Genomic DNA, 114,689 nt, shown 5'->3' with positions numbered 1-114,689 from the left:
GTCCAACCCACGGACCCCCATGAATCCACCATTGTTTATATTATATAAACGTGGCCTCTGGCCTTTGTTAGTCTTGTACTATTTTAATTTTAGTTTCTTGTGTACAATTTGGAAATTAGTATGGCGTTCATTATCACTGGACTAGTATATATTTGTTTAGGGGCCAGCTGAAGGACGCCTCCGTGTGCGGGAATTTCTCGCTACATTGAAGACCTGTTGGTGACCTTCTGCTGTTGTTTTTTATTTGGTCGGGTTGTTGTCTCTTTGACACATTCCCCATTTCCATTCTCAATTTTATGACACAGATTTGAGTTCACTTGGCAGGACAAAAATATTCCTTGGGTGTAAAGCTCGAAGGGAAACCAAGAGTATTTACACAAAGCATTTAAGAGCATCACACCTAAAAGGCCTTGCAAATGTATAGCCAAACTCAGCATAGGTGAATGAACTTTGCCTGAGGGTATTTCATACAACAACAAATATAATTTATAAATAAATTTATCACGGATACATTTGTTGTCTTTGTTTAGGACGCAGAATCATTTCGGTACTAAGTTTGATTAAAACCTCGATTAGTTATTGCGTCTCAGATAAACAGTATCATATAAATGTTTGTGGAACATTGAATGATTCTACATGTATATAAATAATGTCGAGGGGTAAAAGTTTGCTTATTGCTTATTAGAATAATGAAAAACATGCACATTGGATTGATAATATTTTTGAAGGAAACAAATAAACTAAATGTATATATTCAAGTATCTCGCGGCATCATATTTACTCACTGCACTTCCAAACCTTTATGAAATCAATATCATCAATTTATATTTCAAACCGTTCTACGTCATCAGCTGTTGAATTAGCTGCAACACTTTAATTCAATTACGCTTAAATATGGAAAACTATTTGTTTGCGATTTCTTTTATTTAATGAAAGTTCTATACTAGATAAAAATATGAAAATAAGAAGGTTTAGTATAATTGCCAATGAGACAACTCTCCACAAGAGACCAAAATGACACAGATATTAACAACTGCAGATCATATTACGGCCTTCAACAATGAGTAAAAAGCATACTGCTTAGTCAGCTATGAAAGGTCCCGAAATTTCAAATGCAATAAAATTCCGTTGAAATGAGAAAACTAACGGTCTGATTTGTGTACAAAATAATGAACGAAAAATAAATAGTATACATGCACAGACCACTAAATAACAGATTCCTGACTTGTGACGGGCACATACAGAATACGGCGGGGTCAACTAAATCACTTATAATTATGCAATGCATGATGTATATGGGCGTTTTTCAATAAAAGCGTAACTTTCAGACCTAAAAAAAATGGAAAATCAACTTGTCTAAAATTTAATTTCAAGAGTTATTTTGAATACCTCTATAATAGACCTGTTTGTAAACAAAAAGTGCAATCTTAAATATTCTTTAAAATGACATTATTTTCATAATTTGTGTACTGTTTCGTAGGGGACTTTTGTCCCCTACGAAATTTCTTCTAAACACACATATTTTTTGCAATTTTAAATGTTTCCTATAGACATTCCAGTTTGTTTACTTTACAGTCAGGATCCTACTTCGTCAAAATTATCTCCCCATTACGCCAGTTCATTTTCACAATCGTAGAAATGGAAGCCATTGTAGCGATGACGCGCTACCAATTTTGCTCTTGGAAACCGATAAATTTATCCACATTGCACCAATACGATCCTTATATGCCAGTTATATTTTAAAAGACAAATGTATCAACTAGCTAATGAGCATCAGTTAATGATCTTGTCTGCATTGATTCAACTTAAAACTATTGTCTGATCGGTTGTCAGGTGGAATTTTCGAAAAATCATAAACATTTAAAAAAATTCTAATTAAATATTTCGTGGAAGGGCAGACTAGATTTTTTTAGTGGTTGAAGACTATAAACCCTAGTTATCACACACAAAAAAATAGAATTTTTCGAAGATATGCATTTTCATCATCCAACTTGTAAGACTGTCGTCAAGTACTTTCAGTAGAAAAATAGCTATTCGAACACACCTTCTCTGTTTTTGTGACTCATTAGATAGGTATTTCACTTGACCCATATATTTCATCTTTTAGTACTGTTATTTTTTTGTGTTATAAAGTCAAACTGTAGCTTTAATATATAAAAATGATAGAATCTGAAGCGAGACGATGTATGAAATATTCTTACTTTGTACGATACCAAGACAAAATACTCAACTCAAACACGCCCTAACATAAATAGGTGCACTCGATTTTCTCTTTCGATACAATTGGTACCTATTTTTTGGAATTTTTTCTTCAGACACATAATGGAAGGGCAGACACGAAAATAACTGAACTAATAGATTGACATGTTTTCCGTCCGTTGTAATTTTTTCAAAAAAATCGGAGGTTATGCATTTTCGTCATCCAACTTGAAAGATACCATGTCGTCGACTTGATATCTAATTGTTCTGCTTAACTATGTACTAGATAAATTGAAAACTTATGCAAATGGTGTTTTTGAAATAAAACACCTCGTTATTGAGAAGAAAATTGCAGTTTTGTTTGTTTCTATTAACTTTTAAAAAATTTGTCACTATAGTAAACAATACAGTAAACATTTATCGCCTTCTCTAATAAAGAGCTTCGATTCTTTTGTTCTATTTCAACCTGGTTTCCAACTGTTTAAATACTAGAAAAATATCATTTTTTTTCTGAATTGGAAAACCATTTTTATCGATGATTAGACAGTACTTCACATATGAAGGTTCAACTCATGTTACGTAGTGGACATTTTGATGCGTTTCGTAGTGGACAAAACCGTTTCGTAGTGGACAAAAAGTTTCGTAGTTGACATCAGCCCTATTATATGTTAATAAAAACATAATAAAAATTACACGAAACTAACCCTTGTTATTTGTTTTGCACGAATATAATTGAAAAAAGATTAAAAAAAGACTCCATGGTAGTGGTAGTGTCCACTACGAAACGTTTTTCTCCCATACTTGTTTCGTAGGGGACCGTTTCGTAAGGGACGTATTCGCATGTTTTATTTTTCCCCACAATCCCTCTATTGCAATAGTAACAAGACTGATTGTATTCATCAAAGCATTTATCAAGCTGTACACTGATATTTTTTTCATAATTTTAAAACCAGATACTGAAGGAGATTTGACCCGTTTCGTAGGGGACATTATCAAAAATACGGTATCACTCTGGTCCATTGGATGTGCTAAATTTTTCTTACCAACAATTTAATTGCCGTTATAAAAGCATCACTTCTTTTGTAAGACCCTAATGTATATATCTCTTGCAAACAAAGATTACATTGATTTTATAAAACTGTTTATTGGCAAATTTTAATGACTTCGTTTCGTAGTGGACATTTTGTGAGGGACACACCTTCTGAAATTAAAAAACCTATATTGAAATGTGTTTATTAGAATATGTTGGCTCTGAACATACTTTTGAATTATTAAAGAACTTATGTAAAGTAAAAAACCCATTTATTTCTTCATTTTTTTACGATATTTTAGAGTATGAATGTTGAACAGGCGGTCTAGGGACATGCCATTTTGGTTGTTTTGGACCATTCAGGAGTCAATATCTTATCAATCCCTCTAAAAATAAACTGTTTCTTTGCTTAAAAATGTTAAATCTAAATCAATGTACTGACTGCACAAAAAAATACTTGCAAAGATCAAACACATTTTTTTTAAAGTGAATAGGACAAGAAAATACGTTTTTATTGAAAAACGCCCATATACTGTGTTCCAGGAGCTATTACTATAAGCTGCCGGAGGCGGATACAGCCATTTTAATAGGGGGTTCCCAACCCAGGATAAAAAGGAGAGGGTCCAATTATATGTCCCTATAGTGAAATGCATTGGTCGTCAAAAAGGGGGGTCCAATCCACGGACCCCCCGGATCCGCCACTGAGATGAGCAGATTAAGAAAGATCATGTTGATTATATAGAATATACATATTTATTTGATACAAGGACTTTTTACAAATTTCTCCCCTTTGCTGCGCTCGTCCAACAGTGGTCGGTGCCCGCTCGATTGTCCAACAGTGGTCGGTGCCCGCTTATTGTCCAACAGGGGTCGGTGCCCGCTTATTGTCCGACAGCGGTCGGTGCCCGCTTATTGTCCAACAGTGGTCGATGCCCGCTTATTGTCCAACAGTGGTCGGTGCCCGCTTATTGTCCAACAGTGGTCGGTGCCCGCTCGATTGTCCAACAGTGGTCGGTGCCCGCTTATTGTTCAATAGTGGTCGGTGCCCGCTTATTGTCCAACAGTGGTCGGTGCCCGCTTATTGTCCAACAGTGGTCGGTGCCCACTCGATTGTCCAACAGTGGTCGGTGCCCGCTTACTCTGATCTAAATATACAAATGAAAATATTGATCAAGATGTGAACGAAATGGATGTCACACATTTTCGGTCTGCTAAAAATCTAATTCATTCTATACATGCCCTGTAATACAAAACTGGTACTTTTTTTTGGTTATATTTCCTGCTTTCTCAAATATATTTTTAGTGTGTTGCAACCGACAATTATTAATTTATCAGTTTTATTTGTAGTACGTAAGAACATCTAGCTAGCATTTTTTTTTATAGCTTTGATACACTTATATTCCTCGTATGCTTTCTTAAAGATATTTTTAGCGTTATGCAACCGACTATTATTAATTAATCTGTTTATTTTTTATTTGTAGTACAGAAGAAGAACTATACTTGCTAGCGATGTTTCCATAATTTTGCATCTTCGCTTGCCAAGGGTTACGATCCACTCCCGTTCTCGTCACGGGAGAACGGGAGTGGATCGTAACCCTTGGCTAGCGAAGATGATAATTTTGTTGCACTGCTTTATTTCCTGCTTCCTCAAGATATTTAAAGTGTGTTGCAACCGACGATAATTAGTTAATTAATTTATCTGTTTATTATTTTATTTGTAGTACCAAAGAAGAACAACTTGCTACCGGTGCTTCATATACAGCCTTTGTTGCACTGAACATTATTTCCTGCTTTCTCCAAGATATTTTTAAGTGTTTTGCAACCGACGATTATTTAAGAATTGAATGCTTCTTTTTGTAACTTTATTGGGGTGTAAAAGCGTTGACCGAAGTACATTTTGTATGAAGCGCGGAAGCGATTCATTCTAAAAATGTGCGCACGGTCAACGCTTTTACAACCCTATGAAGTTACAAAAAGAAGCATTCAATACTTATAATTACATTTGTTAGCTAGGATCACGAAAACACCATTTACATCATGTTTTTATTTAATTCACCTGTGCACTTTATTATGGGACCTCGTGTCATCATGAATGATAAGTTTTATTGTGTGATACAACTGCTTAAGGAATAACACGTGATGTGCAGTTAGCTAATCAGAATAACGTATTATAATGAAACATACATCTATGTAATTATTAATTTATCAGTTCCTTTTTTATTTGCAGTACGTAAGAAGAACTTTATAGTGGTGTTTTCATAGCTTTGATGCACTGATATATACTTCATGCTTTCTCAAAGATATGTTTAGTGTGTTGCAATCGCCGATTAATAATTTATCAGTTTATTTTGGATTTGTAGTACAGAAGAAGCACAACTTGCTAGCGGTGTTTACATAGCTTTGATGCACTCGGCTATATTTCCGGCTTTCTCAAAGTTATTTTTTAGGGGTTTGCAACCGACGATCATTAATTTATCAGTTTATTTTGGTTTGATGGTACAGAAGTAGAATAAATTCTAGCGGTGTTTTCATAGCTTTGCTGCACTGTTATATTTCCTGATCTCTCTAAAGATATTTTTAGTGTTTTGCAACCGACGAATATTAATTTATCTGTTTATTTTGTATTTGTAGAAGAACTTTCTAACACTGTTTTTATAGCTTTGACGCACTGTTTTATGTCCTGCTTTCTCAAAGAATATCTTAACGGTATAGTATTGATCTGTTTTAAGAATTGTATATAACCGTCAGAAAATCCAATTTTGTGACGCAGGTCAGGAGTGGTTTTCCCATCACGGAATTTCTATCTTTTTTTAAGAACTCCGATTACCAAGGTTGTTGCCTATGGCTCAGGGAACGGTTCTCCTTTCATGTCTTGTATTGAAAATGATATAAAATGACACGTAGGAAAGGAACGGTTTGCTTTTTGTTGTTCATGGTTTTTGTTGAATAATTCCTTAAGGTTGTTATGATTTTAACTCAATGTATCACATATATGTATGGTTCTAAGTAAATTAGCTTTTAGTACACTCACACTCCAGTAAAGCGGGAAGGGCTGTCTCATTACTACAAAAGAGATGAAAAATAAAAAAGTTAATTGTTTATTATCTTTTTGGGTGCAAAAAATTATAATTTTACCACTGAAAGACATCACAAATGCGAACATACTACAGTACTTTACATTTTTCAAAAGGTTGTTGATTTCAAAGATTTCAAAGCTGAAATCACAACGCACATATTGAGTTTGAGAGTTGCTAATTAAGCAATACGCTGATGTCATGCACAGGTATTTTATTGATCGTGTCAGGAAAACAAACCTCTCCATGCAATCTATTGAGCGTTATTACCTACGAACCTGTATGATGTAAAACAATATATTATGACGTAGTTACATCCAAAAAGATGATGATATTTAGATTATTTTGCAATATATGACCTTTTTTTCTCCAGAAATAAAGGTTGGATGTGGGAAATAATTATGATTGGAAAAAAGATGCTTAATGCTCCTATATTGGAATTTTCAAAGTTCTGCTTTGGATAAGTGGTCGTAATGTGCACATTTGACATTTTAGTTAATATATTATTGTTAGAATGGCAAATTGAAATTCAGGCTTAAAGCTAAAGGCTATCGAAGACATGCATAACATAATGCTTTAGGAACATATAGGATAGAAATGTTGCGGGAACACATGAAAATGTTACTCACTGAGTGACCAAACAAAATACTCCAAATTGCGAATAATAAAACCATTTGGGGAGCCTCTTTTACTCTGCATGTTTCAACATAATGGCAATCTCTGGTATAGCAGCAAAATTGTTAAAAAGGTAAAATTGAAAGAAAAAATAGGAAGGAACCCGCAGCAAGTCTAGTGGCCTGTATAGACGTTTTACAATTTATCTTAACATATATACAGTGTAACCTGTGTAATTCGACACTCTGTTTTAAGAAAGGAAGTACACATTTAATAATGAAATAATATCGTGTCTGTTGAAATCCAAAGATATATCCATTATTATTTTATGTATGAGGGTCACTCTGTATAGGAGATCTTCATTTCTATATATTCTTTAAATTTAAGGACATTTTTGTTTTAAAAAATATGCTTAATGTTCGCTGTTGTTTATTTTTTCTTTTCCCGTGCAAAATTCTCTGAAAACCCAACCCAGAGACTCAAATAATTGAATGTAGTTGATACTAACTGTAAAATTCAACAAATCAGCATAAACAACGGTCAGTTTTGAAATAACATTGTTTATTTACACTTTTGTTTTGAAATAGATATCGAATCACGATGGTATTAGATCAGTTTGTTATGCGCAGGTCAATACACAACAATAAACAATTTCTGAACGTAACTAGTCACGATTTAAAGTGTTTATACGGAGAGAAAAGAATACATAGAACTTTTAAAGGGGTCAATATTCAGGTTCTAACAACATGTTATTGTTAAATCTCTTAAGTTTAATTTGTCTTAGTATATATACTTGAAATAATGGTCACTGGACGTTTAGATGTCAACATGTTTTGTTAAATCTTTTAATCTTTTTTTGTCATATATGTAAGCTTAAAATAATTGTCACTGGACGTTTAGCCAACACCAATAAATCAAATATAATCTTGAATATATATAATAAAAAAAAAGAAGATTTGGTATGACAACTCTCCACAAAAGACTATATGACTTTAAAAGCCTATTACAGTAAAAAACAAATACTCAAAATACACCAATCTCCTATAAGCTTTTTTAATACTTTTTCGTCTTTAAAGAACTATCACGTTTACAAATGAAATGTGTTTGTACGAAGAAGAAAAGAGAAAAGAAAAGAACACGTTATGAAGTTCATCCGTCCGTAGTGCTTTCAGGATTTACCTAAATCAGGAGTGCCCAAAGCCATATATTTTTTACATGTCCTATGTAACTATCCATGAAAAAAAAGGATATCCATTGACCTAGTATAAAAACGATATCCATTGACCAATTACATAACCAAACCCACGCATTTCAAAATATTTACATGACAATTTACCCCCATGCATAATCTATATGTGATATGTTTTTGCTTCACCTTATATTGCTACAGTTTGAAACTGAGAAATTAGCCAATACAATTAATACGTCACCTGAAACAGAGACATATATGTGTATATATGTCTCTGCCTGAAATTAAAACCGTTCGTGCTCTTTATCTTTTTTACGTATTTGTTTGGGTTTGTTTTTTTTTTGTTACACGTGTTGTTTGGGTTTTTTTTGTGGAGGTGGCGGGGTTTCGGGTTTTGGGTGTCGGAATTCTGTTGTTTCTATTGTTTTAGTTTTTCTTTTTCTGTTTGCCATAAATATTTTATCCCTTTCTCCAAAGTTATTTCGCCAAAGTGATTGCATTACAGAACTTATTAAAAGAATTAAACAGAAAAAAAAACCAAATGAATTTCATGAATAAAAACAAACAATTCTTATTGTTTCCTTTCTTTCAATTTATTTTGTAATGACATTACCATTCGCCAGCGTTGTTAAAAAAAATGGACACTACAAACTCAATTGTAACTACTCGGCCATTCTCGCAATGCAGTGTACAATTTCTTCGTGCATCCAGAAAGGCCGAGTAGTTTCGATTGGGTACAAACTGTTAGGTGCATTCGTCTCAACTCGGTCATTTCCGTTCGTTCATCTATAGAAAGGAATTTACTTAGAGGATTGCCGATTGCAATACGATGCCGGAGCATTGCGAAATGGACTAAGTATTCCGTGCATGAATAACCTAAAATTTTAACAAATGTCCTGAAATGCTTAAAACATCGATCAATGATAGTTTATAATGTTCCGTTTTGCAAACAAAAAAATACTGACGAGTTTGTGCCGGGTTGAGGTTATAAAGACCTTTTAAAATCATAAAGTCATTTTTTTTGAAAATTTTATGGCTTAAAATCAAAAATCTTACTTTTAGCTGTTGTTCCATTACAGATATATGAGTCTTACATTTCTCTTTACAGAGACATTGTGCTGAACGAAGATCTTAATTCATTTTTGTACTCATTTCCCCCTGTTTTAACATTATTTGCCAATTTACATCCCCCCCCCCTCCAATATTCCAATTTTCTATGTTTTTGTCCAGTATTCTCTTTCTGCAAACCCAATCCAGACCCTTAAACATCATCATTTTAACAAGGGCAACTGGTGTCAAATTATATTTGAGAGTCTTCCCGCTAAATTTCTGATTTTTTTTTAGGTAATTTTTCTCTGTTCTTTATTGGTTTGCCTATAATTATCTATTCATTATATTCTTGAACCTCATTATTCTTTTTTTTTTTGTTTTGTTGTCCATTTTACTCTTTTCTTTATTTTGTTTTACGAGGGTGGTCACGGTTATTTTCGTGCAACATGTTTTGCCATTTTTATTTCACGTGCAGCCTTGAAAAGGGTTCTTTATTCACCGTGTTTCGTTTAATCGACAAAAAGATCAGCGTTTTTAATTGTTCGTTCGTTCGTCGTGAAATGGAAATTTTATATCTCGTTTCGCGTTCTTCAGTCCGTGCGGATACCACCCCCTTCTTTTTACGCCGCTCTTTAGCTTTATTCTCTATTGAGTCATCTTCGCTATTTATCACCCACTAAATCCCTTTCTACATGTATTAAATAGTATATATATCCCTAAGTACATCTCTTTAGGCTGTAGATAAAAAGAACTAAAATTATAAATTACGAAACATGAAAATAAAATTATACATTACGAAACATATATAAGTAAAATTTTATATTACGACACGACATAAACATAATAGCGATTCATTCATTGGTTAAATCGGTTGTTGACATTAAATTCATGTGTCAATATATAGGACGTTCCAGATTACATCACAAAAGGTCACGAACTTCGTGAGACCTTACTAATCGTTGTGAAATGACCCTATAAATTATTGTCATGATGATATATCGATTACTTTAAATCGTATTTCGAGAAACATCGATCATTGAAATAATTATATCTTGCCAAGCTGGGGAGGAATAGAACCCTCTATTTATTTATTAAGTCGAAAACTTGGTAAAGATTGAACGACCGATCGAAAAAGGAGTTTTGTTATTTTTATTATTTTATTATATTTGAAACTATTTTGCTCCCTTAAAAGGAATTCATATTCATTAATTACCTCCATGGTAAATATACTTATATCTTTTAGATTATAAAATACAGTAAACAGATAGCAGAAACAGCGTTACAATAAGGACAGTAAGCTTGAAAATAAAATGGAAAAACATGGAAAAAAATAACAATTGGTTGAAGAAAAAAAACCATATGGTGGTACACTTATTTGTTTCGCTACTGCCCTTCGAAAATACCCATTTTTCAGGCGCGGATCCATCCATTTTAAAAAGGGGGTTCCTAACCCAGGGCAAAGGGTGTGTGTGTGTGTGGGGGGTTTCCAACTACGTGCCCCCATTCAAATGCATTGATCGTCAAAAAGGGGGTTCCAACCCCCGGAACCCCCCCCCCCCCCCCTGGATCCACCACTGTTTTTGATGATTTTCCAATATTTCATCTGATTTTACATATTCGGCTATTATCATGGGGGAAAAAAATCACAATTCCACAATTCATCTTTTTTTCATACAAGAAATGCCAATCCTTTATTTTGTTGAAATTGTGCATTTTTTAAATTTTTGAAAACAATTGTTCTTAATCAGATTGTGGGTTACTCCTACCCCCTAAATTTACCCTAAACAAACTGACAACACAACTATTGAAAAAAAAAAAGCACAAATCAATTCAAAATAGCATAAGTGCCCGAGTGCAAAAAGGGGTCGTGATTTCAGAATGAATCAAAGTGGTTTCGGCTTTTTTTCCGCTACGTACCACTTAGCAGTAAAAGAATGTTAAAACTAGTCAGCTTGAAATAGAGTAATGTTTCCATGTTGGGTTATACGTTATCCCGATCAGGGATTGTTAGCTGTGTGATAGAATCTACAATCCAGTTAAACGTGTCAGTATTTAGCAAATCAGGATACATAACCCTACCATATTAAATTCAAACGGTTAACTAATAGTTTCCGCGGGACGTTAATCATCTTCATCAATGAAGGAAGAGGAATTTAGTTGTTCAGAATAAGATTTAATCCATATCTCTGATCGGACGTGGCTGTGTATTTGTTCATCCCCAAAAGCCTAACGGAAGCCATATTTAAGCAAGGGTTTAACTGCAGGTAGAAATACACTAGACTGACCATATTTCTACACTTCCCATCAAACTTCAGGCATATATATAGAATGAAAAAAATAACCAAATACTGAACAGAAAAGGATATATTCTTCTGACGTTTCAGTCTCGTTGAAATCTCGGAGGGAATCCATTTCGTATACACAAGAGAAAAAAAATATATTGATTTCCAGAAATACAAATATTTGATTTAGTATAACTGAGATCTTTAGTTTGTGTGATTATTATTTGACTTAATTATTTCTATTCATCTTTCGTTTTTTTTTTCTTTAAAGTGTGACAGTTTTTATGTCTCACTTCAACTGTAACCGAGTTTTCGTTCTACTTTTTTATCTGTACTTTATATCACCTTGGTTCCAAGGTCGGTGAAATACCTATGATATGATGCATATCGTATCCATGCATGCTTTACCTATATATACGGATACGTGTAACTTTTTACTACTAGTATATAGGACATTAAAAAATTAAACATCACGAACTAGATAAACGTAGACTATTCTGGAGAAACTCAAAATATAATCATTCTACATTTAGACCTATTCATAACAACAAGGTTTGAAATTTATTTTACCCCAGTTTCAAGACTAGAGCTCTAAAGACAAATTAACAAAATTATGTTTTTTTTTTTCTTCAAATATCTGACATAAAACTGAGACAATGGTACCATTCCTCTCTTTTTAAAACGATTCAAAACTGCTAAACGTAGGGAAGATGTTAAGTAAAACTAGAGGCTATAAAGAGCCATTTTTGGTAATAATCATCGTGAAAGGGCAATAACTCTATAAATAGTTAACAGTCAATTTTAGTCTAGTTGACATATTATTTGTAGATCATTCCTGGTGATCTTTATTGCTTTTGAAAGTTTTAATCTACATTTGTATCTATTACATCAGGTTTTTTCAATATAACAGGCAACGAGTCGACTTGAGATTTCAGCCATGAAATTTTTAGTAGTTTTTTTTCTAGTTGGTCCCTTTTTTGCGGAAGTCTCTAACTTTATAATATAGTTTTCAAATCAATAGAGATTAAAATGCACAGAAAAATGGTGAAAATCGTCATAGAAGGGAAATAACTTCAATAAAGAGTCAACGGACGATGCTGGCTATATAGATTTATTTGTAGATCTAAACTTTATACATCAACAATATGATTATGGCCAAGATTTGTTAAATTAGGACGTTTTTTGGGGGAGACCGCAATGTTTGTAAAAATTTACGGACGACGGACGCCTAGTGAGGAGGAAAACTAGATATCATTATATTTTTTTTAAATTGTGCACCAACCAAATTGTTTGAGAAAAAAATATAATTTAAAATCATTTCATTTATTCTTGTTTATTTTGAGGTTGGTGACACGGGGAGGCTAATTTCCAAAATACTGCCTTTTTTCATTCCTTTTTATTTTGTCCCAAATCGCACGCTTTCCCACTGATTCCCTATCCTGTTCCCCACCGACAGTGGCGGATCATGGGGATGGGGGGGGGGGGGGGTCCGGGGGTTGGAACCCCCTTTTTTGGACGATCAACGCATTTGAATGGGAGCATATAGTTGGACCCCTCTTTTTACTCTGGGTTGGGACCCCCCCCTTTTTAAAATGGCTGGTTCCGCCACTGCACCGATCTTGTGAGTTCGAATCCTGCATGCGACAGGTTAGCTCGCATCCAGTCTTAATTGACTAGGATTCTGAGGTTTTCTACCAAAGGTTGCATGATGGTTCTCCCCGGCTTCCTCCTTCAATAAAATCTGACCGCCACGAAATAGCACGAAAGTGCTGAAAGTAGCGTTAAACAACAAAAAATCAATCAACCAATCATTACTTTCAAAAGGAGACCGTATCATCTTTTCTAAATGCGTACCCCAGTGACGGATACAGTGGGTGGGGAATATATGGTTGGACCCCCTTTTTAACCTGGTTTGGGACCCCCCTTTTTGATTAACAACGTATCAAACAATCTAATTAAAACATTGATCTCTGATAACGTTATAATCATAGATCAATATTTCAATTAGATTGACGTATCAAATGAATAGAAAGACTTTTCCTTCAGCAGACAAATGCTCGTCTCTGTATGTACGTAGTTCAGCTGTTATATATAGTCCATAGACATTCAACGCGGAAATGACTGAGACTATCATTAAAGTAACCATGCAAGTAGATACTTATGTATCATTGTTAAAATAATTGAGATATAATTCATCCTGTTTTGATGGTCCTCATATCAATTATGATTATATCTAGTCAACGTATAGAATACAATTAAGATAACCCAGCTGGTTGAATAACTGACATGTACGTCCGTTCAACTGACAAAATGATTTCAGATCTCGGCAAGAAATTTCATATCAAACAGTCTTTATTTCCTATTTTTTTACAGTATCAGCAGATTATGAAAACTTTGAATTTCTTTCAACATGATAACATATTTCCTAACACGTCACCAAATAGTGACAAAATCAAAGAGCCAATGAAATTTGGGGAATTTTAAAGTATTATTTAAAAATCGGCTATACAGGGAACATTCTTCACAAAATGTCAAATTCGTTCGAAATCATTCTATTTCAAAACACATTGAAATAATTTCGTCAGTATTGTTCTTACATTTATCGATCTGAGAATGTATGACATATTTGCAACTGGACAACAGTCAGTCAATCCTACGCTTTTCCATCTTCGCTAGCCAAGGGTTACGATCCACTCCCGTTCTCTTCACAAGGGTTACGATCCACTCCCGTTCTCTTCACAAGGGTTACGATCCACAAGAGAACGGGAGTGGATCGTAACCCTTGGCTAGCGAAGATGACGCTTTTTAGTAACAATAAATAAATTAATCGATGAAAAGATACACGGATTTCTTTCACTTCTACTAAGATTGTTTTAATTTGGGGACACTTTACGAAAAAAAAACCTTTTATTTTCATTTGCGTGTTCTGTTATTTATTTGTGTTTATTTGATTGATTTTGCATTGGTCTTTTCAATGCTGTTTTGACAACATGACTGTGCAAAATGAATATTAAATATGTAAATTGATATTTCAATCGCATAGGTTGTTGACTTTTAAATTTAGTCATGTGTGAACATTACTTAAGACGTTAAACTCGCAATAGTTTAAAAGGTTATGTAGTTCATGAGTAAAGGTTGTACTGAAATGACCAACATAATGTTATGAAATAATAGCCCTTCCCACGGTGATGTTTTTATTAAGTACATAGTCACTAATGATTGACCCTCTGAAGCTTATTTTCACTTTTTTCAATCATATAAAAAAGATGTGGTATGGTTGCCAATGAGACAACTATCCACAAAAGACCAAAATGACACAGACATTAACAACTATAGGTCACCGTACGGCCTTCAACAATGAGCAAAGCCCATACCGCATAGTCAGCTATAAAAGGCCCCGATAAGACAATGTAAAACAATTCAAACAAGAAAAACTAACGGCCTCATTTATATAAAAAAAAAATGTTTGTCAGATGAAAGCGAAGTCACGGCAAAAAAGCAAATGTCACATAACGTCCTTTTGTTATCTTTTTTTTTTTCTATTCATGCAACAAGATGTTTGTTTCTGTTGTTTGATTGATTGATTTTTGTCTGCTTAACATTCAGTGGCAAATCTTTCGCTCAAGAGATCTTTCGTGTATGTTTGTAGGACTACAAATTGGAAAGGCACTCTTAAAGGGGGTTCCCAATCCAGGATAATAGGAGGATCAAACTGTATGTCCCTATCATTATGCATTGATCTTAAAATAAGGACGGTTCCAACCCTCGGACCCCTTGGACCCGCCATTGAAAGTTGTCCGTCATCAAAGTTGCTATGCTAGTTGAAGATGTGTATCAATGTAAACACTATCCCGATAATATTCTAGCTATACTGACAATCCTAATTCTATTTTTATATATTATTTACAATATAGTTCATGTGTAGAATAGTGGTCCTGTGATAGCATTCGCGCCTCAATTGTCTGAAGTGACTGCAATCCCCGTCATGATCAAACCAGACTTAAAATTGTCGTATTTCCAGCTTTTGCGACACGTGTCGTTTGTGGTAATTAAGAGTAAGAGCCAGGACTGATTTCCACAGAGTCGTGATAATGTTTTAGGAAAGGTGCCATGCTTTCATGTATACCTATATATATAGCTATAGTATATATCAAAAATCCGACTCAGTGTACGCGTCAGTATAGTACAGTACAGAGTATTTCCATATCTCATAAACAGGCATTGTCCTTAATATGAATGGAATATTTGCCGCTGGACGTAAAACATCAAAATCTATAAATATTTGTATTATCTGACTGGTCAAATATCTTAAATGTTCGACCATTTTGAACTGAATTATCTTGTTCCCTGCCGGGAAACGCGTTTCTTTAAAAATATTTTTAGTTTTAAAAAATATGTGTACAATGTATATTAAATTTTGTGTCTGAATGAACTTTCAGATTTTTTTCTTTGAATGCTGGTAGTGTATTCATTTCGACATGTTGTCGAGGTTAAGTCTGTCTTCCGTCTATAGAAAATGATAAGTACCCATGAAGCCTTTAAACTACTAAAAAGCACAAGCGATGTTCTTTTTATCTCTGTAAATCATTGAACCTGGATACTATCTCCAAGACTCGTATAGATATTCCTTTCTTTAATGGCATATCGAACGCCAGCTACACAAAAAGAAAAGTTCAGGGAAAAAAAAATATCATATTTTAGTTTAAACATTTTTATTTATAGTGGATTGGGAAACAAGATATTGCAACTTAAATTAATCTCTTTTCACTTTGCGGGTGCGAGTGCTGCCTCAAAAATGAAGCGACATATTAAGCCTGCTTTTTTTTAGAATTCTACAAGGCTGTCTTTTACGTGCAAGAGATATGACTCTTTAACACGGGTCAGTCATTTATCGTACCCTAATATATGAAACGTAAGTACATGTATGAGAATATCGATTTTCAAGTATCAGCCAACGGCCTTCAATTCAGGAGGAAATGAGTATATAAGTATATAGTAATGTGTCATGATAAACTAGTCACATGTTATTCATGTAGGTATAGAAAATACTTAAAATAGTATGTTAATGATATTTACACCCGTAGTCACTAACCTTAAAGGTCGAACAAATTATTCAATGCCGTAATTTTGTTTACCGACTAAATATGATAATGATTTTAGTTACATAATTCAGGTCTCCGGCGAAATATTATAAAAAAACCGATGTCCCTTATCTAGGACACTTTACATTTTCTATGTTATCTGCATGCATCTGCACATGCGTCACGTCTTTTTTTTTGTGTATAAATGTAGGATTATACTCCTTCATACAATAGTACAAAGGTTGAATCAAGGATACATGATTCTTACAGTCAAAGGGAAATTATGTTCGCATGAAGCTATTTCCACAAAATTACCGCTTCAGTAATTGTTCATTTTCCCAACAATAACCTCTCTAGACTCAAACCTACACAGAATTAATTAAAGCAATGGGATGTTGACCATCAATGATGCAAAAGTTTATTTGTGTTTTAATCTTATGATACTGTTTATTAAATATTTTTCTTAATATTATCCTTACATGAAGAATTTAACAAAAATGTGAAAAAAATTCAAAAAAGTAATTCAATATTTATATACTAATAGAATTGACGGAGAATGAAAGCCAGGAATGTGTCAAAGAGATAACAACCAGACAAAGCGAGGAAAACAGTCCAATGCCACCAATGGATCTTCAACGCAGAGAAAAAATCCTACACCCAATGGCGGGTTTTAGCTGGCCTCTAAACAAAAATTTATTCTTATTAAGCGAAATATGGACGCCAAACTTAACTCCGAAACATATAAATGAACCTATATATAAAATAAACCACACAAGATTAACAAAGACTTTAGGTTCTTGACTTGGGACAGATATTAAATAACAGAAATTAGGACTTTTTGAATCCGCTCTCTCGTGATCTTTTGACAAAGAATAAGACGGGAATAAATCACACGCCGGATAGATTGCTGCGTTTCTAAACACATTTCCGGAATGATCAGACGTAAGTAATGTGGATCGAACGCACGACATTCCCTGCTATTTAGCCGTCACCCAATTTTTTGAATGATCTGTAAGATAAGCCTCCCTGAAATAACCTTGACTATTGGCAGCCATTTATCTGTCTCTTAACTGCACTGTTTGGCAATGCATTTCGTATTAATATGCTAACGTGTGATGAATTGCCTATCAAAAATCAAGGTACATATAGAAAATGAAGACAGCAGCGGATTGAATAATGTCTGTCTCAAATAAAATAATCTTATGACCTCAGATTCAAATGTTTTATGATGTTAAAAAATAATTTATATAGGCATTATATAAGTACAAAAACCATTTAAAAGCGATAAAAAATATTTAAAAGGAATTTGGGTTTTACCAAAAGAAGAAAAAAAAAAAAAACCCTTCACTCGTCAAAACTTTTAGAAACTCGTTGTTGGATATGCCTATAAATATCCTGTAGATAAAATGTCTTTGCATTAAAAAAAAATCTACCTTAAGAAGTCACAATTTATGAAAATAATTTAGTGAAATTGAGAAAAATAGACTGATTTAATTTGTGTGTGATGTCATACTTTAATGGGGAAATGCCTTCACAATATCAACCCACACTGTGTATTTATTTAAAGTACTTCGTGAATACTATCTAATTTCCTATATCTGATTTATTTTTAAAACCTAGTCACTGTTTATTGGGTTATACAGGTACATGTATGTAGTTACCTATTATAGTGTTTGCTTAAAAGAACAAAGCAAAATTACAGTAAAGTAGAAGTGCGAAACCCAAATTTTATTAAACAGAACGGTCAGGAAGAATACGGATAATTGGGCAAACTTTCCCTGTAGTATTCTTTTCGTGACTCAGTTCGAAGAAAACATTTATCTTTAATTATCGCATGAAAACGTCCTCTTCCAAGAAAGAAAAAAATATAATACATATTAAATTGTCATTTGCCACCCTATACCATACTTATGAATCAGGCTTCTAAGAAATGAGACTAGAAGTTTACATAAGCCAGTTTTCAAAAATTTAATGGAAACAATTAAACTCTTCACCAGATAAGTACGGCGAACACTGATAACTGCAAAAAGTTGAAAATAGTTATAGTCCGTTTGACTTCTATAAATCTTCAAAAAATAATTCTTAAAAATTCATTTTTAAAGATAAATATTTTTTTTCTTCATGTATGTTAATGTATGATATATACGAACTCTGACTATGAATATCATAATTTTAAACCTATAATCAAGAAAGTTACTCATTAGGTCTCTATGTTACTTCAATTTATTTTAATATAAAATACTCAATGGAGTACGTATGAGTAGTGTAACAGCCTTCCATTCAAAACAAAAATATTAGACATGTGCTCTAAACCTGTTTCATTGTACCATGTGACTTTACTCATTTAAATAACTCTGGTCATGTGTGCATGCTTTTGTATTTCTCATTGAATACAGAAAGCTCAGTAACCACATGACCAGAGTTATTTAAATGAGTAAAGTCACATGGTACAATAAAACAGGTTTAGAGCACATGTCTAATGTTTTTGTTTTGAATGGAAGGCTGTTACACTACTCATACGTACTCCATTGAGTATTTCATATTAAAATAAATTGAAGTAACATAGAGACCTAATGAGTAACTTTCTTGATTATAGGTTTAAAATTATGATATTCATAGTCAGAGTTCGTATATATCATACATTAACATACATGAAGAAAAAAAATATTTATCTTTAAAAATGAATTTTTAAGAATTATTTTTTGAAGATTTATAGAAGTCAAACGGACTATACTAGCCCAGATGAGGTGCGAACCTGGTCTTAAAGTTGTATTTGCTGATTATCTACCTAGTCCGTAGCCAGGTTTTAACAAAGTGATTTTTAATACGTTTCCATGTTTTTAATATTGAGAATGAAAATGTGGAATATGTCAAAGTGATAATAACCTGACCAAAGAGCAGATAACAGCAGAAGACCGTCAGTATGTCTTCAGAGCAGCGAGAATATCCTGCACCTGGAGATAGGTCTCACCTTGCACCTAAATAAAAATACTAGTTCATTGAAAATGGACGTCATACTTAACTCCAAAACTTCTGTATCCTAGATATTTCCCTTTTAGACCTTTCAGTGACGGATCCAGAAATTTACATAAGTGGGGGACTACTGACTGCATAAGAGGGAGCCCGGCTCAGGTCATGCTTCAATGATTCCCTATCAACCCTTGGCGTCCCTCTTAATCCGCCTCTGTCTTCCTATTCAAAATGTTAGCAAATTTGTAAGATGATTATTTGATGAAAGGACGAAAAATATATTTGCAATTGATTTTAATGATAAAGACCTTTGAAATACGAAAAATACATAAGCATTTAGACTGATTCGATCTCATGAATGCTACTTGCATCTGGGAACAGTATATCTAAGTTTCTGCATGCACATACAAAACTTACTAATTATTATAACTGAAGGTCTTGTTGAATATTGCAGTTAAAGAATACGAACACTATAAAAGTCACCATGTATACTTTTAGATATAAATCGAAAGTCTGCATTATGAAAACACTGATACGTCCTTTTCATATTTAAACATTTGAATAATACCTGTGTATATACATATAATTGTAATTAACTGCGTCAGCAGAATATCTTAACTTCGAAGTATATACCCACTCCAAAATTCGTATTTAAAGCGTGATCGTATAAAAAAATCAGGCTATATAATTTTCAATGACCTATTATCAACTTCTTGCGTCATTAGATCTCGTATGTCAAATGTTTCATTATTTTTGTCAATATACTCAGCGATAATGGCCAGTTTTTGAATTCACTTGTCGGCAGGCTATATTGAGTCCAGTAAGATGCATTTTGGAGAATCCTTTACCTACGCAAAAAGATTTTTTTTTCTTTCTACTTGTTATATAAAAAACCAGAGATGACATCACATCTATTAATACGCAGTTATTGACCTGTTTACTGTCACAGGTAATTAGCCAGAATAAAATACATTTCGCAATAATACTATTGACTGTAATACTTTACAAATATGGAATCTATGTTGTTCTTATCTTTAAAGACAATGCGTAGACTTTATTTATCCTTTTATTCTTTGTTCCGAAATTTGAGCTGTCTTCAGGCCTCAACGAATTTTGACTGATACGCTTACATGTATTTTAGAATCATATCATCGGGACAAGTAATTATATAGCATTCCCTTTCTTATGACAGAGTTGGAGAGTAAAAGGAAGAAAAGAAAAAAGAAAAAAAATGGACTGCGTAATTTAGGTGTTCAGGGAGACAACCACATTATAAAAATAAGTCTTATACCGGGCTTGGTAGAGTGACCTCCCTTACTGTGTATGAACGGTGTCTGAATATTTTTTCCATCCTATTCAGTACGTAACTTAAAATAGATATAGGAAGATGTGGTGTGAGTGCCAATGAGACAACTCTCCATACAAATAACAATTTAAAAAGTAAACCATTATAGGTTAAAGTACGGCCTTCAACACGGAGCTTTGGCTCACACCGAACAACAAGCTATAAAGGGCCCCAAAATTACTAGTGTAAAACCATTCAAACGGGAAAACCAACGGTCTAATCTATATAAACAAAACGAGAAACGAGCATTGATAACATGATTTCCATTTTCTGCTCTTACCATATTTACAATATATGTAATATAAAAGATAGACAACTTGGACATTCAAGCTTATAAATCGAAAACAAACTGACAATGACATTTGAAAAAGATTGAAATTGCCACATGTGGGGTTCGAATTTACAACCTTAGTAGTTGAACTACAAAAACCATCAGGCAACTATAAGGCCTCAGTATCGATAGAAAATTTGAAGTTAATGATTTGAATCAAAGTAAACATAACTGTTCTTTGTGCAACTGGCTTCTGCGATTAGAATGAAGGCAATATCAGTATATTTCCGTTTTTGCCAGAGATTTTATTTCATTTGAAGAGTATACAAAAACACATCTTTTTTTTTTCATACTCTGCAAGTAAAACAAGATGTAGAACTTTCAGTAACGTATATACAGCTTTTAATTTATAGGATATCCTGCAGAATACTATTTTTTAAAGATTGGAAATAAAGTATTAGTATAGATCTCCGCCAGTGAAACAAAATAATGATATGTAACTGACATCCATTTCCTACAGATTTCACATTGTTAACCCTTTTGGGAATGACTTTTTGTTGTCCAAGTGGTTTTTTAACAAAGTTTAGTTTTCGATTTGAAGTAAGTTATTTGAATCACAGCAAACAAATGTTTTTCCTGTAAATAGCTTCAGCGATTAGAATGAAGGTAACATTCGTTTATTACCGATTGTTTTTGCCAGAAATTTTGTTTTCTTTGCAGAGTATATGAAAAATATATATCTTTTTTTCATACTCTGCAAGTAAAACAAGATGTAGAACTTTCAGTAACGTATAGACAGCTTCTAATTTATAGGATATCCTGCAGAAAACTATTTTTTATGCCCCACCTAAGATAGTAGAGGGGCATTATGTTGTCTGGTCTGTGCCTCCGTTCGTCTGTGCGTCCGTCCGTCCGTCCGTTCAGGTTAAAGTGTTTGGTCAAGGTAGTTTTTGATGAAGCTGAAGTCCAATCAACTTGAAACTTAGTACACTTGTTGCTTATGATATGATCTTTCTAATTTTAAAGCCAAATTAGACTTTTGACCCCAATTTTACGGTCCACTGAACATAGAAAATGAAAGTGGGAGTTTCAGGTTAAAGTTTTTGGTCAAGGTAGTTTTTGATGAAGCTGAAGTCCAATCAATTGAAACTTAGTACACTTGTTGCTTATGATATGATCTTTTTAATATTAAAGCCTGATTAGTCTTTTGACCCCAATTTCACGGTCCACTGAACATAATAAATGAAAGTGGGAGTTTCAGGTTAAAGTTTTCAGTCAAGGTAGTTTTTGATGAAGTTGAAGTCAGATCAACTTGAAACTTAGTACACATGTTCCATATGATATGATCTTTATAATTTTAATGCCAAATTAGATTTTTTACCCAATTTCACGGTCCATTGAACATGAAAAATGATAGTGCGAGTGGGGCATCCGTGTACTTTGGACACAATCTTGTTAAAGATTGGAAATAAAGTATAAGTATAGATCTCCGTCAGTGAAACAAAATAATATGTAACTGACATCCAACTTACAGATGTCAAATCGTGAACCCTTTTGGGAATGACTTTTTATTTTCATAGCGGTTTTTTATGGAGCCTGCAATCTTTGTTGCAGAAAGCTTGACATAGAGATAGTGATCTGGCGACGGCATAAGTTGACTTCTTAAAAGCTTTATATTCAAGAATTTGAAAGACCTGGATGCTTCATTCTTTGTATATGGATAATGGTAATGGAATTCAGTGCCAATTATGACCTTGTATATATATCTCCCAGTTGATACCATAGTCCAGGGCTTGTACAGTCTATCATGATTCCCTTAATAGAGGGCTGATGCTCATAAGGAAGCTATTTAATCAAAAGTTGAAATCATCCCTTCGTAAATTTTACAGATGCCATCACTAGTTGGTTGATCATTATGGAATATCAGTTTCACAGATAATCTTGAATATGTCACTTATGAACTACAATTCTGTTCCCTTTTCAGGAATAAGACCTATCAAATTATATTCCTTACTGGATTTATACTAACATACGCAACACAATGGGTGCCACATATTTTCTTATTGACCCTTGTCAGTTTATTTTTCGATTTATGATAAAATTGAGAATGGAAATGGGGAATGTGCCAAAGAGACAACAACCCGACCATAGAGCAGACAACAGCAGAAGGTCACCAACAGGTCTTTAATGCAACGATAAATTCCCCCACCCGGAGGCGTCCTTCAGCTGGCCCCTAAACAAATATATACTAGTTCAGTGATAATGAACGCCATACTAAACTCAAAATTGTACACAAGAAACTAAAAGTTAAAATAATACAAGACTAACAAAGGCCAAAGTTTGAATGTTACTCAGGAATCTTTGGCCTTTCTTCTACATTCTAATATCGGTAACTGAGGTTTATCATCTTAATAACATGTTACAGTATATTCTTTTATTTGTTTTTATGAATATGACTTTTATTGTTTAGATCTATTTTTTGTGATATTTATTTGACTTGTTCATCTTGTCATTGTGTTATTGTGCAATGGTAAAATTTGTGTGTTTTCTTTCCTTATTGCTATGTGCTTTGCTATATAGATATAGGAAGATGTGGTGTAAATGCCAATGAGACACCTCTCCATCCAAATAATAATTTATAAAAGTAAACCATTATAGGTCAATGTACGGCCTTCAACACAGAGCCTTTTTTTTGTGTTTCTTTGTTACATATCTGTGTCATTAAAGTGATTAAGTTTATAATTCAATCCTGACACTTGTACCCAAGTTTTTGACATGTTCAAATATTACTGTTCACACATTATTGTCAATATAATGTAATTGTGTGCAACTGTCAAAAGAGTGAGAGGTTTCACTAGATATAATTAAATGATTTGCGCAGCCTGATACGACTGAAGAGGTTGGATCCTTAACAGCTTGGCCAAATTTTGACACAATATACAAGCTTGATACTGTCTGAATTTGGATTGTTATCTAATTTTTGACATAATATAGGTTTCTGACACAAAACAAATATCAAGATCTATTGTGCAATAATGTGCAATTAAAGAATTCTTCTTGAAACTTAATAAAAGACATCATACCATTATACGATCACAAAAAATGTTTTGGTGTCATAAACAAACAGGTTTAATCCACCATTTTCTACAGAAGAAAACCCCTCTACCAAGTCACGAATATGACTGTTGTTTGACAATAAAAGAAGACAATACATTTATAATTTTTATTCAGATAGCACTTTTATATTGCACAGTCTACTGAATCATATAAAATTATCTTCAGGTGAAATATACATAAAAGTGTTATAATATGACTTGTTCCTTTGGCTATTTTTGTCAAATATGTAAGCTATTAATAGAGATCAAGCAATGAATTTCTTTGTTTGACGTAAGCATTTTTTTTTTAAATAAAAGATGTAAAAAAAACCGCACATTTCCACGCCTTGGTTGTGACTTTAAAAAAATCTGAATCAAGATGAGTGGCAAAAGAGAGATATTTGAATAATTGCATTTAATATAACTTTAAGTAAAGTGTATCTTTTATTGAAAAACATTTAGACAAATTTCAATATAAAGTAATAAATTTTCCTATGTATTTTATATGTAATTCATTTTTTCATGTTTTAAACTCTTGCTGTTTAACATAAAATGATATCCATTTTTATATGCATTGTATATGTAATTAAATTTTTTCATGTTCAAACTCTTGCTGTTTAAAATAAAATGCTTTCCCTCAGTAAAAAAAAAATGTAATATGAATTTTAATTTTACTATTCACACTATTTATATCTATAACAAGATACTAGCACCATCAAACGTTTCCCATAGTTTTACAAACAACTAATGTCACTCAACAAAAAATGTCACTTAAAAAACAATCATGAAGATAACAAAATTATACAAATGAGATAAGTTTATTATTAACAATTTATAATATCATAAATAAATATTTAGCCCAAAATGAATAAATATGAGTTATTTTTAATACACTAAATGAAATTATATGCAAGCAAATAAGTTTTTGCTAATCCAAAAATATGATCTACACCAAATTTTTAAGACACTGGCTTTTGACTTTTTCTAATGAAATGTGACAAACAGAAATTCTTTCAGAAAACATATCAGAATGCATTTTTTTTTCTTAATTGATTAAAATGTATAGTGCAAGTTTTGTGTACCCTCTATATAATTTTTGCAGTATATAACACCATAAATATCAATAATATTCAATATCAGTTTAATCATTTTAATATTTTATTTTAATTTCATAAAATCCTAAATCTTTTTGTTGCATAGACGAGACAAGAAACTAACATCACAAAAATATCAATTGTGTGTTATGAAACATTTTTGTCTTTTTTTTTTATAAATGTACAAAGTAAAAATAATAATACTTTCATTGAGCAGAAATTATATCGTAGCTCTGATGTCAGAAAATAAAGTGATTGGAATGGCCTGATATGAGTTATCTCCCCTTGTGGCACTTCCTGATCAAATGCTGTCTGTACAATTAGTGACAAACTTGTTGCCGTTATAGATAGTCTTGAACTGTTCTGGTAATGGAAATTCTGTCTGTAAAACAAAATAAAATCATTTGATTATTGATATAATAGAATTTTATGCTGATATCATATAAGTGGAAGGTTTAGCTAGCTATGAAATCAGGTTTAATCCACCATTTTCTACATAAGGAAATGTCTGTTGCAAGTCAGGAATATGACAGTTGTTTTCCATTTGTTTAAGGATGTACTTAGGTGAGGTTTTGGAATTTGTGTCAAATGTTCGGACTCCTTGGTGTTTTGCCATAAAAATACAATGTAAGATATTTTGCTCCATAACACCCATTTATTTTTTCATATAAGACTTAATAGCTCATGAAATGTAATTTACCAAAATTTTAGAAGATTCTTGATTTTCTTTCTTTTTGTTTTGAGACCCAAATAATACCAATGCAAATATAAGGTAAAAGTCTGTGTCAGCCTTTTCCCGCCATATTTTAAAACTCAAATATCTCGAAAAGGAGGTCCATGACCTATCAATATTTTTAACTTATCTTTATCCTTAATTGATGCTCTACCAGCTTATAGTATCAATTTTAATTTCTTAATTTCTTAATTTTTACCTAACCTCACCTAAGTACATCCTTAATGTGTGAGAACTTATGCATTGAAGTATCAATTAAGTATCTTGGGGCTCTTTTCTACAGATTTTTTCTTGGGATTTCCTTTATTTTTATGGTTGACAAAGTTGTATCAATTAATTGTTCAAAACTTTGATGGCATACACATTTAAAAGTTATCACAGAGCAGACAATGAGTTTACCTATTAGGGTAAAAAAAATTATGTGATAAATGTGTTTCATAATGTCTTAAGGTTGGATATGAGACATATATTATTGTTTTCAAATGAAATATTGTGATATACCAGTCAAATCAAAATCTATAATTTTTTATGTGAATTGAATACAATAATTTCACTCCATTTCCCTTAAAATGCAATGTGTGTTGTCAAGACATTGTTTTACATGTATATACACAAAAGTTCTTTTAAACAACATAAATTCTGATAATAAAAAGCAGAGCTAATAATGAAATAAATCTTCAACCAACGCAGGCCTTTTAGAGCACACTATACAGTAGTTTTTTTTTCATTGTTGAAGCCCGTACGGTTGCCTATAATTGCTAACATCCACTTCATTCAAACTTTGGTGGATAGTCATCTCATTGGCAACCATACCACATCTCCTTATTTTTATACAGGACTCCTGTAAAACAACTTATTTTTGTGAATACTTTATTTCAATTTAGCCGTGGTTTAATTTTGTGATTCTCAAATTTACTTTAAGTAGTTAAGTAAGGGAAAAATCTAAATTTTACATGTTCTGGTCAATTTATATTAGCCATAATTCTCTTCTTGTGAAAGTCAAGAAAAATAAATCGCCCGCAAAAATTAGTTGGTTCACTGATTTTAAAAGTGTCAACTTACAAAGTCTCCATCATCTTTAGGAACCAGTATATTCATTTCAGAGGATTTTGACGTTATAATTTCACAGTTGAGTGAATCTTTACTTAAGTATATCATGCATCCATCAGTTTTATCTATAGAGACTGTTGGCATAGTTCCTTGAACCTGAAAAAAACAAATATATGTAACCTAAATATTGACCACTCCCATTTTCATCATTTTTTGCAGAATTATATTACACTTCTGAGTTTGTTTTTACTTTTCATATTTGTACTGTTGTGATAAAAGAACATTCAAGGGGAGGGTTGGGTGCCTACAACTTGGAACATATTCTTTGTGTGCCTGCTCCAAGTCAGAGCAGGTAATTCAGTGGTTGTCGTTTGTTAGCCCTTTCCTCCATAATGACGCTTTTTGACGCCACCCCCTTTACTCCATAATGACGCCTTTTGACGCCTGTATAGTACCTAAGTTGAAACGCTTTGACTACAAAATGTCTGCATCAAACTTTAAAAAAATTGTATCTAATATGAAAAGAAAATTCATGAGAATATCTGACTTGAATTTCATTTGATGAAATATTCGTTTTTGTAATGCATTAATACTTTAAACCTGATAAAAAAAAGTTTATTGAAAAATCCCATGCGAATCAAATATTTAAAAAAAAAATCTCCATGGAGTAAAGGGTTAATGTCTATCATTATTTTTTTACTTTATTGGTTTCGTTCATAAATGAGGGTGTGTATTTTCTTTGATGAATTGTTACATTTGTCATTTTGGGGTTATATGAGTTTGCTTTGTGGTTTTAGTTAGCTCATTGTTAAATAAAATTGAGAATTGAAATGGGGAATGTGTCAAAGAGACAACAACCCGACCAAATAAAAAATAAAAGCAGAGGGTCACCAACAGGTCTTCAATGTAGCGAGAAATTCCCGCACTCAATGATCAAAGACTATATGGTGAGGTAAAGTTGCTAACTCTTATATCATTTGGTCTCTAGTGGAGTGTTGGCTCATTGACAATCATACTTTATCTTATTATTTTTATTGTAATGATATCGCCTTCTACCAAGAAATAAAATCTAAGGATGGCAGGCCTCATAGTTTTTGTCCCCAGTGATCACATTAAACATCCATGAAGTTATGTAATTATAAACATTTAAAATGCAATCTTCTGCTCTAATTTCAGGAATTCTGTTCTAGTTAAATGATATCCAAAATGATTGACACTGAATAAAACATGACTTGATATTCACAAACAATGCAGCAATTCCATATAGTCTTGTCTTTAAAATTAAAGAACCTTTGTGAGCACCCTCCCATAGCCCACGTTTCAACATACATACAAAGAGGCATAACTCAGAGAAAAAAAATTGATATAATTTCCTGTATAAATGCACATCTACATAGTATTTTTATCATCTATAATGTTTCATGAAATTCTGTTGTGTGAGGTTTCACAGGAGTTGTGATGACAAGACCATGACTGACTGACTGGTCAACATTATAAAACATTATACCTGACGCAAATATTGCATGGTTATAATAACCTTTACATTAATAAGGCCGTTAGTTTTCTCGTTTGAATTGTTTTACAGTGTCTTATCAGGGCCTTTTATAGCTGACTATGCGGTATGGGCTTTGCTCATTGTTGAAGGCCGTACGGTGACCTATAGTTGTTAATGTCTGTGTCATGTTGGTCTCTTGTGGAGAGTTGTCTCATTGGCAATCATACCACATCTTCTTTTTTATATTAGTATCATACCTACATGTAAAATCCAAGAATTGTAACTGGGGAAGAATAAAAAAATGTGGAGAGTATATACAGAAAAGCAATGTAAGGAAGATAATTCTTACCTGTCCTTTAACACTCTGACAGTTGACAAATTCTAGTGAGGCTAAAACATCATCAAAAGCTATTCCTACTTTTTTACAGCTATCTGTTAAAATAAATAATTAATTATGTAAGATATTTAATGTGATTGTCCTATGTGAAGTGCTGTGGGTTCATTATTACTTGTCTGATACCAAATTTTGTAAATTTCATGGGTACAGGTGAACCACAAAATTAACTGTTCAACGAATAATTTTTTTTCTATAGGCTTGTATACAGATTTTGTTAAAATAAAGGTGACTTATTTGAGATATATAATAATATGCTATTCCTATGTGAAGTATTATGGATTCATTAGTATTCATTGGTTTCCAATTTTTGTGGATTTCGCTGGTACAAGTAACTAACACTAACATGTATATTTTATCTTAATCCACGAAAATTGGTATGGACCAAAAAAATTGATAACAATTTAACTTCAGTAATAAAAGGAAAATGATCTTTTTTATGTTGCATTTTTAAAATATTACATAGATGGTGCCAATTTCTTTTATTTTTTGTTGTTGTTTAGTATATAAACCAGGCTGTTATTTTCTTGTTTGAATTGTTTAAGGTGGTACCTCACACTACAGGGAGATAACTCTGTAAAATCAGCTATACGTTTTAATTACGTTGTGTTGTTAAGGGAATATTAAGATTCTCAATGATTAAAATAAGTGTTTGTCAAACTGTTATATAACCAGTGTAATTTTTCTGATAAAACGGTTTTGTAGAATTTTTATATTTTTGTCAAAGGGTCAAAGTAAATACTTATATCAAAATTTCAAGAAAATTAAACGAGCCAACTAAATTTTTGTTAATGTGTTGGGTACCACCTTAACATATGTCATTCTCGGGCGTTTTAAAGCTGACTAAGTTGTATATTTTTTATTTCTTGTTGTTTAAAGCAGTACAGTGACCTGTAGTTTTTAACTTCTATGTCATTTGGTCTCTGGTCAAGAGTTGCCTCATTGGCAATGATACTACAGCTTCTTACTTTTATAATAAAAAGACACAAAATGTTAGAAAAAGTCCACAAAATATATAGATATAGGAAGCAGGGGCGGATCCAGCCATTTAAAAAAGGGAGGGTTCCTAACCCAGGACAAAAGGGGGGGTTCCAACTACATGTCCCCATTCAAATGCATTGATCGTCCAAAAAAAGGGGGGGTTCCAACCCCCAGAACCCCCCCCCCCTCTGGATCCGTGCCTGGGAAGATGTGGTGTGAGTGACAATGAGACTAAACTCTCCATCCAAATAACAATTTAAAAAAGTAAACCATTATAGGTCAATGTACGGCCTTCAACACGGAGCCTTGGCTCACACTAGATAACTAATGGTTTATAGAGTTGACCTCTGCTTTGACTTTGATTTAAAAAAATTGACCTTTTCTTACCTAAGATAATAGAGTTGACCTTTCCTTACCTAAGATGATAGAGTTGACCTTTCCTTACCTAAGATAATAGAGTTGACCTTTCCTTACCTAAGATAATAGAGTTGACCTTTTCTTACCTAAGATGATAGAGTTGACCTTTTCTTACCTAAGATAATAGAGTTGACCTTTCCTTACCTAAGATAATAGAGTTGACCTTTTCTTACCTAAGATAATAGAGTTGACCTTTTCTTACCTAAGATAATAGAGTTGACCTTTTCTTACCTAAGATAATAGAGTTGACCTTTCCTTACCTAAGATAATAGAGTTGACCTTTCCTTACCTAAGATAATAGAGTTGACCTTTTCTTACCTAAGATAATAGAGTTGTCTTTTCCTTACCTAAGATGATAGAGTTGACCTTTTCTTACCTAAGATGATAGAGTTGACCTTTTCTTGCCTAAAATGATAGAGTAGACCTTTTCTTACTTAGATAATAGAGTTGACCTTTTCTTACCTAAGATAATAGAGTTGACCTTTCCTTACCTAAGATGATAGAGTTGACCTTTCCTTACCTAAGATAATAGAGTTGACCTTTCCTTACCTAAGATAATAGAGTTGACCTTTTCTTACCTAAGATAATAGAGTTGACCTTTTCTTACCTAAGATAATAGAGTTGTCTTTTCCTTACCTAAGATAATAGAGTTGACCTTTCCTTACCTAAGATAATAGAGTTGACCTTTCCTTACCTAAGATAATAGAGTTGACCTTTCCTTTGACTATGATTGTACTGTCGGTACATTTAAAGGCATAAACTGTCTGTTTTAACTCTGTATTATCTATAACAATGTTTTTGTTGCCTTTTTGGTATTCCTGAAATAGAAATATGACATGATTAAAATAAATGTGTCCAGTGTGAATATAATCTTTAATGTAAAGGGACAAAACTCAAGAACGGTAAAAGTGATAGTACTCAAATTTGAACTTGATCTGAGTTTTGTTGTAATTGATTATTAGTTTCAATACATTTGTTAGTTAGTGAACAGAAATCAATTTTGAGACATAAAAAATTTGTAAAAATAAAAAAAAATATACTGTTTTACTGTTGTTTTAAATATGCAATCTGTCTGTGAAGTTAAAGGGATCCTTCCATAAAAACTGTGATTTCCCAAAACAAGTGCTGTAAATTCAGAATTGATTGCAAGGTTTGCGAAAAATGTGCGAAACTTGTGAACGCAATAATTTAAACTGGCATTTTGAAATATCTTATATGAATTAAACAGGACTTTTCTCAAAATCGTAAAAATTAAAATCGCAATTTCAGTCTAAAATGACAAAATCGCAATAATAATTGCACGCAACAATTTCTGAATCTACAGTATTTACTTTCCTTGCCAGTAAAACATAGCAATATTAAATCCTACTATATGATATCAGAATTGAGTTACTTACAACAGCCCATTTTTTATTCTGTAATTCAAACACCGGTGGTTTATCAGCTGCCACAGGCTTGGCGACTGGTTTGACTGCTGTAACTGGTCCTGTTGGTTTGGAGTAAGGCTTTGGACCTTGTTGTGTGGCCTTGTATGGGGCTGGTCCTTCACGAAGTTTGGGGTTCTTGTGGGTTTTCATGTCATCTGTAACTTTCTTCAATCCTGAAATAGATATATCTGCTCAGTGCTGGTCAACATTTTTGTTAGCTTGATTTGATTTTTTGTGTTTTAACACCACTTTTAAGCACCACTTTTGGACTATTTCACGGCGGCCAGTTTTTATTGGTGGAGGAAGCTGCTGTGCCCAAAGAAAACCACTGACCTTTGAAAGGACAACTGACAATCCTAGTCAATTAAGATTAGAGTCGAGTGCACCTGCACAAGCGGGGTTCAAATTCTCAACCTTAGTGTTGACTGGCTAGTGATAACAGTAGTAATTTCTTAGACCACCCGATCACTGAGGCCCCCATTTTTGTTAGAATGGTAAATATCAATCTAATGCATTTTGTTCCTATTTCAATATTGAATGTACAATGATCAATATTAATGTGAATTCAATCCCATGCTTTAATTATTACCATTTAAGGAGCAGATCTAGTAGTCCTTAGATGGTACAGTACACTTAGTATCATAAATTGGAGTGACATTTTTGTTTGTGTAAAATTTTCATAATTTTCATTACCACATCCCTTTAATGTCTTTTTATTAGTGAAGTATGGCTACTGTGTCATTGATTTACTCAAAACTATCTAATTAAAAGCTTAACTAAATTTTCCTATGTCTAGTTACCATGGTTACATGTAGCTCAAGTCTCAAGATGTGAGAGGACTCCTGCATTTATTTCTAAAGCACTACTGTTGAAATAGATTTTTAGTGTCTTTATTTCCTTTTTTTTCAGTTTGGCCATTGCTGTTCTGGTTTTGTAACTTGTGATTTGTTTTTTTTTTGTCATTAACTTTTCCTTATATATATTCTAACCTTTAGTAATATCAGTTCCCTTCTGAAGACTTTCAAACAGTTGTGCTCTGCTGTCATCTCCTCCGTTATTATCACCTGACTCAGGAGTAGGAGCTGGTGGGGGAGGTGGAGGGGGTGGGAGTGGGGCACCTGGTGGTGGTGGTGCTCCTCCAGAGGCTGGTCCTGATTCAGTAACAGATAAGGCATTACCGCCCTGAAAGTAGAAAAAAAAATAACTTAAAATTTATCATGTGATTGTACAAGAAATGGGCACTGTGATACATATGATGCACCCTGCTTGCATATATAATTCTAAAGGGACATAACTCCAGAACAGTATTTATAATAATCAGAATTTTGTCTGTATAACTTTAAGTTTAATATTTGGTTGAGTCAAACTAAAGCAATAGAATAGAAATCAATTTTGAGTTTACTGACATATAGAGGTACAGAAGGACTAGGATAAAACTGTGGTACAGTGTGTTCTCCTCCGTTATTATCACCTGACTCAGGAGTAGGAGCTGGTGCTACAGTGTGTTCTTTCCCCTCCCCATATACTGTAAACCACATTATTTTCAGGGATACTTTATTTCGCGTTTTGCCAATTCTAGTCCATTTCGCGTCTTTTAAAATTCGGGATTTTCTTATTTACTTGATGTAGATTAATAACGATTTACTTATTCGCGACGATTTATATTTGCGTTATTTTTCTCCTCGCAAAAGTCGCAAAAATAAATCGCTCGCGATAATAATAAGTTGGTTTACAGCATTATCACAATAAAGTTAGATCATACAGTGCTGATTTTATTCACTGTATTAATCTACGTTATCTTAAAGTGATTTTAAATAGCTTGTCCTACACCGAGTGAGTGCCTTTTCATCATTTATACTGTCCTATAACTTTAGATGTTCATCTTTGATGTACTTGTATTGTATAATGTATTGGCTTGTTGTCGTATAAAAATAAGGAGATATATATGGAATAATTGACATAATTCGAATAATTCAGCGCCCTCTATCCACTACTTTTCTCATGTTATAAATGGAGTGATTGATGTGATCATAATATAACGACTGGATTATTCCAGTTATGATTGACAATGAGAAAACTATCCATAGGAGTTCAAGTGACAAAGATAAGCAATATGGCTTTCAACAATGACATATTTTATTTTTATTATCCACATTAACTTGATTTTTAATTGCATCATATGAAATGTTTTTTGATGGATACTTAGCAACTTACAATTATACCACAAATAATTGTTACTGAAACTTTCAGTATAATTTGCAAGCATTAAGTTATGGTTTGCTCTTTGGCACTAAGAATTAATCACAATGCTTAAATGGGTGTACATTTTTTTTGTTTGTTAAAGATTCACTCCACTTCAAACACTTTTAGAAACTGCCAGGATGAAAGAGATATAATTAAGTTACAATCTATTTACCCACTCTTCAAATCTTTAAATTGAAAACATAAAGCGGTAGAGTTCCTGACTACAAAGAATTTCATTATAATAACTAGAGGTTTATAGAGAAGAGAAACTTTAAACAAATGGATTTCAATAGAAATTTGTTCAAAATCTCCTCTAACAATAATCATGTGTGAAGATTTTATATAAGAAAATTCTGAATTACCTCCCTTTGGCCATATTTATGTTTTAAAAATCTACAACTTTTTTTTAATGAAAGATTCAACAATTTTCATGCGGTTAACCCCATTATCAGGAAGGCCAGTTGTTAAGACAACAGATTTTATATGAAAATAATTAAAGTCCAGTATGTACATTAGTCTATAATAAAACAGGCCTTTTCTTACAATCCTTCATCTAGGTTGGATTTAAAGGATTCACCAAATAGCAAGAGTAAATTTCATATATATTCTTGGATAAATATGTGATAAATATGTGAATCAATACATCTATCAAGATACAATTTGCTATTTGGTATTAATGGATAAAAAGTCATCTTAAAAATTATATCAATCATTCCTTTAAATTCTGAAGACAAGTAACATGTTATCAATGTTACAAACAGACAGATGAACAGAAAGAAGGGATTGCAGTAAAACGCATGTTCTGTGTTGTAAAAACTGACCACTAATATAGATATGAGAAGATGTGTTTTAGAGCCATTATGAGACAACCTTCCATTCAAGTCATAAATTGTAAAAGTAAACCTTAAGTATATGTCAAAGTATGGTCTTTAGACTTTTAAAAAGGAGCCTTGGCTCAAAATAAACAGCAAGCTATAAACAAAGGGCCCCCAAAATGACTAGTGTAAAACCTTTTAAACAGGAATATATGCCTAAATTGAGCAAAGGAGCTATTATTTAACAAATTAATAAACAACCCATAACTGGATTCAACAAAGGAAGAGCATGCTGGCTCAATATATATAGGCTATAATGATAGCAACAGTTCACAGGTATAACAGCTGACACACAAAACTAAGTTTTAATTGACCAAGTCATATGTTTTCACTGTTTTCTACAGATGTTATGGAAAAACATATGTTGCTCAAACGTCAGAAAAAAGGCATGTGGGTGTCTTCAAAATATTTATAATACAATGATTTTTAATTACAAAAAGATTCTCAAATCTTCAGTCTGGATTTAACTCTTAAAACATCTTTTAAAACCACCAACCTGACTGTTTTAAAAAAATAAATAAATTACAAAGTATTCGCCTAATGTAACACTCTTTTAGTTATTAAAAAAAGGAAAGCAGAAATACTGAGTTAACTTTTTTGATAGATTAACTGTTGTTTCCTTTATGTCCAGTGGCAAATATTTCATAGATATAGATAGGAAGATGTGGTATGAGTGCCAACGAGACAACTCTCCAGCCAAATAACAATTTATAAAGTAAACCATTATAGGTCACGGCGGTCAAGGTACGGCCTTCAACACGGAGCTTTGGCACACACCAAAAACAAGCTATAATAAGGGCCCCAAAATTACTAGTGTAAAATCTTTCAAACGGGAAACCCAACGGTCTTATCTATATAAAAAACGAGAAACGAGAAACACGTATAAATTACATAAACAAATGACAACTACTGACTCTCTGTACATCAGATTCCTGACTTAGTACAGGTGCAAACATTTGCAGCGGGATTAAACGTTTTAATGGTATCAAACCGTTTCCCTTTTTCTGAAACAATAGTATAACATCACAACATAGAAAAACACACTAATGTATGTTAGGGCATGTACACATTAAAAAAAAGTTATACTTTTACCTTTGTAATTTTACAACTAATTTTTTTTCAAATTCGTTTTTGTAACATTTAAGGGTTCATTTTAAAATTTATTTCTTAAACCAAAAATAATTAAATGGGGAACACAGATAATGCTCCTTCTTGCATATAATGTTGTAAAGGGACATAACTCAAGAATTGTAACAGACTTTACCTAAATTTGAACTCGATCTGAGTTTTGTGGTAATAAGCATTGTGTTTAGGATAGCATTAATGGTTGAGGCAAACTAAAGTTAGAGAACATGCAGAAACCAATTTTGAGACATATTGAATCCGTATGTAGACAGACAAGGGTAAAACTTAATACCTCTTTGTTACAGAACAACCTAACAATTAGCTTATTTTATAAAATACATATTCTGGCAACTCATGAAAAAATATAAGCAAATTCACATGCCATCAAACAAATTCTTATTTACAAAACAATAAATAGCAAACATTTTTGAATTAATAGGTTACTGAATTTAATTAATTCAAACCTAATTTAAAAGTCGTTCAATTTTATTTTTGGCAAATCACTGAAGGAATCGCAATGAACAGTATAAAACAAATTAGTAAAATTGTAATCTGTCTAATTTACTCTCAATGAGGCTTGAAACGATAAGGTCTCCACTCAATTATTCAAACATTGAATTGACTCTGACTGAATCAAAATTTTCTATTTCTTTTTTGGTGCATTCTGACAAATCAAAAGGAGAAACATATAAAATGAGATAAAATGATTAAATTATATCTTTTCTAGAGGATTAAATATAATTTAATTGTCTGCCAATCTTCTGATTTACAAGGCCAAAGTTCAATGTTGGTCAGATTTTATAAAGTTCACAATTTTTAACTGACTTATTTATGTAAATGCCATATTTTTTCAAAGAACTGCTTAGCAGTACAAAACAACAAAAGATCAAATCTACTTCATCTTGTAGACATTGGGATTATTTTAATTTCTTTGAAGATTAATAAACAATTCTTAATTATATAAGGCATTAAAGTGCATTCATAACAAGTTCTTCATCTTATAGTTTTTATAACATTTGCAAAAATTTCTACACATTTTATTTTGAAATAAGGTTTGCTATTTGTCAACTGTTTATTTTGAGATGAATAGTGGCAGCAAAAACACAGTTCCTTTAATTCAAACACCTTTGGATATGGTCAGGTATTGAAAGCTAAATTATAAACCTTATTTTTTATAGATGTAGCATTTGTATAAGATGGCTTTAATAGTCCTAGAAGAACTTTCTTATTAATTCCTGCAATACTGTTTTCTACTCATTTATACCTTATTGAATGAAAACTCAGTGATTGCAGCAACCTATACAATGGACAGGAATGCATTCAGGTAATCCTTGATAATAAAGGCTGAATAATTGTACCTAAATTGAGGAGTCTTATACCAATTAGTAGACACACGTACACACACACATTCAAGGCCAATACTTATAAAGTCTGCCTTATTTCTAAGTACCAAAAGTCCCTTACTTTTCAACAAAATGAATTTACAAATATACCGTTTAAAACTGTCCTTACCATTGCTGATGTGTCACAGGACTTTAAACAACCATTAATCAATCAGTTACTGTATTAAAACCAACTATTTTTTTTATAAAAATACTCAAGTAACTCAAGTACATCAAGTAATTTTGAGAATCGTGAAATTAAATCGGCCGTAATGGGCTAGAAAGGGCTAAACCCAAAATAAAGTATCAGTGAAAGTAAGTTGGTTATCAGTAATACCCCTTCCTGAACCTCATTTCACCCTCCTCATCCATCACCCTCCTAACCTCCCTCTTTAACTTCTAATTTATCATCTTTCACAAGACAAACCAATGACCTTGAACCACCCCCTGCCAATGTGAGGTGACATTCATTAAGACAGAGCAGATTCTAACAACCTCACAAAATGAAGAGCATTTGTACAATGTGTAAGACAAGCCGTAATTATTTGTAGAATTATAATGAAACAATGTGTTAGATACAACAATCAACACCCTAAAATCTTAATCTCTTTTAAAGATGGCTCTAGATTCTGTTGGTCTAAGAAAGGTGCTGTTGAGATCTCAGTAATCCTTTACTTTAAGTGATGAAATAGATCCACACATTATGTGATAATTTTTGTCAAGGACAAAACCCATCAAATATACCAGGGCTGATATGGATAAAACTACTTAGGTTAAGATTTTCCCCCATAGGTCAGATTTTTCTTCATGTCCTATGATAAAATAGTTCTACGATTAAATAGATATCTTAACATAAGTGGCTTTATGCAGATCAGCCTTGTTAAAGGTTAAGGGAAAGATCAATTATGGACAATATAGATTCTTTATTATTAGATATTAGCTATTTAAGGTGGTACCTAACACTACAGGGAGATAACTCTGTAAAATCAGCTAAATATTTTAATTACGTTGTGTTGTAAAAGGAATATTAAGTTTCTAAATGATCAAAATTGGTGTTTGTCAAATTGCTATATAACCAGTGTAATTTTTCTGACAAAATGATTGGTTCAAAATTTTTATATTTTTGTTAAAGTGTCAAAGTAAATACTTTGACAAAGTTTTATGAATATTAAACGAGCCAAATTAGTTTTAGTGAAAGTGTTGGGTACCACCTTAAGTAACCTACAAATTTAAGTTCTCAACAAGGTTACACAGAATACCATTTATATAAACTTATATCCAGACTTTTACAATACTACAAACTATTTTCCTCAGTCCATGTAAATTGAAGTACCCACAAACATACATCAGATAATGAACTTTCCATAGAATTATTAATTGCAAAAAACTTGAACGTCCTAATAACCCAGTGAAATAATTGACTTTTAATTGCATTTTAAAGTCTCTGATTCATCTTAGAAATTGCAATGATCAGTTAGCATGGATCAGTTACATTCCTAATGGGGCAATACATTTCTACAACTGAACTTTCCTTTTTGTCTAACATTGTCATTATACAGCTAAAATTAACTGTTTCAATACTATGAACTCTCACCCATGGAACAACAAACACTAAGAATTTTAAAATTGATTTCACAGGATAGAATTCTGCCCCATTTTAACAAGATCAAAGCAAATATAGCTAGTAGAATTGCTCTCAAAACAGCACATTGACCGAAATGTATTTATTTCATTTCACACCTATCCAGTGGCAAATACAGGCCTCAAGGAGGATGGGGTCAATTTATTGCTTACAATATTCCAAAAAAATATTTTGCCTAGTTCTGCTCCTTGGTATTATCAATAATAATGAATTACACTACCCCCTTAGAAAAATCCTGGATCCAGTTATCTACTCAGACCCCAGACTAGCCAGGATGTTTCTGAGGGGGGGGGGGGGGGGAGGGTATTTTGGGTCATTTGGCTTTGAGTATCAAACTTCCATCTGAATCTAAATTTAAATAGTCTTTCTTTTTCTGAACCTCATCAAACATCATTGACCCTACAATAATTCATGGGCATAACTCAAAATCCGAAAATGTGGCACAATTTTATGGTAGATAAAAATGCTGCAAAATTTCTATTGAAGGTGGCATAAAATTAGGATCCCCAGAATTGTTTCCAAATTGCTCCCCAAAATAATTTCTTAAACCCTCACTGTTTCCATCTTGGTTTTCTAGAATAATTTTGAACCCCTGTTCGATTCCTGGTTTAGATATACTGTTCTTATTCACCTCAGCAATGTCTATCAACACTGTTTTATAACAAATCTTTAAATTTTAAACTGCACCAAATTCTTATATTTTATTTTACATTATCACAATTATCAGGACATAAATATCCTAGAAATTGTGTGAAATGTGATTAATTTTGTGTCTTTTATTGAAGAGATAAACATGCATGTACATACAAATTTCAACAGATAATATGCATAGGGGAATATAGCATTAAAATTTCAACAGATAATATCCATAAATAAAGAGCATAAAAATTTCAACAGATAATAGAAATAACGAAAAAAATAAACTAATTTTTCAAAATGTCTTCCATCAGATCTGGAGTATTTAACCAGCAGAAGACATATTTATATATTTTTTTAGTTCAGTTACTTCCCTTTGTTTAAGAACCCTAGAACAATTATAGTTGAACATATAATATGCAAAATGAAAGAGCATTAAAATTTCAACAGATAATTGAAATATGAAGAAACCAAAGTAATTTTTTAAAATTTCTTCCAAAATAGATCTGGAGTATTTAACAAGCAGAAGACAAGTTAAAAAAGAAATAAGTCCGGAGCTACCTCCCTTTGTTTAAGTACACCCACAACTTATTTTCAGATCGATGTTCAGCAATGCTTATTATAAAAACAAAACACTCTTAGATTTTGACCCCCCACTTCTTTGTACCTGAATAAACAGATGGGAATGAGAAAAAATCTTAAATTTCTTCAGGAATTTAAATAAAATTGATTCAAAGTAAATTTTGCTTATTTTTTCATTCACTTTCCCCAAACACCTTATGTTCTGCTCAAATGGTTTTTGAGATTTTTATAAACTTTTCTAGGCAGAAGGATAAACATAGAGAAGTGCTGAATGTGTTTACATTTTGTGCGTATTAAATAAAAATAAATAATTAATCTAGCAAATGGATGGAAATCGACCATCTTGAAAAGTTCAAAAGAACTTTTATTAATCATTCTGACTTTCTTTTCAATCATTTGTTGTACGTCTTATCTTTGTCTGGGTCATTTAGTTAGCTTTTACTTTTACAAAATATTTTTAAATTGTTTGTTCCACAAATGTTCAAAGACGACTAACAAATTCATTCTTGATGATGATTCTAATTTTTAACTCATTGGTTATCAATAAACAATATCTATTTCACAAATTTTAGGCAGTTACCAGTATATATTTTCTATTTGGGCGTCCTTTTATCTGGCTAAAAAACTAATATGTGAAGGTTTATAAAAAGTTGTAAAACTAAATTAGTTACCATCTTGTTTTATACTTTGTATACATTGAAGGTTTCAAAATTTCATTATGTCAGTTCCTGGAAAAAAAGATAAAGTCCTCCCAACAAGATTACTAAGGCCTAAATTAAAATATTGTTTGTTTCTCCAATCCCGACCCTGCCAAGCCAGGTGTGGGTAGGTAGGTAGGAAAATAATTTTATTTTTCCAAAAAGCTTGAACATTATCGGACGATCCTGCAAGCCTGAAAATCCAAAATGAATAAAATAATATTTGACTTAGTTTTGACAATAAAATTTTATGAGTAGCACCAATTTTGCAGGGTCGGGATTGCATGGGGAAACAAACAATATTTTATTTTAGGCCTAAAATAGACCTCTAGTGCAATGGTAAATAAAAGAAAAGCTCCTAGGTGTCTGGATGTTGGACAGCAACCGGACATAAGAGCAGAATGGGTCTTCAACGCAGAAAGAAAATCTTTGACCCAAAGGTGGGCCTCAGCTGGTCCCTAATTAAAATGTATACTAGTTCAGTGAAAATGGACATCATAACACTTAACTCCAAAACATATTAAAGTATCTTCTCGTTTTGACATTTGCCACATCTCAACTGGTGTTGGCTGTTTGTGTGTGTTCAACTGGGGGAGCCACTACTTGCAGTTCTGACTGACAATATAATTGGATCTGAGGGGAAGCTATACCAAAAACTTTATGTCCAGACAATTTGCAAAATCACAAATATGGAACATTACCATAACGACATAAACACAAAATAATCACAAAACACAAACACACATAGAGATATCAACAAATACCAAAAAGATTCCACTGTTGGGGTCAGCACAACCATGGGCTTTTTTTTTACTTTAGGGGTCCAAACCTTTAAAGAACTGTACTAAACTTTCTTTAACTCTAAACCTTACCCTTACACTAAACGTAATTCTGAAACCTAACTCTAATCTAAAACATCCCCTTATCTTACTCAAACCATAAATAAACCCTACCCTTACACTAAACCTAACCTAAAACATCCCCTTATCTTACTCAAACCATAAATAAACCCTTATCCTAAAGTATAGGGATAGTGTAAATTATTTCATTGAGACAGATATACTCCTTCGAAGAAAAGTTGGCTAAAAAAAAGTACGCAATCTGTTTTATAACCAGTAGAGATAAGTAAAGAAAGTGTTGCACTCCCGCACACTTTCCTAATAATGTGATGAACATGCACGCGAACACATTTTTAACACATTTCAACATGCCTGATTTTTTTAAATTCCGAGATATCCATCAATGCTACTCATTAAAGTAAACATATACTGTAATAATATAAAACTGTTATTGAAAGATCAGACGCAGGCAATATCTGTTTTATACCCAAGACAATTTATTTGTAAATTTGAACTGGTTATTTGCGTTATAATTAAGTATTTAAGTTTTTATAACTACAATGTATCTATCTTTATAAACTGTAGGATATTGAATAGACAAATCGAAAATTTGTATGAGAGCCACTTTTCTAGCCAAGAGTTACCATACATTACCCTCGTCTCCTCTCTGGGAGGAGGGGACTGAATCATAACCCTTGGCTATTGAAGAAGGTGTTAGAGAAGGAATTGCCATTAGATTTATTTGAAGATCAGGAGAAAGGAGAAAGCAATCAGGAGATTTGATTTTGATTTGATTTTGGTGTTTTAACACCACTTTTAAGCACCGTATTTAGGCTATTTCGAGGCGGCCAGTTTTTATTGGTGGAGGAAGCTGGAGTCTCCGGAGAAAACCACCAACCTTCAATAGGAAAACTGACAATCCAAGTCAATTAAGATTGGAGACAGTTAAGTAACTACTTAGACCACTCGTCCACCTAGGCCCCTGCAATCAGAAGAAAGGGTCCATTCAGGAGAGGGGGAGAGATATATATACATTCTTCAACTTGATGTTAAACATTCATCAATCATTCAAATATCTTACAGAAGCATGCCTTCATGCCCGTCTCTCTTGGTATGAAAATAAATGCTGAAAAATTGTATTTTTTTTTAATTGTCCATTTGGAGCCAAGGAATAACAGATAAACCAGTCAAAAGAAACAGTCTATAAATTTCTTTAAATGAAACATAAAGAAGAAATACAAATGGATATAAAATTGGCAACCAAATCCTATAAATTTTATAATTTAGTAATTTTTTGACTTCATAATAAATTGATACTTTTCAATTGAAAGTCATGATATATTTCTAGTTTTAGTTTTTGTAACTTAAGTACAAATGCAGATGTGAAAGACCTTTTCCCAGGAGAATGATATTTTGTCATTTTATTGGAATTAGAAGCATTTTTAGATCCTGACCAAAATATATAAAAGCAACACAACTATATATCTGACTTTCTGTCACTTTCATCATGTATAAAATTGAGAATGGAAATGGGGAATGTGTCAAAGAAACAACAACCCAACCATAGAACAGACAACAGCAGAAGGTCACCAATAGGTCTTCAATGCAGCGAAAAACTCCTGAACCCAAAAAGCGTCCTTCAGCTGGCCCCTAAACAAATATCTATACTAGTTCAGTGAAAATGGACGTCATACTAAACTCCGAATTATACACAAGAAACTAAAATTTAAAATCATACAAGATTAACAAAGGCCAGAGGCTTCTTATTTTGGACACGCGCAAAAATGCATGTGTATATATGTATTTAAGTCATATTCATTTCCTTAAATTATAGATTTCTTCTGGTTTAATAAACCAAAATATTAACATACCTGAAAGCAAAACTTAAATATGGAACATACACTGAGACAGCAGAGACGGACAATACACCTTATCGCTATTTGTCCGCCATTGCTGGATATCACACAGGTTCCCGTAAAATGTTGACGTCATAAAGCAAAATATCTGACTCCACAATGGAAAAGTGATTGTTGTTGACGTCAAAAGTTCAATCGGCCGGGTCAGCCGGGATTAGCGATAAGGTGTATTGGAAATGTTACCCAACAGATCTTTGATAGTCTCCATTTGTTCCCGGGGCGGTATTCCCCCATCTAAGTACTGTTTAAAGATTGATATTATCGACTTATTGTTCATTGTTAAAGGGTGAACACTGGTTTTTAGTTCTACATTTTGACTTTGTTTACTTATTTTGTGTCATCAGGTTGCTGTTTCTTTGAAGTTTACTCTAAATCTTCTTTCATTCTTATAGCATAATAAAAGAAGAAAAAAATGATTGTCTAATGAGTCAATGGAACCAGCTTGAATAGAAAGTATAAGTTTTCAAAGTATTATAAGCTTATAATGTGCATTCAGTTCTATCTACCTCAATGATTCTCTCTCTCTACAAGACAGCAAAATAAAAACAGATTTTTTAAAAAGATAACCTTTTCACTAAAATATAAAACATGGATAGATCCTAGTGATTATTTTCACTTTGATCAAAATCGTAAATGAGAAAACAGATGGCGCTTCATAAAAAGAGAATTGCGAGTGTTCGGAAAATTGAAATTTAATTGCACTTCTCTGTACAGAAGAAATAAGAATGTTTATCAAAACATAAAAGTCAAAAACAGCTTTCAAATGTAAAGTTATACCAAAGAAAAAATTACGAAGAGTCAATTTGACTTATTTTTATCATATGTATAATATTATGAACTAATTGTTCTGAAAATTACATCTGTTTTATAAGACTATTCTCATTAATTGATTTGGTAATTAATTACTGTATGATCAATTGTAGATGACAATTACAGCCATTTTGAACATTCTTTCAATGATGATGCAGTTGTTTTATAACAACATAAAAGTGAAGTTATTTCAGGTCTCAAACTAAATGCAAACTAGTATTCTAAGGGCTCAAGAAGGTTATTCTGTGTTAGTCTTAAAAGAAGTGGTGAAAAAAGTTTTATAATTGCTGAGGAAAGACCCAGAGCGTTACAGAATATCTAAAAAGTTCAAAACGTGGAAAACATTCTATAATACGGAGATAATCAGGGATGTCACATTTGCAGCGTTCTTATTTAAGATGGTGTGTTTGTTTTTGTTTTATGAGTTATCTGAGTGCAGAACGTGGCAAATCAAAGATAGTCATTTCTTTATTGTCAAAATAAACTCCCATCTGATGCTGAATTTCATCAAGATATTATTTCAAGGCATATTTTTCCCTTTTGTATTTGTTTTGTTCTAGGTTTCAAAACAAAGGGCAGATAATTAAATCATAACCATTCAAACAATTGAAATAAACAATTAGACAAGTAAAGGTGTAACTTATGTCAAGTGAAATTTATTACTAGGTAATGAACAGCCATAGATTATCAATTCTTAGTACTGATGCTGTTAATTTCTAAAGGGCACCAAGACAAGGCGGGTTCATGTTTTTGATTCCAGCGTCCCTGATGAGGTTTTTTTTTTAGAAGAAGACTTAAGCTGCTTTTCAAGTGTACAGAATGTACATTTTGAATGTATAATGAGTTTATTTACAAAAAATAAATTAAAAAAAGCATGAAAATTCAGCACCTCTTTGATGACTTCAATCTTTTTTTTCTCAAAAATACATTTGACTGCCAACAAATTAGAGCTATTTCAGTAGTAATCAAATGAATGCAGGGTAAATGTCAAAAAGAAAGGAAACCTGTACAATGGACATGTGCACATTACAATCAATATAGTTGACCTATTGCTTATAAATACCGGTAGTATCTGACACGCAGACTTGACCACAGAAACTAAACATTGATCACTGATTAATAAATTGAGGTTGAGGTCAAGCGAACCCTGTCTCACAGACATGTAAACGTTGCAATAATCTCATTTACCAAATATGATTATTCTATTACTCATATGAATAGACCTTTTTTTCAAGAAGTCCTTGAACCATGAAAATGAGGTCAAGGACAATGGACATATATGACTGATGGAAATTTGTAACATGTATCACCTGCATACAAGGTGACTGCTACCCCTTGAACTATAACGCTCTAAACAAATTCAAAAACTTTGTGCCTTTAACGCTGCCAAACTTTGAAACCTATATGCCTCGTATGTGTGACTTTTGTTGCAGGTAAGACAAAAATGACATAACTCATTAATATGAAATCAACCAACTCTAACAATATATTATATAATGTAAACAAGCACTCTATATTGACCTCAATTCAATCAATTAATTATGATTTGATCAAGTAAGAAATATGTAACCCTAATTAGCAGATCAATTCAAAACCAACACATAGCAGTTTCTTCTTTTACACTAATCTGTTTATTAGACATTAATTACCAGTGATCAAGGTAAAATACTCATGGAACTAATTAGCTATCAATCAGCTAATATTTCGATAACAATGAAAAATAAAAGTGTACTTGCATTCTTTAACTTTTTTTTTCACAATAAATTGACTCTTATACAGTACTAAAAATCTATATACATGTATTATCATCTTTCAAACTCCATGCCAATAATTATAAGCAACTGATAATTTACTGGTTTCTATCTGTTACCTAATGATTCCAAATCCAAGTTGTTTCTAAACCAGTAACCTTGATAATGGTTAGTATATTAATAGTGGTAATTATAAAGGTATCTTTTTCAGATCAGAAGATGTAAAACAACACACAATTATGAATGTGACCTTGAAGGAACTTTCTTATCTACACTTTATAGTGTAAAAAACTGCAGGAATCTTTGTTGAATCTGTGTGGTTTTGTTTATTTTTGTCAAGATCCAATCAAATTCCTTGAAATTTACGTCAGCCAATCAGAAAATTCTGTTGAAAATTCTGAAATTGACGTTGTCAATCAAAATTTGACTGGCAGCTGAGATTTCTTATCTGTTTCAAGATTTTTACTATCAGAACATAAATAAGTAATTTATAAGTTTGGCGTGTGTCTGCACTATAGGTTTCACAAATGTTGTAAATAATTTGAAAAGAATTGCATCAACATGTTTCTTCGTAAATGTTAAAGAGATTTTCATCTTGATTTCAATTTTAAAGTGTTGTAAGTTTCCAGTTTGGAATTTAATAGCTTGCTCATTTCAAATCTGATTTGCAGCAAATTTGTTTGACTGTTATCAGACTTTGAACGAAATGTCAAAACTCCCAAAGAATTTCAATATTTGACATACATCTGCTTAACCTTTTTTTATAAACACATATTTTTATTTAATTACTTATGTTCTTCTCTTTCTAAACTTTAACAAGAATGTGTCCATAGTACACGGATGCCCCACTCCCACTATCATTTTCTATGTTCAGTGGACATTGAAATTAGGGTCAAAACTTTAATTTGGAATTAAAATTAGAAAGATCATATCATAGGGAACATGTGTACTAAGTTTAAAGTTGATGTAACTTTAACTTCATCAAAAACTACCTTGACCAAAAACTTTAACCTGAACTTTGCACTATCATTTTCTATGTTCAGTGGACCATGAAATTGGGGTCAAAACTATAATTTGGCATTAAAATTAGAAAGATCATATCATGGGGAACATGTGTATTAAGTTTCAAGTTGATTGGACTTCAGCTTCATCAAAAACTACCTTGACCAAAAACTTTAACCGGACGGATGAATGGAGGCACAGACCAGAAAACATAATGCCCCTCTACTATCGTAGGTGGGGCATAAAAAGTTACCCTTGGCTATTAGCCTTACAATGAATTCTTTTCACACACTGACATTACAAAAATTAATTAGTTTTAATGTCCCATTTTGGGGCATTATGCTTTTCGGTCTGTTTGTCTGTTCATTTGTTTGTTAGTCTATTTGTTCATTAGTTTGACTGTCTGTCCTGCTTCAGGTTAAAGTTTTTGGTCAAGGTAGTTTTTTGATGAAGATAAAGTCATCATTTTGGACTTAATACACATGGACCCTATGATATGATCTTTCTAATTTTAATGTCAAATTAGAGTTTTGACCCCAATTTCTAATTCACAGAACAAAGAAAATGCTGTGCAAGTGTGGCATCCTTGAACAATGCACACATTCTTGTTGTTTGTAAAAACTGCTGACTCATGATATCTCATTACTATTTGTTGATACAGATGAAATATTGTCTCTTCCTGTGTTTAATAAATATTGCTGGTCTTGACAGATGAACCATATTATATTACAGGGATAAATAATTACATAGCCTATCATTTAACATCTTTTTTATGTATAAATGATTGATTATTGATTGTTGGCCTTTTAACACCACTTTCAATCGCCACTTTTGGGCTATTTTGTGGTGGTCTGTTTTTGTAGGCGGAGGAAGCCGTAATGACTGACTTTCGATAGGAAAACTGATAATCCTAGTCAATTGAGATTGAGTCGAGTGCACCCTCACGAGCCGTGTTTGACCTCACAACCTCAGTGTTGACTGGCTAGTGATACAGTAGTAGGATTACTTAGACCACTGGGCCACCAAGTCCCCTTTATTATAATTCATTTCATTTGAAATACCAAAAAAATATTGGTCTTACTTGATCAATTACTTAAAATTCAAAACCATACAGACAATGATGTTCTTTTATACTATATATCTTGAAGTTCAGCAGCACCTTGCTATTCCCTACTCTAAAATGTGCAAAACAAGCCTTTTTGATAATTCATTTCATTTGAAATACCAATTAAATATTGGTCCTACAACAATTGTTTTAAAGGAGAAAAAGAGTTATTTACAATTAACCAGCATGGAGCTTACGCCCACTGAGTGCATGCACATTTACCACCAGAAACCTACATGATCTATAATTAAAAACTCAAATATCATACATGAACAATATTCTTTTATACTGGTATATCTTGAAGCTTTGTACCTTGCTATTCCCTTCTCTTAAAATGTTTAAATAAGCTCTAGTAAGTAAGCTTCCACTGTACAAATGATTTCCCCATATTTCAATCATTTTTCATGAATGACTTTTATATTACTAATATTTATATACTGATTTCCTCGACACAAACTTTGATGCTTCTCTGATCAGAAGAGAGAAAGTCCATCTTGCCATAACACAAGCTGTGAAAATATTACTGTTTACATCAGAGTGCGACTGTACTTACATGCTCTGATAACCTTCAACCTTGAATGTACTGTTATCTTAGCATTCAGGTATAAAAACAGGGATACAGCATTATGTTTACATATCAGATATTCATATATTTGTTTAGAATTTTTTTATCAAATTTTTATAAAGGTACAGAAAACATGAATTTGCTTTATCATGTTTATAGATATTCTTAGGGTCTGTTTAAAAAATGCAAAATTCCAAACGAGAATAATCTCAAACTTATGCAGAATTCTTAGAATTATGATATAAACACTAATATTGATTCCCTTATGAAAAAATGGCCAAAATGACATAACAAAGACCAATTTAAATAACACTTAGATACATTCCTGTAAAATGACCACGTGATACTTATGGGGAAATTAAGCGGGAGAATAGTTAGTTGATATATGTTATACAGCTCAAGGGGTATATATCTGTTATCCCCTCCCCATGGATGGTTGGGAAAATTTCTAAATGATCCCCTGTGGCTATCCAATTAATACATATTGATTTCTAAGTTTAAAGGTTTCAAACAAAAAAATGCACTGACATTTCAGCGTAGAGTAGGACATTCAAAGAAAAGAAAGAGCAACAAAAAAACAAGTCAGAAACAGCTTCTTATGAACTTTCAAATCTGCACCGGCTGCATCTGTGCCTATTATTACAATTACATGATACAAAATAGTGGTAACATCACAAATCAAGCAATTACAAACAAATACATAACCATAATTACATTTTTCTTTTTAATTACAACTTCCGAGGTCAAAAACCTTCTAATTGATTTCCCGAATCTTCATCTAGGAACGAAAACTCGAACAAGTATCTATGATTCATCAACACTTTGGAGATGAGATTATTTCTCCATGCCCGAACAGGTTTAAGTAACGTATTATATGAATTAAAAGGTATGGAACCATGTGTTTAAGATATCACCGTGAATCCAAGCATCCTCAAACATAACCTCGGATACAAGGTTTTCTCGAGGAAGTGGGAAGTTTCGTGGTACATTGTATTTCGTTACAAATAAGTTTAATAGGAAAGACATATGGTAGCTACTGATTATTTTCATGAAAAAAATTTAAACATTATCTATTTATTTTGAAACATATGTTTTGATTAGATGTCAAAATTTTAATAAGAGCTCAGGGTAACGACCTTATGATTAAGGTATGTAACAGAGTGCTGTAATTTCAGAAATATTTGTAATGTTTCTATAATTACAAATATTACGACATTAGAGGTTTCACAAAAAAAACAAGAATGTGTCCAAAGTACAAGGATGCCCCACTCCCACTATCATTTTCCATGTTCAATGGACCGTGAAATTGGATAAAAAATATAATTAGGCATTAAAATTAGAAAGATAATATCATAGGGAACATTTGTACTAAGTTTCAAGTTGATTGGACTTCAACTTCATCAAAAACTACCTTGACCAAAAACTTTAACCTGAAACATGCACTTTCATTTTCTATGTTCAGTGGACCGTGAAATTGGGGTCAAAAGTTTAATTTGGCTTTAAAATTAGAAAGATAATATCATAAGGAACATGTGTACTAAGTTTCAAGTTGATTGGACTTCAACTTCATCAAAACCTACCTTGACCAAAAACTTTAACCTGAAACATGCACTTTCATTTTCTATGTTCAGTGGACCGTGAAATTGGGGTCAAAAGTTTAACTTGGCTTTAAAATTAGAAAGATAATATCATAAGGAACATGTGTACTAAGTTTCAAGTTGATTGGACTTCAACTTCATCAAAAACTACCTTGACCAAAAACTTTTAACCTGAAGCGGGACAGACGGACGAACGAACAGACGAACGAACGAACGAACAGACGGACGGACGAACGAACGAACGGACGCACAGACCAGAAAACATAATGCCCCTCTACTATCGTAGGTGGGGCATAAAAAAACTTTGATTTTAAATGTTGATAGCTTTACCACAATAATCAATCTCAACATTTGATTTTGTTCAAAAATCCAGTCTGCGCCAAAAACTTTTTCATCTGCTAGTCCGGACACTAAATATCAAAACTTGTCCTTATATGACTATATAAAATTTTGAAAATTTTCACTAGTCCGAATCAATTTTTACTAGTCTGGGGCATCAGACTAGTAGCTAACGGGGCAGACTGATTAAATCCAAATAATAATTGCCACAAAAATGTTTGAATCAGTATTTATGTTTTTCTTTACTGAAAAATAACTTTTTACAAGAAAGAAAATATCAACAAGAGAAAATATAAACAAGAGAAGAAGATAGATTGCCAATTGTTCTCACAAAAAAGTTTCATTGTTAAAAAAAATATATAGTTGTGATTTAATAGTCATTTTAGTGTAGTTTGGTTTAAGAAAGCCTTTATATGCAAAACCGATCCAATATCTGACAAGTCTGACTAAACTTGCAATAAATTAAAGTCATATTATTTTTTTTTTTAAATGAGGTGTATGAAGCACTTTCTTATCGTCTTTCAGTAACAGCCTACAACATAATCTATGTAATTGTCAAACAGCTGTGCTTTACTTAAAGATGCACTAATTTACTGAAGATGAGGGCGAGTTTGTGTCAGGTCTATCTGATATACTTGTGAGCTGCATCAATAAAATGAATATCAATATATCCATTAACTAATTTTGGGTTGAACAAGAATGGGCCCCACTCCCACTATCAATTTCTACGTTTAGTGGACCTTTAAATTGGGGTCAAAATGCCAACTTAGAAAGATTTGACTTCAACTTCATCAAAAACTAACTTGACCAAAATCTTAAACCTGAAGCCGGACAGACTGACGGACAATCATACAAACAAATAAACAGACCCATAGACAGAAAAACATAATGCCCCTAGGTGGGGCATAAAAAATAGCTATGGAAAATCTGTAACTGTTTCAAAATCGAGTTGTTGTAAGAAACCTTTTAACAGACCAACATTCATCCTTTTTTTTGAATTTGAATGTTTCAAAATCAATAAAATGCTTATGAATTTACAAGTATACATGCAGTAGCAAAAGGTTAATTTCTATCCAACACAACTCATATAAGATTTGGACAGAGACATTTTCTGTTTAATTGTTGCACATTAAAGATATATCTATTGAGAGTTTCAGTCAGTTTTCACAATATATTACAAGCCCTATCGCCAAGGCCATGAAGGCTAGTAAAATTATTTCAGACCAGTAAAAATGTTCCTGCAAAGAAGCCTCACAAGCAATTCAAATATAAAAAAAAAATATGAAAGAATAATTTTTCAGGCTTTCAAGTAAAAAAAAAATCCTTGAAGACTGCAAAAAAAAAAATCCTATTGAGAAAAAAACCAATGTACATACACAGTTAAACCTATGATAAAGAGAATAGTGATAAAAGAAGATTTATAATGGTACATTGCAGTCTTCTTCAGACAGCTGGTAAATATTTAAATTATTCAAATCTATCAACCATATACAAGCCACACATGACCTATCATTTGAACAAAATTAATTATTTGAGAAGGCAGACTAAATTTTGATAAGATTGGTAAGCATTGAGTAATTTTCATTCAAATATGATTTCTAACCCACTTGGGGGCTAACTTCAACTCATTAAAATGAGATACTGACAGTAGCGAACAGCTAGGAATTTCAAATCTGAAAATTTTGATCTAAATAACATAAATCGCTACCTCATAATCTTTTAAACAGGGTAAATTTTATACTACAATCAACGCATGAACAGCCTTTTTTCAAGTCATTAAAATTTCTTTGTTGTTTTGTTTATAAGCTTGAATTATTTTTATAAACAGCTACTTTTTACCTAGTTTATGAGAGTTTATTGTTTTAAAGACTCATCAGTTATTTTTACAAATCTGTTGGAGACTAAAATTATGTTTTATTTTAGGAAAATAAACAGATGAGAAAGTATCATACGTCATATAAAAAAGAAGATGTGGTATGATTGCCAATGAGACAACTCTCCACAAGAGATCAAAATGACATGCCTTGTTTAAGTTTAAACATATTTATTTATAGTGGATTGGAAAACAAGTTATTGCAACTTATATTAATCCCTTTCCACTTTGCATTAGCCTGCTCTTTTTTCGAAATCTACAAGGGTGTCTTTTAAGTGCAAGAGATATGGTTCTGTCTTTACACGGGTCAGCCATTTATGGTCCCCTTCCAACAGACTATCATTGTTTCCTCAAAACCATACTCGCACATGGTGTCAAGGGAGAGTAGAAAATTCAGTCCGTAAAATTTTGTCCCCAGAGCAGGGATCAAACCAGGAACCTTTGTGTTAGTAACCCGTTGCACTCACCACTACACCACGGCTCTCGTTTTATCATTTAAAAGTAAATTCGAACATGTCAGGGATAACTTTCTTCAGATGATCATATACTTAGAGATACTAGCATGACAATAAGGATATTGTGTAATTGAAACGTTGTTACATTATGGAAATTATTTTCAATTAAGAAATATATCTCTTTCTTGCATAAAATCTCTGATTCCATGCCTGACTTTTGGTATACTTTTTGGTTATTTTGTTTTTTTCAAATATTCCACAATCGTATAAAAGACACTTTGTCTAATCAGTTATCAAGGGTACCAGGCTTATAATTTTATACACTAATGCTCATCTGGTTCCCGAAAATTGGTATCATAATTTTATCATAGAGTAAAGTGGTCCATAACATTAACCATCAACCAACTAAATGAGGGTAGTAATGCCTTTTAACTTCAGGCGTCAAACAGTAATTTTCTGCTACCGTTAGCGTCAAATTGGTTAAATTTTTACTGTGTTTCATCAAAATATCCTTATCGAGGTTCGTCAGAGATCTCAAATAATTATCGTTACCGTCAATTTTTGGAAAAAAATTAGCGTGATTCATTAAAATCAGTTGATGTTTTTATCGTCTAAAAGAAAGTGTACATTTTATTGTCATACACTAAAAATTACCGTTAACGTCATTTGGCAAGAATTTTTACCATTATTCGTCATAAAGGTACCCCCATAACAACCCTCCTAAATGTCAGATGGTCTTACCTGTGGATTCCATGACAAGCCTGTGGTATGGTTTTCTTTGATGTAACTCTGGAGAGTGGACAATGTGGATGACCAAGCCTTTACCCAATTAACATGATTCTCATCTCTGAAAAATAAAATTGTCAATTTGTTAGTTTAAATATTTTGGTACAGAAAGGTCAACTATGGAACAAACAAAAAACTGAACATTATAAGAAATTATTATTATGTGAAATTTTTGTTGTACTGTTTCACCTTAATCCCAAAAGGGGGGTGGGGTGGGGGGGGGTTTGCCAGCAAACATGCTTAGCCCCACACATTCAATATGTGCCTGTCCCAAGTCAGAAACTTGTTATTCATTTAAATATTCCTGGTTTCCCAGTACCAGGTAATCACAAAATCCAAGGAAATTTGGTATCCAAAAAATATAAATGAATCAACAGTAAGTATTCATAATTATATTTTTTTGGCTTCTAAATTTGTCTACATTTTGAATTAAGTCAGTTAGGTTTCAAGAACTATCATTATGAATATATTTTTTGTTTCTAAATTAGTCTACATTTAGACTTACAGACTTCAGTTTCAAGGACTATCATTATTATTCATAAGTATATTTTTTTTATTCTAATTCTAAATCTTAAACTTATTGATGTGTCTGCTTTCTCAATTTGGTAAAAAAACAATTCAATTTATGAGTTTAGAAACAGGAAATTTAATGGACTCTCAAACTTTGATTATCAAGATTGAAACTAAACCAACAAACTTCATCAGACTTAAAAATACCTTTGTTTGATTATTTAATGCAATGCTAGAATATCTCATTACAATTTAAACTATTTTATATCTTTATAAGATTTTTTATTCTATTGAAAATTATTCTTCTCAAGTGTAAACTTCGATTCTCAGGATAAAAACTAAATCTACAAATTTCCTAGGACTTTATATATCTTTTGTTTGATTTATATAATGAAATGACAAGAATTCTCCTTATAATTTAAACTATTTCGTATCTTTCAAAGATTTTCAATTCTTTTTTAAAATCATTTGTCTCGAGTGTTAATAACTGATGAAAATGAGCTCTTCAAAAACACTTAAAAGTTTGTTTTTTTCAACGAAGTTCATAAAACTTGATTTATTTTAAAACTCTGAAACATGTAAATAAAACCATCCAAAAAATCTGTACTTTTAACCAAAAAAATATTGTTTACAAGATAATCACATTTTTATCAGTTATAACTGATTATATCTTAAATATCTCATCTCCTGAGTGTTTTTTCAACAGAAATTCAAGAGTTATCTTTCTTTAGCTGCAAAGATTTCTTAGAGAGAGAATGCCCAATTTTATCAAAAGTGCTACAGCTTGAAAGAATTTGTTGTGCCTGTCCCTAGTCTTGAACCTCTATTGGGGCCTTTTATAGCTGACTTTGCGGTATGGGTTTTGTTCATTGTTGAAGGCTGTATGGTGACCTATAGTTGTTAATGTCTGTGCCATTTTGGCCTTTTGTGGATAGTTGTCTTATTGGCAATCATACCACTTTTTTATATGTCAAATCTTATCTGTTTTCAGTAGTTGTGTAAATTGGTTGCTGTCAGATGATTTTTTTTCTTCATTTTTTTTTCTAAATCAGCAAGTTGAATTTCGGTCTGTTTGAATTGTTCATATTTCTTCATGTTCTGGGCCATTTGTAGCTTACTATATATGGTATAGGTTTTGCTCATTGTTGAAGGCCGTTTGGTGACCTATGGTTTCTTAAATCCTTGTCATTTCTATTTCAGTGATTAGCTGTCTAATAGGCAACTTTATAGTGACTTCTTTTTTTATATTATCACTACCAAAGACATATACTAAAATTAGGGATTAGAAATAAAGAAAAAAATATATATATAAATAGTTAAAAAAAATTAAACAGAGAAATTGCAGGGGTTTTACGTCTTGAATCAATAATGATCTTAATATTTCAATGGTGAACCATTATGACTTGGATGGAGAGTTGTCTCATTGGCACTCATACCACATTTTCTTATATCAAGGAACAGCATCATTGTTTAATATGAATTGTCTCAATGCTTAATTCATAAATTTTATCATAATTATAGCTTTAGGTATATGACTTCCTTGGAGAAAATCAAATAATTCTTATCTCTTAAAAGTCAACCAGAAAATCTCTTCAGGTTCTCAATTAGTCAACAACAAAATTATTAGTAATATAAAAGATCAAAGGAATTTCTTTTTGCAAATATTGCGATGACATTAGTTTCACAAAAATCAACTCTCATTTTTTGTATGAAATACCTCCTAAAAAATTGCAATAACTTACATCTTACATGTGTGTACATTTTTCAACAGAGACAGAAATAAATGAGCACAATATTTTCTGAATTAACAGTAAGCTTTGAAATTCCACCTCTGTTCAACAAATGAAAGCAGCATTTAAATCTGTTTAAACTAGGGATAAACATTTCAACACAAATTCTTTACAAGGCTTAAAATTAAGCACTATAGAAATGCACTACAAATTGTCTCAAGATGATTCCAATTTACAGAAGAAAGCCGTCAGATCTACGTTTTTCCAAAAAAAAATTAAAAAACAAACAACTCTGTCAAAACAATAAAAGAAACCAATTTGCAGAAAAGATCTAAAATAATTCTGAAGTTTTAAAAGAAAAAAGCGATGTAAAAACATCAATTTTGACAAGTTGGTAACATAAAGAAATACCTTTTCCAATACCCTTAATATGATATACAGATCAGTTAAACGTTTTGAGTACCTGATAATTAGCACTGCAAATTTAAAGCATTAAAGTGAATGATAGATGGATCTTTTAAGTGTTTTAACAGCAGGACAAGATAACACACCATTCATCCATTTTGCTGATGCAGGTGAAAGTTTGATGGAGTTTTTTGTTTACAAAGTTTGAAGTTTAATCAGTAATGAAACATTTATGATGTTTCTGTAATAAAATCATTGGCTGCTGGTATTTTTTAATTGAAAAAGAAAGGAAAGAAGGAATGCACTGTAATATCTGTCGAGTTGTTTCTCATAATGTAATAAAGGTGATGGGAGTTTCTCTATATATTGTCAATTTGAATGTTACCCTCTAAATTCCTTGATAGGCCAATAAATTATAAATTCTGTTTCTAGTTTCCTAAAGAATCTTAAATTTTAAAGCCGTAGAGCACCAGTAAAGTCCAGAATATTTCAACATGTGATAAACTAAAAAAAAGAAAAAAAGAAAAAAAAAAGGTTATGGTACTTAGCTAATTTTTTACCCATCTTCAAAGATTTCCCAGACTTTTTATAAATATGTGAGTAAGAACATTTTGTGTGCAAAGCTATCTGATCATTTCTTAGAATATCAGTACAAAAACATCACTTGATAGGGTTCATAGGATACCAGTTCACAACCAGAATCCAGTCCTAAGTACATAAACTTACTTCCCCTTGTAATCTTTAAGAACACGGTTGGAGTAAAACATGCCAGCATCAGCCATATCTTTGACAAATGGTCCTGGTGTTGGTGCCTATCAAATAAATACACGTACAAAGACATGAAAGTTACATTAATATGTACTCCATCTATTATTTTCATATGCTTCTAGAACACACCTGTGAAATCATTGACATCTAGAGCGTGGTTTAAGTATGAAGACTGTTGTACAATGAATTTGTGTTGAAGATTTTATGAGAGAATTTTTTCTCCCAAAATAAAACAAACTATATAATCATACTATAGGCAAGGATGACAAATGTAACTATGCATGGTACTTATAGGACACAGAGGCATGATGATTAATTTATTGCAGAAAGAAGAAAAGCGACACACAAAATGAGGTCTTCTCATTTAATAGTATATTTATAAATATGCAAATGATGTATGTTCATTTTTTTGTGAAGGGCTGAAGGTCGGTTCTCTCCAGCTTCTTACACAATTAAAATATGGCTGTCATGTCGAAAATCAATCAATTTTTTGTCAAGGTTCTAAATACAACAGCTTACACATTCATTTCAATTCCATGGCAACCTGTTTTATTGTTGAAAGAAAAATCTGAGTTCCAAACCCTGCTTTACTAGAAAATGACTGAAATTTATATGTCACCTAAATCACTATTCATCAGAGCACACTCAAAATATAACAATGGCCTTATAACACAAACTTTACCATGAACCTTAAAACCACTTGACTTTCACAGTTGATTCAATCATTTATATCTATAAACTAATAATACATTATTCATGTGAAGTATTTATGAAAATGTGATTAGAATATATATTACTAATTATATATCAGTCAAAAAGCATCTTTAGTCTTTGGTTTTCTATGTTGTGTCTTATGTACTATTATTTGTCTGTTTGTCTTTTTCATTTTTAGCCATGGCGTTGTCAGTTTATTTTCAATCTATGAGTTTGACTATCCCTCTGGTATCTTTCGTCCCTCTTTTATAGTATATGGAAAAGTGTAATTTTTTCACTTATCCGTCTTTTGTTCTTGGGAGTATCTGTATTTATACTGCAACTAGTTGTGTTTATTTCCTAAATATAGTAACACAGCTATATTTTGTATAATGTCAATTTCATCATGGAACACTTTCTCCACAACCAGGGGTCCATTATGGGATGAAAATAAGTTTGACATTAGTGTTTTGATTTTAAAAGTTATCAATGTATTACATGTATTAATTTATGTTGAAGTATTAAAACAATATTAGGTCAATGTCATATAACTATAAACTTTTTTGTACTCAGCACAAAACTGAGGAAGGGCTCGGTAGAACCTCCTCCTTCCCCAGTTCCTCTGCCTCATACAAAAAGTGTATATTTTCCTGACATTGACCTAATATTGTATATTTCTTTTCATATCAAACTCACCACAGAAACCCATCCAAGAGCTGACAAAGATTCACTTAGGACTGACAAATGGTTGAAAAACTGACTTCCACGGTTTCCTTCTCTAAAATTCTGAAATTAAAAATAGTTTACTTAGTATAAAAATCAAAAGACAATGATTGACACTGAGACAGCTGTATTAATTAAGCTGCCAGAGACCACAAGATTACTTGTTTTTTTTTTTTTTTTTTGGGGGGGGGAATGTTAGCAACTATGGGCTATCATTGATAGAGAGACTGGGTGATACGGATTTCTAAACAAATGGGCTATAGATGTCAGGGCCTCACAGGGCAATGGAAGTCATGGAAGTGTTCAGGTATAAGCAATTCTATTTATATTTGTGAGATAACAATAAATAAGAGTTCCAAAATCCATAAGAACAGTCAGTGAATTTATTTTTGTTAAAAAAAAAACTAACATCATATGAATAAATAATTGTTATCAAAGGGAAAGACCCAGGATAAAATATATACAATTTCATCGCTTTAAAAATAGCAGGATTTTTTTCTCATAAAGAATGAATAAAAAATCTCTTAAAGATCATAACTTCATAATTAGGTAATAAAAAAGACTAGATATGTCATAAATTATTAGAAAGTGTATTATTTCTGATTTGCAAAAGATTAAACAAAGAGAAATTGTCGGACTTGAAAATTTCAGAAGATCAAAAGAATATATGGAAAATAATAATTAACTTCATTGGTATCCGTGGTAATGATTTTTTAATTCATAAAACATTAAAAGATGGGTTAAACAAGACCATTCCTAAGAGGTTTTTAAACGATACTTCATTCAGATAGAAAAATTATCCTTCACATTGAGAATTACAAGAATTTATAATGTTTAATGTTGTACATTTTCCACCAAATTTAATGTTAACTCTTAAAGTGCAAGAATACTTTATTCATCAAAAGGTGCTGTGATTGACATTTTTAACAATTTTTTTTGAAATTTTGGAAGATATAGAGCAATCTTCATAGAGTGTTGTAAAAGTTAAAATAATTCTGATATTTTTCTGGAATGAATGGTAAAGAAGGCATAATTGTAAGGCAGATCTAAAACTAGAGAAAATGGGGTTATTATTGTTTGTAAGAGTTAATATAAAATCATGATAGATACCAGAGAGGGAGTACATTGTAAGAGGGGTCCTGTTCCTGAAATCCTGGGCTTAAAATCATGAAATCCCAAGGTCCCGAATTTCAAAAAAAGAATTCCCAGATCCCTAAAGAATCCATCCTGAAATTCTAAGCTTAAATACACCTGATCGCGGAGTCCTGAAAAAGGTCCTGCCCTCCCTCATACCAGGATTGTAATTTTGTATGCCAGACATGCAATTTTTCTGAGTGACCCTTCAATCAAAAACAGTAGGAAGTTCATCTGATGAGCATTGAGGACCCAAAATTCCTTAACATATTGACAGTTAGTAACTGGGTTAAATCATCATCTTTATTCATAAAATAATTCAAATCAAGTATGTAATCTTAATGTAATCATATACAAATATAAACTCAACATTTTTCAAAAGAGGTTTTATTTTGGCTGTCCTGTTACCATTTTCAGAAGATATTTTTTGGCTATAATGGTTTTCATGAAAAACTAAATAACTTCCATATATATATATATTTTCTTTTAATGGTTTATGTTTCATTTTTTTCTTTTTTTTTTTCAAAACAAAAACTAAGTTTTGACAACAAATATGCATATCATACCATAACGATGTATTCCAATTTTTATTGAAATCCCAAAAAAATTTCTTATCTTTTTCTCACAAAAATTAACTCTTGACATTGAAAAACAATTTTGAATACTGTAAATTTAGAAATCATTGAGAGGTTTTTATTATTGCAAAAAATGCAACAATAATTTAACCTCGGATTTAAGTTTTTTTTATATGAATTAAACAAGATTTTTAAAAAAAATGGTAAATTAAAATAGCATTTAAGTCTAAAATTGCAAAATCGCAATAATAAATGCATGCAATAATTTCTAAATTTACAGTAGTGTACTATACCTTTATATCAATTTAGTTGTAATTCTTGATCATATAAAGCTATTTCTCACAATTGCGCATGGTTAAATTTTTAAAAACAGTATATTCAAACCATTTTTTTTTTTAAATCTTTGACACCTTCACTTAAAATCACTTAAAAATACTTTATTACATCTATAGATCAATTTTTGTTAAAATCCTGTTGTAAGAAATCATTTTTCAAATTTAAGATTTTTACAACAAAATTTTTTAAACATATGTATGCCCCACTTTATATGTTTTAAAAAGTCAAATTTTGACAACAGGAAGCGATTTAGAATAGCTTATTATACCTATATATCAATTTTTGTTTAAATCCTTTCACAAAAAGATGTTTCTTAAAAGTTTTGATTTCTAAATTTATGAGAATTTTTGCACATTTTACTTTCCACACCTGGAATCATTTTAGAAAAGGATATTATATCAATGAATCAGTTTTCATAGAAATCCTAGAAAAAAGTCTTGTTTTTAATAACAGAAAATTTTAACTCAAACTAAAATAAGCATAAATCAATTGTCATTGGGAATCATTTTGAATAGCATATTATAAAATTTATGTCATATTTTTTGCATATGGCCAACTAAAATTAATTAGTAGATTTTCATCCAAATTTTTGAAAAAAATGGGGTGGGTGGGAGGATTTTATTTTTTAAATTTTATTTTATATGAAACCTTTTTGTCATGTGTTATTCATATATGCAAGTGTAATAATAAGCTTATATCATGTAAATACATCCATAAGATATCGTGTATAAGATAATGACAATCAAAACCAAGGGGTAACCAAAGACTCATAAAACCAAAAGATATTTACATCAACAGTTACAAATAATAAGTAGGAAACAACATGAACTCCACTAAAAGCCAGGAGTGAAATCAGGTGCTTCGGAAGGGTAAGCATTTCCTGTACCGTATACGGCACCCGTCATGTTATTTGTTTGTTCAGTTCGGTAAGGATGGAAGGTTGTTATGACTGAGGAAGAATATCACTGGGATATGATTTCTGACACACTTTTGTCATAATGGCCAATCAGCTCATGATGGCGACCATAAAATTGCTTGAGTGATGACCTTAATTTGATTGATTCATAGCCCTGTCTTAGCAACTTTTGAGAAAACAGTATTCCTCGTTCAACAAAATCAACGTACTTTGAGCTATAGCTCTAGAGTAACGTAACAATTGAGACAAATATACTCCATATGCTGGTGCCGCTTTTTTTCAAATTCATAAATATATATCTCTGATCTGTTCTGCATGTAATTGCCGCTTTAGAAACCTATTGATAGTAAACAGCAGAAATGTGGAGAAGTGCCCTCTTCAGTTGGACTACCTACATCAAATGTATATTGCTTTCTAAGCAATGTTTGCTTTCTCAGCAATGTTTTGTTGTCCTAATAAAATGAAGCAAATGCATTGGTATGCAACACAAGTACGATAAGTACAGAATAAAATGAAAACTCAAACAATGTTTAAATAATAGGATTGGTCCTTAATATGCAAGATGCAAATATAATTACAATGTAGAAAATAAAGTACGTTGTTTAATGACTCTATCGTGGGTATTGGGACAGAGGATGTTTTCTCTATTTCTGCAAAAAACGAAACTAAGGCTAAATCTAAATCTAAGAGCTTGCTATCAATTAATAAATTAGAAATGAGTATGTTTGTTGATTTGTTTAACTCAATATACGGTCACCAATCTAAAAAGTTCATGCTTGTGTTAATTTCTTTATTCCAGTCAAATGTGTTCCACGATTCTAACGCTTTTGGGTTTCATTCACAGCCCAAATTTCTTGACACAAAGTCATTGCATAAATAAAATAAATCCAAGGTGTTTTTCTCACAAACATTTGTGTCATTTGTGACATACGGCGATTTGCGTTCTTGGGCACAGGGTATTACTCGTAACCCGAATATTTCACGCCCTTCTCGTAATCAATCTTTATTCTCGGTAAATGATGTTGTCATCATAGATCAGCAGAATATATCGACTTAATCATTCAGTAAGAATACACTAAGAAATACGAAAACCGAAATTTGAAACAGGAAGTTTTACATGAAACGAAATTATCGACGGTTACTGGTAATGGAAATGAACAAAATCCGGAAATCGTATTTTTTTCAAAAATAAAAAAAATCGGGGCGGGAAGATTTCAGAGGGGCGGGCGGGGATGAAAATCTACCAATTAATTTTAATTGGCCTATCTGTTAAAAAATATGTTTTTCAAAATTAGCAATTTTCAACAAAAAACACATGTTTTTTTTTTATCACAGTTATGTCCAATTTTCACTAGAAAAAACTAATGAACCTTTCTTTTAATTTACAGGTATAAACACTGAGCATAAAAATTATAAAATTGGTGAAGACAATCTTGACTTATCTTACACCAAAGACACACTGATGGACAGACAGAGCAATTGCCCTAAGGGACGACATCAAAAGATCGATGTAGGATAAAAAACTTAACTCAAATAATTTGGGGGTGGGGTTGAAAGTGCTGATCTAAAATTGATTTTACATATTAAATACATATTGATCAATCAGTTTTCCCCAAATTAAGTTTAGAGAGGGTGTAGGGGTCAGTGAAAAAACTATGTGAATCAAGTTTCTTATCCTTCATTGAATTTTTTATGTCGTTCCTAATTATATCAGTTTTATAAAATGTTCATAACTTTACATTTATGTGCACAAGCTTTGGATTTATAGGTAAATATAGAATAAAAGCCTTCTTTTAATATTTTGTAACACAATTTCAACAAAAAGAATAAGGAGCATGACAAGCATTGGCAGAGAACATGGAGAAAGAGCTTTTGTATAGTTAGAAAATTTTCTCATTACAGGTAAGAGTTATGCCTCTTTTGACAGAGTCTCACCCATTCAAAATGAAAAGAGCCTCCCCCTTTTCTCTTAAATGTACATACATTGTTTTATCTATTTCTTTATAAAGTTGGACTAATGAAGTAAAGCCTCTCTTAGGTAAGGAGAATTTTTTCGAAGCAATATGCTCTTTATTTTATACATAAATTGTCTTTTGGTCAACAACATGGAAAAAGAATGAGTAGTTAATTTTATAATTTGTTTAATTTTCATAAAATTTTGACAATTAAAGTATTTACTTTGACCCTTTGACTAAAATATAAAAAAATCAAAAAAATTGAACCAACCGTTTAATCAGAAAAATTACACTGGTATCTCAGTTAGCAGTTTGACAAACACTCATTTTGATCATTGAGAAGCTTAATATTCCCTTAAGAACACATCATTAAAACGTTCTGCTGATTTTACAGAGTTATCTCCCTGTAGTGTTAAGTACCACCTTAAGGACATGCTGAATGCTAATAAAACAATCCAAACTTAAAATATGAGTTTTATTTTACAAAAATATCTTATTGCAATTTCGGCCATAATAAAAACATCACAATAAATTCATATTTTTTGTGAGAAGATGTGGTATGATTGTCAATGAGACAACTTTTCCCAAAAAAAAATCTGTTCCAGGCAGACCTAACCTATATCTAAAAAGATATACATACCACTGCAGCACTAATACAGTCTGATAAAGGCTGTAACAGCTTGGCTAAATCTCCCTGTAAAATAGAGTAAACAGAATTATCATCACCTTACTATGAATTTATTATTATTCCTCTAGATCATAGGGTACTACTTTCAAATGATTTCATGGATAAACATGATAAAGGTAAACTGCAAATCAAATTGTAAAATGAACTTTTTTTTTAAACTAAAAAAATAGATGACCATTTCATGCTTTGTCCTATCTATTTATAATATAGAATAGTGCGGAATATATGACCGTTTTGGAAGCCCTGCAATGAAGTATGAATTTGACTCTAAGACTAATGAAAGCATAATTAAGCAAATAAAACAAATCAAACATCCACAAATATATAATTCTACTTCAATCCATGAAAAATTGGTAACCACAAAATTGTCTATAAATTCACAGTACATTCACTTACACATATTTTCTATTTGAGGAGATATATTCTACAGTAACAGGTTTTAATAAACAGCTGCGCCATGAGCGCATGATACGCCCGATGTCTTATGTGGAAGTCTTATGCAATAATCATAAATAGTTTATGAGAAAGTTTTAAGCAATAACCATATATTGTTTTAGAGACACGGCGGGACATGTGAAACCCCCAACCCTGTTTTTTTTTACAAAAACTAAATATTACCAAAATAAAATTTTGAATCACAACCAAAAAGTATACAGATCTTTAGATTAATATATCAAAGAAGTGTGTAAAGTTTTAAGCAATAATCATAACTTATTTTTGAGATACGGCGCGACATGTAAAAAACCCTCCCCTGTTTTACAAAATACTCAATAACTCAAAAATAAAATTTTGAATAACCACTAAAAAGTATACAGATCTTTAGATTAATAGAACAAAAAAGTGTGTAAAGTTTTAAGCAATAATCATAAATCGTTTTTGAGATACAGCACAACATGTAAAAAAAACCCTCCCCCTTTTTTACAAAATACTAATAACTCAAAAATGAAATTTTGAATCATCACCAAAAAGTATACAGATATTGAGATTAATATAACAAAGACATGTGTAAAGTTTTAAGCAATAATCATAAATAGTTTTTGAGATATGGCGCGACATGTAAAAAAACCCTCCCCCTTTTTTACAAAATACTCAATAACTCAAAAATGAAATTTTGAATCATCACCAAAAAGTATACAGATATTGAGATTAATATAACTAAGAAGTGTTTAAAGTTTTAAGTCATAATCAAGAATCGTTATTGAGATACAGTGCGACATGTGAAAAAAACACATCCCTGTTTTAGTTATAAAGTGCCGTAACTCAAAAAGTTTAAATCTTATTTTCACCAAAAAGTATACAGATCATTTGACCATCATAAGAAACAACTATATTAAGTTTCATGAAATTTGGATAAGTCGTTCTCAAGTTACGGTGCGACATGTTTACGCCAGACAGACGGACAAACTGACAGACAGACGGACGGACGGACACCTGACATTTGTATACCATAATACGTCTTGCAAAATTTTGACGGGCGTATAAAAAAAGACAAGTACATGTACTTTTTTCTGAAAAAAACACCTCTTAAAATCTAAAAAAAAGTGTATTTAATTATCATGACGGGTTTTATTTTGTCCCATTTTGTAGAATTTAGATCTGTCAAAGATAAAGAAATTCCTATTTTCACCGTGTATCATCGTACAGCAGATATAGGTACTAACCAAGCGGGCGTGAGCGATTTTTATCTTACACGGTAACGAAAATCTTCGTTTCGTTCACATAATATCTATGTTTACTTCAATCTAAACATAATTGCTGTTTTAAGAAATGATTTGGTCGTAGGTTGATGATTAGAGATGTCTCATTATTTTCCCAAAACAAGAGGGATTACTAAAACATTGTAAAAGCATGTGCAAATACTTGTCAAAGAAGGTGGCCCTCGTCTCATCCGATATAACTCTTTTTCTGATAAAAGGTCAATGTGTGTGTGTGTAATAAATATAGCTGTTTCAATAATTGGCATTGAAATCTTTCATACATGTTATTTTTCGATATATTATCCCTAAAGAAGAGTGTACGGTGTTTAGGTGACCACATAAATCCTTATGTACTGTGCATAGTTAAGTTGTTGTACACCGTACACAAAAACTTTATTTTCATACTTGTTTATTACCCAAAAAGTTAAAGGAATAAGTAATCACAGGTAGGTTTATGATTGGTAACTATTACTGTTGCCCTGTATTAGGTTTCTTTCAGATAAAACATGTAAATGTCTCAACAACTGTATCAAAATTGAAAGTTGGTGTTGACATTCACTATTTGCGCATGTACAAGTTAATTGTTCTTATTAGAATATCAAAGTTGTTTCATGAATAGCAAAAAATTTGATGCGAAAATTATTTGGGAGCAGGAATTTCAAATGTTGAGAAATGTACATTGAATATCGATAAAGCAAAACAAAGATTTTCGTTACCGTGCAAGGTCAAAATCAATCATGCCCGCTTGGTTTAAGTACCTATATCCGATGTACTGATGATACAAAGTGATTTTATCTTAAAACTAAATTACAATTAGATGCTCCCCTCAAACTGACTATACCTAAACTTTGTTGATTTTGACCAGGAAGGACATTGCAACTACACTTGATTCTTAGCAGCATCAACTTCATGAACTTGTTTGCTATGCAAAACTTTGAAAACAAGATAACTGCACATGCACTGAATGCTTCTTTACAGGACTGAGTTCAACCTTTTGCCAAAGTAAACAAGATAAAGTTAAGAATGTCTCCATGTATACAGAACTAATTCAAACCTTTTGACAAAGTAAACAAAACACATGTTAAGAATGTCTCCATACAGGACTGATACAAACCTTCTCACAAGGTAAACAAGATGCATGTTAAGAATGTCTCCATGCAGGACTGATTCAGACCTTTTGACAAGGTAAACAAGATGCATGTTAAGAATGTATCCATACAGAACTAATTTAAACCTTTTGACAAGGTAAACAAAATGCATGTTAAGAATGTCTCCATACAAGACTGATTCAAACCTTTTGACAAGGTAAACAGTTGAAGATGCATGTAAGGAATTTTATTCATTTTTAATGCATTTTTTATTTTTATGTGTATTATTTTTTTAACTTCTCTGTAACCTTTGTACTTGCATGGTTTTATGAGAATAAACTATCTATCTATAAGAATGTCTCCATACAGGACTGATTCAAACCTTTTGACAAAGTAAACAAGATGCATGTTTAGAATGTCTCCATACAGGACTGATTCAAACCTTTTGACAAAGTAAACAAAATACATGTTAAGAATGTCTCCATACAGAACTAATTTAAACCTTTTGACAAGGTAAACAAGCTGCATGTTAAGAATGTCTCCATACAGGATTGATTCAAACCTTTGACAAGATAAAAAAGATGCATGTTTAGAATGTCTCCATACAGGACTGATTCAAACCTTTTAACAAAGTAAACAAGATGCATGTTAACATGGTTAAGAAGGTCTCCATACAGGACTGATTCAAACTTTTTGACAAGGTAAACAAGATACATGTTAAGAATGTCTCCATACAGGACTGATTCAAACCTTCCGACAAGGTAAACAAGCTGCATGTTAAGAATGTCTCCATACAGGATTGATTCAAACCTTTGACAAGATAAAAAAGATGCATGTAAGGAATTTTATTCATTTTTAATGCATTTTTTATTTTTATGTGTATTATTTTGTTAACTTCTCTGTAACCTTTGTACTTGCATGGTTTTATGAGAATAAACTATCTATCTATAAGAATGTCTCCATACAGGACTGATTCAAACCTTTTGACAAAGTAAACAAGATGCATGTTTAGAATGTCTCCATACAGGACTGATTCAAACCTTTTGACAAAGTAAACAAAATACATGTTAAGAATGTCTCCATGCAGGACTGATTCAAACCTTTTGACAAGATAAACAAGATACATGTTAAGAATGTCTCCATACAGAACTAATTTAAACCTTTTGACAAGGTAAACAAGCTGCATGTTAAGAATGTCTCCATACAGGATTGATTCAAACCTTTGACAAGATAAAAAAGATGCATGTTTAGAATGTCTCCATACAGGACTGATTCAAACCTTTTGACAAAGTAAACAAGATGCATGTTAACATGGTTAAGAAGGTCTCCATACAGGACTGATTCAAACTTTTTGACAAGGTAAACAAGATACATGTTAAGAATGTCTCCATACAGGACTGATTCAAACCTTCCGACAAGGTAAACAAGATGCATGTTAAGAATGTCTCCATACAGGACTGATTAATGTTTTTTTGACAATGTAAACACTATTTAAATAAGAATCCCTATTCAAATTAGATTTTTAAATGAATGGTTTTTTCATCTAATGTATTTTATTTTCACCTTGATCACTGTTGACTTGTAACTGTCAACCAAATGATGACTGACAGGTGTCTTCAGGTGAAAATGATGACATTTAAGATGCAGAAACACTATCAGACACTTAAATACCCATTAACTTTAAATGAATTATCTTCAATAAACAAACATCATAATACCTTAATTGATTTCACTACTCAGACTTTTGACCTTTTAAAATTATCAACCATATCATTTTGTAAATGTAAATAATGCATGGCTAATATGCAGTCAAACAAATTTCCTGATTTTATAAGAGACATGTATGCCAGTGTCACCTTTCAATAGAGGTTAAAACACATAGCTATTACAATAGGGCTGCAGTTCCTGATTGATTGATTGAATGATTGGTGTTTAACATCACTTTCACAACTGTGTGTAATAAATTTTGCATCACATAAAGGATGAAGATTTGAGAATACGAGTCTGTATTGCTGTTATTTTCAAGAATCTTTCTAAGTCAGTGTAGGGACTGTAACTCATTATAGAAGACTCACAAAAGATACTTTAACATGAGCTGGATGTCAGGGAAAAATCTATAACTATATGTTGAAAAATGACATATAAGGGTAAAACTATGTGACCCCAATCACTTTGTGGCAGGGCCATACAAATAAAATGTAAAGTTGATAAAATTATTGCCATTGTTTTTCATAATATGGTGCACAAACTCCTTATTCTTAGGAGCACCACTTTACTATCAAATTCTGGATATGCACCTAAACATGCTAAAGTTAACAGCCATGACAGTACTTCACTGCAAGCTTTTCAAACTACAGATAATGAGTATCACACTTACATCAGCTGGTTTCTTGCTCTTGGAAGCTACCACTAGAAGTTGTCTCTGTTCCTGGAAGGCTTTGGAAACAATTTCTCCCTAAAAATAAACATAGGGTGACCATTTAAAATAAAATGAAAAATTAATTCAAAACCTTGAAAAAATTTCAGAATTAAATACAATGTTTAACATGTTTAAGAATAACAAAATACTTTATAACCATCCATGGACCGACAAGGGCATTACATGTAGGTCATACTTGTATGGTACAGTCACAGAGGGAAACAAATATTAATTACATTATTTACATACACAAAAAACAATGATTTAATGCTACTTCGATTGAAACAAATGTGAATCTTAGTCTACACCGAACTCTTTTACAATTAATAGTGCAATTTTACCAATATTCTGACAAATTTCTATGTGTTTAAACAAAGTTTTGCAAATACAAATTTTATACAGTCAATGTTGAAATACTGACAATTAATTCTTTGTGGATACCAATTTTCTTTTATGTGGATTAAGGAAAGTGTAGTTTTGTACCAGATTTGTTATCACATAAGCAACACGACAGGTGCCGCATGTGGAGCAGGATCTGCTTACCCTTCCGGAGCACCTGAGATCACCCCTAGTTTTTTGGTGGGGTTCGTGTTGTTTATTCTTTAGTTTTCTATGTTGTGTCGTGTGTGCTGTTGTTTGTCTTTTTCATTTTTAGCCATGGCGTTGTCAGTTTGTTTTAGATTTATGAGTTTGACTGTCCCTTTGGTATCTTTCGTCCCTCTTTTGTAGCCTTAAAAAATTATCTTAAAGAAAATTTGTTTATCATGTGTTTATTGAAAAAATAATATTTTATAAAAATAAACCATTGCAAAGAGCATACGCCTGCTAGAACCCCTGGCTCCAACTAATAAAATGACTTTACAAGTAAACTTTTACGTAATAAAAATATCTACCCAATCCATGCTACCTCAGGTTAAGATTTTCTTTTCTTTTAAAACATTATTATTATTTATATTGTACGTTTTTTGAATGATTCAAAATATCAACTTTTCCTGATTTTTGCTGATGTTCTATGTACCTACATGTACTTACTATGATTATTCATATAATTTATGAATAATTCTAACATGACGTCCTTCAAACGCTTTGAGTACACACCCGTTGTAAAATATGAATATATTGTTAGGGCTGTTCCTATTGTACTCCCACGTCATATGTATTTTAATGAATGAGCTACCCGACGTCATAGAACAACGACGTCAGATTATAAGCATTTTACGGGAAAATACACGCTTGTGAAACCGAAAATCATCACAACAGGAAAACATAAACAAATGATGCTAAAATGTGATATAAGCCAATTTTTTTTAAACATATAAGAAATATAAGTAAATTATCATTAAATTCATCCAAAACTATCTAAATACATTATTGTAAATAGTTTAAGCATGTCACTAATTCAGTTTGTTCCGTTCTTTTACGCCAATTGAATAGTGCGTTTATTTATGGGAACGGCAAATATCAGCCTCCACCTAGAGCGCTTCGATCCAAAAGAATAGCCGTATTTGTCCTATTAGAATCGAAATAATTCATGGGGCTTGAATATATTTAGATTTTACCACGGGTTGTCCTATGAGAAAACTATCCACAAAAAACAAAATGACCAAAATGAATAGATTACTGTATAACCTTCAATAATGTGCAAAACCCATATTATATCTAGTAAGACATTTTAAGTACAAAATGAAGTATGTATATATATATTTTTTTTTTAAAAAGCCAAAATTTCAATGTTTTGATATGTGAAACCCCAAGAATTCTTCATATAAAAACTTACTATTCATTCATGACATACATGTGACATAGCAGATACCTAGTATCCACCCTTTGCCACTAGTCTGATGCCACAGACTAGTAAAATTTTATTCTTGACTATTACATGTACATTTGACAGATTAAGTGTAGTGGTGTCAATATCAGAACAAGAAGACAGAAGTGATCTTAATGAGTTACTAAGGCTACATAACTATATACTGTTATTAAATACTTAAGGGGGTAGACCTTGGTTCAGGGAGATAACTCTTTAAATCAGTTAGGCGTTTGTAAAAGTCAAGTTCATCAATGTATTTTAAGCATTTACCTGAAACAGATTGAAAATAATCTATGTAACCTAGAAGCTTAGAAAATTTTGGCTGTCACTAGTGTTTGCTTATTTTGAGAATTTGTTCATGCAGTCTTCACGAGGAACTTTTAAATCTACAGGCCCGGATCTCAATTTTTAAAATTTTTTAGTTTGATTCTGTTGGCCTGTAGATATGATTTTTACAGACCCGAGAGCAATTTTACTAGCCTGGGCTGCCTGGACTGCCATCATGTGAAGACTGTTCATGTAATCAGGGATAAGAAAATTATAAAAATTTAACCTTTAATAGGTTGTGAAAGGGAAATCACAAAATTCAAAGCATGGACTATAAACCATGATAACATATATTTATTCCCTTAGTCATGTTCACTGAACCTTATATCAAATAGTTTTCTATTTAAGGCCATGCCAATAAATATTCTTTAATCTATCAACAACTCTTTTGAAGATAAATGTGTAATCTTTGACATATGGTCTCTTGGAATTTCTCTTTCAACTGATGTCTTGTGTATAGAGGATAGATCTACCTACATCACATGCACACTCTCAGTCAGACATTCTCTTATGTCTTAACTATTAAGTTTGTGAAGTTTGTGTTTATATTCCTTGTGGGCAGGGGTAGGACCTTTATCAGAACTCCGTGATCAGTGTTTTTAAGCTCGGGATATCAGGATTGATCCTTTCGGGTTCCTGGAATTCTTTTTTCAAATTTCGGATGTCTGGACTTTAATTTCTTTAAATTCAGGACCTCGGAATTCCATGTTTTTAAGCATGTGATTTCTCTATTAGGACCCCTCATACCCCCTCACTTGTGTCGTCTAGCTTTTGATGTTTGTAAGTACAACTATCCATTTCCCTACCTAAAGAGGCTAATTTTGTCCATAAATTACTGTATGTTCATCAACTTTTATATACATTTTTGCGAAATTTCATGACCACAAGTGTAGGTTGTCAAAATGCTTTTTTTTTTAAACTCCCCATCTGAAATCATTGACTGGAATTATGTTTCCGATTCAATATCTAGATTTTTTTTTTGTGACATTCTTTAGAAAAAATCATTGTGGTTCTTATCAATTCATGTTTGATATGAACTAAAGATGTTTTTCCTGTTGGTCATACATTTATATTATATATTAAATGATTTTTTTTTTTAATCAAGTTGCAATTGTTTGAAAATAGAAATTAAGGTATCCTTTTAGCATGTTTAGAAAAACTCTGGAATACTTTGGATGTGAAAGGGTACCGGTTAATCATAACAACTTTAACATAATCATGATAATGAAAACAACTATGGTTATTTTTTCATCTGCATGATCTGCTTGACCATGTTGACCAGAAAAATATTATTCTATCTTAGGTTCAGAATTATTTTTTTTGAAATTAAATGGTTGTTCCCTTTATGAAATATTAGTAATTTTATCTACCTCTCCAACTACCTTTAGAAACCAGATACTAATTCTACATGTACAGTGTAGTGTAGTACATGTAGTAAAATATAAGCTACCTGACACAACTGGAAGCATTTTAGCTTGACGCCATGATCACTTGCCTACATCATTCACATTTTAGACGCCATGCATGATGCTCACTGAGCATGCTTTGAAATTAATTACAAGATATTAACATATTACTCACAATTTTAGCAACATCTCCTCCAATTTTATTGGATAAATCTAAAAACTGTCCTACTGATCCCTTCACCAGATCATCAAAGGCCGTCACATATGGTGCTACAACATCTGAAAAATGACCAAAATTATTTCGTAACATTTTGACACGAATGAAAAATGTCTTTTTATAATGACAAAGTTTCAATAAGAAAATGAATTCGTAACAATGTAACTTCTAGAAGTAGTTTGTATGCTACATGTATGATGCACAAGACAAAAATAAACAGGTAAGTTTTTTGTTTCTTTTTGTCAGATTAGATATATATAACAAAACATCATTTCAGTCATTATCTCATGTTAATTTGATGTAACATTTTATCAAAAGAAACTGCAATAGGCCAAATAATCTTATGTATGTGTTAAACATTTCCTTCTGAAGAAAAATTAGGTTGGTAAGGTACTTGTAGTGATATTTTTTTATATTATGCTCACTTTTATGTACCTTAGCGCTTATGTCTTAGAGCATGTTGAGTTCCATTATATTGGAGGGAAAACATGCACTTTTGTCATTAGTTACTATCAAAGAGCCCAGGTTTTTAGGGTAGTTTCATTAAGGCATTCACTATGAGGTACAAGTTATCAGAGGCAGATTTTGGGGTTTTTCCAGGGGACCCTTGCAACTTCCTCTTTTATAGGAAAAATTTGGTTGATTGTATAGAGAATCACTGAAGCATGACTAGAGCCCCCCTTTTTGGCACTCAGTGGGACCCCTTATGAAAATTTCTGGACCAGCCACTGGTTATATAGTGTGTAATTTAATACTGTTTTTTTATGTTTAATTTATTTAAACTTAATTTGTACAACTAACATGATTTATGTATGCATCATGTATATATGTGTATATTATTTTTTTATGTATAGGTGTCTTTATAAAAACAGGAAATATAAAAATTTATAAAACTGTTCAGTCGTGTCTACTCAATCTCAGATTTATTTTCTAATTGCTTGTTTTAAGCTCAGGTTTGATTAAACAGAAATTTCAAAAGAAACTCAAAATTTTGCAGATTCAGGTACATTCCTTTATCCATTAAACTGCTATACATGGTATAATTCATGTACAATGAGTAGGCACTCTTTTGAGTAAATAAATACAACCCCAATTTTGAATTATATCTTGACAGTATTTGTTGTAAACTTCTGTCAAAAAAGTAAAATAATGGACATTTTGTCCAGCATTTAATAAAATTGAGAATGGAAATAGGGAATGTGTCAAAGAGAAAACAAACTGACCATAGAACAAACAACAGCAGAAGGTCACTATTGTATGGACAATCTAATTTAGAATTCTGCTTTTATGAATTATTTTTGGAATCTTGATATTTAATTGCTTGTACAAATAGTCTGTTAAATCAAATCAAATTTGAGACAGCACATGAAAAATTAATGTGGAATGTGTCCATGGGATTCAAACAATTTCCCCTGCTTATAGTATATACATAATCACATGATAATGTTATAAAGGGACATAACTAGAGAACTATTAAAGTGTTGCCATCCAAAATTCTAACTTGATCTGTGATTTGTGGTAATAAGCAATAGTGTACAAGTTTCATATTAAACAGTTAGTTGAGGCAAACTAAAATTAGAGAATGAAAAATAATTTTTGCTTGTACAGGTACATGTGTACAGGTCATGCAGGTAGAAGTACAAACTGACAAGGGTAACCCTTAATGCCACCTCCCCTCTGCTGTGGCAGGGGCTTCAAAATGATCCAATTAAGTTACTATTCACATGTTGTACTTATTGGAACTTCCAACCTACTTCGATCAAACTTTTATCACTAAATTATTGCAATAGTATTAATGGCTCGTCTACTATTCATTCATTTTGTTCTGAGGCTAACATGGAATTTAATGAATTGATGTTCCCTACCACTACCAGCATGACCATGATGACACAAATTGTTACGAATATTTTTTTAAAAGATTTTCTAAAACATGAAACTTATATTGTTGGCCCAATAATAATGAAACCACTATCTACATGTACCTACCTACCCTACAAGGCATAGGTAGGCAACACCAAACATATCTGCAAATCCATAGCTCAATATGTCCTAATAGGCCACAATTAAAAATATTTTGGTTTGCCCAAACCCTACCCAAGGTTGAGACAGTGGGTAGGTAGGTAGGCGTTTTCTTTTTTTTTTAAAAGAAATTAACATATCGGATGTTTATTAGTCTTCATGCCTATTTGATTAAAAAAAAACTTCTCCAAATCAGGACAATAAAAGAATTTGAGTAGGCAGCTTTTTTCTGGGTAGGTAGGGTTAAAAAAGCCCCGGTTTGGGCTAACAAACCTATTCTTTTTTATGGCCTTATGATATGTTTTGCATTTTACATACCATAAATTGTCAAAATCTGAATGAACTATAGGGAGCTATAACCATTGCTAATGACCTATGGTTCTGCAGTTACTTCAACCAAATAATTTTCCCATAAATTGTCAATAACAGTGGTCTCGCTAGCCCAAAATAGAAGGGCGCCGCACCCTGGGTGCCCTTAGCCGCGCCCTGGGTGCCTTCATCCGCGCCCTTCTGCCCTGACGTCTTTTTCCAAAATTATCTTGTGCCATTTTGGAAAAATTTTGTTTCATCGATTTCTGATCTCCAAGTTAATTACATATATGACACCTGTGTGATTGCCCCCAGGTTAATCATGGCATTACAATCAATTACAATGATAAAGACTTCAAAGGTGTTAATAACTAGGTAATTTAATTAAGACAATGTATCTTTTTGTCATAATTTTGATGAATGTGTCAGCGAGTGTGTTTAGCTTGGGTCGGCATTTTCGATCTCCAAGTCACAATGGAAGAGCGTATATAAATGAAGACTTTCATGACTTTAGAATTGAATTTAAGTCATCAAAATAAAACTATGCCTTTACAGAAATGCCTTCCATCTCAACTTGTTAGCGACAAGCACAGTTTTTAATTAACCCACACGTGGTGGAAATTGATTTTGGAGTTACTTCCCCTGTTTTAGCTTATTACAAATTTGTGCTCTAAAAATATTATCTAGTATCAAAAAAAGGAATAAATTACCAATTGAATATATAATAACATAATAATGTTACCTTAAAGATATTAACTGTCTTTGAACATACTAAAAAATATATATTGCAATTTCTACTTGATAATTATACTTTTAGCAATCCATGTTCTAAACAGTGTTAAATTAGTAATGCTCTCAGTTTCAGATCGTATTAAAAGCTATAAATCCTATATGGATAAAAAAAACCACATATTCTGTGATAATGGGTAGAGTGAAGTTAAACTGTAAAAAACATAATATGTTGATGAAGATGTACTATATCATTCATAACTACACAAACAATGAAATAAAGACTATAGTTGAAAAGCATCTTTATTTTAAAAAAAACCATATACAGTAAAAAAAAAAAAAAGAGATTCGTTAACTCGTGATACACACAGAAACGTAGACAAAAAAATGAATAGTGCCTTTTCTTATCATAAAAAGTGCCCTGCCCTCCACTGGCACCCTGCCCCTTTTGATTTCTAGCTAGAGCACTGTAAAGACTTTAAATGTGCTGTGGTTCCGCAGTTACATTTTTGTCATCAAACAAAGACTTTTCTAAGGTTGGCCTGAGGTTCATTTCATCAATCAACTTATGCATGATATGGTATCTTTGAAGAATTAACAGGTTGTTACTCATGATCATGTAACTTGAGGAATGTAATAATAAGAATATAAATATTATTTGGAGTAAACATCAATGAGACAGCAATCCAACGACACAACACATTAAAACATTATAACAAATAATTTCTTAAGGTTGGCCTATAAGATTCATATCATCAATCACCTTATGGTATCTTTGAAGAATTAACAGGTTCTAACTCATGTAATGTGAGGTATATAAATAATTAGGATATTTGGAGTTAACATCAATGAGACAGCAATCCAATGACACAACAAATTAAAACTGTTTTAAACATTGACAAATAATTTCTTCAGGTTGGCCTAAGGTTTTTATCATCAATCACCTTATGGTATCTTTGAAGAATTAACCTGTTCTTACTCATGTGACTGGAGGTATGTGAATAATTATGATATTTGGAATAAACATCAATGAAGCAGCAATCCAATGACACAACAAATTAAAACATTAACAAATAAATTGGCAATTAACATGTATGAGCTAGGTCAGATATACATGATATACATGGACCTTATGCTAGTGTATATATACAAAAATGTATATGTATGTATATTTAAAAAAGGGACGAAAGATACCAAAGGGACAGTCAAACTCACAAATCTAAAACAAACTGACAACGCCATGGAGTCTTTAAAAGACTTGATTGATTTTGGAATAATTCAACATTCAAATGTAAATAAAATAAATGATGAATTTTGGTCTTTTCTAGTAAACTTAGATGGTGACAAATACATGTAGTTGCCAACTGCAATTTTATTTGGTCTCTTGTGGAAAAATATCTTATTGGCAATCGTACAGCATTTTCTAATATCAATATATATACCGGTATTTCCCTTTATTTAGCCTACATAAAAATGAAAAAGACTAAGTTTCAGTTAATTTGGAATACAAAGGGACTACATGTAATTCAATTCATTTGAAATACTAAATGACTATTTTAATTCATTTGGACTCCAAAAGGACTATTTCAATTCATTTGGAATACAAAAGGACTATTTTAGTTCATTTTAACTCCAAAAGGACTATTTCAATTCATTTGGATGCCAAAAAGACTATATCAAATCATATGGAGCCCAAAAAGACTATTTTATATCATTTCAACTCCAAAAGACTATTTCAAATCATTTAGACTCCTAAAGACTATTTTAATTCCTTTGGAATACCAAAGGACTATTTTGATTCATTTGGACTCCAAAAAGACTAGTTTACCCGGTAAATCATTTGGCTATGTTGGAATTCAAAAGGACTATGTCAGTTCACTTGGACTCCAAAAAGACTATTTCAAATCATTTGGAATACAAAATGGCTATTTTAATTCATTTGGTCTCCAAAAAGACTGATTCGTTTAAATTGAAATACAGAAGGACTAGCTATTTAAATTCTATTGGAAAAGTAAAGGACTATATTTGTGTCCTTCAATTCATTTGGTTTATATTCGTAAAGGACTATTTCAATTCACTTGGAAAATTAAACGTGGTAAAGGACTATTTCAATTCACTTGGAATAGTAAACGTGGTAAAGGACTATTTCAATTCACTTGGAATAGTAAACGTGGTAAAGGACTATTTCAATTAACTTTGATTTGTAAACGTGGTAAAGGACTATTTCAATTCACTTTGATTTGTAAACGTGGTAAAGGACTATTTCAATTCACTTGGAATAGTAAACGTGGTAAAGGACTATTTCAATTCACTTGGAATAGTAAACGTGGTAAAGGACTATTTCAATTCACTTGGAATAGTAAACGCGGTAAAGGACTATTTCAATTCACTTGGAATAGTAAACGCGGTAAAGGACTATTTCAATTCACTTGGAATAGTAAACGCGGTAAAGGACTATTTCAATTCACTTGGAATAGTAAACGCGGTAAAGGACTATTTCAATTCACTTGGAATAGTAAACGTGGTAAAGGACTATTTCAATTCACTTGAAATAGTAAACGTGGTAAAGGACTATTTCAATTCACTTGGAATAGTAAACGTGGTAAAGGACTATTTCAATTCATTTGGAATAGTAAACATGGTAAAGGACTATTTCAATTCACTTGGAATAGTAAACATGATAAAGGACTATTTCAATTCATTTACACTATATATACATTGTACATGATAAAAAGACAATTTTCATTCATACACACCTGAAACTGCACTAGGGCTAGGTGTAGATGTACCAGTCTTGACTGCTAGACCTTCTAACCTGACAGCAACAGCCTCTAGACGATCCACTGCTGATAATAACGCTTGCTGAGACATCTCGTTGGAATCGCTACTTTGGATTTCTTGTAGAATTACTTGTTTAAGATCCGCAACTTCCTGTTGAGCGAGACTTAATTGACTCTCTTGTGAACCTTCTCTTGAAGAACCAGTTACTTCCCTTTCTAAATATTTCTCTTGAACAGGTGGTGCTATTTTCTTTTCTAGAACTTGTTTTTCCTTGTTTGAAGACGATTCTCTTTCAGGAGAAGACTTGACGCCGTTCACTTCTGTTTCTTTGGTCTGGAGGGATGCAAATTTGCCCCCCTGAAAAGATTCATCGTCTGAGTCAGTATTTGCACAACAACAAAGCATAATTAATTAAAGGTGAAATCCATCAAATCTAAAAATAACTTCAATAGTATTGTCTATAAATATCCAAACTGATGAGTATTGAGTGTGTCATACCATGGATATGTAAACTATGTGTACACACCCTTGTATCTCAATAAAAGTACACGTGTAAAGTGGTATCCTCAAAAAATAGTGGGAGTTCCTTTTAACATATACTAATCTCTATTTACACAAAACACATAAATTAGCAGACTATGAATGCTCAATCAGTACAATCTAATTTCCTTGTTGAAATGTAACAACAAATCATTCAATAATGAATACCTTGTCTATTTCCAATTAAATTGAAATTTACATAGATCCAGACACAATACATTATTACTAATAATTTCACACTTCAATGAACATTCAATTTTCACTCAACCATCCAATTCTCAGGTATAAAAGTAAGCAACACATGTGGCACATTGAATTGTGTTAAAGAAAAGTAAACTTTATCTGATATTAAAGATCTAAATATATATTATCCTACATAAAAATCAATATTTAAAGTCCTAATCAACTGTTTACAGAACCTGTATCCGATTTCAATTTCTACAATTTTGAATAAAACATAAAAATTTCAGATTTTTTTGCATTCTCAAGGTCACCTTGTTTGCAATGCTGCTGTAGGAGTGATTAGGTGTACAGGCACTTGTGAATCAGTTGAAATCAGGCCAAGAGATATGGAATATTTGTTTTTTTCTAATTATAGCCTATATTGTGTAGCTGTAATGCTGTAATACTGCCAAGGTCATTGAACTTTTGAATTTATGCACTACTTTGTATGTATTTTTAATTACATTTTCCAATAAATAGGCAAAAAGAAAGGACTCTAAATTAGTTTCTTTTACTCTGTTTTTAAATTAAAAACATTAAAGAGTCAGACAGATTTATTATTAACTATACATTTTCCAAAATGCAATAAGGTTTTTCTATTCCTCTTTAATTTATAATGAAAATCTTAAAAAAAGTATACTATACATCGTACACTCAGATTGAAATGTACATAAACACATTTTTAATCAATTGAAACTTATGTATACATGTATCTATTTATTTGTAAATATAAGTGGATATATATAGATTCATTAGGTAGTACTGTAATTTGGTCTGTAGTTGCAGATCCAGAAATTTTCAAAAAAGGAGGGGGGGGGGGGCACTGACTGCCCTTAGAGGAGACCACTCAAATCATGCTTCAGTGATTCATAATATAATTCTATATATTTAATATTATATGATATATATCTTTCATTAGAGTAATTTCTTTTTATCAAGATTATCATGATTATAAAGGGTCAAGTAGTTAATTTTCAAAACCAAGAGGTAACCAAAGGATTCCTAAAAACCAAGGTGTACCTGTATGTTTTTATTGCAGATATATATGCATGATTGAATACATGGAGAAACATCTAGCTTCTATATTTAGAAATTAAATTACAGGTTTGGCGGGGGTTGCAGGAGGCTCAATTCTATATTTTATGCCACTTTTCTGTATTATCTATGTTTTTTGCCCATTATTCCCCATTCTATATTATTCATCATATTCTCTATTCTTTTTTTTTGTCCATTTTTTTGTCGTATTGGTCCATTATTCTCTATTTTGTAAACACAGAGCTCCAGATAAGCTGCGTATTTGCGTGATCACGCAATAAAAATAATTAAAAACCCAATGCAATTGCCCATTGCAGGGTTCAATAACCCATGAATTCAAAGGAAAACCCAATTATATGCCAAAACCATGAGTTCTTAATGCTTTTACTCGCTATCGTTTGCGTTATTTACCCTTATCACGGTCGTAGCGTAAATCTATTTTAGAATATTTATAATTGGAAATGTCCTATCGTTCTAAAAATAGAGCCCTGCATCAAGTAGCTGAAATGGGTCCCTGTTGGAATTTTTCGTTGCTCAACAGGTACACGTAAATACGAAAACATTTCGATCTTCTCGGCATTTATCCAATTAGCGTGTGTCATGTTGTCATATTTTTTCGAATTGCTCGGGACTTATCATAGCATACAATGATTTAAAACGAAAGTTAATGTCTGCATGTTTCAATCTTCTTTCTTTTTGATAGATTAGGGAAAGTTATGATAATAACAAAACTGTTTTTATGAAGCATCACTCAAACGCATGTGTGTGTTTGCATACCTTAACAAGAACATTGCTAGAAAGATAAACACGGGGTTAAGTCAAAAACGAAATCAGTTGGAAAAAGTGAAAGGTATATCTCAAATCTGGGAACTACTTATTATTTTTTTTTTTAAAAAGTAGGTCTGGCAAATAGGTGAAAGTACTGGCAAAACTTTCTTACAGCACCTAAATTTCACATAAAAATCTAAACACTTAGCCGGCCCACGCCTAACCCGACTAAACTGTAGGGTGATCATTTGGGATTTAGAAAGGTAATTAGTTACTGTCCAACTAGTGACACCAGCTGCAGTTTATATAAGTTGTGATAAAATAAAAAAAACTGCATGGAAGAACACTTAAAACGGGACATAAATAAAATGTACAATTGCTCGTCAGTGAATAAACTAAATAAAACAGCTAGCACATATTTAATATGGCAAAAACATCTAAGGTTGATATAATGTGATTGTAACATGCCTGAATATTCAATATTGTGTTCACAGGCACTTGGCTCAGAAATTTTTTTCCTATATACCTTTATTCCTATATACCTTAATAAAGGTATATAGGGGGGAAAATCTGAGACGAGTGCCTGTGATTGTGTTGATGAAAAAACTCAATACATAAAGGAGCTTAGTGGTTAAAAACCCAATTTGATATTTGCTTGATGGGTGAACTGAAATTGATAATGCAATTACAAATCTTTATCACCCAATTATTTAAAAAGATGGTGGGTAAAAACCCCAATTTGTGATTTCTTATCTGGAGCTCAGGTAAACCATAGAAGGGATTATATTCTGAATGTTAAATAGTTCATAACCATCATATGTTACAACTGAACAAGGATGAGGTGTTAAACGGGGATAAAGTAACCTGGGAGACAGAGGTCAGAAATGGATGAAGATGGGGTGAAACAGAGAGAAGAGGAGGAGAAAAAAAGGCTCTTGTGATATGCAGGAAAAGTGTATTTGAACCATATATATGTCTTGTAGGATTATGAGGGTGTAATTGGTAATATGGAGGAGAGATCTAAGTGGGAATCAGGGACCCCCTTAGTCCACCCCCTAAGCCTTAGGACAAATGAAGGATGTGCACTTTGTTTCATATATGCACACTGTTACAACTAAACAATACCACACTTCACAGTCAACAAAATCAATTTAATAACATGATAAATCTAAAGTATATATATCATAATGTTTTTATGTAATATTTTGTTACTCAAAATCTGTAATATTTCAACAAAATCTGGGTTTTTTATTTTAAAATAGCATTTTTTCAATATTTCTTACAAATGGGACGAAAGTTTTACAGGTATTAATGTTGCACATATAAAATCGGTTGGAGGCTATCTTAACTTTTGACTAATTGCAAGATAAACAAGTGCTAGCAGACAAAGAGATTACTAAAGGGCACCACTAGTAGGCCTATGCGATATAGGCTTTTGCTCATTGTTGAAGGCCATACAGTGACCTTCAGTTGTTAATTTCTGTGTCATTTGGTTTCTTGTTGTCTCCTTGTTAATCATAACACATCTTCTTTTTTATATATTAGTCAATGTAATGCTTCTTTTGCCAATTTACGTTGAACTGCAGCTGAATAATAAAAGATAATACGCATGCAACATTGGTAACTGCAACATGAAAAATTTCAAAGTAGGACTGTTTATTTCTTAACAATTTATGATTTGACATTTCTTGGAATTATCACTTATTTCATGATTACATCGATCCTGTTCATGACAAAAACATGATAAGGATGTTCACTACTCTCTTGTTTTTTACTTTCTGACAGATATATTCCGAGTTCTCTAGTTTTATCCATACAGTCTGCACCAAATACTATTCCAACTACTAGACTGAAAACCAATATTCTGCCATTGTTCTTATGTGTCCAAACAAAGATTTTAAAATACTTGCTAGTCCAAATAAAATGTTCTAATCTGGGCGTTAGATCTGGCTAGACTAGTGGTTAAGCCACACTTTTCTTACATGTATTTTAAACATGCCATTCAAAATCTTATGAAATTCTTGTTATTTTTTCATATATAGTTTTTCAAAGAAAAAATACCTCAATGTTAATATATATACAGTATATATGAAAAATCTAGGGAACATGATTTCCTGTCCACTTTAGAATGGTTTTTATCTTTTATCTTGAATCTTTTTCTTCTTTTTAAGTTTCAGTATCTATATATATACTATCAATTTATATATCAGTATTATTTTAAAAGCTTGTTATTTGGAAACTGAGTAGTGAACATTCTCCCCTGACATTTGTAAGTACAAATGTACATGTACATGTTACATCAATTTGCTATAGTTCATATTGATAATCAGAGGCAGAGTCATTTTTAAAAGGAGGGATTCCTAACTAAGGATAAAGGGGTTTCTAAATGTATGTCCCCATTTAAATGCATTGATCGTCAAAAAAAAGGGGAGTTCCAACCCCAAGAACCCCTCCTTGACCTTGGGATCCGCTACTGATAATGTACATTACAAGTAGATAAATAATTATCATCATGATCATACTAGTACTCAGTGTGGATATCAAATTTCAAATGAGGAAAATGTTCATGTGGCGTAAAGCAACCAACAATCAATCAATCATCAAATGCGGAAATTTTGCATTTTCTTGGATATTTGATTATTAAGTTTTGTCCAGAGTCTGTCATGTCTGTCATTGTCTGTTACAACCCAAGAAAAAAAATGTGATTTGTTGAACATTTAAATTTGTGGTTCATCTGTATCATCCAAAAACAACAAAAATTGGCCATGCTATCCCACAAATAAATTTAATAATGATTAAATCCAGTTTATCAATTTTTAATGAATGGCTATTATTTATTTTGAATTTATTGAACCATAATATCAATTTTTGACTCTTCACATTGAATAATACATGAAGCCGATTATGTAAAATGTGAAGAGTCAACAATTAGATTTATGGGTCAATAAATTCAAAATAAATTATTGCCATTCATTATAAATAAATTTCTATCAAAAATAAGGCTCAAAGAACTTTTTATGTTTTTTATATTAACAATAACAACGTACGTACACACATGTTGGTGTATGAATACACGACGTCAAAGTGGGCATGTCGCCATAAAAATTGACAACATTGAAAATAAAACTAATACTTTTAACCAATCAGAAGACAGTAAATACACCAAATTTATTTATAAAGCAATTAGCTACATGTTTATATAAAAGTAAACAATTCTGTGAATTTTCTGCTTTAATTCCTATGCCTTAGTTCTTTTGCCTACCCTAACACATTTTATGGATTTTGTTTTGATAATCAGGTGCAGCAGCACCATACAGTATAGCTTCTTTTTTTTTAGATTAGAACTGTTCAAAAGTAAAGGACATCTCCCTACGCATATTTTAATACCAACATTCCCCATTTCCTTTCTCAATTTTTTGTACCAAGATCATCATTGCATTGTAGTTTAAAACAAACAATGTGGTTTAAATTCAACAAATACAAATCAAGATATATATATATACATGTATTAGTATAAATAAATGGACATTAAGTCTTCAAGTTTAGTGACAGGCCTTACACTTCGTTTTAATTCCAGGCTTGTAAAATTCCTATTATACTAATTGGGTCTGTAAAAATCATTCCTAAATCAAGGAAAATGGAATTGAACTAAAATTTTAATAAAATTGAGCTTCAACATGCACAACAGTTACAGTATATCATGAAGACTGCAAATTATGAGAAACATTCCAAACAAAACAAAAAGTGAAATAAAACAAAAAAGTGAAACACAACTTAAGATGGAAAAAACATAAAAACATTTTGAGGAAAATAAAAGTAAACAAAATTTTTGGGGGTTTTGCCCACCATTACTGTTGACCTTTATACCTGAAATAGAAAACAAATGTCAACCTTAACGTACAGGAAATTACATGTATCACTAATGGGGAAAAAGTTAGGAAGATGAAATCTTAAATTTGCATCTGATTTGTAGATAATGTGTCATCGACTTCCAATGTTCAGAGTTGTTGAATTCTTTTCCAAGTTATCAATACCAATACCATGCAGTGGACATCAGGTCTACTACTGTGGGATTCATTTATTTTTGTGGGTTCCAATTTTCAATGAGGAATAAAACTTGGATTTCATGGTTTTGCCAAAGCCTGAATACGAGTCAATATAAAATTCGTCATTCTTTGAACATACAGTAAAACCTGTTTAAACCGAACCTCTTTAGGACGTAAGATTTTGTTCGGTTTTGGTCGATGTTCGGTTTTATCAGGTTCACAATGCATGCAATTTGATATGACGGTGCTTAAGAACATGTTTGGTTTAGACAGGTTTTTGGTTAATGCAGGATTTGGTTTAATAAGGTTTCACTGTATAAATTGTGTGGTAACCTGTACCCCTGAAACCCAAGTAAATTGGTATTCAACAATAAAATGTAATATCCAGTTTTTAAATTCAGCATTGGCAGTCTAATTATGTTGATATTACCCAAGTGCAAAATGCAAATTCTTATAGAACTGTTTTGCAAGTAGATGTACAAGTACATGTAAATCTATCCTTGTGATAATTTTTACTTGAGTAACACAGCTTACTCAATAATTCATGTAATTATTAAACTAATTAACCAAATGTTACATTTTCACTATTAACAACAAGTCATACAGCCATGACAGCCTAAGCCAGTAAGATTTCCTAAAAGAAAAGCATCACAAGCCATACAGATTTAAAGAAGTTTTATGAAACTGATTTTTCGATCTGCAGACATGCAAGTCAAAAAGCTGAAAATTGGAAATCAGTTGAACTTGAAAGGTACATACATATTTATGATGCTGTCGCTCCATTCTAAAACAATTAGGTTTAAATCCTGTTATTATCTTTACCATTAAACTTATACTTCTTTGAGGGGGGATAGGAAGGGTCCTGATCCCGAAATCCCGGGCTTAAAAACACGAAATCCCGTGGTCCCGAATTTAAATAAGTAAATCCCGACATCCCGAAATCCGAAAAAAAGAATTCCCGGATCCCGAAAGGGTCAATCCCGAAATCCCGATTTTAAAAACACCCGATCGCGGAGTCCCGATAAAGGTCCTATCCCCCCTCTTCTTTTAGTTACATTTCAATTTCTTAGCCTGAGAAACAGCACAGCTTCAAGTAAATGTAGTTTGTGGAACTGTAGCTCTTCTGTCCTTTTAACATGTTTAATATTCTTTGACAATTTGAGGAGGTCCTCCAAATCAATTAAGATAATATAAGGACCATCAGAGTTATGGTGCCGCAGCTAAGCTTTATATATGTAACATAACCTTTTATACATGTAACGTGAGGAAACCCAAATTGCACCGAGTACCCAAATTGCACCTATTTAGCAAAAATAGCAACGGAAATTTTCCCAGATTTCCTAGACTAAACAATTTGTATTTTTATGATTTGATACTGTGCACGTCTTCCAACATAGGTAAAAATATTTAGATATACACAAAACGTTCACAGTATTTATCAACAGGTGGACTGTTTACTGAAAAAGCAAAATGTACGGAAACGTCGCCATGCGACGTCATCAAAACGTCATCTTTTTAAAATCAGCAAATACAATATGTTACAAGTATCCATTTCGTAAACAATGAAGAGTAAGCATGGATTTATATTCAATTGTTCAGAATATTTTAAGAAATTAAACAAAAGCTCGGTTTTCAGACTATTGACGATGCGATTTTAAGCATGGATGCAATTTGCGTACTCCTCATTACAGAATCATTGATGGTTTGGAGGTTAGTTCAGACCAATTTTTCTATGATTCCAAATGAATTCAAAATTAAATTGGTGAAACCATATAGTAAATAATGATACATCTACAAAATAAACACATACTGAAAACTTTTGTGTGAAGCATATATAAACGTAGGTTAAAAAACTATCAAAATAGGTGCAATTTGGGTACCCTCACGTGCAGGCCTCTACATTAACATTTTTTCTAACTTGTCCCTTCGGACAAGTGGCAAGAAAATCAGCTTGTCCGAACTCTTAACTCACTTGTCCGAATTCATAATTGAAAATCTAACATATTGATGATTTATGCAATAATAACACTTGGGCTTTGATTGTACCTAATAAAAGGAGCATTTTGTAATGTTATATGAATTTCATACCGCATCAAAATACATTTCATTATTTCAGAATGAAAGTTTTTTTGCAAGACTGTGTTCTCTGACTCAATGTCACTATCATTTGTCAATCATTAAATCATCATTTCTTCCCAAACCACTACATTCCCCTATGGACCTATTCATTCTTTAGTAGTGGTATGGGTTAAACCAAGGATGTAAATACACATGGCCACCTTGAACATGTATATGAGTAAACCTTTTTAATTTATTGATGATGTCAAAACAAGCTTTTACAATTTATTTTGATTTGTATATACATTGATATATGATCATGAAGTACATACACATTTCACTAAAAAATCTGCCTTTTTAGATTTTTTTTTTTTTTTTTCATCTTAAATTTTTATATCACATGTCATAGATCTTATCAAATAAAACTTCTTTTAATGTATTGTTATGCATAAAAGCAAAATCAAATGAAACATACTTTAATTTAATATTTTAAAGTTTAGGTAAAACTCCATATGGAGGTGCTCCTAATTCAAGGAAGCTTATACTAAGAAGATACATTAACATCGGTTTCTTTCCCCTTACTTATATCCCCCTGGTCAATGGCTGCCAGCATGTTCAATACTCCAAATCAGAGACATATTATACAAGTCTTATATGTCTCTGGTTCAATCAATGAATAATTATTTCATTAAGTATGATCAATAAAACAATCATTCATATTTTTGGGAATGTATAAGTCTTGAATTTGATCTATTTTTATCTGACCTTGATTTTTCACTTGTCCCATCGGACAAGTAGTATGGTGAATCTACTTGCCCGACACCTGTGTGCACTTGTCCCGGACAATCGGACAAGCGTTAATGTCGAGCCCTGACGTGGGTAACACGAATGACCGAATAACACATGTAATGACCGAATAACTCTTCAAATATCAATATTAACACATTTGAGTGACTTTTAAAGATATATTATTGAATAAAATTATAATAGAAGTGTATTTTATAACCTAAAAATGATTTACAAGTTGCAGGTAAGTTAATATTGATCATTATAAATTTATGGAAATGGTGTGTACTTCCAAGATGGCGACCAAGGAAATCGAAGGGAATGAATAATGAATAAAAGAAAGATTGCATACAATCCCTCAACGTGTTCATCTTAGACCACCAAAGTGGAGCCCTCACGCCACGTCAAAAAATTTATAACTATTAAGATATCCTGCACAAGGCACGGGCTTATCTGTCATAGTCCATGAAAATACTTTATTTAGAATTTATTGTAAAAAAATTATAACTATTAAGATATCCTGCACAAGGCACGAACTTATCTGTCATAGTCCATGAAAATACTTTATTTAGAATTTATTGTAAAAAAATTATAACTATTAAGATATCCTGCACAAGGCACAGGCTTATCTGTCATAGTCCGTGAAAATACTTTATTTAGAATTTATTGTAAAAAAATTATAACTATTAAGATATCCTGCACAAGGCACAGGCTTATCTGTCATAGTCCATGAAAATACTTTATTTAGAATTTATTGTAAAAAAATTATAACTATTAAGATATCCTGCACAAGGCACAGGCTTATCTGTCATAGTCCGTGAAAATACTTTATTTAGAATTTATTGTAAAAAAAATTTAACTATTAAGATATCCTGCACAAGGCACAGGCTTATCTGTCATAGTCCATGAAAATACTTTATTTAGAATTTATTGTAAAAAAATTATAACTATTAAGATATCCTGCACAAGGCACGAACTTATCTGTCATAGTCCGTGAAAATACTTTATTTAGAATTTATTGTAAAAAAATTATAACTATTAAGATATCCTGCACAAGGCAAATAGGTAGCAATGATTGTGACAGATATTCGTTTGATGAGACTGCCTTAATGATTAATTATGTAAAGGGCACGTGTCAGTAAACAACAACCGAATTAACAATATAACAGAAGTGTGAGGTAATGATTATTTTGTTTATTGGGACTAATTAACTCATTATCACTTTTAAATTATATAATTGGTACTGAATGAATGAATCTTTATTGCATTACCAACAACATTGCTTTAGCATAATACAAATGTACATATATACATATATGACAAATATGACAGAATACAGAGAACAATTAAATAAATTAAATAATGCAGAGATAACTTATAATAATATGAATAATATATTAACTGATAATTTGCAATCTTAGTTTCCATGCAGCTTTAAGATAATTACATAGATTTTTAGTTAAGCTTTTTGACCCAGCTTGTAACAGAAAAATTAGCTTTCGTGAATTTGGCCATGAACAATAATACTTTGGCAAAAAATCACATCTAAGTGTTCTATATGCAGGACAAATCAACACAAAATGATATTCATCTTCAATATTATTCATGTTACAACATCTACAAATACGATTGTCTCTAGGAATATTGTCATAGCGACCTGTTTCTAATTATAATTTCAAGCTTTATCTTATAAAATTTGAAATGCTTCGGGAGACTTTGCTAGCAGTACTGTATCGTCAGCAAATAATATCAAATAGGGCCTTGGTCATGTCATACTTGTTGTCTGTAAAGCAGCAGTCCTTACACAGGAACTTTAGAGACACATCTGATCAGGCCAATAACAATGCATCATCCATTGGGACACAAGCACTGTGAACCCAACGATCACAACAACTGCATTGAATGGTGCAATCAACACATTCTTCATCACATTGAACACACGGATATAAAGCCATTTTGAAAATGGAAGACAGCACAAATGTCTTCATGGTTTTTTATACAAAATTATAGTTACTTGTAAAAACATTTATATTTGCCAATGAAAATCTTTAATTTAGTTTTGAGAAAATTTTATTAGAACAAACATACGAATCATCCATTCAGAAGCTTTGTTTTTATTAAAACAATCAAGTATAATAATTTTTTGATTAAATTTGAATTGAATATATGTGAAAATTCTTAATTACATTTTATTTAATGTTGAGTAAATTGTTACTGAGACTACTATAATGTGTTATACATGTTATAGTAGTCTCAGATTGTTATGAAAAGTAATTAGTGATTGGAGTAATTGCATTGCTTTGATGTACTGGTTAAATTTTCAGATCCTTCCTGAAAAACAATTATTAGACAATTCTCTGTATATACAGTAAATTATTTAATACTATATTTTCATAGCGTTTTCCTTTGAAGGCATATGCAATCTTTCTTTTATTCATTCAATACGATTTCCTTGGTCGCCATCTTGGAAGTACACACCGATATCCATAAATTTATAATGATCAATATTAACTTACCTGCAACTTGTAAATCATTTTTAGGATATAAAATACACTTCTATTATAATTTTATTCAATAATATATCTTTAAAAGTCACTCATATGTGTTAATATTGATATTTGAAGAGTTATTCGGTCATTACATGTGTTATTCGGATAATAACAGTGTTATTCGGTCATTCGAGGTACCGCCCTTACGTTAGTATTTTAGGCTACACATGTACTTTTAAATAAAACAATAAATTTATCTCCTTTATGAACATTGGATTTACTGAAATAAAACCCAAACTAAAAAGATTTAACAATGGTTGATTTAAAATAATCAAATAATTAGGTTATAGATGTAAGCACTACATTTATGTACATTCGTTCTAAAGTAAAGTTTCCTCTTTCTGTTTACACATGGTTAACAGTAGAGACATGGGAGAAGGGGGCTAATAAAAATACTAGAAAAAAATCAAAATAAATCTTTCAAGACCCACAAGTATACATTGTCAAGGTTAAACACAATTATCCATTCATTTGATGTCTTTGAGCTTTTGATTTTGTTCTTTGGATTAGAATATAACTAGTCCAAATAATTATCACGACGTCTTGCAAGGCTATTTTTCTAGGACACCTTAGAAATTCCTTATTCAAAATTTCTTTATTTTGTTATAGATTGATTGTGAAATTATTTCTGAATGCTTATTTGAAACAATTTTTATACATCTTAAACCAATGTGATTCAGCATATCACTGACAAGCCAATTAAAGCCAATTAAGGAAGTGATTCATCCCCACTGTAAGTCGTTGCATATCTTCACTCTTCAGTATATACAGTCATTTTATTTGCACGATAGTCAAGCTAAGCTGAGTATTGACCATCAATCATTCAACTCTTTTCATTTATCTTTTAATGATTGGACGAATAATGCATCTGCAAAATGCTGACAATGTTTTGTAGGACAACCCTCCCCCTTTTCGATAAATCCGGTTTTCCTGTGTAATTTGCCATTGCTTTTCAATGTTTTTTACAACATGATGAAGCAGAACTCTAAATTAGGAACTTACACTTTCTGCTTAACTACTATTCTGTTTGCATATACTGTTTTTCTCTTTGATAAAACTTATCAAGATTATTTTGCCGGTGTCACTTTTTGCTTCCGCGTAGAGGGCGGGATGAAACGGAAGTGGAGATTGCGATGCGTTCGTTAAATTATTTTAGAAAAAGCAGATTTTTCAAAATCTATTTAATTTAAAATTGTATAATATTAAGCACATTTTAGTCTTTAGAGTCTTAATAAAAACTAATCGATCCGATTAAAATAAAAATATGCGAGTGATAACAATATGTTCAAGGGACACTCACACACATACATGAAAAAACCATCTCTATATAAACATAAAAAAAACGGAGTGGCTATTTGTGAGGGCCCTCATGGGGTTTTTGATTATGTGATTACTTGGCCGTTTTTTTAATGATTATTTGATTATTAAGCCAAATATTTCATGATTATTTGATTACTTAGGACTGTATTTTTAGTTTATGATTATTTGATTACTAAAGATAAGCAAATATTTAATGATTATGTGATTATATTGGCAAAAAAATGGTGATTATGTGATTACTAGGACCCCCCCCCCCCCCATGAGGGGCCTCATTTGTCCGGCTATCCGGTGGGGTAATGAAATAAAAAAAAAATGCACGAGTCAAACCCGACCCGAGTTTGTTTTATAAGTAATTTCTGCTCTCTTCTTACAATGTTAAGCCATAGATGAAGTAATAAATATGGATATATAGTAATAATGACTATTATCAAGGAAATGTATATTTAAATATACAATTCCTTGCTATTATATAGTTTAAACATATTTTATTTGTTTAAATACAAATTGGATAAGACACAAGTCAAGCAGACTTATGAAGTCTTCTCCATTACATATACTATTAAATAATAGTAATATGAAGAAAACAACAATTTCAATTATCAGTAACAAGATTGGGCCCTAACAATAAAGATAACAAACATTTGCTACCCCCTGATGATGCTGAAGATAATATTACACGCACACACAAATAGTGACATGCGCATTGTATTGGCCGGACAAATGGTCCTGGTACTATTCGTCCGGCTAGACGGACAAATAGCAACTGCCTAAAATAGACATTAAATACAGATCTGAGATTACTCTCAGTTATTGACACCAATGCAACTTATAATATAAAACCATGTATATAAGACTAAAATACTAATCAGTACACATTCAATATCCAATGGATTTAGTGTAAAGACGTCATTCAGTAAGGCAGTGTCTGCGCGTACCCGCATGCGGGAACCACCGTACGAATAGTAAAATTGCCGTTCGTAATGACAGTCTGAGATGTTTAAATATTACTGTCCTAAATTTATGGGTGACTTTTAATTAGGTGAAATTTAAAAAAACAAAGAATTCAAAATTAATAATTTAAGTTCGAAGAGCATAAGTTAAGGAACTTAAATAAACTCAAGATATAATTGATAAGTTATGGAGATCCCTTTCTTTGTATTATTTGGGTTTCAACTCCCAAGAAAAGAAATCTAGAATCTAGCTGCCTAAATTTTAGTAAATTGTTTATTGAAGTCGTATATATGATCATATATATTGTATTTAAAAAACATTTTTTTTTTACTTTGAAAAATGTTTTAAATTGTGTCTGTATAAAATGAGCATGAGGAAGTAAAAGTGTCTCATATGTCTTTTAAGGCAGGACTCTATATGCTGTTTTATCTGATGTATAATTTATTATGTACTTACTTACATACTTATATACGTACTTATGCAGACAATCCATCACCATGTAAACGAAGTTAACTTTATATATTACACAGTCCAATCTTCCATAGCCGGTTCACTATCTATATCTCCATATCACATAGGCTAAACAATTCTACATATATAACACTCCTGTCCTTGCATTAGCGTTTACTGTTCAAACACTATCCTTGTTATCTTAAAATCTAAAAACTTTCCACTGTTCATTTGGTAAGCAATTATTCCATATATAACACGCAAATAAAGTACTTAAAATCTAAAATCACTTGATATCTTACAAGCCTTGGATACGAGTTTTCAGTTCAAACACTATCCATCTCTTAATATTGCAGAATAAGGATCACTATATAAATCCTGACACAATCCAGTAAAATGTGGATCAAATGCATATATGTATATCGAAATGTTATCTAATATATATTATACTTTGGTTTTCCTTTATGTACGCCTATTCCATCTTTACTGAGAATAAATTTACTCAGACATTAAAAGTAAACTTTTGTGATATAGTTTGTAACACAAACCTCTGGTTAATGTCTCTATACGGACCTGTTCCTTATAGGTAAGAAAATGGTATGATGTACAGTCTATAATTAGATGTAAAAGATTCTCTTCGTCATCAAATAGTTCTTGTATTTGCAAAGATGTCTTATTACAATCTACGAGAAAAGATTTCAGCTCTTGGATAAAGCGATTTCCGTTTATGCTTGACAGCTTTTCACATTTAAGTATAAAGTGAGTCGTATCTTCTGGTTCAATGTTACATAATGGACAGTTTGCTGAGATACAGTTTTTTGAAAATCTAGACCTCTGATACTGAAGAATCATTATTCCAGTGGCAATTTTAACTTTAATAGCGGCCATATTTACGGAGTACGGGTCAGTCCCACTGCTTTTCCAAATATTATGCACAGTTCCTATGTTGGAATCATTAAAATTAATATATTTCAAGGATGACTTTTCTTTAGCTTCCTTCTTTAAATTTTGTAAAAAATGATTATTTATACAGCTATTCACATGTCTATTCCAACTTATTTTTGATGGTGGATTCTCAATGATATCATAAGGCGATGGCAATTCACAAATTACAGTCAAATTGTGTAGTTTTGAAAACCAACTTCCAGATTTTTCATCTTTCATAGCCTATTGTCTAAAAGCAATTTCTCTTTCAACGGTCTTATCATTTCTAATTATATTTCCAAATGTTTTCAGAATTTTGTTATGAATTTCTCCCTCTATAGGAATACGCCCTAATAATAATAAAGTTGCAGCTATTGATGTGCGTTTAGGCAAGTGCTGAATTTGCTTTAATAATTGTCAAAAGAATAATTCCATCTTTTGTATATCTGTATTTGAGAGTGCTATGACATCTTAACCATATAGAAGTCTAGGTATAACATATATTTGTATCAAGTGTACAGAAAATTTTGGATTGACTCCATTCAAACCGTGTAACCCATGAGAGAGTATACAGTTTTCCTTGCAGTAGTAATACGCTTGTTCACAACTTCTTTAACCCAAGCATTTTCATTTAGTTATATTTCTATCTATTCCAAGATGAACTTCAACTGCAGATTAGTAAAGTGTTACTGATTTACCATTCAATGTCAAAGACTTTGGCAATTTATCGTTATATACTAAAATAGTAGATTTTTGCTCACTGAGTAGATATGATCTCAATTTGTTTGCATGATCTGCCTGTACATTTAGCATTGTTTGTAATTCATATGGATCTGTAGAGATTAAAGCAACATCGTCAGCTACTGTTGGGATACCACAATAAATGGGTCCTATACATGCTCCTAATTGATTTTTTCTAAAAGTTTGTAAAAGTGAATTTATAAAAATCTTATAGGCTGTCGGTGACCGCAGATATCGCCTTGTCGTACACCTTGTTTTTCCTCTATTGAATTTGAAAGCAACCTTTTCCGTTTAATTTTTGATTTAAGATTTTCGTACCATCTTTTGAAAAATAACCAATTGTCCCCTGTTAAACCAAACTTGTGTGCATTTCTCTCATCAGGCCAAGATGCCAAACAATTTCAAAAGCTTTCCTTGCATCCATTAAAGCCACATATAGTGGTGATTTTGTTTTAATTGCTTGGATTATAAGTTCAGTTAAAATTAAAGCAGCAATGATAGGCATTTCTCCGGAGGTAAATCCTTTTTGTTGTTTGTTTTGGTTTTTAGTTACAGACTTTTTATTTTGAGATAAATGAGTTTTCTCAACAACTTTTCCTACTGTACTTGTGATAGTTATTTTCCGATCGATATGAGTTCGGATCAATTTTTGGTTTTCCATTTTTCAAAACAGGAAGGCTATCCCACCTTTCAATAAAGTTGGAATATGTAAATGTTTAAAAATAGCATTTACAAAAAAAGTCATTACAGTTATAATAATAGGTCCACCATATTTCAAATGTTCAGCTGCTATATTTTCTTCATCAGCAGATTTATTATTTTTCTTAGATGCTAAAATATTTTTCATTTCAACTTCTGTCACAGGTGAAATATTTTCTATCTTATTTTCAGTAAAAGTTTTTGTTAAATGTTTTATATCATTTTCAACTAGACTAAAGTGTTCTTTATCAAAATTTTCAGAATCCATAGGAGATGCCAAATCTTGAAAGTAATCCATCCATGCATCACGGATCAAGTTATCGTTATCTAAAGAGATATCATTAAAAGTAAGCGAAGAAGTTGTGGTATTTGCTGGATCTCTTTGTTTCCTTACTAAAGAATAAAAACCAGCATCATTTCCCTCGTGAAGTTCCATAATTTTCTGATATTTATCAATTCTTAAGCTTGCCTCAAGTTGCCTTTGCATTGAAAAAAACCCTGAATATTTTGAAATAAAATGTTACTTTTATCGGTGGGTCGGCCAGAGGCTTTCCACTTTGCAAAATGATCTCTATTTATCTTAGCCATATTTTCCAATTCTGGAGTCCAGGGCTTTTCTTTAACCTTTTACATTTTGAACGTTTAGAACCGCTACATTTAGAAGCTGATGTTGCCATGATTGAATATAGTTCATTTATCTTATCTGGTATATTATCAAATGTCAAATTAAGGTTTATTTCATCAGTCCATGTTGACAGTTTATTCTCAATCTCTTCCTGATAAGCAGTTTTATCAACCTTATTCCAATTTATTCTTTTGTTCTCAATTAATTAATTTGTTTCCTCATTTGGTTGTATATTACATGGAATAGTAGTCAGTATTGGATCATGAGTAGAGGTATTTGTAGACTCACGTATAAAAGTGAAGTAATTGCTAATGACACTTTTGCTTTCTAAAAAATAATCTATCTGGTAGGTATCTCTTCCATTATAATGATAAAAAGTAAAAGTCTTTCCGCAAGACGGTGGTATTAAAAGATTGTTTTCCTTTATAAAATCTCTTAAAACTTCATCTTGTTTAGAATATCTATAAATAGAGGCATTCATGTCCCCACCTATCACAATTCTGAATACATTGCTATATTTTATGTAAATTTCTGATAGTTCATCAATGATTTCCTGATAATTGTCTATGCTATTTGCATTCCCACGACACGGGAGATATGTAGAAAAAAATATAAATGGCTGTGTAGTATTAAACTTGATACTAATAATTATGTGCATTCAAAACTTTTCCGCTACTAAATTAAAATTCTGCAATAACGTTATTTTTATCAGTCAAACAGGATGCATTCAGGTGTTCTATTCACAAAGATAAATGTATTATTTCGTTTAACGTTCAAATGAACAACACCATTGGTGGTCTTAGTTTCGTCGACTGGTATCTCGAGGTCGTCAGTCGTCGTTCGTCGTCCGTCATCGTCCGTCGTCATCCGTTAACTTTTACAAAAATCTTGTCCTCTGAAATTACTGGGTCAAATTTAACCAAATTTGCCACACTCATCATTTATGTATGTTATTGGAAAAATTTGCCTTCCAACCAATATGGCCGACATTGCTAAAAATAGATGATAGGGGTAAAATACAGTTTTTGAGATATATCTCTGAGACTGAAGCATTAAGAGTAAATCTGAGAAGGATAAATATGTTTACCAGGGTTAGATCTATCTGCACTGTCATTTTCAGACGAATCAGACAACCTGTTGTTCGGTTGCTGCCGAAACAGTAATTTTAAGCAAATTTTGCAGTTTCTGGTTATTATCTTGAACATTATTGTAACTGGTATCATGACCAAAACTTTCAATTGTCCCTTTAAGGAATTATTGCTCTTTATAATAAACTTTTAACAAGTTGTCGTAAATCTTTGTTAACTTTTACAATAATCATCTCCAAAATTAGATTAATTCAACCAAACTTGGCCACAATCATCATTAGGGTATCTAGTTTAAAAAATGTGTCCAATAATCCAGCATAACAACCAACATGGTCGAGATGGCTAAAAATAGATCATAGGAGTAAAATGCAGTTTTTTTTAAGGAATAACTGTAATACTTTTTCTGTCTATGAAGAAATAAAATAAACAATATGGTGCACACTAAATAACCCGCGTAGCAGGTTATTTTAAAGTGTGCCCCATATTTTTATGATTTTTCCGAAAAGACAGATAACATATGACATTTATTTCTTATAATTTAATATTCTTAATTCCATTTTAAACCGGAGTAAACCATGCAAAAACGTTGATGACGTCACAGTCACATGCCTTAATTATGTCGATGAGCTGATAAACAAAACAACGTCATCCAATCAGAAGACGCGTTACATCCAAAATTAAATTATTGGCTTATATCTTTGAAACTTAAGCATTAAGAGTAAATCTGATACTGAGTACAAATGTACATCAAGTTAAGATCTATATTTTATGAAATTTGCAGACGAATCAGACATCCTGTTGTTGGGTTGGTTCCCCTGAATTGATTATTTTAAGTAAATTTAGCAGTTTTTGGTTATTATCTTGAATATTATTATAGATAGAGATAAACTGAAATCAGCGAAAATGTCCAGCAAAGAAAGATATACAAATACATAAACATAACCTAAATTGTCTATTGACCCCTTAAGGAGTTATTGCCCTTAAAAGTACATTTTTTTACATTTTTTTCTTATATTTTTATTATCATTTTCAAAAATCTTCTTCACTGAAACTACTGAGACGTCAACCAAACTTATCACAATTATCATTAGGGTAATTTGTTACCACAAATGTACTCGATGACCCAGCCTGCCAACCACCATGGCCGACATGGCTAAAAATAAAACATAGGGGTAAAATGCAGTTTTTGGACTATATCCCTGAACCTAAAGCAAAAGTATATTTAATTGTTGCATAATTTCATGCATCAATTGTGAACAAAAATATCAGGTGAGCGATCGACACAGGCTCCATGAAGCTATCCGTTTTTAGAACATTATATAACTGCGTAGAATATCACATGTTATCTATTAGATATTTCTAGCGAAACGTTTTAACTTTATCATTGTGGTTGGCGAATATTCACAAAATATGTAATTCTACAGAACATACTTAAAATCTGACTATTTATGTTATGGGAAGGGATTTTAAACCAATTTCGCCGCAAACTAAAGAATGTATGTTCAGGTAAGAAAAAAGTTACTTTACTTGAAAATTCATCACCATAATTAATACGTCTCCCTATACATCAAACGTATTGTAAAATATTATCACAGCAATTCGCTGTTTCAGAATATAATACATCCTGTGTAATATTTTCAAAAATGTACATGAAAACGTCGTGATTGGTTAAAAATGTCAAAAACAATGGAAATTCATTCCATGACGTTATTTTCATTTTGGGGTACGAACAATGAAATTACCCATGATTCTTTAGATCCTGAATAGGCGATTTATTCTTTTGTTTAGGCCGAACTAAACTCATCATATATATCGGTTTGAATTGTTGTATTTGCGTCAGACAAGCTTTTCTTGATGTATCCTGTTATAATCCACTGATTACCCAGGTTAGTAATCAGCTGCTGGTATATATGTATATATTATAATAATATGTACAAACTTCTTGAAATACAATTTTACAACATTTTAATTCATTATGTTTTATTCTATCAACCGTCTAAACTTCTTTTTAGTGACTTCAGTAATAGATTAAATTTCATTGGTCTGTTTTCGTTATATCTTTTAATGTATTCTTGAACAAATATTTGATAAGCATGTATATTTGTTAATTTCTAATTAGATATATAATATGATTTGTTTATAGAAAAACCTAAAATTTTAAGGAAATAATTCAGAACAAAATAATTTTTGTCAAACATTTTATATCAAAAGACTAATTGCTTTAACGATACCCTAAACTTTAAATTTGATTTTATCATTAACTCATAAATACTTTTCTAAAAAGTTTCTAAAAATCGACAAGAAATAAAAAGAGGTGGTTACAATCTTCTTCTTTATATACATTTCATAGACCGTCATTCGTCTGTTTTCATTTAAACAATAAGTGGTTTGTTGGTAATATGAATTGTACAAGTTTCCATCTATATTTCTAACTTATTTTCTTCTAAATAATGAAACATGAAAACATATAGTTGGTTAATGCTAAGGTTCTCATTAATTTATTCATTTGTAAAATACGCATCCATTTGCTAACACCAATTGGTGGTTCAGTTTTATCTTTACAAATTGACTTATACAATATATTTGTTGAAAAGCTTGAAGCCTCAATGTAATTGCCTTTCAAGATTAGTTACTGTCTAGGAATATTTACAATACCTTTCATAGAACTTTCAGACTTTAACATCTGAAGCCAGTCTTTTGGGATGGCTTTTAATAAAAATATTTACTTCTGTTATCAAATTATTCTTGCAGTCTATTTTTTGCAAAATAAAATGTTGAGACATATTACCAGTGTCGTATATAATATCATTGACAAATATCAAGTTACTCCTAATCCAATTTTCAAAATCAATTGTTTTATTTTTAAAATTAACAAATTACCTGTTTCCTTACTTCCGTGAAGTTGATAGGGGTTTATGTCTGTCCACCTCCTGATATTACCTAACATTTAAATACTTCTCTATAAAATTCAGGGATATGTTTGATATTTTCTAGAATTTTCTTCTTTTCAAAATTCATCTTTACAACCAAGATGCTTTTAGAGACATACAATAACTTTGTATGTCTATCATTTGTGTGACTTTATCATGGTTTTTCTTTTAATATTTATCTGTTTTACCATCCAATATACATGTATTCATAACATTTACTTTCTCCATCTTTTCTAAATTTCCCCGGAACTGTACAGGCATGTTATATTTGTTATTCTCATCGGATTATGTCAAATGTCTAATCGTTTGTAGTTGTAAATCTTATTTTTTTTCTGTTCTATTAATCACCTAGTTCATTTAAAAGATTTTATTTTGGTTTAACTTTTGTACGATGTATTTGTTTACAGTTTGATTTAGAAGAAATTCCGACATAGCTAGATATTACAATTATCTAATTACTACCACACTTTTATATCAATAATTTTTGTAATTTTCATTATCATTATTACATGTTATATCAGTATTACAAACCTTATTTTGAAAACTATCCTATTTTTGTAAATTTTTAGAAATTTAAATGTGACGTCACTTGTGTGCATTGATCTCTTCGGCTAACATATACGTTGTTCGGATGTGCCTTTTCTATATGCTGATTTATATTGTTTAAGTATTCGTTTGTATAATAAGAAGGATTGGAATCTCGTGGTTTACCATGTTCTATTACGCAGCGAGAACTCGCTAATCGTCACTACTACTTGTAACTTTCGATAAAAATCCTTCACTATTACATATTTTATATGTAACGAGTGGTGATATTTTAATAACGTCTCTGTCTTGTTCGTTTAAGTCAGAAATCGTATAATTTCATTCATATGATATTACAATTTGATTTGAATTGAATTGAATATTATATTACAATTTGAATTGAATTGAATTGAATTGATAAAAGAAAAAATATATAAAATATTGAAAACAAGATAGTCAATAGATGTGGTATTGTTGCAAGTGGGCAATATTCTGGTCAGACCAAAGGTAAATTTTTGACGTTAACATATACGTTTTTAACTTATGATTCTATGAAGTGTTAAATTGTTGAAAGCCATAAACCTAAAAAAGTTAAGTTTTCTTGGCAAATTAAAAAAAAAGGATAACATCTCAGCACAGATCAAACAAAAAACCTGCCAAACTTGTTTTACTATTGACAATTAGGACTTAAATCAAACCAAACAAACATGCCTACTTTAATCATACAAAGGATCATATATACTTTGTTGATTAGATAACACATTCAGGAAGGTATGGTTCGTACGAGTTGAGAGATAAAAAAAAAATGTTAAAAATCATGTTTTTTTGTTGCTTTTTTTATATTACGCTGTACCTGTATCTATGTAGTTTACCAGCTCTAACAATTAATTACATAATCATTGCAAGAGAATTCAAAAAGGTGCTCGTTATGTTTAATTTTAAGCGAGATTATCGGTATATAATTACTTAGATATAATTTTCATATACTTTGCCAAAAAAAATAAAAATAAAAAAAATACTGATCTCCGAGGAAAATTCAATCGGAAAGTCTATAATCACATGGCAAAACCAAATGACAAAACACATCAAAAACGAATGGACAGCAACTGTCATATTCCGGAATTGGTACAGGCATCTGGTTTTATAGCGCTAAACCTCTCACTTGTACGACAGTCTCATCAAATTCCGTTATATTTACAACGATACGTGAACAAAACAGACATATTAAATAAAATAGTCAAAATAAGGGTACAGCTGTCATCACTGTTTAACTATTTTAAAAGAATCAATTTTACAAAAAAGCACAAAAGCCAAAATGAAGATTTCACTTTGATTTTTCAAAACTGATATAATAAAAGGCTTGTGTCACCGTGCTTTTTTATGCTCCAACTAAAAAGTCGAACAAAATTGCACAAGTTTGCATAGATTGTTCATAAAAAACATATGTTAGAAAATACAAAGAAATCTTTGAGATAGAACTTTGAAATAAAATATTTGAAGATAGGCTTTGTTATATGCATTAGGAGAATGAAAATAAAGAATGGTGTCACCGAACTTGTTTTCTTGCTACAATTAAAATTTCGCTATCATTCCAGTATACAACTTTTACTATAAGAGTTATCCCCCTTAAATGGCTAACAAAAAAATAAAACTCGCCCTAAAACACAAATATTTGGTATTTCTTTAAACAGTTTGGATAATGCAACAAATCATTTATTTTTCTTTATACAAATAAAGTCTTATATATATATTCATAAATTGAAAATCTGCCTTAAAATTTGCATTTTATTTGATATATTATCTTAAGGCTATTTTTCAGGTATAACACATTCATTCCTTTTACAAACAATAAACATTCAATTTGTAAGACTTATTTATTCATTCATTTTACAAACAAAATAAACATTTAATATGTAAAAGTTATACATTCATTCCTTTTACAAACGAAATAAACATTTAATATGTAACAGTCATATTTTCCTTCATTTAACAAACAAAAAAAATTATATAATATGTAAGAGTTATATTTTCATTAATTTTACAAACAATAAACATTTAGTATGTAAGAGTTATATTTTCATACCTTTTGCAAACAAAATAAACATTTAATGCGTAAAAGTTTAAAACTATATGTATACTTGTGGTACACAATACAAGAAGCTTATTACAGGTATGTTGACAGATACGGTTGAATAATTTGTGTTCAATATTTGTATTATTCTCTAGTATCTGGATTTGTCATGATAAAAGAATGGTCATTTTCTAGAAAGGTCAGTTTATATTAACAATATTGGTTTGTAAGGACGATAAAAAAACGGACAATTCACATATATATTATTCATTAGAATTGGTACTTCAAAATTGATTGAATTAATTTCAAGAGGAAAATCATACTTTTTATTTTAGTGTTGTACATGTTGTTCATTTGTTTGAATAAAAGGGAAAATATTCAAATTTTTAGAAAAAGTCAATACATGTTGTAGGGTTACCATGGAAACAAATCTTCAAGCAATCCAAAGGACAATAATTGACATTAAGGACTTATAAATTTTTAACTTATGATTTAATAATGTTTCTTGAAATTTAGAAATTTGAATTTCATGACAAATGAAAACAGGATATAATTTCATCTCAGCACAGATAAACAAAAACCTGTAGAAATTGTGGATTAATACCACATATAACATACATTACCACATCTTTACTTTTTCTTCTATTCGTATTGACTGATGATTTCCGGAATATGGAGTTATGAATAAATATTGTATCGATTGAGCAACAAATTAAAAGAAAGGTATAGTCTGTATAAAAAAAGAATGTTAAAATCATGTGTTTTAATTTCGGTTTTCATTTTATGATATCAAAAAATTAACGGTACCATGATACACCTTCATCTATATAGTGTATCGTCTCCGACAATAATTGTCATAATTATTTCTAAGATAAAAAAAAAAGATGTTTATTAGGTTTAATCTGGGACGACTATTGCATATATGTATTATAGCGTATTATAGTGGTCTCAATGTTTGAGATTTAATCTTCAGTAAATATAATCAAGGTAAATAAAAGGTTTGGGCGAGAATTCTTTGACCGTGAGAGTAAATGGTCAGGTATTGTATTCATGATTATATCATCTTGGTCAAACGATTGTATGTTCTTATTAAATACAAACAAAACAAACATAAATAATTTATGAAGAAAAGCTCATTATTTGGATATCATCTTTTCCCTACAGCAAAGAAAGATTATTTTATAACAAATAAAACGCAAATGTCCAATTTGCTGCAATTTGATAATCAGAACCAATGTTTATATAATTATATATAATTATATGGCATAACAATCCATTAGAAAAACAAATATCTTCTAAGGTAAATATTGCAGTAGATATAATCATTTAATTTTAGAAAAACCCTTATGACAGCACTATCGTCTAATATCTTGCCGTTTAAGGTCAATATTACATAAGATATAATCATTTGATATGAGAAAACAAAAATGACGGCACTATCGTCTATTATCTCGTTTAATTGTATCATATATGTTACTAGTATATTTTAAAGATTTAACAGATTTCAGTTTTTAAAATCAATGCTCAATATGTGACACATCCAAAAACGATCTTTATTATGTATATATGTCTTTTGTTTTGAAAAAAAGATATGATGATTTATAATTTAAAGAAACTTTGTCACAGCATTAAAAACTAGCACTTGGTAATCTATTGAAAAATAGGGAAATCGTGACGAGTTGGGAAATTCGCGATTAGTTGAAATCTTGAACAGACATGACACAATAATTGAAGATCAAGACTACTTGTGGAAGAAAAAAAAAAAAAGAAAGGAGGACAAGGAATTCAAAACCATAGTATTGAGCCCCTATGAATCAAGAAATTTAAGTGTAAACTTTTCAAACTGTTCCGAGGAATATAATTCAAATCAGGGTAAGGATTTTTATTAATTTTCTGATTATTGTAAGCTCACTAAATAAAGGCAACATTAGTATACCGGTGTTCAAAATTCATAAATTGATTCAGAGAAAACATATTCGTCTTACAAACTAAAACCAATTAAGTGAAACACCTCAACTATAAGTGCTTTTCAACAGAAGTCAAAAACAAAGTGACTATGCGATACCATGCCACACACTAAAAACGAACAAATGAAAACTAACAGTTTACAAGACACAATATAAAAAACTAAGACTGAGCAACACCAAAGCCACCAGATTCCGAGATTGATCTCAAATACTCGGGTGTTCAAAAATCAACAAGACACTGAATAGAATAAACAAAATTTAGCGAAAAGGTCGACTAAGAATTGTAAAGAATTTAAATCAAATAATATGTAATAACATATAGCGAATTCGATTTTTTAAACATTTATGCATTTTCAAGTAAATATCTAATAATTCTTTCGTGGATTTATAAGAGGGGCCAAATCAATAGATTCTAACACTCCTGATGGTAGCAGGTGTAACACTTAAATTTAATGCACCCGTCACACACGTCAGAGGTTAAGCTTGCTATTAATGCAGGTCCTATCCACCATTTTCTTTTTCAAGAAAATAAAATTGAGAATGGAAATAGGGAATGTGCCAAAGAGACAACAACCCGACCATAGAAAAAAAAAAACAACAGCAGAAGGTCACCAACAGGTCTTCAATGTAGCGAAAAATTCCAGCACCCTAGTATTAATTACCCGAAAAAGATAGGGTATATCAGGGTAGGACTGATGGCTAACTAAATAGTAGAATGGGGCTGAATATTGAAACTACTTTTTGATAAATATTCCTAAAGTAATGAACTAGAGCAGTTCTCGCTCGGACACTCCATAATCTAGTATATTATAAGAGCATAAACCTGAAGCACGGGGAGGCATGCCTTTACCAAGTCAGGAATATGATAGTAGTTAACCATTCGTTTGATTTTTTCCATTTTTAATTTTCCTCTGCGTTCGATATTTTTTTAAGTCTTCCACCGTGAAAATTTATGCAAATTAATGTTTTTATTTGATTAATGTTATACCTCTTAGTAACATGTGTTCAATGTAAGTAATGAATATGTATTATCCTGGTAATTAACTATTGACACAAAGATGTTAATCGTCTTTTTGGTACCTTAATAGTATTATGCAAATGTTAAAATCAAATTAGGTGTCTCGTTGTAAACTATACACATGGGAAAATTTAATTGTTATATTTCCGCGTTTGTGACCTTCAATTGAATATAAGACGTTAATAGCATTTAGATATTGTTGTCCTCCTTCTATATATTCACACATTACGAAGGTTCATTCATTTTACAAACAATTAACATTAAATCAGTTCATGTTAAACGTTGGTTATATAAGCAGCTTAAACGTTTATTGATAATAACTATTGAAAACTTGTGTTCAGTTATTATAGAAGAACATACCTTGTGCTGTATTGTTAGAAGGACGTCCGATCTTAACTAAGGTAATTTATGTTTTGCACAAATGGCATAACTAATTGAAAACTGTGGTAAAATTAAGGTTACCACTGATTGTGTTTTTGTTTTAAATTCTCTGACATATCTATTGTTTGACAAAAGTTATAAACATTGTAAATTAATTATTTTATATGACAAAAAAAAATGATATTTCATTTAGTCTGAAGCACGCTTATGAAAAAATGAGCTTTCGGATCATCCATCGACCAGATGTGTATAACGGACAACACAAATGATCGCTTGAAAAATCTCTTGAAATTTATGGTTTTGCTTTATTTATTTGTCAACCCGAAACAGTTGTAAATGATGACAAGTTTATCTCATTACAAATACCGTTGCATTATTCCCCCTAGTAATCCTCATACAAATGCATTTTTGGGCGATTGGTGGTTTCCAATGAACTCTCAACAAAGACTAGAAAATTTGCAATAAATGCAAATATTAGACCAAACATCTACTCTATATACGTTTAGTATACATGTATGCTACGTGTACGCATCTTTAGCGGATAGTTAGCACACTGTATCGGGACAGATTCAATGCAATCATTTCATACTCAGTTCCTTATCGTAGCCGCGACGGGACTTACTGCCAGAAAGTTAACCTTCCCTTAAACAATAATTAATACAATGCAATAAGACATACGAACACACCCGCTCATCTTAAAATTATAAAACGTGCATAATATTTATTTTGAATGGTTTAAGTCATACACTGGATAAAATGAGATAGAGTCATAAAATCCTTAATAGGGTCTGCATCCTGTAATATTGTATTCACATTACTGACCTTGAATGCCAAACAAAAAGGTGGAACAGGGTCGGATATTGACAGGATATAACCGTGTGAGAACATTTTGCACACGGAATAAGCTTCTTCCAACATTAATGATATACATCTTATGTTAGAATGAAAAAATGCGACATTTTGATTCGTTTGCTGCTGTGAGGCATACATATCATATTAAACTACTTTAATGCAATACTATTTTAATAGGTTTAAAAGTAAATGTTAAACAAAAATGTCCATAAATTGACAAGAGGATAATTTATCATCTTGATGATAACCTATTGACACAAATAGATGGTCCGCTTTTATGTAATTTTGATTGTATAATGCAATTGTTCGATTCAAAATAGTAATACTTTGATTTGTTAACCATGCAGACACCATCCATAAATGAAGATCAAGGATCAAATAACATCAATGAAAATTATAATAAAATGTTTATGGAATAGTTTAAATCATACAATGGATAAAATAAGTTTGAATGATAAAATTCTTAATATGGTCTGTATCCTGTAATATAATACCCAAATTATTATTTACTGCGTGACTGAATGTTACAAAAGGGTGGAACAAGGTAGTTTATCTATGGGATATTAACGTTTGTGAACATTTTCAAATGGAATTATTTCCTGCCAACACTAAAGGTATACAGCGTATGTGAGAATAAAATACAATGACACTTTTTGCTTCGTTTGCTGTGAGACAGCCATGTTTTAAATAACTATTTTAATGCAACACAATGTTTATCGGTTTAAATGTAAACGTTAACTAAAATGTCCATAAATTGATACTATGATAATTTATCATCTTAAAGATTAGCTGTTGACACAAAGATATGGCTCGCCTTTAAATGACTGTGATCTTATGATGCATATGTTCAAATCAAAATAATAATACTTTGAATTGTCAACAATTCAGACATGAACCATGATTGAAGATTTAGGGTCGAATAATCTGCATGAAAATGAAAATACAAGTACATACTAAATTGCACTGGCTAGTCATAATTGAGCAATAATTGATTGACTCCGGCACTGGCACCAGAAACAAAGCGCATCAGTCTTGACTTTAAGATTTTGCAAAAACTAGATACACATAGCAAAACTAGAACTATTTGTTCTCTATCTAAAATTTACTCCCTGGTATCTATGATGAGTGTATAAAAACGATGTCTTATATCTATAAGTTCTCAATTTTTTTTTATATATTAAGTAAGTTTTTAAGAAAGGATATTGAATCATACTTCTACAACACATTTTGAATAAATTAATTGCAACGTATCGAAAAGACCGATGTTATTAATATGATTATACCATATTTGTCAGATGTAACTTCTTTTATTAGTAAGGACATTTTCATTTATTGATTTCAAATGCATGTCAACCTCAATAAATTGAGGTTATTTATACGGTGTTTTCTTTGATATGCTAGAAGTTCCATTTTGTGTTGCCTTTCAAATTGTAAATGGTCGAAAAAGCATAAGCTGCTGATTTAGTATTGTAAAGCTTGTCTTGGAATAGTATTTTCATGGTGGCATAATCTAAATGAAATGTACATCTCATGATCACGCTTCGCGTACACGAATAGGACATGCTCCGGTACACAGTCTGTTTTAAAAAAAACTTTCAAAATCCTTCGATTGTGTCGACATGGTACACACCTTAATAAACTTGAAGGCTACATTTAATGGGCTGATTTGATAATTGCCCGTTTCGGAATCTAAATAACCATGGGTTTTGTCATTGTTCGTACCCCAAAACGAAAATAACGACACGTCATTGGTTGACATTCTATTGTTTATGACATTTTTAACCAATCACGACGTCTTGTTGCACACTTTTTAAATATTAACCAGGATGAATGAAGTTCTGAATCGTAGAATTGCAAGAACAGAAAGTGTTTTGTATTCTTATCCGGTTTATTCCATGTCAGGGATATTGTATTGATGTTTCATATTCCTTGCTTAAGGTGTAATACCATCAAATCATAGTACGTCACACCCGGTTGCATACGAAAAATGGTCGAAAAATATTCCCTGGTATTTAACAGTTGCAGGAAATTAATTCTGCATTTCAATGCAGTAAAATATATATTGTAAGGAATATATTATATGTTTCAAAGCACCATTATTGTATATTTGATGTTCTTTAGAATATTTTAGAAACTTAAGTTATATGATAACTAAAACTTGGACACATGCAAATAAGAGGTGAACATTTGAATCGTTAAATTTCAATGATAGTTATTATCTGATATACAATGAAATGTGATATGCAATTTTATCTGTAGTACAAGGGTTTTGCTCATTGTTGAAGGCCTTAAGGTGACCTATAGTTCTTGATTTCTGTGTTAATTTGGTCTCATGTGGAGAGTTGTCTCATTGGCAATCATACCACATTTTTTTTATAGGATACAGTTCTACTCATGCCTAGAAATTTTTAAACAGAAATAAATTCTGCACATTTTTTTTTTAGAAAAGTCAAAATTTGGCAAAGACTAATAGGCGAAAACAATGGTGGTATAACACCTAAGTCCTTAGTTTTTTATGTTGTGTGTTGTGTACTATTTTTTGTTTGCCTTTTTTTTTTAGCCATTTTAGACAAAACGCGCGTCTAGAGTACACACTTTTAATCTTGGTATCTATTATGAGTTCATTTACTCTTGTTCTTGCACCGTTCTTTGTCGGAAAATTGTTTCATTGTGGTCAACCCTCGATCAACCATACGACATCTGGTTATCAATTTATGTAGTTATGATTTTATGACCTCAATTGAATTATTAAACGTAAATTGAAGTTTTGGCCTCATTTACTACATACACATTAGAGGTTAATTCCGTTTACAAACAATAAAAATTTAATAGGATTGATATTTGAACTTTATGTTTAAAGTAGGTGATGAAAGCAGCTTACACGTTTATTGATTATAACTGTTAAAATTTGCCTTCAGTTATTGTAATGCAAACTACTTTGTGCTTCCTTGTTAGACGGACGACCGATCTTAACAACGGTAAGTTGTGATTTGCATTAAGGTTTTAATTATTTCTTGACAGTTATAGGTTTTTGTATTTACAAGTCATACTATGTATCCGAGCAAACACTTATTTTTTTTGATGTGTATGCTATGTTTATAAAGGAGCTACGAAGGTTTATGAATGAGAACAAAACAGTATCTCAAAATATATTTTCATAAATTTAAACAGATTGATATCATTGTTGGAAAAAAATGTTTATATTTTATTATATTCTGTGTATTTTTCTGGATACTCAGAAAGTATTTCACGGGGATATTTTATTGAAGCTTGAACAGTGAAGTAAAGTTGTAATAAACAATTTGAAAAATAAAGGATATTTATTTGTAAAATAAAAGTTGTGATTTGAACGTAAAAAAATATAAAAATAAGAAAATGTGGTATTAAGGCAAACGAGAAAGCTCTCCACAAGAGACCATATGACATAGAAGCTAACAGCCAGAGTAAACTCAAGTTAACCACTGATTGTACGTGTTTGTTTTTAATTCTTTGACATGGGTTTTGGTTGTTGAAAGTTAGAATTATGGTACTGTTCCCTAGTCTAGCCACTAACAACTAGAAAGTTAACATTCCCTTTAACATGAATTTATTCAATGCAATTAATTATACGAACGCACCCGCTCACCTCAATTGCTAATCTTTAAATAGTAGGACGTGCAGAATATTCATTTTGGAATAGTTATATTTATATGAATTAAAACAAATTGAATCATTAAAATTCTTTACAGGGCTTGCATCCTGTAATATAATATTCCAATTACTGAACGTGAATGTTAAAAAGGGTGGAAAAAGGTCGGGTATTGATGGGATATAAACGTTAATGATCATTTAATAAGGAATAATTATCTACCAATTATAATAATTATAATGTATGTGAGAATCACCAAAATCAGCAAAATCCTTGGCCTGTTTCTTGTTTAATAATATCCACATTACTGTCCACGAATGATAAAAATGGCGTAACAAGGCCGGGTATTGACGGAATATAAACGGTGGCGAACATTTTCACAAGGAATCATTTTCTACAATTAATAATATTATTCTATAAATGTGACAATGAAAGAATTACATGTTACCTCTCCTGTCTCCTGTCCTGGTATTCATATATGTGAGATAGCTCTGACATCTGTAGGTAGAGGTAAGACTTATCTTATACAACACCACCTAACGGGTTTAAGTGTGAACGTAAAGAAATGTACATTGATGATTGTATCTTTCAAAAACTGGCAAAATCTGTTTAAGTAAATCATTAATGATTTATCAAGACATATCTGCACATATAACAAGACAAATTAGTCGTACACGAATGCATTGTCTTGGTATATAGTTTTAGCGTTTCATTATGATAAATCTGCTATACTTGGTGTGAACTTATGTTAAAAACACAATTGTTCCTGTAATCGTTTTATATATTTATTTGCAATACAAGAAATAAGAAATATCATAACATTAAAAACACAATTGTAAAGTGTAAAACTTATATTGATGTTCCCGTAATTTTTTTTAGATATTTATTTGCAATACAAGAAATAAGAAATATCATAACATATTGAAAACACAATTGTAAAGTGTTAAACTTATATTGATGTTCCCGTAACCTTTTTAGATGTTTGTTTGCAATATAAGACATAAGAAATATCATAACATATTGAAAACACAATTGTCAAGTGTAAAACGTTTATTGATGTTTACCCGTAACCTTTGTAGATATTTATTTGCAACATAAGAAATAAGAAATATTATAACTAAAAAATATTGAAAACACCATTGTTAAGTTTAAAACTTATATTGATGTTCCCGTAACTGTTTTAGATATTTGTTTGCAATACGAGAAATAAGAAATATTTAAACCATGATAAACCTTGAAAGTGTATTATGTAGTTCAGGATATAATAAGAATTTGATTCGACTGTCATATAAGTAAGAGGTTTAGCGCTATAAAACCAGGTTTAATCCACCATTTTCTACATTTGAAAATACCTGTACCAAGTCAGGAACATGACAGTTGTTGTCCATTCGTTTGATGTGTTTTGTCCTTTGATTTTGACATTTGATTAGGGACTTTATGATTGATTTTTTCTCAGAGTTCAGTATTTTTGTGATATTACTTTTTTATAGAATGTTGCTAATTTTTTGTTAATATTAACTTTTCTAATAAAGAGGTGTCTCCAACGAGAAAGATAAACATAAGCACTTCTTGCTTGTTTCTGAATCCTAATTGTGAATGTGTTGATATTCATATTTTTGTATTATTCATAATAAAACATTGCTTACACCAAAGTAAGTTCTTATTCAATACTTTGATATTTACATATTAGGTGATAACGAGAAAAATAAGTCGGACCATTTTTATTTCAAATATTGCATTGGTATTAAAAATGTTATATGTTCTAAGGCAAAAACTTTTAAGAAACCGGAAATGTCATTTGAATGTATCTGAAGAACAGGTATAAACCACAAGCTATTATAGAACCATGTATGGTTCTGATATGTAAAATACACATTGCAAACACGACCACATTAGTCACATGAATGATTATTTCTTGAGTTACAGTGGAGGATTCAGGGGGGGGGAAGGGGTTCCGGGGTTGGAACCCCCTTTTTTTTAGTCGATCAATGCATTTGAATGGGGACATATAGTTGGACCCCCCCTTTTGTCCTGGGTTGGGACCCCCCCTTTTTAAAATGGCTGGATCCGCCACTGAGTTATTAATCGGATTCATCGATCATATATGTAAATAATGGCACAAGTAGTATACCTCTGTTCAAAAGTCATAAATCGATTTATAGAAAACAAATCAGTTACAATCTAATTATTTATAAAAGGTACCAGGATTATAACCCAATACGCCAGACACGCGCGTTTCGCCCCAAAAAGACTTATCAGTATCGAGGGAAAACTATCAACTATTATAAGAAAACAACAGAACAATAGAGGCACTGAAGTGCAAAATAAAATGCCATATTCCACTCGTGAAACGTACAGATCAATTTAAGAAATATAGGGGGTTGAATTTTGTTTTATGACTCGCTAAACCTCGTGGTTAATGACAATGTTAAAAAAATACTACTAAAAGGAGTTGTTAGCTTAAGAAAATAATTCTCTCTTGCATCAGTACATTTTTCATAGCTAGTCAAACCTTGTGCTTAATGGTAATATAACAAATATTGTTAAAAGGACAACAATACATAACAGTACAAATTAATGTAAGAACACTCCTTTTTGAAATAGACAGAGCAAACACAACCACTTAAGTCCCATGAAGGACTTGTTTGCTTAAGTTATTAGTGAGATGCATCCATCATGTATGTAAATAAGAAATCGTAAGCACGACCACTTTCCCATCAATAAGTATGTGATTGATAATCAGATGGCATTTTTGTGTTAATCAAGAACAAACTACAAACTGGTAGTTATGAGAGCCCATCATTATACGCCTACAAGTTGTCTTAATAGTGTGTTCTGGAGTATGAGGGTAATGGTTTTTAAAGTATTATCTTTTAAATCGGGATCAAAATTTTAAAAATGAATAGATATTTTGATAATGTAATTGCACATCCTGAATATCAAATATTTCAAAGTCATCCTTATCTTGTATGAAGGTGTTTGCTTTTGTATTTCTCATTATGTTTATAGCAATTTATCGTTGCATTTGCATTTTATGTGACTTTTATTTAATAAAATGTTACCAATTTTATTGTCTTTTCATTATTGAATTCAACAAAGAAACTTTACTATAACTAAACGTTTACTATGGCCTAAATTAAAATTCCATTTTGAAAAAAAAAATGTTGTTTCATTAGTTAAATCAGAAACTAAACCTGCTAATGAAATTCTTCTTTATCAAAGAGCTTACGCAATTGAGAACGATTAGATTACATTTCTTTGTGCG

At 31.6% G+C, this 114,689-nt stretch overlaps 1 protein-coding gene across 5 annotated transcripts; it reads right to left on the bottom strand.

Moving 5' to 3' along the window:
* Positions 1-24,315: 24,315 nt before the first annotated feature.
* LOC139499586 (adenylyl cyclase-associated protein 1-like) lies at positions 24,316-92,378 on the bottom strand. Of its 5 annotated transcripts, XM_071288333.1 has the most exons (15): positions 92,257-92,354; positions 85,662-85,682; positions 79,226-79,607; positions 73,371-73,474; positions 69,611-69,688; positions 64,401-64,454; positions 58,818-58,907; positions 57,387-57,472; positions 53,971-54,076; positions 32,782-32,974; positions 31,763-31,965; positions 31,060-31,183; positions 28,923-29,005; positions 27,091-27,234; positions 24,316-25,677 (listed from the first exon to the last, which is right to left on the bottom strand). In XM_071288333.1, the coding sequence occupies exons 2-15, from the start codon at positions 85,662-85,664 to the stop codon at positions 25,597-25,599; spliced, it is 1,731 nt and encodes a 576-aa protein (XP_071144434.1). In that variant the 5' UTR covers positions 85,665-85,682; positions 92,257-92,354; the 3' UTR covers positions 24,316-25,596. The 5 variants fall into 5 exon arrangements, with proteins under 5 accessions (XP_071144434.1, XP_071144435.1, XP_071144436.1 ...); XM_071288334.1 differs by lacking the exon at positions 85,662-85,682 and having other exon boundaries at positions 92,257-92,378; XM_071288335.1 differs by lacking the exon at positions 85,662-85,682 and having other exon boundaries at positions 79,226-79,624; positions 92,313-92,378.
* Positions 92,379-114,689: the final 22,311 nt, after the last annotated feature.

Source organism: Mytilus edulis, chromosome 12 (assembly GCF_963676685.1).
Source record: "Mytilus edulis chromosome 12, xbMytEdul2.2, whole genome shotgun sequence".
Taxonomy (NCBI): domain Eukaryota; kingdom Metazoa; phylum Mollusca; class Bivalvia; order Mytilida; family Mytilidae; genus Mytilus; species Mytilus edulis.
Note: the sequence above shows the minus strand (reverse complement) of the source record. Positions and strands in the feature narration are given on the sequence as shown.

Excerpts from the sequence above, each read along its gene's own strand:
- LOC139499586 (XM_071288333.1), bottom strand. Across the intron at positions 73,475-79,225 it reads TAGCCCTAGTGCAGTTTCAG|ATGTTGTAGCACCATATGTG; the intron begins GTGTGTATGAAT and ends GTCATTTTTCAG. Across the intron at positions 27,235-28,922 it reads GTCAGAGTGTTAAAGGACAG|GTTCAAGGAACTATGCCAAC; the intron begins GTAAGAATTATC and ends TGTTTTTTTCAG.